Raw genomic sequence first — 105,000 nt, 5'->3', positions numbered from 1 at the left:
CTACCTCTCTCACTTTCTCTTTTCACCCCCTTTCTTTCACCCTTCTCTCATCTACCCTCTTGGTCTCTTTCTGTGTGAATCTCTCTCCCTCTCTCGCTGTCTCGCTCTCTCTCTGTCTGTGTCCTTGCATTGCAGGCTGCTCTCTCTCTTCAATATCAATAAAACATGATAATTAAGACTGTGTTTGTCTCCCCCCTCATCCCTTTCTCCCTCGACCTTCGCCTCCTTCGACCGCATAAAACAGTACATTTGAGAAGCACTCTCAGTCCCCCTACTGTATTAACTCACAGAGCATCTCCCCGTTTACTGAACCTTCTACACTCTCAGTCCCCCTACTGTATTACCTCACGCTGCACCTCCCCCTACTTTATTACCTCACACTGCACCTCCCCATTCACTGAACCTTCTTCACTCTCAGTCCCCCTACTGTATTACCTCACACTGCACCTCCCCCTACTGTATTACCTCACACTGCACCTCCCCCTACTGTATTACCTCACACTGCACCTCCCCGTTCACTGAACCCTCTTCACTCTCAGTCCCCCTACTGTATTACCTCACACTGCAACTCCCCCTACTGTATTACCTCACACTGTACCTACCTATTCCCTGAACCTTCTCCAAGCCAGGACAATGGCAACAATAAAGACCAAACAAGATATACACAAAGCAAACGTTTTAATTAATAATTCTCAGCTAGCTATATGTGAATCGTAATAATGTAGATAAGCAGATAGTTTAACAGGCAAAATGACCTAAAACGAATGTTATTTGATAAAGTACGACTAGAATTTATATATAAATGCCTTGATTACTTTAATTTTTGTGAATCTCTTACACAATGGTTTAAAGTTATGTACAGTAACCCCAGATGTAAAATAGTAAATAATGGTTACTTCTCAGAAAGTATTGAGCTTTTAAGAGGAGTAATACAAGTCTGTCCGTTGTCTCTGTACCTATTTATTACGGCCATTGATAATGCTAGTTATTAAAATTAGATCCAACAAGAGCATCAAGTGGTTAGAAACCTGGGGGATAAACACACAAGTGTCAATGTATGCCGATGACTCTAGTTTTTTCTTAAGTCCACAACCTGGATCCCTGCACAGTCTCGTTGAACATCTTGATCAATTTTCTAGCCTCTCTGGATTATGACAAGTGTACCATATTATTTTATTTATTTCACCTTTATTTAACCAGGTAGGCAAGTTGAGAACAAGTTCTCATTTACAATTGCGACCTGGCCAAGATAAAGCAAAGCAGTTCGACAACATACAAAAACACAGAGTTACACATGGAGGAAAACAACATACAATCAATGATACAGTAGAAAAAAATAAGACTATATACAATGTGAGCAAATGATGTGAGATAAGGGAGGTAAAGGCAAAAAAGGCCATGGTGGCAAAGTAAATAAAGTATAGCAAGTAAAACACTGGAATGGTAGATTTGTAATTTGAAGAAAGTTTAAAGTTAAAATATAAATAATATGGTGCAAAGGAGCAAAATAATAAATAAAAGAAATAAATACAGTAGGGGAAGAGGTAGTAGTTTGGGCTAAATTATAGATGGGCTATGTACAGGTGCAGTGATCTGAGAGCTGCTCTGATAGCTGGTGCTTAAAGCTAGTGAGGGAGATAAGTGTTTCCAGTTTCAAAGATTTTTGTAGTTCGTTCCAGTCATTGGCAGCAGAGAACTGGAAGGAGAGACAACCAAAGGAGGAGTTGGCTTTAGGGGTGACCAGAGAGATATACCTGCTGGAGCGCGTGCTACAGATGGGTGCTGCTATGGTGACCAGTGAGCGGAGATAAGGGGGGACTTTACCTAGCAGGGTCTTGTAGATGACCTGGAGCCAATGTGTTTGGCGACGATTATGAAGCGAAGGCCAGCCAACGAGAGCGTACAGGTCGCAGTGGTGGGTAGTATATGGGGCTTTGGTGACAAAACGGATGGCACTGTGATAGACTGCATCCAGCTTGTTGAGTAGGGTATTGGAAGCTATTTTGTAAATGACATCGCCGAAGTCGAGGATTGGTAGGATGGTCAGTTTTACGAGGTTAAGTTTGGCAGCATGAGTGAAGGATGCTTTCTTGCGAAATAGGAAGCCAATTCTAGATATAACTTTGGATTGGAGATGATTGATATGAGTCTGGAAGGAGAGTTTACAGTCTAACCAGACACCTAGGTATTTGTAGTTGTCCACAAATTCTAAGTCAGAACCGTCCAGAGAAGTGATGCTGGACAGGCAGGCAGGTGCAGGCAGCGATCGGTTGAAGAGCATGCATTTAGTTTTACTTGTATTTAGGAGCAGTTGGAGACCACGGAAGGAGAGTTGTATGGCATTGAAGCTCGTCTGGAGGGTTGTTAACACAGTGTCCAAAGAAGGGCCAGAAGTATACAGAATGGTCGTCTGCGTAGAGGTGGATCAGAGATTCACCAGCAGCAAGAGCGACATCATTGATGTATACAGAGAAAACAGCAGGCCCTCCGATTTGACACACTGAACTCTATCAGAGAAGTAGTTGGTGAACCAGGCGACGCAATCGTTTGAGAAACCAAGGCTACTGAGTCTGCCGATGAGGATGTGGTGATTAACAGAGTCAAAAGCTTTGGCCAGGTCAATGAATACGGCAGCACAGTATTGTTTCTTATCGATGGCGGTTACGATGTCGTTTAGGACCATGAGCGTGGCTGAGGTGCACCCATGACCAGTTCTGAAACCAGATTGCATAGCGGAGAGGGTGCGGTGGGATTACGTATTGGATCGTTAAAAAATACATTGTTTACACTACCTTGTAGTTTACTAATAAAACGGGCGGATGGTGAAGTAGACATACTTGGTATTCACATCTCAAAAAATATAAATTAACTTTCCACAATTAATTTCAATAGAAAGTTAGCAAAAATAAAACAGATTCTGCAAGCATGGAGAGGTAATTACTTGTCTATTTATGTAAAAATCCCATTGATTAACTCTTTGGTCCTATCACAGTTAACTTACTACATTTTACATTTTTACATTTTAGTCATTTAGCAGACGCTCTTATCCAGAGCGACTTACAAATTGGTGCATTCACCTATAATATCCAGTGGAACAACCACTTTACAATAGTGCATCTAAATCTTTTAAGGGGGGGTTAGAAGGATTACTTTATCCTATCCCAGGTATTCCTTGAAGAGGTGGGGTTTCAGGTGTCTCCGGAAGGTGGTGATTGACTCCGCTGTCCTGGCGTCGTGAGGGAGCTTGTTCCACCATTGGGGTGCCAGAGCAGCGAACAGTTTTGACTGGGCTGAGCGGGAACTGTGCTTCCTCAGAGGTAGGGAGGCGAGCAGGCCAGAGGTGGATGAACGGAGTGCCCTTGTTTGGGTGTAGGGCCTGATCAGAGCCTGAAGGTACGGAGGTGCCGTTCCCCTCACAGCTCCGTAGGCAAGCACCATGGTCTTGTAGCGGATGCGAGCTTCGACTGGAAGCCAGTGGAGAGAGCGGAGGAGCGGGGTGACGTGAGAGAACTTGGGAAGGTTGAACACCAGACGGGCTGCGGCGTTCTGGATGAGTTGTAGGGGTTTAATGGCACAGGCAGGGAGCCCAGCCAACAGCGAGTTGCAATAATCCAGACGGGAGATGACAAGTGCCTGGATTAGGACCTGCGCCGCTTCCTGTGTGAGGCAGGGTCGTACTCTGCGAATGTTGTAGAGCATGAACCTACAGGATCGGGTCACCGCCTTGATGTTGGTGGAGAACGACAGGGTGTTGTCCAGGGTCACGCCAAGGCTCTTAGCACTCTGGGAGGAGGACACAAGGGAGTTGTCAACCGTGATGGCGAGATCATGGAACGGGCAGTCCTTCCCCGGGAGGAAGAGCAGCTCCGTCTTGCCGAGGTTCAGCTTGAGGTGGTGATCCGTCATCCACACTGATATGTCTGCCAGACATGCAGAGATGCGATTCGCCACCTGGTTGTCAGAAGGGGGAAAGGAGAAGATTAATTGTGTGTCATCTGCATAGCAATGATATGAGAGACCATGTGAGGATATGACAGAGCCAAGTGACCTGGTGTATAGCGAGAATAGGAGTGGGCCAAGAACAGAGCCCTGGGGGACACCAGTGGTGAGAGCACGTGGTGCGGAGACAGATTCTCGCCACGCCACCTGGTAGGAGCGACCTGTCAGGTAGGACGCAATCCAAGCGTGCGCGGTGCCGGTGATGCCCAGCTCGGAGAGGGTGGAGAGGAGGATCTGATGGTTCACGGTATCAAAGGCAGCAGATAGGTCTAGAAGGATGAGAGCAGAGGAGAGAGAGTTAGCTTTAGCAGTGCGGAGAGCCTCCGTGACACAGAGAAGAGCAGTCTCAGTTGAATGCCCAGTCTTGAAACCTGACTGATTAGGATCAAGAAGGTCATTCTGAGAGAGATAGCAAGAGAGGCTGGCCAAGGACGGCGCGTTCAAGAGTTTTGGAGAGAAAGGAAAGAAGGGATACTGGTCTGTAGTTGTTGACATCGGAGGGATCGAGTGTAGGTTTTTTCAGAAGGGGTGCAACTCTCGCTCTCTTGAAGACGGAAGGGACGTAGCCAGCGGTCAAGGATGCATTGATGAGCGAGGTGAGGTAGGGGAGAAGGTCTCCGGAAATGGTCTGGAGAAGAGAGGAGGGGATAGGGTCAAGTGGGCAGGTTGTTGGGCGGCCGGCCGTCACAAGACGCGAGATTTCATCTGGAGAGAGAGGGGAGAAAGAGGTCAAAGCACAGGGTAGGGCAGTGTGAGCAGGACCAGCAGTGTCGTTTGACTTAGCAAACGAGGATCGGATGTCGTCAACCTTCTTTTCAAAATGGTTGACGAAGTCATCCGCAGAGAGGGAGGAGGGGGGGGGGGAGGGGGAGGAGGATTCAGGAGGGAGGAGAAGGTAGCAAAGAGCTTCCTAGGGTTAGAGGCAGATGCTTGGAGTTTAGAGTGGTAGAAAGTGGCTTTAGCAGCAGAGACAGAAGAGGAAAATGTAGAGAGGAGGGAGTGAAAGGATGCCAGGTCCGCAGGGAGGCGAGTTTTCCTCCATTTCCGCTCGGCTGCCCGGAGCCCTGTTCTGTGAGCTCGCAGTGAGTCGTCGAGCCACGGAGCAGGAGGGGAGGACCGAGCCGGCCTGGAGGATAGGGGACAGAGGAAATCAAAGGATGCAGAGAGGGAGGAGAGGAGGGTTTGTGTAGGCAGAATCAGGAGATAGGTTGGAGAAGGTTTGAGCAGAGGGAAGAGATGATAGGATGGAAGAGGAGAGAGTAGCGGGAGAGAGAGAGCGAAGGTTGGGACGGCGCAATACCATCCGTGTAGGGGGAGAGTGAGAAGTGTTGGATGAGAGCGAGAGGGAAAAGGATACAAGGTAGTGGTCGGAGACTTGGAGGGGAGTTGCAATGAGATTAGTGGAAGAACAGCATCTAGTAAAGATGAGGTCAAGCGTATTGCCTGCCTTGTGAGTAGGGGGGGGAAGGTGAGAGGGTGAGGTCGAAAGAGGAGAGGAGTGGAAAGAAGGAGGCAGAGAGGAATGAGTCGAAGGTAGATGTGGGGAGGTTAAAGTCACCCAGAACTGTGAGAGGTGAGCCATCCTCAGGAAAGGAACTTATCAAGGCGTCAAGCTCATTGATGAACTCTCCAAGGGAACCTGGAGGGCGATAAATGATAAGGATGTTAAGCTTGAAAGGGCTGGTAACTGTGACAGCATGGAATTCAAATGAGGAGATAGACAGATGGGTCAGGGGAGAAAGAGAGAATGTCCACTTGGGAGAGATGAGGATTCCAGTGCCACCACCCCGCTGGCTCGATGCTCTAGGGGTATGCGAGAACACGTAGTCAGACGAGGAGAGAGCAGTAGGAGTAGCAGTGTTATCTGTGGTGATCCATGTTTCCGTCAGCGCCAGGAAGTCTAGGGACTGGAGGGTAGCATAGGCTGAGATGGACTCAGCCTTGTTGGCCGCAGACCGGCAGTTCCAGAGGCTGCCGGAGACCTGGAACTCCATGTGGGTCGTGCGCGCTGGGACCACCAGGTTAGAGTGGCAGCGGCCACGCGGTGTGGAGCGTTTGTATGGCCTGTGCAGAGGAGAGAGAACAGGGATAGGCAGACACATAGTAGACAAGCTACAGAAGAGGCTACGCTAATGCAAATGAGATTGGAGTGACAAGTGGACTACACGTCTCGAATGTTCAGGAAGTTAAGCTTACGTTGCAAAAATGTTATTGACTAAAATGATACAGTACTGCTGGCTGGTGGAGTAGGCTAGCTAGCAGTGGCTGCGTTGTTGACTTTGAACGTGTAGCTGGCTAGGTAACCTCGGTAGTTTCAGTACTACACCTTGTCATGATACAAAGCAACTTTGTAGCTAGCTAGCTAACATAACACTAATCAAGACGTTCCTTGTAGTGTATATAGTTTCAACAATGCTGCTCGTCGGTAATAGTTGGCTAGGTTAGGAAAAATGGCGTCGCGGGGGACGGAAATAGCTGGCTAGCTAACCTCGATGGCTGGCTAGCTAACAATTATCAATTAACAATTATCAAGCTATGACAAAGACAACTAGGTAGCTAGCTAGGTAACACTGCACTAGTCAAATCGTTCCGTTGTAAAGTATTAGTAACTACAGCGCTGCTAGTCGGTAACGGTTGGCTAGCTGGCAGTGGGTTAATGATGACTAGGTGTGTTGAGTAAGTCTGGCGCCGCGTCGCGGCTGGCTAGCACACCTCGATAATACTCAAACTCAAACTACACAATTATCTTAGATACAGAGACAGCAAAGACAACTATGTAGCTGGCTAACTAACACTAACACCACACTAATCAAGTCGTTGCGTTGTAATGTAATAGTTTCTGCGGTGCTGCTAGTCGGTAGAAGTTGGCTAGCTAACAGTGATGACTAGCTAGCTAGCAGCTAGCAGTGTTGACTACGTTAGGAGGACGAAGATAGCTAGCCTCGATAATTACTCAGTTACTCTAAACTACACAATTATCTTTGATACAAAGACGGATATGTAGCTAGCTAAGAAGAATTGCTCAGATCAAACAAATCAAGCCGTTGTAATGTAGCGAAGTGTAATATTACCTGTGGAGCGAAGCGTGGTGCGACTGCACTAATGGCACTGCCTACTCCAGATGACTCGTTTTTTAAATCATATCAACTAAATATATTTCATTTTATTTGGAATGCTAAGCCAGACAAAATTAAACATACCTATTTATATAATGAATATGTTTGGGGGATAAAATGATTAACTATTAAAGCTAGAACCTCTCACTAAAAGCTTCACTCATGCAAAAGTTCTACTTAAACCCAAAAATGGTTCTCCATTAAATTATTAAGAAAGGCTCATCCTTCGTTCAAAAATTGCATTTTTGCCTTTATACAGATTACAACTTATCATTTCCGACTAATTGAAAAGGACATTTTGTTTAAAGTATCGCCCTTTCTTAAACAAGCCAAACAACGCTGGTTACAATTTCAGTTTTATTCCCCAGAAAAGATAGAACAAATATTACAACAAATGTGATGGTTAAACTCAATTATACTGATTAATTAATAAAAAACTATTCTTTATGGATTAAAAAAAATGTATTTTATTGATTAATGATATTATGAATAGAAACGGAGGAGTTATCTGACATATGCTGTTATCAAAAATATATGAGAATATCTGCTACATACAAATTTACAACCAACTGATTGCAGCACTACCACAAAAATGGATGAGGCAAGGGGAAAAGGGAGAAGCTATGTTATGCAAGGTAGATGTCAATTCTTCATGGGTAGCTAGGTAGCTAGCTAATAATTCTTCATGGGTAGCTAGCTAGCTAATAATTCTTCATGGTAGCTAGCTAGCTAATAATTCTTCATGGGTAGCTAGCTAGCTAATAATTCTTCATGGGTAGCTAGCTAGCTAATAATTCTTCATGGGTAGCTAGCTAGCTAACAATTCTTCATGGGTAACTAGCTAATAATTATTCGTGGCTATCTGGCTAGCAATTTACGCACACTACAGTGGTTACTGTAGGCCGGTAAACATTGTAGGCCGGTAAAAATACAAACATTACCACAGCATGTATTTGTTAATGTATCAGATAAAACATTGTAGTCAGGGAACATATGAGATGTGAATAGACAACATTTCATTGCAAAGTCGGAGTGTATTTTCTCTCGCTTCAGCTCAAATAATGGCCGCCATTGATTTAGAGAAATTTTGCGTAATTTTTTAAGTGGTTGCGTCATATTTCTGTGCATACCTTCCATTGAAGTTTGAATGGATGCTTCAAAATATATACAAACGGAGTGCTCGGAGCACAGTGTCTCTCCCCTCCTTCACCTTCTCTAACCTCTACCGCCAAATCTCCCAATCTCTCCTCTCCCTGTCACGTCCTGACCAGTATAAGGGCTAATTGTTATGGTAGTTTGGTCAGGACGTGGCAGAGGGTATTTGTTTTATGTGGTTCGGGGTGGTGTTTTTGTAGAAGGGCGTTTGATTTATTATTTCCGGGTTTTGGTTTATGTTCTAGGTTTATGTATTTCTATGTTTAGTCTAGTGAGTGTATTTCTATGTTAGATTAATGGGGGTTTGGGACTCTCAATTGGAGGCAGGTGCTTCCTCGTTGCCTCTGATTGAGAGTCCTATATATGGGTAATTGTTTGGTGTAGGTTTTGTGGGAGATTGTTTCTTGTCTAGCGTGTGTGAGCCTGAGAAGACTGTTCGTTGATCGTGAGTTCGTTTTGTTTTTTTGGTGTTCATTTTGAGTTTAATAAAAGTTCAAGATGAGCAACCACATACCTGCTGCATTTTGGTCCTCCTTTCCCATCGACAACCGTGACACTCCCCTACTCCACCCTCTCTAAACCTTACCTCCAAATCTCCCAATCTCTCCTCTCCCCTCCTCCACCCTCTCTAACCCCTACCTCCAAATCTCCCAAACTCTCCTCTTCTCCCCCTCTCTAACCCCTACCTTTTCTCAACCTCTCTGCTTCTATACCCCTACTGCCTTTTTCTCTCTACTCCTCTCTTCCTCTCTTTCTCTGTCTTTCTCTCCCCCATTCCCTCTCACTCCATTCTCCCTCTCACTCCATTCTCTCCTTCTCTTTCTCTGTCTTTCTCTCCCCATTCCCTCTCACTCCATTCTCCCTCTCACTCCATTCTCTCCCTCTTTCTCTCCCCCATTCCCTCTCACTCCATTCTCTCCCACTCTTTCTCTCCCCATTCCCTCTCACTCCATTCTCTCCCTCTCTTTCTCTCCCCCATTCCCTCTCTCTCTCTCTCTCTCTGTCTTTCTCTCCCCCATTGTCTGTCTGTCTGTCTGTCTGTCTGTCTGTCTGTCTGTCTGTCTGTCTGTCTGTCTGTCTTTCTCTCCCCCATTCCCTGTCTGTCTGTCTCTCTGTCTTTCTCTCCCCCATTGTCTGTCTGTCTGTCTGTCTGTCTGTCTGTCTGTCTGTCTGTCTGTCTGTCTGTCTGTCTGTCTGTCTTTCTCTCTCTCTCTCTCCCCGCCATTGTGTCTCTCTCTCTCTGTCTCTCTCTCTGTCTCTCTCTCTGTCTCTCTCTGTGTCTCTCTGTGTCTCTCTCTCTGTCTCTCTCTCTCTCTCTCTCTCTGTCTCTCTCTGTCTCTCTCTCTCTCTGTCTCTCTCTCTCTCTCTCTCTCTCTGTCTCTCTCTGTCTCTCTCTCTCTGTCTCTCTCTCTCTCTCTGTCTCTCTCTGTCTCTCTCTCTCTCTCTCTGTCTCTCTCTCTCTGTCTGTCTCTCTCTCTCTCTCTCTCTCTGTCTCTCTCTCTCTGTCTCTCTCTCTCTGTCTCTCTCTGTCTCTCTCTCTGTCTCTCTCTGTCTCTCACTCTCTCTGTCTCTCTCTCTCTCTCTCTCTCTCTCTCTCTCTCTGTCTCTCTCTCTGCAGTGAGTGTGTGTCCTGCCCGATGGGTCAGTTTGACCACTCTAAAATATTGATGAGTGATAACTACTCTGTCTCTCTCTCTTTCTCTCCACTCCCTCCCTCCCTTTCTCTCCTCCCTCTCTCTCCTTCTCTCCCTTCTCTCACCAGTCGGGTTGGTTTAACCTCACTAAACTGACTCCAAATGATGTTCTCTCTCACATCTCTGTCCAATCCCTCTCTCCCATCCCTCTTTCTCACAGCGGGTCTGATTTAACTGCTGTGAAATATTAATAAAATTGATATCTGATAGAGAGAGAAAGAGAGAGAGAAGTAGAGAGAGAGAATGAGAGCGAGCGAGAAAGAGGGATGGAGAGAAAGAGGGATAGATGATAGACAGATAGATTAATAAAAAATGAAGAACTAAAAATTATGCTTTCAGAATCTCCCAGTGCTGAGCTTCTCTTTCACTGGTGTGTGTGTGTGTGTGTGTGTGTGTGTGTGTGATTCCGGAGTGCCGTCTGGAAAAGCACAGCCTCTCTTCCGCTGCAGAGGGAACACCAAGCCAGGAGACTGGTTCTACGCCAGGAGAGAGAGAGAGAGTGAGAGAGAGAAGGGTGGGGGTTGCCTAGCACCAGGGGAAGGATGGAGAACCTGTGCCAAGAGAGAGAAGAGGATGGAGAAAAGAGGAGAAAGGAGGGGGGAACACGAGCACCAGGGAAGGATGGAGACTCTGTCAGACTGGGGCCATGCCAGGACATGATACACTGGAGAGGAAGAGAGGGGGTGGAGGAGAGGGTGGAGGAGGAGGAAGAGAGGGTGGAGGAGGAGAAGAGCGGGTGGAGGAGAGGAAGAGAGGGGTGAAGAGGAGGAGGAGGGGAAGCGGAGAAGGAGTGGACGGAGGGGTTGTAGGAAGAGGAAAATAGAGGTTAACAGGGGAACAGGAGAGGAGGAGAGAGGAGAGAGAGAAGTAGAAATGGAGGAAGACAGTGGAAGTAAAAGAGGAGAAAGAATGAGGAGAGGTTGTCACCAATGTCATAACATCAATATATATATAATCATACTCCAACATTACAACAACGTCAATATAATACAACCATATTCCAACATCACAACAACGTCAATATAATATAACCATATTCCAACGTCACAACAACGTCAATATAATATAACCATATTCCAACGTAACAACATCAAAATAATACAACCATATTCCAACGTCATAACAATGTCAATATAATATAACCATATTCCAACGTCGTAACAACATCAATATAATATAACCATATTCCAACGTCACAACAACGTCAATATAATATAACTATATTCTGTCATAACAATGTCAATATAATATAACCATATTCCAACGTCAATATAATATAACCATATTCCAACGTCACAAAATAGAGGACAGACACATGGCGGTGAGCCATCTCCCCCTTTATCTCCTCCTCTCTCCGTCCATCTCTCCTTTCATCGCCTCCTTCCTTCCATCTCCTCCCTCCCTCCCTCCATCTCCCCCTTTATCTCATCCTCCCTCCATCCATCTCACTCAATGCTAGTAGTCTGTTCATTATGTGTGTGTTTATCATGAATTCAGGACATTGGGGGTTGTGACTTGGAAATAATAAGACCCAATTATTGTGAGTCATAGTCTAATGCCACACACACACACACAAATACAGCACACACACACACACACACACACACACACACACACACACACACACACACACACACACACACACACACACACACACACACACACACACACACACACACACACACACACACACACACACACACACACACACACACACACACACACTTCCCATGCATTCCCCTTTTTAGACTCTTTCAGACTATTTTTTCACATCTTATTTTCTTTGTTTATTTGGTTATACATGTCCCTCCTCTCCTCCACTGCTTCTCCTTCATCTGCCTCCTCATCTCCTCCTCTCCTCCACTGCTTCTCCTTCATCTGCCTCCTCCCCTCATCTCCTCTCCTCCTCCCCTCCTCTACTTGTCCCTCCTCTCCTCCACTGCTTCTCCTTCATCTGCCTCCTCATCTCCTCCTCTCCTCCACTGCTTCTCCTTCATCTGCCTCCTCCCCTCATCTCCTCTCCTCCTCCCCTCCTCTACTTGTCCCTCCTCTCCTCCACTGCTTCTCCTTCATCTGCCTCCTCATCTCCTCCTCTCCTCCACTGCTTCTCCTTCATCTGCCTCCTCCCCTCATCTCCTCTCCTCCTCCCCTCCTCTACTGCTTCTCCTTCATCTCCCATTTCCTCCCTCTCTTCTTCTCCTCTAATCTGTTCCAGTGAGTACAGATGTAACAGAGGTTGAAAGGTCGCCAATGGTGTTCTATAGCTCAACTGGTTGGTACGTTGTCAAGGAGGGCGGTCAGGTGTGTTTGGGATCAGAGGACCACCGGCTGGAGCCCAGTAAGGGGACAGGGACAGTGGAGGAAGAGAAGCTGTTAGCAACACACTGATGTTGGTTTCACAACAACAGACAGTTAGATGGTAAACAGGTACATTTATCCCTCTCCTCTCCTCTCCTCTCCTCTCCTCTCCTCTCCTCTCCTCTCCTCTCCTCTCCTCTCCTCTCCTCTCCTCTCCTCTTTTCTCCTCTCCTCTCCTCTGTTTCTAGTAACAACAGCAGAGAGTTAGATGGTAATCAGGAACATTTATCCTCTCCTCTCCTCTCCTCTCCTCTCCTCTCCTCTCCTCTCCTCTCCTCTCCTCTCCTCTCCTCTCCTCTCCTCTCCTCTCCTCTCCTCTCCTCTCCTCTCCTCTCCTCTCCTCTCCTCTCCTCTCCTCTCCTCTCCTCTCCTCTCCTCTCCTCTCCTCTCCACTGTTCCAGAAACAACAGCAGACTGTTAGATGGTAAACAGGGACATTTATTTCAGTTTTAACATAAAGAACCATGCTATCTCTCTCAACACATCATCAATATTATATAGAGGCCCAAATGATACCCTATTCCCTATATAGTGCACTACTATAGACCAGAGCCCTAGTCCCTATATAGTGCACTACTTTAGACCAGAACCCTATTCCCTATGTAGTGCACTTCTATAGACCAGAGCCCTATTCCCTATATAGTGCACTACTTTAGACCAGAGCCCTATTCCCTATATAGTGCACTACTTTAGAACAGAACCCTATTCCCTATATAGTGCACTACTTTGGGCTCTGGTCATAAAGTAGTACACTGTATTCAACTTCTGTGTCTCTTTCTTTTCTCCACAACCCCAGACTGTTTCCAACTTCAGTCAGAATGTATTTTCCTCAAATATATTGACACACCAACTGTCCCAGATACAGGCTCTCTCTCTCTATAGATATAGTCCATCAGTCTTCCTTATCCTCCTCTCTCTCTATAGATATAGTCCATCAGTCTTCCTTCTCCTCCTCTCTCTCTATAGATATAGTCCATCAGTCTTCCTTATCCTCCTCTCTCTATAGATATAGTCCATCAGTCTTCCTTCTCCTCCTCTCTCTCTCCAGAGATATAGTCCATCAGTTCTCCTTCTCCTCCTCTCTCTCTCCAGAGATATAGTCCATCAGTCCTCCTTCTCCTCCTCTCTAGGGATATAGCCCATCAGTCCTCCTTCTCCTCCTCTCTCTCTAGGGATATAGTCCATCAGTCCTCCTTCTCCTCCTCTCTCTCTACAGAGATATAGTCCATCAGTTCTCCTTCTCCTCCTCTCTCTCTCCAGGGATATAGTCCATCAGTCCTCCTTCTCCTCCTCTCTCTCTATAGATATAGTCCATCAGTCCTCCTTCTTCTTCTCTTTCTCTATAGATATAGTCCATCAGTCCTCCTTCTCCTCCTCTCTCTCCAGAGATATATTCCATCAGTCCTCCTTCTCCTCCTCTCTCTCTCTATAGATATAGTCCATCAGTCCTCCTTCTCCTCCTCTCTCTCTCCAGAGATACAGTCCACCAGTCCTCCTTCTCCTCCTCTCTCTAGAGATATAGTACATCAGTCCTCCTTCTCTTCCTCTCTCTCTCTATAGATATAGTCCATCAGTCCTCCTTCTCCTCCTCTCTCTCTATAGATATAGTCCATCAGTCCTCCTTCTTCTTCTCTTTCTCTATAGATATAGTCCATCAGTCCTCCTTCTCCTCCTCTCTCTCTATAGATATAGTCCATCAGTCCTCCTTCTCCTCCTCTCTCTCTAGGAATATAGTCCATTAGTCCTCCTTCTCCTCCTCTCTCTCTATAGATATAGTCCATCAGTCCTCCTTCTCCTCCTCTCTCTCTAGGGATATAGTCCATCAGTCCTCCTTCTCCTCCTCTCTCTCTATAGATATAGTCCATCAGTCCTCCTTCTCCTCCTCTCTCTCAAGGAATATAGTCCATCAGTCCTCCTTCTTCTCCTCCTCTCTCTCTCTAGAGATATAGTCCATCAGTCCTCCTTCTCCTCCTCTCTCTGTATAGAGATATAGTCCATCAGTCCTCCTTCTCCTCCTCCTCTCCTCTTCTTCCACCTCTTCCTCTCAAGATATAGTCATCAGTCTCTCACCCACTCCTCTCCCACTCCACTTCATTTCCTTCTCTTCCTCCTCCTCCTCCTCCTCCTCCTCCTCCTCCTCCTTCTCCTCCTCTCTCTGTATAGAGATATAGTCTGTCAGTCTCTCTCCTCTCCTCTCTTCTTTCTCCTTCCCTCCTCTCCTCTCCTCCTCTATCCGTCGCTCTGTATAACATGAAACAGGGTCACGTTATAGATGACCTGATGTCCATTGTTCCATGTGTAGAGGGCCCTCTCTCTGGGGTTATAGTCCATCATGGAGATGTGGGAGTACTGGTTGTGGAAGGGGATGTCTGTGTACTCATAGCTGGAGGAATTGGTGTGGTAAGCAAAGTGGACCTTAGCTCCGGCCAGATGGGAGTTGGTGACGTACAGGGTACCACAGATCATGAAGGTCTCCCCTGCACTGCGTTTAGGAAACCCTGTGTCCCAACTCTGGAGAATGTCGAGAGAACGAGGGTCCAACCGACTGACCTGGAGAGAGGGGGGGAGGGAATGAGGGGTTGAAGGAGGGAGGGAACGAGGGGGTGAGGGAGGGAGGATGCGAGATAAAGGAGAGAGAGAGATGTGACCTGGGACACACTCAGATATACACACACACATCCTCCCTACCAGTGTGTTAGAGATGTAGACTACCTACCAGTATGTTAGAGATGTAGAATACCTGCCAGTATGTTAGAGATGTAGACTACCTGCCAGTGTGTTAGAGATGTAGACTACCTACCAGTATGTTAGAGATGTAGACTACCTACCAGTATGTTAGAGATGTAGACTACCTACCAGTACGTTAGAGATGTAGACTACCTACCAGTATGTTAGAGATGTAGACTACCTACCAGTACGTTAGAGATGTAGACTACCTACCAGTACGTTAGAGATGTAGACTACCTACCAGTACGTTAGAGATGTAGACTACCTACCAGTACGTTAGAGATGTAGACTACCTACCAGTATGTTAGAGATGTAGACTACCTGCCAGTATGTTAGAGATGTAGACCACCTACCAGTATGTTAGAGATGTAGACTACCTACCGGTATGTTAGAGATGTAGACTACCTACCAGTATGTTAGAGATGTAGACTACCTACCAGTATGTTAGAGATGTAGACTACCTGCCAGTATGTTAGAGATGTCACGTCCTGACCAGCAGGTGGAGTAGGTGTATAAGTTTTGGTCAGGGCGTGGCAGAAGGAGTTGTGTTTTGTATGTTCTGTCTAGGTTGGGTTGTTCTATGTATATTTAATTGGGGTGGACTTCCAATTGAAGGCAGGTGTGTGGTGTTGCCTTTGATTGGGAGTCCTATATTAGTTGAGTGTGTTTGTCTGTGTGTTTGTGGGGAATTGTTTGTGAGCACTGCGTTTATTGAGCCTGCAACACTGCCTGGTCGTGTTTATTGTTTTGTTTTTGTTCTGTGGATGCTTTACGTATTTTCATTAAAAGAATGAGTATCTACATTCCCGCTGCATGTTGGTCCTCCCTTCAACACCACGACGAAGTCCGTGACAGAATTCCCCACCAAACCAGGACCAAGCAGTGGAAGAATTCTGGCAAGGACTGGGGAAAACGACTGGTAAGGGAGCCCGAGAGGCACCCCCAAAAAATGTTTAGGGGGGGGCACAAGGGCTGTTTGACGGGGCAAGACTGGAGACCCAGGCCAGCGCCCCGTACCCTTTTTAGAGGTAAACAGACTGGACAGGTCCCGTGCTTTGGGGTAGGTGCTATGATAAGGCCTGGTATTTTCAGGCCAGTATGCTCAGTACCAGCACCCCGCATGTGCCAGGGGAAAGAGGGCATCGAGCCAGCAGGGGTGATGCCAACCCTGCGCTTTAGACTGCCAGTGCGCCTCTACGGTCCGGTGTTTCCCGTTACACACACTAGCCTTGAAGTGCGTGTATCCGGGCTGGCCCGTCCAGTACCAGCTCCACGCACAAGGCTTCTAGTGTGTCAGTCAAGCCCCGCCAGTCAAGAGTCGCCAGAGCTGTCCGTCAGTCAAGAGTCGCCAGAGCTGTCCATCAGTCAAGAGTCGCCAGAGCTGTCCGTCAGTCAAGAGTTGCCAGAGCTGCCCGTCAGTCAAGAGTCGCCAGAGCTGCCCGTCAGTCAAGAGTCGCCAGAGCTGCCCGTCAGTCAAGTCGCCAGAGCTGCCCGCCAGTCAAGAGTCGCCAGAGCTGCCTGCCAGTCAAGAGTCGCCAGAGCTGCCCGCCAGTCAGGAGTCGCCAGAGCCACCCACTAGTCAGGAGCCGCCAGAGTGGCCAGTCTGCCCGGAGATGCCAGAGTGGCCCGACTGCCCGGAGATGCCAGAGTGGCCCGACTGCCCAGAGCTGCCAGAGTGGCCAGTCTGCCTGGAGATGCCAGAGTGGCCCGACTGCCCGGAGATGCCAGAGTGGCCCGACTGCCCGGAGATGCCAGAGTGGCCCGACTGCCCGGAGATGCCAGAGTGGCCCGACTGCCCGGAGATGCCAGAGTGGCCCGACTGCCCGGCGCTGCCAGAGTGGCCCGACTGCCCGGAGCTGCCAGAGTGGCCCGCCGGCCAGGATCAGCCAGAGTGGCCCGCCGGCCAGGATCAGCCAGAGTGGCCCGTCGGCCAGGATCAGCCAGAGTGGCCCGTCGGCCAGGATCAGCCAGAGTGGCCCGCCGGCCAGGATCAGCCAGAGTGGCCCGTCAGCCAGGATCAGCCAGAGTGGCCCGCCAGCCGGCCACAGTCAGAGACACCCGCCAGCCGGTCACGGCAAGAGTCGCCCGCCAGTCGGGCGAAGTCAGGTGCGCCTACTAGTCTTCCGGAGCAGCCAGGGGCGCTACCGAAGTGGGCAACGACAAGGGTGGAGCGGGGTCCACGTCCCGCACCTGAGCTGCCTCCAACATAGGTGGGTTGGGGAGGGGGGGTGTAGCACAGTGCCGTCGTTGACGGCAGCCACCCTCCCTTCCCTCCCTGTAGTTAGGGGGATTTGTTCTGTTTGTTTTGGGTGTTCTGTGTTTTCTTTTGAAGGTGCATTCAGGGTCTGCACCTTTAGGGGGGGTAATGTCACGTCCTGACCAGCAGGTGGAGTAGGTGTATAAGTTTTGGTCAGGGCGTGGCAGAAGGAGTTGTGTTTTGTATGTTCTGTCTAGGTTGGGTTGTTCTATGTATAGTTAATTGGGGTGGACTTCCAATTGAAGGCAGGTGTGTGGTGTTGCCTTTGATTGGGAGTCCTATATTAGTTGGGTGTGTTTGTCTGTGTGTTTGTGGGGAATTGTTTGTGAGCACTGCGTTTATTGAGCCTGCTACACTGTATAGTCGTGAGTACTGTTTATTGTTTTGTTTTTGTTCTGTGGATGCTTTACGTATTTTCATTAAAAGAATGAGTATCTACATTCCCGCTGCATGTTGGTCCTCCCTTCAACACCACGACGAAGTCCGTGACAAGAGATATAGACTACCTACCAGTATGTTAGAGATGTAGACTACCTAGCAGTATGTTAGAGATGTAGACTACCTAACAGTATGTTAGAGATGTAGACTACCTACCAGTATGTTAGAGATGTAGACTACCTACCAGTATGTTAGAGATGGAGACTACCTACCAGTATGTTAGAGATGTAGACTACCTACCAGTATGTTAGAGATGTAGACTACCTACCAGTATGTTAGAGATGTAGACTACCTACCAGTATGTTAGAGATGTAGACTACCTACCAGTATGTTAGAGATGTAGACTACCTACCAGTATGTTAGAGATGTAGACTACCTACCAGTATGTTGGAGATGTAGACTACCTACCAGTATGTTGGAGATGTAGACTACCTACCAGTATGTTAGAGATGTAGACTACCTACCAGTATGTTCCCAGCGTTAGGTATGGAGGCGTAGACTGCCCAGAAGCCGGTCTCATCAGCCATCAGGTCTATATCAGAAGACCCCCCCCAGCTGTAGGGGAAGGTGTTGTTGTAACCCGCTCCACTCAGACTCCTCTGGAGCACCACGTTACGGGAACGGAAGTTGTACTGCACCTGCGGGACAGGACAGGGGGTCAGAGAGAGGACATGGGGACAGAGATCGGACAGGGAGACGGAGAGAGGACAGTGGGACAGAGAGAGGACATGGGGACAGAGATAGGACAGGGAGACAGAGAGAGGACAGGGGGACAGAGAGAGAAGACAGGGGGGCAGAGAGAGGACAGTGGGACAGAGTGAGAGGACAGGGAGACAGAGAAAGGACATGGGGACAGAGAGCGAGGACAGGGGGAGAGAGAGAGGACAGGGGGACAGAGAGAGAGGACAGGTGGACAGAGAGTGGACAGGGGGACAGAGAGAGGATGAGGACAGAGAGAGTGGGGGGTCAGGAGAGACATGTAGAGAGAGGGGAGACAGGAGAGACATGTAGAGAAAGGGGAGACAGGGGAGTCAGGTGGTCACAGAGCGAGGGGAGTCAGGGGAACACAGAGAGAGGATAGACAGGGGACACAGAGAGAGGGGAGACAGGGGGACACAGAGAGAGGGGAAACAGGGGAACACAGAGAGAGGGGAGACAGGGGACACAGAGAGAGGGGAGGCAGGGAGACACAGAGAGAGGGGAGACAGGGGACACAGAGAGAGGGGAGACAGGGAGACACAGAGAGAGGGGAGGCAGGGAGACACAGAGAGACGGGAGGCAGGGAGACACAGAGAGAGGGGAGGCAGGGAGACACAGAGAGAGGGGAGGCAGGGAGACACAGAGAGAGGGGAGACAGGGAGACACAGAGAGAGGGGAGGCAGGGAGACACAGAGAGAGGGGAGTCAGGGGAACACAGAGAGAGGATAGACAGGGGACACAGAAACAGGGGAGACAGGGGGACACAGAGAGAGGGGAAACAGGGGAACACAGAGAGAGGGGAGACAGGGGACACAGAGAGAGGGGAGGCAGGGAGACACAGAGAGAGGGGAAACAGGGAAACACAGAGAGAGGGGAGACAGGGGACACAGAGAGAGGGGAAACAGGGAGACACAGAGAGAGGGGAGGCAGGGAGACACAGAGAGAGGGGAGACAGGGAGACACAGAGAGAGGGGAGGCAGGGAGACACAGAGAGAGGGGAGGCAGGGAGACACAGAGAGAGGGGAGGCAGGGAGACACAGAGAGAGGGGAGACAGGGAGACACAGATAGAGGGGAGACAGGGGGACACAGAGAGAGGGGAGGCAGGGGGACACAGATAGAGGGGAAACAGGGAGGCACAGAGAGAATGGAAACCGTAGGACGCAGAGAGATTGGAAAGAGAGACCACAGAGACAGGGGAAACAGAGGGACATACACACTGACCCCTCTTCTGTTTCCCTGTCTCCCCTGTCTCCTCTCTCCTTGACTCCAGTCACCCCTCTCTCTGTGTTTCCCCTTTCTCCCCTCTCTCTCTGTCTCCCTGTCCTACACCTAACGGCGGTCTGCACGTGTGTGTGTGTGTGTGTGTGTGTGTGTGTGTGTGTGTGTGTGTGTGTGTGTGTGTGTGTGTGTGTGTGTGTGTGTGTGTGTGTGTGTGTGTGTGTGTGTGTGTGTGTGTGTGTGTGTGTGTGTGTATGTATGTATGTGTAGTGTAACATACCAGTATGTTGCTCTGGTGTTTGTTGTAGTACAGTGATCCGTTGTAGACCACATGACCTGTCCCGGCCCAGGGGTGAGGTAAGAGGTGCTGGACAAAATTCTGTCCTCTAGTGAAGTCTCCCATGGTCCTGTACTCTAATACACGCCTCCCCTTATAGTAACCATCCATAGACCACACCTAGAGAAAGAGAGGAGAGAGAGAGGAGAGGAGAGAGAGAGAGAGGAGAGAGGAGAGAGAGAAGATAGAGGAGAGAGTAGAGCGAGAGATAGAGAGAGAGAGAGAGAGAGAGAGAGAGGAGAGAGAGAGAGGAGGGAGGAGAGAGAGACAAAGAGAGAAGAGAGAGAGAATTAAGTTCTGTCTTCAAATTAAGTCCCCTATGGTTCAGTACTCTAACACACTTGTAGTACCCATCCATACAGAGAGAGAGAGGGGGGAGGGAGAGAGAAAGGGAGAGGGAGAGAGGAGAGGGAGAGACAGAGAGGGAAGGGGGAGAGAGAGAGCGAGAGAGAGGGTGAGAGCAAGAAAATGAAGGGGGAGAGAGAGAGAGAGAAAGAGGAAGAGAGCGAGATTGGTACACTTTACTGTAGGTGTCCTTATTCATGCATTCATAAAGTCTTTATAACAGCTGTATAACACATTTTAACATGCATCATAAGCTGTCATAATTGGTTTTAAATAGTTATGAGTAATGGCATAAGCTGTCATAAAACTAGTTATAACGGGTGTTAGATGACTGATCAGACTGTTATCATAGGCTCTTATGTCAACTGTTAATAACAACTGCTATTACACAGTCTGCATAACAACATATGTAATATGTTCTTACATGCTACCTAAGTGTCTACATACCAGATGTTATAAAAGGCCATTATATAATTTACCAAACTTGAATGGAACGATGGGCTTTATTCTACCGTATGTTGGAGGTGTAGACTACCTACCAGTACGTTAGAGATGTAGACTACCTACCAGTATGTTAGAGATGTAGACTACCTACCAGTACGTTAGAGATGTAGACTACCTACCAGTTTGTTAGAGATGTAGACTACCTACCAGTATGTTAGAGATGTAGACTACCTACCAGTATGTTGGAGGTGTAGACTACCTACCAGTACGTTAGAGGTGTGGACTACCTACCAGTACGTTAGAGATGTAGACTACCTACCAGTACGTTAGAGATGTAGACTACCTACCAGTATGTTAGAGATGTAGACTACCTACCAGTATGTTAGAGATGTAGACTACCTACCAGTATGTTAGAGGTGTAGACTACCTGCCAGTATGTTAGAGATGTAGACTACCTACCAGTATGTTAGAGATGTAGACTACCTACCAGTATGTTAGAGATGTAGACTACCTACCAGTATGTTAGAGGTTTAGACTACCTACCAGAATGTTAGAGGTTTGGTAAATGACAACAGGATGAACAGTCATCTGTAACACTCATTATAACTAGTTTCATAACATCTTATGCCATTACTTTTGAAGGTGTAGAACAAAAAATGTAATGTGTTACATATCTATCATAAAGGATTTATGAGTGCATGACTAAGGACACCTACAGTAAATTGTTACTGAGAGATTAATTAAGTTTGAGAGAAAGAAGAGGAGAGAGTGCAGTATGCAAGACAGGAAGGGTGAGAGGAGGACAGGGTTAGGGAGACAGGAGGTAAAAGACATAGGAGGGGATGGTAAGAGGGGAGGGGATGGTAAGAAGAGATGTGGAGGGTATATGGGGAGGGGGACGGTAAGAAGAGATCGTAAGAAGAGATGGTAAGAAGATAGGTTATATGAAGACAGATGTGGAGTGGTATATGGGGAGAGATGTGGAGGGTATATGGGGAAGGATGTGGAGGGTATATGGGGAGAGATGTGGAGGGTATATGGGGAGAGATGAGGAGGGTATATGGGGAGAGATGAGGAGGGTATATGGGGAGAGATGTGGAGGGTATATGGGGAGAGATGTGGAGGGTATATGGGGAGAGATGTGGAGGGTATATGGGGAGAGATGAGGAGGGTATATGGGGAGAGATGTGGAGGGTATGTGGGGAGAGATGTGGAGGGTATGTGCGGAGAGATGTGGAGGGTATATGGGGAGAGATGTGGAGGGTATGTGGGGAGAGATGTGGAGGGTATATGGGGAGGGGATGGTAAGAAGAGATGTGGAGGGTGTATGGGGAGGGGATGGTAACAAGAGATGTGGATGGTGTATGGGGAGGGGATGGTAACAAGAGATGTGGATGGTATATGTGGAGGGGATGGTAAGAAGAGATGTGGAGGGTGTATGGGGAGGGGATGGTAAGAAGAGATGTGGAGGGTGAATGGGGAGGGGATGGTAAGAAGAGATGTGGAGGGTATATGGGGAGGGGGGCGGTAAGAAGAGATGTGGAGGGTATATGGGGAGGGGATGGTGAGAAGAGATGTGGAGGGTATATGGGGAGGGGATGGTAAGAAGTGATGTGGAGGGTATATGGGGAGGGGATGGTGAGAAGAGATGTGGAGGGTATATGGGGAGGGGGATGGTAAGAAGAGATGTGGAGGGTATATGGGGAGGGGATGGTGAGAAGAGATGTGGAGGGTACATGGGGAGGGGGACGGTAAGAAGAGATGTGGAGGGTATATGGGGAGGGGATGGTGAGAAGAGATGTGGAGGGTATATGGGGAGGGGATGGTGAGAAGAGATGTGGAGGGTATATGGGGAGGGGATGGTAAGAAGAGATGTGGAGGGTATATGGGGAGGGGATGGTAAGAAGAGATGTGGAGGGTATATGGGGAGGGGATGGTAAGAAGAGATGTGGAGGGTATATGGGGAGGGGATGGTAAGAAGAGATGTGGAGAGTATATGGGGAGGGGATGGTAAGAAGAGATGTGGAGGGTATATGGGGAGGGGGACGGTAAGAAGAGATCGTAAGAAGAGATGGTAAGAAGATAGGTTATATGAAGACAGATGTGGAGTGGTATATGGGGAGAGATGTGGAGGGTATATGGGGAAGGATGTGGAGGGTATATGGGGAGAGATGTGGAGGGTATATGGGGAGAGATGAGGAGGGTATATGGGGAGAGATGAGGAGGGTATATGGGGAGAGATGTGGAGGGTATATGGGGAGAGATGTGGAGGGTATATGGGGAGAGATGTGGAGGGTATATGGGGAGAGATGTGGAGGGTATATGGGGAGAGATGAGGAGGGTATGTGGGGAGAGATGTGGAGGGTATGTGGGGAGAGATGTGGAGGGTATGTGGGGAGAGATGTGGAGGGTATATGGGGAGAGATGTGGAGGGTATATGGGGAGGGGATGGTAAGAAGAGATGTGGAGGGTGTATGGGGAGGGGATGGTAAGAAGAGATGTGGAGGGTATATGGGGAGGGGATGGTAAGAAGAGATGTGGAGGGTATATGGGGAGGGGGGCGGTAAGAAGAGATGTGGAGGGTATATGGGGAGGGGATGGTAAGAAGAGATGTGGAGGGTATATGGGGAGGGGATGGTAAGAAGAGATGTGGAGGGTATATGGGGAGGGGATGTTAAGAAGAGATGTTGAGGGTATATGGGGAGGGGATGGTAAGAAGAGATGTGGAGAGTATATGGGGAGGGGATGGTAAGAAGAGATGTGGAGGGTATATGGGGAGGGGGACGGTAAGAAGAGATGTGGAGGGTATGTGGGGAGGGGGGCGGTAAGAAGAGATGTGGAGGGTATGTGGGGGGACGGTGAGAAGAGATGTGAAGGGTATATGAGGAGGGGATGGTAAGAAGAGATGTGGAGGGTATATGGGGAGGGGATGGTGAGAAGAGATGTGGAGGGTATATGGGGAGGGGATGGTAAGAAGAGATGTGGAGGGTATATGGGGAGGATGGCGGTAAGAAGAGATGTGGAGGGTATATGGGGAGGGGATGGTAAGAAGAGATGTGGAGGGTATATGGGGAGGAGGGCGGTAAGAAGAGATGTGGAGGGTATATGGGGAGGGGGATGGTGAGAAGAGATGTGGAGGGTATATGGGGAGGGGGATGGTGAGAAGAGATGTGGAGGGTATATGGGGAGGGGATGGTGAGAAGAGATGTGGAGGGTATATGGGGAGGGGGATGGTAAGAAGAGATGTGGAGGGTATATGGGGAGGGGGGCGGTAAGAAGAGATGTGGAGGGTATGTGGGGGGACGGTGAGAAGAGATGTGGAGGGTATATGGGGGGACGGTGAGAAGAGATGTGGAGGGTATATGGGGAGGGGGATGGTGAGAAGACATGTGGAGGGTATATGGGGAGGGGGATGGTTGGAAAAAGGAGAAGAGAGGAAATGGAAGGAGAAACCAAGAGAGGAATACATAGACAGAAAGACAGAGAGAGAAGAGGACCCCAAGAAGAACAGTATGTAGGAGCAGAAGAGAAAGGAGAAGAGACAGGAATGAGGTTTAATTACCTAAAGTTGGAATAAGGAGACAAAGATGAAAGGAGTGTTAAAAGGGGAGGTAACGAGAGGAGGGAGGGAGAGAGAGAGAACATTCCTGGATTAAGAGAAGCTCATTATACACGTAAAGGGGAGAAAAGAGGTTGATGGTATTAGCACTGCAAAGAGAGAGAGGGAGATGAGAAGGGGGATGAGAAGAGAGAGGGATGAGAAGAGAGAGATGAGAAGAGAGAGAGAGATGAGAAGAGAGAGAGATGAGAAGAGAGAAGGATGAGAAGAGAGATGGATGAGAAGAGAGAGAGATGAGAAGATGAGTTTCATGGTGTGTTTGGAGAGGGATAGCTGAGTGTGAGCCCAGCAAACCGGGAACATTCCCAGAACGTTAGCTAAGATTCCCCATTAAGTTCTAGATAGGGTTTTATCTAAGGATTATAACATCACAAAAACATTCAAATAATGTTTTTGATATCAACATAAAAAAAAAAATGTTTTAAATGAAATCTTCTCCTGAAGATTCACTAAATGTTGTGCACAACATCTGTAACAACCACCACAGAACATTCCTCAAAACGTCTTATTAGGTTTCCTGGTAATGTAATAACACAGCTTACCAGTAATGTTTTCACTGAAAACCAAAATTGGTTCTGTGCAAGTTCCCGGAAAATTCGTTAGGTTGCGGCAAATGTTCTCATAACACAAAAACTCTTCCTACGACCTTCTCCTCCCTGTGGGCATTCTCTCCCTGTCCCTCTCCACCTCTTCTCTGTCTCTCTCTTTTATCTCCTCTCTCGCTCTCCTTTCCTCCGCATATCCCCTCTCCTCTCCTCCCCGGTTCTCTCCTCCCCTATTCTCTCCTCACCTATTCTCTTCTCCCCTATTCTCTCTTCCCTTATTCTCTCCTCCCCTATTCTCTCCTCCCCTATTCTCTCCCTGTAGATGTTTAATCATCTTCTCCTCCCCTGTTCTCTCCTCCCCTGTTCTCTCCTCCTCCCACTTTCCCTGTTCAGGTGTGTGTGTGTGTGTGTAATTGATATAACCTGATTGTGTTAGTGTGTAAGGACTATGTATTTCATAATGCATCAATAATCAATAGTAGGAATGCCTTACAGTCTCAATTACCTACTGAAACACACACACAGGCTGAAGACAAATTCATAAATGCCAAGCCGGGGTGCTGCAATGTGACTGTAGTCATGGAGACCGAGGGGAAATGACAGTGACATGGAGGTGTGTGGGTCTGTGTCTCTGTGTGTGTGTTATTTAGCCAGGGATTCATGCTGAGACCTCTTTCCCAAATGAGCCCTGCATTAACACATCACTAAACAACAGTTACACTATACATATCCATAAACACATCAATCACACTATACATATCCATAAACACATCAATCACACTATACTTATCTATAAACACATCATTACACAATACATATCCATAAACACATCAATTACACTATACATATCCATAAACACATCAATTACACTATACATATCCATAAACACATCAATTACACTATACATATCCATAAACACATCAATTACACTATACATATCCATAAACACATCAATTACACTATACATATCTATAAACACATCAATCACACTATACATATCCATAAACACATCAATCACACTATACATATCCATAAACACATCAATTACACTATACATATCCATAAACACATCAATCACACTATACATATCCATAAACACATCAATCACACTATACATATCTATAAACACATCAATTACACTATACATATCTATAAACACATCAATCACACTATACATATCTGTAAACACATCATTACACAATAATTATCTATAAACACATCAATTGCACTATACATATGTATAAACACATCAATTACACAATACATATCCATAAACACATCATTACACAATACATATCTATAAACACATCAATTACACTATACATATCTATAAACACATCATTACACAATACATATCTATAAACACATCATTACACAATACATATCTATAAACACATCAATTACACTATACATATCTATAAACACATCATTACACTATACATATATATAAACACATCATTACACAATACATATCTATAAACACATCATTACACAATACATATCCATAAACACATCAATTACAAAACACCAAAAGCAAAACCCAATCATATAAAACCCACATTGTTCAGTAAAAGTCCCTGTAACATCCAACTGATGCCCTGGAGCAGGTATTCCCAAACTGGGGTACGCGTACCCCCAGGGGTACGAGCAATGCCGTCGGGGGGAACGCCAAATATAACGAGAACTACATTGATTTGGGGTTCACTTATATTGGGAGTAGTGCCTTTCCTCTGCCACAGTGTGTTATATGTGCAAAATAACTATCTCACAACTCAATGAAACCTTCACTCTTGTGCAGACATTTAGATACAAAACATGCCAATTTGAAAAATAAGCCACGGGAGTTTTTTTGAGTGAGAATTAAGATGACTTTTGAGTAGTAAGACATGTATAAAAGCAACAGATAACATTAATAAGAAGGGTCTGGACGCATCTTATATGGTGAGCTACCAAGTGGCTAGAATTCTATGCGTTCTAGCTGGATGAGTCAACAGACGTGGCGGGCCTGGCACAGCTTCTGGTATATCTCTGGTACGTTCATCAGGGTCAATTAAGCAAGACATCCTCTTCAGCAAACCACTGGAAACTAGGACAACAGGAGAGGATATTTTTAAGTACTGGAGAGCTTTGTGACATCAAATGGGCTTACTTTGATGGTCAGGATGTGTTTGTATCTGTACTGATGGCGCAAAAGCCAAAACAGGGAGACATAGTGGAGTGGTAACGTGCGTGCAAGCAGTTGCTCCCGACACCACTTGGGTACACTGCAGCATCCACCGAGAGGCTCTTGCTGCCAAGGGAATGCCTGACCGCTTGAAAGACGTTTTGGACACTACAGTGAAAATGGTTAACTTTGGTAAAGCAAGGCCCCTGAACTCTTGTGTATTTTCTGCACTATGCAATGGTATGGGCAGCGACCATGTAACGCTTTTACAACATATGTGCTGGTTATCAAGGGGCAAAGTATTGACACGTTTTTTTGAATTGAGAGACGAGCTTAAAGTTTTATTTACTGACCATCATGTTCACTTGTCTGACTGCTTGCATGATGAGGAGTTTCTCACACAACTGGCCTATCTGGGTGATGTTTTTTTGCCTGAATGATCTGAATCTAGGATTACAGGGACTCTCCGCAACTACAGTTGAAGTCAGAAGTTTACATACTCTTAGGTTGGAGTTATTAAAACTCGTTTTTCAATCACTCCACACATTTCTTGTTAACAAACTATAGTTTTGGCAAGTCGGTTAGGACATCTACTTTGTGCATGACACAAGTAATTATTCCAACAATTGTTTGCAGATTATTTCACTTACAATTCACTGTATCTCAATTCCAGAGGGTCAGATGTTACATACACTAAGTTGACTGTGCCTTTAAACAGCTTGGAAAATTCAAAAAAATGATGTCATGGCTTTAGAAGCTTCTGATAGGCTAACTGACATCATTTGAGTCAATTGGTGGTGTACCTGTGGATGTATTTCAAGGCCTACCTTCAAACTCAGTGCCTCTTTGCTTGATATCATGGGAAAATCAGCCAAGACCTCAGAAAAAAACTGTAGACCTCCACAAGTCTGGTTCATCCTTGGGAGCAATTTCCAAATGCCTGAAGGTACCACGTTCATTTGTACAAACAATAGTACGCAAGTATAAACACCATGGGACCACGCAGCCATCATACCGCTCAGGAAAGAGACGCGTTCTGTCTCCTAGAGATGAACATACTTCGATGCGAAAAGTGCAAATCAATCCCAGAACAACAGCAAAGGACCTTGTGAAAATGCTAGAGGAAACAGGTACAAAAGTATCTATATCCACAGTAAAACAAGTCCTATATCGACATAACCTGAAAGGCCACTCGGCAAGGAAGAAGCCACTGCTCCAAAACCGCCATAAAAAAGCCAGACTACGGTTTGCAACTGCACATGGGGACAAAGATCGTGCTTTTTGGAGAAATGTCCTCTGGTCTGATGAAACAAAAATAGAACTGTTTGGCCATAATGACCATCATTATGTTTGGAGGAAAAAGGGGGAGGCTTGCAAGCCAAAGAACACCATCCCAACCGTGAAGCACGGGGGTGGAAACATCATGTTGTGGGGGTGCTTTGCTGAAGGAGGGACTGGTGTACTTCACAAAATAGATGGCATCATGAGGCAGGAAAATTATGTGGATATATTGAAGCAACATCTCAAGACATCAGTCAGGAAGTTAAAGCTTGGTCGCAAATGGGTCTTCCAAATGGACAATGACCCCAAGCATACTTCCAAAGTTGTGTCAAAATGGCTTAAGGACAACAAAGTCAAGGTATTGGAGTGGCCATCACAAAGCCCTGACCTCAATCCTATAGAAAATGTGTGGGCAGAACTGAAAAAGTGTGTGCGAGCAAGGAGGCAAACAAACATGACTCAGTTACATTCGCTCTGTCAGGAGGAATGGGCCAAAATTCACCCAACTTATTGTGGGAAGCTTGTGGAAGGTTACCCGAAACGTTTGACCCAAGTTAAACATTTTAAATAAAGTGTTTGGATTTAAATAGATTAGGGATTGTATACAGGTACTTTCCCAAAATGGATGACACAAACAACTGGATTCGTTATCCCATTCATGCCCTGCCTCCAGTCCACTTACCGATATCTGAACAAGAGAGCCTTATCGAAATTGCAACAAGCGATTCTGTGAAAATTGAATTTAATCAGAAGCCACAGACAGATTTCTGGATAGGGCTGCACTCAGAGTATCCTGCCTTGGCAAATCGCGCTGTTAACCTGTTTGGGATAGGGGGCAGTATTTTCATGGCCGGATAAAAAACGTACCCGATTTAATCTGGTTACTACTCCTGCCCAGTAACTAGAATATGCATATAATTAGTAGATTTGGATAGAAAACACTCTAAAGTTTCTAAAACTGTTTGAATGGTGTCTGTGAGTATAACAGAACTCATATGGCAGGCCAAAACCTGAGAAGATTCTATACGGGAAGTGCCCTGTCTGACCATTTCTTGTCCTTCTTTAGCCTCTCTGTCGAAAATACAGCCTCTGTGCTGTAACGTGACATTTTCTAAGGCTTTCATTGGCTCTAGGTAGGCGCCAGAATGTGGAATGATAGCTCTGCAGTCTCTGGGCGAAAAACAGCAGGGGTTTTGGAGAGTGGTCCTTCTGGGAACAATGACACTAGTGCGCGCGTGCATGTGACGACTCCATGTTTTTCTTTCTCTCTTTGAACGAATACGTCGTCGCCCGGTTGGAATATTATCACTATTTTACGAGAAAAATCGCATAAAAATTGATTTTAAACAGCGTTTGACATGCTTCGAAGTAAGGTAATGGAATATTTTGAAATTTTTTGTCACGAATCGCGCCGGCACATCACCCTTCGGATAGTGACTTGAACGCACGAACAAAACGGAGCTATTTGGATATAACTATGGATTATTTAGAACCAAAACAACATTTGTTGTTGAAGTAGAAGTCCTGGGAGTGCATTCTGACGAAGAACAGCAAAGGTAATCCAATTTTTCTTATAGTAAATCTGAGTTTGGTGAGTGCCAAACTTGGTGGGTGTCAAAATAGCTAGCCGTGATGGCCGGGCTATCTACTCAGAATATTGCAAAATGTGCTTTCACCGAAAAGCTATTTTAAAATCTGACACCGCGATTGCATAAAGGAGTTCTGTATCTATAATTCTTAAAATAATTGTTATGTTTTTTGTCAACGTTTATCGTGAGTAATCTAGTAAATTCACCGGAAGTTTTTGGTGGGTATGCTAGTTCTAAACAAAACATGCTAATGTAAAAAGCACGTTTTTGATATAAATATGAACTTGATTGAACAAAACATGCATGTATTGTATAACATAATGTCCTAGGAGTGTCATCTGATGAAGATCATCAAAGGTTAGTGCTGCATTTAGCTGTGGTTTTGGTTTTTGTGACATATATGCTAGCTTGAAAAATGGGTGTGTGATTATTTCTGGCTGGGTACTCTCCTGACATAATCTAATGTTTTGCTTTCGCTGTAAAGCCTTTTTGAAATCGGACAATGTGGTTAGATAAAGGAGAGTCTTATCTTTCAAATGGTGTAAAATAGTCATATGTTTGAGAAATTGAAATTATAGTATTTTTAAGGTTTTTCGTATTTCGTGCCAGGTGCTACCATTGGATATTGGAGAGAGGTTTTAAGACACTGATGCCCTTTGTAACCATGTATTTATGTGAGAGTGGATTCTCGGCCCTCACTAGCATGAAAACTAAATACAGGCACAGACTGTGTGTGGAAAATGATTTACGACTGAGACTCTCTCCAATACAACTCAACATTGCAGTTATGTGCATCCTTTCAAGCACACCCTTCTCATTAACCTGTGGTGAGTTATTAACAATTTTTGATCAACAAACAAGTTTTTATATGTAAGATGGCTAAATAAAGAGCAAAATTATTATATGTATATTATTATTTGTGCCCTGGTCCTATAAAAGCTCTCTGTCACTTCCCACGAGCTGGGTTGTGACACAAACTGTCACTCATTCTGTTGCATCCTAAAATGCTGGGTTCTTTTACTGAAGACTCCGAAGCGAATTAATAATACACAGAACAGATTTATTTAATGTTCTCCTTAACACATTACAGTCAACTACTCTATACAGTGTCTTCAGCCCAACTCTCCAATACATCATTGAACTTTACCCGCCCTTGCATCTCCTAATCCAATCACTTCAATGCAAGAACGGAAACCCCATTATCATTTGTTCATTCAAATAACTCAACCCCTGCATACAAATCACATTGGCTAATAGCAACCACTTTACATCTAAACTCATTAACACATAATACATTTCTCAATACATCACACTCCTCCCTGGAAATTCTCACTTCCTCTGAAAACATACTTGATGAACATCATGGGTTTTCCAAAACAGTTTTTCACTCATCTCATATACAACCTGTTTACAGATCCAATCGGTCCTGAGGCCTTCTGACCCTTTTTGGCCTCTCATGACGCTCTGGGCCCTCAGGCTCACGGCCTGGCATAATCTGTGTCTCTGTATGAGTGCCTGTCACAGTCTTAGTTCCCAAGTCCCAATCAGAAATGTTCCACTTTGACACATTCAGGTCTTCTCTTTCATTGTGTTACATCATCATTTGATCCATATGCTTCCTACACAAGTAGGTTACAGGACCATGTACCCTTTTCACAACCCCGGGTACCCATTTCTCTCTCTCCTCTCCGGTAAACTCAGACAAGCACTGTTTGTTCCGATTGAAAAAAAACGAAGACGCTTGCCCATCCCCTTGTCCTGTATCTTAGACTGCATGTCAGCTGAAAAACTGGGTTTCACCAGTGATAACCTTGTTCTAACCTGTCGTTTAACGAACAACTCTGCTGGACTTTTTCCAGTTGTGTCATGTGGCGTATTCCTGTAGGCAAACAGAAAGTTGTCCACACTATGCTGTACAGACCGTCCTGATGACTTGTCCTTCTCTTGAGCCTGTTTTAGATCCTGTACAAGTCGCTCTGCTGCACCATTTCAAGCATTCAACTGGAACAATGTCTCCATCTCTTTTGACACCAGCTGTGGGCCATTGTCTGAAACACACTCCTCAACTAACCCATAGGCTGAGAACATTCCCCGGAGTGTCTCTACCGTGGCTGTAGCTGAAGTATTACTCATACACTTTACTTCTGGCCAGTATGAGTATGCATCTGTAACTACTAAGAACTGGTGCTTTCCCTTTTGAGCAAAATCTATATGGATGCGCTGCCAGGGCCTCTCAGGCCATTTCCAAGGATGCACTGGTGCAAGGTTCGGCATATGTCTATTAGACTGACACACCTGGCATCTCCTTACCATGTCTTCTATGTCTGAGTCTAACCTGGACCACCAAAAGTGGCTCCTTGCAAGAGTTTTCATTTTGACCATATAGCCCAGTGGTTTTCCTGTAGCTCCTTCAGTAGGTCCCTCTGTAGAGTTGACCGGCACCACCGCTCTCATACCCAATAACACACAATCACTTTCTATAGGGAGCTCATCCCTTCTCACCCAATAAGGCTTTAGTTCAGGATCAGTAACATTGGTTGGGCCACCCTGTAAGTGTGAAGCGCTTCAACTTTGCCAAACCCTTGTCCTTGGTAGTTTCCCTGGCTATGTCCTTAGCTAAAATGGGAAGTACATCTAAAAATGACACTCGATAGTTTGGATTGCTCTCTGGAGCCTTTGCTATGGCTTCAGTCTTGTCCTGCACTGGATGTAGCCCCTGTTCGTCTATCCTGTGACCTAAGTAAGTGACACTAGACTGAAATAATGCACACTTGTCCCTGTTTACTCTTAACCCATGCTCTTGCAGCTTCTACGTTCTGTAAGGGGTCCTCTGCCAATTGCCCTGTGATAAGAATGTCATCTAGAAAGCACACAACCCCAGGTAAACCCTGTGAGACCTGGTCCATAATACGCTGGAATATAGCCGGAGCGCTGGATACTCCATAAGGCAGTCTATTCATCTGGTATAAACCTTTCAACGTGTTTAGAGTCAGGAAATGCTTTGACTCTTGATCTACCTCCACTCGCTGGTAGGCCTGTGTAAGGTCTACCACTTTGTGAACTGTTTACCCCTGTCATAGGCGTCGTAAGGATTGGACCAAGGCGCAGCGGGTAAAGTGCTCATACTTAATTTATTCGATGAAACCACTTAACAAAATGAACAAAAGACGAAAAACAGTTCCATAAGGCACACAGGCTACACAGAAAATAACCACCCACAAAACACAAGTGAAACAAACCTCAACTAAATATGGCCTCCAATTAGAGGCAACGACAACCTCTAATTGGAGATCCTACCAAAAACCCAACATAGAAATAGAAAACTAGATTTAAACATAGAAATAGAAAACATAGAACCTAAACCAAAAACACCGAAACACACAAAACAAACACCCCCTGCCACGCCCTGACCAAACTACAATGACAAGTAACCCCTTTTACTGGTCAGGACGTGACAACCCCCGGCTGAAGTAGCAAACAAGTCCTGTGTCTTTGGTAAAGGGGTACTGGTCCACATCCACCCATGCATTTGCAGTCACCTTGTAATCATGACATATTCTGACACCCCCCCCCCCCGTTTGTCTTTGGAATGCAAACTATAGGTGCTGCCCATTCGCTGTATTCAATGGGTGTGATCACTCGTTGTTTTTCTAGCTCTGTAAGCTGTTTGTCTACTGCCTCTCAGAGTGCAGAAGGCACAGGTCTAGCCTTACAAAACTTTGGAATATCTTACTCTGACACTTGCATTTTGGTTTTAACTCCATTTACCACACTGAGTTCACCACTAAACACCTCAGCATATTTATCACACAGCCGCGCAACTGGGTCTGACACATGGTTCACATTGACCAATCTAATTTGAGGTGCTGAATCCAGTTCCTCCCCATTAGCGTAAGACCCTTCCCTTTTGACACTAATAGAGGTAGTGGTATCACCTGAGCACCACATTTCACTTTAACCTCCAGCTGTCTTAATTACTGAATCGGCTGAGCTGAGTAAGTTCTCAAAACAACATCACATGATTATAGTTTATGCTTCTTAAATCTGCTGTTGTACAGCTTCTCTGAGATAATAGACATGGCGGCCCGAGTATCTACCTCCATCTTTATCTTTTCCCCCGTTACATCTCACCATGACCATGTAAGGTTTCACGTACTAACAATCACTACACACAGTAAAAAGTCCCAAGCTCTTTTCTGACTGGTGATTTCCGACTGTGCTGGAGCCTGCAGGCAATAGCAGTTCGGCCTCCTCAACTTGATCTGTTGTCCAGTAGCGTGTCCCCTTCACTGGATTAGAGTGCCCTGTTTGAGAGCGTTACTTAGACACCGAGCTGTTCCCCGCAGATACTCTCCCCCTGCAAGCCCTTTCAAGATGGCCGGTCTTCTGGCACGCTCTGCATTAGAACTCCTTGTAACGGCAGGTCTGCTATGAATTTCTTGTCTCCAAACAGCAAAAACGGGGCTTTGAGGTCTCCCCCCTCTGGTCTGACATCCACTGTTTCTCCCTGTCAGATCGATGCCCCTCCCGTTTTGTGGTCCACTGATCGGTTCTCAACTGAGTCGGTGTCTGCTGGAATTTCTGCATCCTCTGGGCTGTGTACTCCAAGTTGTTGACAATGTCCAATACTTTTACCCAGGTTAAATTCTCCCTGTATGGAGTGCTTAACATCTTGCCACGCAGCTCCTTACTGGCAACTCCATAAACTAGCTGGTCCCTCAGCAGCTCCTTACTGGCAACTCCATAAACTAGCTGGTCCCTCAGCAGCTCCTTACTGGCAACTCCATAAACTAGCTGGTCCCTCAGCAGCTCCTTACTGGCAACTCCATAAACTAGCTGGTCCCTCAGCAGCTCCTTACTGGCAACTCCATAAACTAGCTGGTCCCTCAGCAGCTCCTTACTGGCAAATCCATAAACTAGCTGGTCCCTCAGCAGCTCCTTACTGGCAACTCCATAAACTAGCTGGTCCCTCAGCAGCTCCTTACTGGCAACTCCATAAACTAGCTGGTCCCTCAGCAGTTCCTTACTGGCAACTCCATAAACTAGCTGGTCCCTCAGCAGCTCCTTACTGGCAACTCCATAAACTAGCTGGTCCCTCAGCTGCTCCTCTAGTGCAGCCCCAAACTCACATGTAGCCACAAGTCCCTTTAGCGATGCTATATACTCAGCTAAAGTCTCTCCCGCCAACTGTTTCCTATTCCGAAAAACATACCTCTCGCTCAACGCGTTCCGTTTTGGCACATAAAAGTCTCTCAGAGCTGAAATGAGCTCCTGGAAACTAGCCTCTCCCGGCTTCTTCGGCGCTACCAAATCTTTCAGCAAACGTAAACGTCTTTGAACCCAAGACTGATCGAAACACCGCTCTTCTGCGGTCGTCAGCTATCTCGTTGGCCTCCATAAACTGCAAAAAAATCGCACCTCATATGTGCTGAAGCTCTCGTTAGTCTCCTGGAAACACAAACTGGTTAAACTACTGAAAAGTGCCAAAGCTCTCATTAGCCCACGCAGCCATTTCTTCCCAGCTGACCAGTTAATTTACCAGCTAACTTTCTAGCTGGTTCACTCAGTTGGTCATCAGTAGTCTGAGGATTTTGCCTCAGAATTCCATTATCCTCGTAACCAGTTGTTGCATCCTAAGATGCTGGGTTATTTTACTGAAGACTCCAAGAGAATTAATAATAAACGGAACATATTTATTTAATGTTCTCCTTAACACATTACAGTCAACTACTCTATACAGTGACTTCAGCCCAACTCTCCAATATGTCATTGAACTTTTACCGACCTTGCATCTCCTAATCCAACCACTTCAATGCAAGAACAGAAACCCCATTATCATTTGTTCATTCAAATAACTCAACCCCTGCATACAAATCCCATTGGCTATTTGCAACCACTTTACATCTAAACTCATTAACACATAATACATTTCTCAATACACCACACATTCTTATGTTTAATAAATGTATCATATAGTGTGTGTGTGGCAGGCTTACAATGATGCTAAAAAACTACATTTGAGAGTGCACTGACCCTGGTGCTAGAGGGGGTACAGCTGGAGGTTGAGTGTTTGAAGGGGTGCGGGACTATATAAAGTTTTGGGAACCACTGCCCTAGAGGCACCAACTCCACCAACTTTTGGAGATCATTCCACATGGTGCAAAATAACTAAAACCAGATATCCCTAACTGGGTGAAGATGGAAAGGATCCCCAGGGTTAGCCATCCCTGAGTCTGGGTCTGGTAACTCATACTTCCGAAGGATAACTATGAGGTAAGGTATGGCGGAAGTTTATGCAAGTGGGCTTTATAGACCAAAAGATAGCAATCCGTCAATCTACATGACTTCAAAGAGGGCCAGCCTACTTTCAGATACAAAATGCTATGACGTGTCCTGAACCTATCGCCCATAATATAGCGGAATGTTCGATGATAAACTGCATCCAATGGCTTCAATACAGTGGCAGCTGCATTCATATAGACCAGTGGTCACCGGGCTGATATAGACCAGTGGTCACAGGGCTGATATAGACCAGTGGTCACAGGGCTGATATAGACCAGTGGTCACCAGGCTGGTATAGATCAGTGGTCACCGGGCTGATATAGACCAATGGTCACCGGGCTGATATAGACCAGTGGTCACCAGGCTGATATAGACCAATGGTCACCGGGCTGATATAGACCAGTGGTCACCAGGCTGATATAGACTAGTGGTCACCAGGCTGATATAGACCAGTGGCCACCGGGCTGATATAGACCAGTGGTCACAGGGCTGATATAGACCAGTGGTCACAGGGCTGATATAGACCAGTGGTCACAGGGCTGATATAGACCAGTGGTTACCAGGCTGATATAGACCAGTGGTCACAGGGCTGATATAGACCAGTGGTCACCGGGCTGATATAGATCAGTGGTCACCGGGCTGATATAGACCAATGGTCACTGGGCTGATATAGACCAGTGGTCACCAGGCTGATATAGACCAGTGGTCACAGGGCTGATATAGACCAGTGGTCACAGGGCTGATATAGACCAGTGGTCACAGGGCTGATATAGACCAATGGTCACCGGGCTGGTATAGATCAGTGGTCACCGGGCTGATATAGACCAATGGTCACCGGGCTGATATAGACTAGTGGTCACCAGGCTGATATAGACCAGTGGTCACAGGGCTGATATAGACCAGTGGTCACCGGGCTGATATAGACCAGTGGTCACCGGGCTGATATAGACCAGTGGTCACCGGGCTGATATAGACCAGTGGTCACAGGGCTGATATAGACCAGTGGTCACCAGGCTGATATAGACCAGTGGTCACCAGGCTGATATAGATCAGTGGTCACCAGGCTGGTATAGACCAGTGGTCACCAGGCTGATATAGACCAGTGGTCACCGGGCTGATATAGACCAGTGGTCACCAGGCTGATATAGACCAGTGGTCACCAGGCTGATATAGATCAGTGGTCACCAGGCTGATATAGACCAGTGGTCACCAGGCTGATATAGATCAGTGGTCACCAGGCTGATATAGATCAGTGGTCACCAGGCTGATGGTGCCTACATCTAGAAATGCCTTGGAGATCAACCAGTCGATCGCGATCAACCGGTTGATCTCCAAGGCATTTCTAGTCGATCGGCAAACATTTCAGTAAAAAAAGCAATGATAAAGCCTTGGGTTCGTATTTTATTTTACTCGTCTGGCGCTGTTGACGGTAGGTGCACCTGATTCAGCTGCCCTGCTCGCCGGGTAGGCCAAGTGTTCCCATTTTGAACCATTTCATGTGTCTGAAGGTACAAACGCTGTGTTCCCAGGTGGGCCCAGAGAGCAAATCAAGTGCACCATAGGCCTACCGCTGGCCAATCGGATGGCTCAGATTACCGTGTCTGTAGTAATTTAGCATAAAAGAAAGCTACAGCAAAGTGGTGAGATTTCTAAACGTTTTAAACCAATGAATACAGCAAAGTGGTGAGATTTCAAAACGTTTTAAACCAATGAATACAGCCAAGAGCTGCTGTTTTTATGAGAGAGTTCATGTTTAAGTTCTTACTCAGCACTGTCAACACTTTGTATTCATCACTTTTATAAGCCATAAAATGCGCCTTTTTCCTATTTCCACTCAGCGCTACAACAAGCAGTGCAGCAGTAATGAATGAGTAGGAAGGTGTATCTATAGACTTGTGTTGTTGTTATTATTAGCTGCTTGGGTCTTTTTTAATATCAAGGAATATTTCAATTTCTCTGTTCATAGGAGTAACAACATCAATTTGTACATGAGGCAGAAGTAATGCGGTGTGACTCCAGTTTCGCCATCAGCTGGAAGACGGTGTCCCTTTTTGGTCAGTGTCAGTGGAGCAAAGGGAGAGCGGAGGGATGTTGAGAGACGGACCCTCAGTCTGCTGCTCTCTCCCTCCGCGGAGACTGACCATCAGATGCAGGCATCATCAGCACAGTAAAATAAATAAAAATAAAAAGCAAATTATTTAAATGTATGCTCACTCAGCTGTGCCTCACAACTAATAAAACAACAACTGACCCAGTACCGGTAAACCAACAACTGACCTAGTACCGGTAAAACAACAACTGACCTAGTACCGGTAAACCAACAACTGACCTAGTACCGGTAAAACAACAACTGACCTAGTACCGGTAAAACAACAACTGACCTAGTACCGGTGTGATTAAATGTTTCTTGAAAAATGGTCTAAACAACAATGTATTAGCAGGGCAATTCAAGCAAAGCCAATATGCAGCGATAATGTATTGGACCTATAGCCTACTGCACAACCTAATTACTGCAGTAGTGTTTTGAATAGGTTAATGTTGCATAGGATGATTACGTTTTAAGTCATGTTAAAAAAAAATCTTGGATTTTGCCTCAAAGTGATCTTGACTCAGAAAAGGTTGGTGACCACTGATATAGACGATATTGTCATAGTCAATTACCAGAATGAATGTTGACTCTTGAGAGTGTGTGTGTGTGTGTGTGTGTGTGTGTGTGTGTGTGTGTGTGTGTGTGTGTGTGTGTGTGTGTGTGTGTGTGTGTGTGTGTGTGTGTGTGTGTGTGTGTGTGTGTGTGTGTGTGTGTGTTTTCTATAAGGGCTTTGGGAGATAGGACGCCGTCCAACAGAATGCCTGACTAACTGGCCTAAGGTGTAATATTTACTGTTCACTTTTTATTGTTATTTCACTTTTGTTTATCCATTTCACTTGCTTTGGCAATGTAAACATATGTTTCCCATGCCAATAAAGCCCCTTGAATTTAATTTAATTGAGAGTGAGTGTCACAGGTGTCGTAGGGTGTAGACCAAAACGCAGCGGGAAAATGTATACTCATCTTCTTTTTATTTGTGAAGAAGGAAAACACAAACAACGTATACAAAAACAAACGAACTGGACAGTCTCGTCAGGCACACAGCTAAACAAGAAACAATCTCCCACAAAATCCCATGACAAACACATTCCTATTTATAGGAGAGCGAGGCAACAATAGACAGCTGCCTCCAACTGAAGGCCCCAACACCAATTACCTAAACATAGAAATACAAACGACCAGACTGAACATAGAAATAAACTAACATAGAACAATAACCAAAACCCTGGACTAATAAATCAAATACCCCCTCTACATGAACACATACACAAACACACCCTGAACCACATAAAACAAATACCCCCTGCCACGTCCTGACCAAACTATAAGAACAAATAACCCCTTTACTGGTCAGGACGTGACAGTGAGAAAGAGTGCAAGAGAGAGAGGGGAGAGAGAGAGAGACTTCTCTATCAAATCTAAACATTTCAAACAGAAAACTGAAGAAAATGAACAATGGCAAATGGTTTGATGAAGAATGCAAAAACCTAAGAAAGAAATTGAGAAACCTGTCCAACCAAAAACATAGAGACCCAGAAAACCTGAGTCTACGCCTTCACTATGGTGAATCACTAAAACAATACAGAAATACACTACGGAAAAGGAAGGAACAGCACGTCAGAAATCAGCTCAAAGTAATTGAAGAATCCATAGACTCTAACCACTTCTGGGAAAATTGGAAAATACTAAACAAACAACATAAAGAGTTATCTATCCAAAATGGAGATGTATGGGTAAACCACTTCTCTAACCTTTTTGGCTCTATAACAAAGAACAAACAGCAAAAACATATACATGATCAAATACAAATCTTAGTATCAACTATTAAAGTCTACCAGAACCCACTGGATTCTCCAGTTACCTTGAATGAACTACAGGACAAAATAAAACCGTCCAACCCAAAAAGGCCTGCGGTGTTAATGGTATCCTCAATGAAATGATAAAATATACAGACCACACATTTTATTGGCTATACTTAAACTTTTTAACATCGTCCTTGGCTCTGGCATCTTCCCCAATATTTGGAACCAATCCACAAAGTGGAGACAAATTTGACCCCAATAACTACCGGGGGATACGACAGCAACCTTGGGAAAATCCTCTGTATCATTAAGAGCAGACTAGTTCATTTCCTCAGTGAAAACAATGTACTGAGCAAATGTCAAATTGGCTTTTTACCTAATTACCGTACGACAGACCATTAGAAATACAACCCATATATATGTTTAATTATTTTCCCTTTTGTACTTCAACTATTTGCATATAATATGACATTTGTAATGTTTTCATTCTTTTGGAACTTTTGTGAGTGTACTGTTTCCTGTACATTTTTATTGTTTATTTAACTTTTGTTTATTATCTAGTTCACTTGCTTTGGCAATGTTAACATATGTTTCCCATGCCAATAAATCCTTTAAATTGTCTCTCTCTCTGTCTTTCTCTCTGTCTCTCTCCCTTAGTCTCTCTCTCTCCATCCCTAATCTCTCTCTCCAAATACTCAATGCACTCTCTCTCTCTTTTCTCCCTCTGTCTCTGATTCAGAGGGGTTGGGTTTAAAAGCGGAAGACACATTTCAGTTGAATGTATTCAGTTGTACAACGGACTAGGTATCCGTTGGTCCTTTCTCTTTTCCGCTCTCTCTGGTCAGCTACAATGACGCCAGACAGAGAGGGGAAATGTACCATGTAAAACTTGCTTACTGTCGCTGCATGGAGAGAGAGAGAACACAGAGAGAGGAAAGGAAGGAGAGCAATCTAAGAACCAAACATCCATTCCTTGTGGTCTGAAACTGGAGCATGAATATGTGGGGCTGGTGAACGGCCTGGGGGATTTTCCGGCGGTGTGGGACGCCATGGGGGTGCGAGGACGAGGAGGGGGGCTTGGTTCTATCTTTCTTGTCTGTTTATATGAAATAAAGTTGTGTGTTAATAATGAGGTAACTATTTGGGCCAATTAAAGTCTTTTTTAAATCTTTCTCTCCCTCGCTCTCTCTAATGGATGTGTTGCTATATATAACTGTTACACAACGTGTACCTGTAACCAGGATAAGGTAACAATGGCAACAGTTGTAACTGGGTTACAGGGCCTGCTGTCACGGGTTACGGTAACTGGGATACCGTTGCCGTATATAGAACCCTCCCGTCTCCAAGGAGAGGGTCTAATGGTGAACAGACGCGGGTTACCATGCCAATTTAATCACACCTGGCAACCGGGAGACAGTCGCCCTGACAACCAGCTTCATATACATTCCCCTGAGACAGAGACAGAGACAGAGAGGGAGGGAGAGAGAGAGAGAGAGAGAGAGTGAGTGAGTGAGTGAGTGAGTGAGTGAGTGAGTGAGTGAGTGAGTGAGTGAGTGAGTGAGTGAGTGAGTGAGTGAGTGAGTGAGGAGGACCAGAGGGACAGAGAGAGAGAGAGAGAGAAAGAGAGAGAGAGCAAGAGCGAGAGAGGGAGAGAGGGAGAGAGCGAGAGAGGGAGAGAGCGAGTGAGTGAGTGAGTGAGTGAGTGAGTGAGGAGGACCAGAGCGAGAGAGCGAGAGAGCGAGAGAGAGAGAGAGCCAAGGAGTGCCTAAAGCAGCACCTAGATATTCTGCACAGATTCTGGCAGGCCTGGGCCCTGACAATAAATCTCAGTAAGACAAAAATAATGGTGTTATAAAAAAATACACATTTCATCTAGACACCGTTGCACATCAGCGCCACAGGTAACTTCAACAAAGCTGTGAACGATCTGAGAGACAAGGCAAGAAGGGCCTTCTATGCCATCAAAAGGAACATAAAATTCAACATACCAATTAGGATCTGGCAAAAAATACTTTAATCAGTTATAGAACACATTGCTCTTTATGGTTGCGAGGTCTGGGGTCCGCTCACCAGCCAAGAATTCACAAAATGGGACAAACACCAAATTCAGACTCTGCATGCAGAATTCTGCAAAACTATCCTCTGCGTACAACGTAAAACATCGAATAATGTACGCAGAGCAGAATTAGGCCGATACCTGCTAATTATCAAAATCCAGAAAAGAGACGTTAAATTCTACAACCACATAAAAGGAAGCAATTCCCAAACCTTCCATAACAAAGCCATCACCTACAGAGAGATGAACCTGGAGAAGAGTCCCCTAAGCAAGCTGGTCCTGGGGCTCTGTTCACAAACACAAACACACCCCACAGAGCCCCAGGACAGCAACACAATTAGACGCAACCAAATCATGAGAAAACAAAAAGAGAATTACTTGACACATTGGAAAGAATTTACAAAAAAACAGAGTAAACTGGAATGGTATTTGACCCTAAACGGAGAGTACACAGTGGCAGAATACCTGACCACTGTGACTGACCCAAGCTTAAGGAAAGCTTTGACTATGTACAGACTCAGTGAGCATAGCCTTGCTATTGAGAAAGACCGTCGTAGGCAGACCTGGCTCTCAAAAGAAAACAGGCTATGCAGGTAGCCTAGTGGTTAGAGCATTGGGCCAGTAACTGAAAGGTTGCTGGATTGAATCCCCGAGCTGACAAGGTAAAAATCTGTCGTTCTGTCCCTGAACAAGGCAGTTAACCAACTGTTCCCCGGTAGGATGTCATTGTAAATAAGAATTTGTTCTTAATTTAACTGACTTGCCTAGTTACATTTATTTTTTATTTTTATTTATTTAACTAGGCAAGCCAGTTAAGAACAAATTCTTATTTTCAATGACAGCCTAGGAACAGTGGGTTAACTGCCTTGTTCAGAGGCAGAACAACAGATTTTTACCTTGTTTGCTCGGGGATTCGAACTTGCAACCTTTCGGTTAAAGATTAAATAAAGGTTACGTACACTGTCCACAAAATGAGGTGGAAAGTGAGCGGTGTATGACCATGTTAGAGACACATATTTCCCTCAGATTACACAGACCCACAAAGAAGTTGAAAACAAATCAAATTTTGATAAACTCCCATATCTACTGGGTGAAATACCACAGTGTGCCATCACAGCAGCAATATTTGTGACCTGTTGCCACAAGAAAAGGGCAACCAGTGAAGAACAAACACCATTGTAAATACAACCCATATTTATGTTTATTTATTTTCCCTTTTGTACTTTAACTATTTACACATCATTACAACACTCTATATAGACATAATATGACATTTGTAATGTCTTTATTCTTTTGGAACTTTTGTGAGAGTAATTTTTACTGTTCCTTTTTTATTGTTTATTTCACTTTTGTTTATTATATATTTCACTTTTCTTTGGCAATGTAATCATATGTTTCCCATGCTAATAAAGCCCCTTAAATTGAACTGAATTGAAATTGAAATCGAATTGAGAGAGGGAGAGCAAGGAGGAGAGAGAGGGTGATATGAGATGGAGAGAGAGGAGAAGAAGAGAGGGAGAAAATGATATTGAGAAGGTCCAACAGAGAGGGTGGTTCAAGTGAACGTCTCAGCTGATACTAAGGCTTTCTGACATCACCTGTCACCTGGACCCCCCCAACCTGACAAACACACTCACCCTGCTGTCGGAGCTGGGTATCATGGCGTCGGTCATCCAGGATCCGAAGCGGGAGCCCGACGCTCTAACAGTGATAGGGTTGCTCACCCCTGTTAATCGCCCACAGCCTGGGAGACACACACACACACACACACACACACACACACACACACACACACACACACACACACACACACACACACACACACACACACACAGGTCACTATATATACACACAGCCTGGGACACACACACACACAGGTCACTATATATACACACAGCCTGGGACACACACACACACAGGTCACTATATCCTGTTTGGGATTGGGGGCAGTATTTTCACGGCCGGATAAAAAACGTACCCGATTTAATCTGGTTACTACTCCTGCCCAGAAACTAGAATATGCATATAATTAGTAGATTTGGATAGAAAACACTGTAACGTTTCTAAAACTGTTTGAATGGTGTCTGTGAGTATAACAGAACTCATATGGCAGGCCAAAACCTGAGAAGATTCCACACAGGAAGTGCCTTGTCTGACAATTTGTTCTCCTTTTAGGGCATCTCTATAAAAAATACAGCATCTCTGCTGTAACGTGACATTTTCTAAGGCTTCCATTGGCTCTCAGAAGGCGCCAGAAAGTGGAATGACGTCTCTGTAGTCTCTGGGCAAAAAAAAGCAGGAGTTTTTGTGAGTGGTCAGGCAGGGAACAATGACACTGGAGTGCGCGTGCACAAGACGACTCCATGTTTTTCTTTCAGTCTATGAATGAATATAACGTCGCCCGGTTGGAATATTATCGCTATTTTACGAGAAAACCTACCCCGTAGTGCCGGAAGACGTGGGTGAATAAGGCTTCCGCGGTCTGCAGGGCCGTAGGAAGACCGGGTAAAGGAAGCAGATGGCAGGACTTAGAGAACCGGTCCACAACGACCAGGATCGTGGTGTTGCCCTGAGACGGCGGGAGATCGGTCAGGAAATCCACCGCCAGGTGGGACCATGGTCGCTGTGGAACCGGGAGGGGCTGTAATTTCCCTCTAGGCAGGTGCCTGGGAGCCTTACTCTGAGTGCACACCGAACAGGATGAGACATAGTGCCTCATGTCCCTCACCAAGGTGGGCCACCAGTATCTACCACTAAGACCACACACTGTCCGCTCAACCCCTGGGTGACCCGAGGAGGGAAGCGTGTGCGCCCACCGAATCAGACGATCGCCAAAACCGAGTGGAACATACTTACGACCCACTAGACACTGCGGAGGAGTAGGCTCCGTCCGTAACGCCCGCTCGATGTCCGCGTCCACCTCCCAGACCACCGGTGCCACCAGGCAGGAGGCTGGAAGTATGGGCGTGGGATCGGTGGACCGTTCCTCGGCGTCATGGAGACGAGACAGTGCGTCGGCCTTAGTGTTCCGGGAACCTGGGATATACGAGATGTTAAACTGAAATCGAGTAAAGAACATCGCCCACCTGGCTTGACGCGGGTTCAGTCTCCTCGCCGCCCGGATGTACTCCAAATTGCGGTGGTCAGTCCAGATGAGAAAAGGGTGACGCGCCCCCTCAAGCCAATGTCTCCACACCTTCAGGGCTCTGACCACAGCCAACAACTCCCTGTACCCCACATCATAGTTACGCTCCGCCGGACTCAACTTCCTAGAGAAGAAGGCACAGAGGCGGAGCTTGGGGGGGTGGCCGAGCGCTGGGATAGCACGGCTCCTACTCCAGCCTCGGACGCGTCCACCTCCACTATTAAGGGAAAAGAGGGATCCTGATGCGCCAGCACTGGAGCGTCGGTGAACAAAACCTTCAGATGACTAAAGGCCCTGTCCGCCTCCGCTGACCACCGCAACCGCACCGGGCCCCCCTTCATCAGTGAGGTAATGGGAGCCGCCACCTGCCCAAAGCCCCGGATAAACCTCCGGTAGTAATTGGCAAATCCCAAAAACCGCTGCACCTCCTTCACCGTGGTGGGAGTTGGCCAATTACGCACGGCTGATATGCGGTCACATTCCATCACTACCCCTGATGTGGAAATGCGATACCCCAAGAAAGAGACGGCTGGTTTGGAAAACTCACATTTCTCAGCCTTGACGTATAGGTCATGCTCCACCAGTCGCCCAAGCACTTTACGCACCAGAGACACATGCTCGGCGCATGTAGCGGAGTAGACCAGAATGTCATCGATGTACACCACTACACCCTGACCGAGCAGGTCCCGGAGAATCTCGTCCACAAAGGATTGGAAGACTGCGGGAGCATTCTTTAACCCATACGGCATGACGAGGTACTCATAATGGCCAGATGTGGTACTAAATGCAGTTTTCCACTCGTCCCCTCCTCGGATACGCACCAAATTATATGGACTCCTGAGATCCAATTTCGTGAAGAAGCGCGCCCCGTGAAATGACAATATCGCCGATGCGATGAGAGGTAGTGGGTAACTGAAACCCACTGTGATGGCATTTAGACCTCTATAGTCAATGCACGTGCGCAGACCTCCCTCCTTCTTCTTCACAAAAAAGAAGCTCGAGGAGACGGGTGAGTTAGATGGCCGAATGTATCCCTGCCTCAAAGACTCAGTGACGTATGTTTCCATAGCCGCTGTTTCTTCCTGAGACAGAGGATAAACGTGACTACGAGGAAGTGCAGCACCCACCTGGAGGTTTATGGCACAGTCTCCTCGTCGATGAGGTGGTAATTGGGTCGCCTTCGTTTTACTGAAGGCGATATCCAAATCGGCATACTCTGAGGGAATGTGCACGGTGGAGACTTGGTCTGGACTCTCCACCGTAGTCGCATCGATGGAAACTCCTATGCACCTGCCCGAGCACTCATTTGACCACCCCTTAAGAGCCCTCTGTCCCCACGAAATCTTAGGGTTGTGAGTGGCTAGCCAGGGAATCCCTAGAACCACTGGAAACGCTGGGGAATCAATGAGGAAAAGACTAATCCGCTCCTCATGACCCCCCCGCATTACCATGACCAGTGGCACAGTGACCTCCCTGACCAGCCCTGACCCTAGTGGTCGACTGTCTAGGGCATGCACGGGGGAGGGTTGGTCCAACTGAACCAGGGGAATCCCTAACTTAGCCACGACCCCACGGTCCATAAAACTCCCCGCCGCGCCTGAATCGACTAGCGCCTTAAGCCGGGAGTGAGGGGAGAAACAAGGAAAAGACACTGACACATACATGTGACGGACAGGGGGCTCTGGGTGAGGCTGGTGCTGACTCACCTGAGGTGTCAAAGGAGCGCTCTGCCTGCCTTCTGGACTCCCGGGTGAGTCTCTCCAGCACCGGTCCACAGTGTGCCCTCTGCGACCACATGAGGTGCAGGAGCGAACTCCCCCTCCAGTCTTCCTGGCTGCTGCCACCCCTATCTCCATAGGCGTGGGAGCAGGTGTTCTGGAGGGTGGAATGAGCAGGGCCCGGGTCGGACGTCCGCGGGCGGCCAGCAGATTGTCCAGTCGGATGGACAGGTCAACCAGTTGGTCCAGGGTGATGGTCGTGTCCCGACAGGCTAATTCCCGGCGGACATCCTCCCTCAAACTACATCGGTAGTGATCTATAAGGGCCCTCTCAATCCACCCTGCTCCCGCGGCCAGGGTCCGGAACTCGAGAGCAAAGTCCTGTGCGCTCCTCGTCTCCTGTCTCAGGTGAAATAGCCGCTCACCCGCCGCTCTCCCCTCCGGGGATGATCGAACACCGGGTGAACTCTGGGTAGTTGTCCCTGGCTGAGTCCGGACTGTCCCACACGGCGTTTGCCCATTCCAGGGCCCTACCCGTGAGACAGGAGACGAGGACGCTGACGCTCTCCTCCCCTGAGGGAGAGGGACGAACGGTCGCCAGGTATAACTCCAACTGGAGTAAGAAGCCCTTACACCCAGCGGCCGTCCCATCGTACTCCCTGGGGGGAGCGAGTTTCACCCCACTGGTACTGGGTGCTGTGGGTGCTGGTTGGGGCGCAGGCTGTTGACCTGCCGCGTTCGTGGGGCCGAGAGCGCTTCGGTCCCAGCTATCCATGCGCGCCAACACCTGATCCATGGCGGTACCCTTTCGGTGGAGCAGGGTGGAGTGTTGGGCAACTCTTTCCTCCATGGACAGGGTTGGCGCTGAAGCTCCTGCTGACTCCATCAATTGTGGTGCGTGATTCTGTCAGGGCTGGCTCAAGGAAGCAGGAGAGGTAGAGTCAAGCGCAGGAGACAGTCAATTCTTGAACACACTTTTAATCCGTATGCACAAAAAATAAAGAAAGTCCAAACACGGCAGGGCAGGGCGCCAAACAGATACCACGCTCCAAAACCCTTATTAGACGTCCAAAATAGGGACGCAGCCCATAAATACCTCTGCGATGATAAAACACGAAACAACTGCAGGCAAAGGGAAAAAAACACACGTTCCTCAAGATTCCACAAACCTGACAAGGAACATAATCACGCACAAACACAGACATACCTTGCTAAACTAAATAACCCCCCCTACTAATAACTAAACCAAAACAGGTGTGTGCCTACCTAGACCTAACCAACAGAAAGTGAAACAAAAAGGATCGATGGTAGCTAGTAGGCCGGCGACGACAACCGCCGAGCGCCGCCCGGTCGAGGAGGGGCGCCACCATCCGTCGGTGTCGTGACATTGATTGAACAAAACATGCATGTATTGTATAACATAATGTCCTAGGAGTGTCATCTGATGAAGATCATCAAAGGTTAGTGCTGCATTTAGCTGTGGTTTTGGTTTTTGTGACATATATGCTTGCTTTGAAAATGGCTGTGTGATTTATTTTTGGCAGGGTACTTTCCCGACATAATCTAATGTTTTGCTTTCGCTGTAAAGCCTTTTTGAAATCGGACAATGTGGTTAGATTAACGAGAGTCTTGTCTTTAAAATGGTGTAAAATAGTCATATTGTCACAACGTCCACAGAAGGTGGCGCCTCTCCTCGGTCGGGCGGTGCTCGGCGTTCGTCGTCGCCGGCCTACTAGCTGCCACCGATCTGTGTTTCAGTGTCTGTTAGTTATGTCTGTTTTTTGATTGCACCTGTTTCGTGTTTGTCATTAGTTAGGATTCGTGCGTGATTGTTCTTTGTTACGTGTGGTGTTATATTGTTTGGGTTACGACTTATTGTATAGGCAGTAGCGTTGCCGGGCTGCGCCCCGTCTGCCCTTTTTGAGCGGAGCTTCTTTTAGTCTTTTTGACTGTTGTGCTCCCAGCCGTATATGGATTTTGCCTTTGGATTTATTAAATCAAGTTTGTTCCAACGGACCTCAGTCTCCTGCGCTTGACTCACCCTAAACAGTTCTATCCGCTCGTGACAGAATCCCGCACCACGTTATGGAGTCAGCAGGGACAGAAACACCGTCAATGGAGGAACAAGTCTCCCAACATGCCAGCCTCCTCCACCGACTGGGCACAGCCATGGACCAGGTGCTGGCCCGTTTTGAGAGCTGGGAGCGAGTCGCTCCTTCACCCCCACCAGGACCAAGTCATCACCCGGCGCCCCTACCGACACCCACCGGACCCAGTACAGGCGGGATCCGGATCATGGCTCCCAGGGAGTTCGATGGGACGGCCGCTGGGTGCAAGGGGTTTTTGCTCCAGTTGGACCTATACCTGGCGACCGTCCAGCCCTCTCCCTCCGATGAAGAGAGGGTGAGCGTCCTTGTCTCGTGCCTCACGGGTAGAGCTCTGGAATGGGCCAACGCCGTCTGGGAGGGCCCAGACTCAGCTAAGGACAACTACCCAGACTTTGCTCGCCGCTTCCGGGCGGTATTCGATCATCCCCCGGAGGGCAAGGCGGCGGGCGAGCGATTTTTCCATCTGAGGCAGGAGACGAGGAGCGCTCAGGACTTTGCCCTGGAGTTCCGGACTCTAGCCGCCGGATCGGGGTGGAATGAGCGGGTAGTTGTCCTTAGCTGATTGACCACTACAGGTGTAGTTTACGTGAGGACGTCCGCCAGGAGCTGGCTTGCCGGGACCATACCACCACCCTGGACCAGTTGATTGATTTGTCCATCAAGCTGGACAACCTGCTGGCTGCCCGGGGACGTTCCGATCGGGGCCTATTCATTGCACCTCCCATCCCTCCTGCTCCAACGCCCATGGAGTTAGGAGGGACTGCTGCTAGGAGGACCGGAGGGGGGGGCCTCTCCTGCACCCACTGTCGCCATAGAGGACACACTGCGGACCGGTGCTGGAGAGGTTCTCCCGGGAATTCAGATGGCAGGCAGAGCACCACTTCGACCCCCCAGGTGAGTCAGCACCAGACACACCCAGAGCCCCCTGTCGACCACATGTACGTCTCTGTTTTTTTTCCTGAGTTTTCCCCTCACTCCCAGTATAAGTCACTAGTCGATTCAGGCGCAGCTGGGAGTTTTATGGACCGTGGGGTTGCTGATAAGTTAGGGATTCCCCTGGTTAAACTGGACCAACCCTTCTCCATGCACGCTTTAGATAGTCGACCACTAGGGTCTGGCCAAGTGAGGGAGGTAACAGTGCCACTGGTCATGGTGACGCAGGGGGGTCATGAGGAACGTATCAGCCTGTTCCTTATTGATTCCCCGGCATTTCCGGTGGTGCTGGGACTTCCCTGGCTAGTCTCTCACAATCCTCAGATTTCATGGGGGCAGAGGGCTCTTAAGGGGTGGTCGAGGGAGTGCTCAGGTAGGTATATAGGAGTTTCCATCGATGCAACCACGGTGGAGAGTCCAGACCAAGTCTCTACTGTACACATTCCCTCTGAATATGCCGATTTGGCTATCGCCTTCAGTAAAATGAAGGCGACTCAATTACCACCCCATCGACAGGGGGATTGTGTGATAAACCTCCAGGCTGGCGCGGCCCTTCCTAAAAGTCACGTGTATCCTCTGTCGCAGGAGGAGACAATGGCTATGGAGACATATGTCACTGAGTCCTTGAGACAGGGATACATTCGGCCATCTAAATCACCCATCTCCTCGAGTTTCTTTTTTGTGAAGAAGAAGGGAGGAGGCCTGCGCCCGTGCATTGACTATAGAGGTCTAAATTCTATCACAGTGGGGTTCGGTTACCCACTACCTCTCATTGCTACGGCCGTGGAGTCATTTCACGGGGCGCGCTTCTTCACCAAACTAGATCTCAGGAGTGCATATAACCTGGTGCGTATCCGAGATGGAGACGAGTGGAAAACCGCATTTAGTACCACATCTGGCCATTATGAGTACCTCGTCATGCCGTATGGGTTAAAAAATGCTCCCGCCGTCTTCCAATCCTTTGTGGACGAGGTTCTCAGAGACATGCTCGGACAGGGTGTGGTGGTGTACATCGATGACATCTTGATCTACTCCGCCACACGCGCCACGCATGTAGCTCTGGTGCGTAAAGTGCTTGGGCTGCTGCTGGAGCATAACCTATACGTCAAGGCTGAGAAATGTGAGTTCTCCAAACAAGCCATCTCTTTTCTGGGATATCGCATTTCCACCACAGGGGTGGTGATGGAAGATGACCGCGTTACGGCTGTGCGTAATTGGCCGACCCCTACCACGGTGAAGGAGATGCAGCGGTTCTTGGGGTTCGCCAATTATTACCGGAGGTTTATCCGGGGTTTTGGTCAGGTGGCAGCTCCCATTACCTCACTGATGAAGGGGGGTCCGGTGCGATTGCGGTGGTCGGCAGAGGCGGACAGAGCCTTCCGTCGTCTGAAGGTTCTGTTTACCGACGCTCCGGTGCTGGCGCATCCGGATCCCTCTTTGCCATTCATAGTGGAGGTGGACGCGTCCGAGGCTGGGGTTGGAGCTGTTCTTTCGCAGCGTTCGGGGGTTCCTCCGAAGCTCCGCCCCTGCGCATTCTTTTCTAAGAAGCTGAGCCCGGCGGAGCGCAACTATGATGTGGGGGACAGGGAGTTGTTAGCCTTGGTCAAGGCTTTGACAGTGTGGAGACATTGGCTTGAGGGGGCACGTCACCCTTTTCTCATCTGGACCGACCACCGTAACCTGGAGTACATCCGGGCAGCAAGGAGACTTAATCCTCGTCAAGCCAGGTGGGCCATGTTCTTTATGAGGTTTCAGTTTACCCTTTCGTACATTCCGGGTTCTCGGAACTGGAAGGCCGACGCACTGTCGCGTCTCTACGACACAGAGGAGCGGACCATCGATCCCACTCCCATACTCCCTGCTTCCTGTCTGGTGGCACCTGTTGTATGGGAGGTGGATGCGGACATCGAGCGGGCGAGTCGGTCAGAACCCACTCCACCTCAATGTCCCGCGGGTCTGAAGTTCGTTCCGCTGGGTGTTCGCAATCGCTTTATCCGATGGGCCCACACTCTACAGTGCGAGGCCTGAAGGGGAAGTACTGGTGGCCCACCTTGGTTGAGGATGTAAGACACTATGTCTCTTCCTGTTCGGTGTGCGCCCAGTGCAAGGCTCCTAGGCACCTGCCTCGAGGGAAATTACAGCCCCTCCCCGTTCCACAGCGGCCTTGGTCTCACCTCTCGGTGGATTTCCTAACGGATCTCCCGCCATCTCAGGGGAACACGACGATCCTGGTTGTTGTGGATTGGTTCTCAAAGTCCTGCCGTCTGCTTCCGTTGCCCGGTCTTCCTACGGCCCTACAGACCGCGGAGGCCCTATTCACCCACGTCTTCCGGCACTACGGGGTGCCAGAGGACATCGTATCTGATCGGGGTCCCCAGTTTACGTCCAGGGTATGGAGGTCGTTTATGGAGAGGCTGGGGGTCTCGGTCAGCCTGACCTCGGGTTTCCACCCCGAGAGTAATGGGCAGGTAGAGCCCAGAACTCTCAGCGCCACTCCTCTACTAACCTGTCACCCTTCCAGGTCGTGTTGGGTTATCAGCCGGTCCTGGTGCCATGGCAACAGAGCCAGACAGAGGCTGGAATGCTGTCCAGGAGTGTATAAAGAGGGCTGGAGAACGACACAAGGAGAGCGCTGACCGCCACCGCAGTGAGGCCCCTGTGTTTAACCCAGGGGATAGAGTCTGGCTCTCGACCCGGAACCTGCCCCTCCGCCTGCCCTGCCGGAAGCTGGGTCCGCGATTTGTGGGGCCATTCAAAGTCCTGATGAGAATAAACGAGGTGTGTTATAGGTTACAACTTCCTACATATTACCGTATTAACCCCTCGTTTCATGTGTCTCTCCTCAGGCCGGTGGTAGCTGGTCCGCTGCAGGATGCTGAGGTGCGGGAGGCCCCCCCGCCCCCCCTGGACATCGGAGGGGCCCCGGCGTATACAGTCCGAATCCATCTTGGACTCCCGACGTCGGGTGGGGGGCCTGCAGTACCTCGTGGACTGGGAGGGGTACGGTCCGGAGGAGAGGTGCTGGGTCCCGGCGAGGGACATTCTGGATCCAGCCATGTTGCGGAATTTCCACAGCCTCCGCCCGGATCGCCCGGCGCCTCGCCCTCCGGGTCGTCCCCGAGGCCGGAGTCGGCGCGCTGCGGGACCCGCGCGTCAGGGGAGGGGTACTGTCACAATGTCCACAGAAGGTGGCGCCTCTCCTCAGTCGGGCGGTGCTCGGCGTTCGTCGTCGCCGGCCTACTAGCTGCCACCGATCTGTGTTTCAGTGTTTGTCATTAGTGGGGGGGTATTTAGTCTGTCTGTGTTTAGTTAGGATTCGTGCGGGATTGTTCTTTGTTACGTGTGGTGTTATATTGTTTGGGTTACGACTTATTGTATAGGCAGTAGGGTTGCCGGGCTGCGCCCCGTCTGCCCTTTTTTAGCGGAGCTTCTTTTATTATTTTTGACTGTTGTGCTCCCAGCCGTATATGGATTTTGCCTTTGGATTTATTAAATCAAGTTTGTTCCGACGGACCTCAGTCTCCTGCGCTTGACTCACCCTAAACAGTTCTATCCGCTCGTGACACATATGTTTGAGAAATTGAAGTTATAGCATTTTTAAGGTATTTGTATTTTGCGCCACGCTCTACCATTGGATATTGGTGAGGTCCCTAACAGGATATATACACACAGCCTGGGACACACACACACACACACACACACACAGGTCACTATATATACACACAGCCTGGGAGACACACAGACACACACACACACACACACACACACACACACACACACACACACACACACACACACACACACACACACACACACACACACACACAGGTCAATACACACACACATAATGCACCTTAACACACACACACAGGTCAATACACACACACACACACACACACACACACACACACACACACACACACACACACACACACACACACACACACACACACATACTGCACCTTAACACACACATTCCCCTCCTCCCCTCCTACCCAGTTTGTTCATACAGGTGTGTACATTCCCCTCCTCACCTCCTACCCTGTTTGTTCATACAGGCGTGTACATTCCCCTCCTCTCCTCCTACCCAGTTTGTTCATACAGGCGTGTACATTCCCCTCCTCTCCTCCTACCCAGTTTGTTCATACAGGCGTGTACATTCCCCTCCTCTCCTCCTACCCAGTTTGTTCATACAGGCGTGTACATTCCCCTCCTCTCCTCCTACCCAGTTTGTTCATACAGGCGTGTACATTCCCCTCCTCTCCTCCTACCCAGTTTGTTCATACAGGCGTGTACATTCCCCTCCTCTCCTCCTACCCAGTTTGTTCATACAGGCGTGCAGCCTAGTCTCCAGCAGTAGCACTCTCTGTTGTAGTTCTTCATAGTCGTAGGCCCCCACCTCCTCCTGAATGGCTGTCAGGATGATTGACAGGTTAAGGACCTCCCCTCGGAGCACGGCCAGGGTCTGGAGGTCAAACCTGTACTGGTCAATCACCGACAATAGGGGGCGCAGCTGAGACATCTGACCCTTCAACTCCTAAAGGAGGGAGGAGAGGAGAGGAGGATGAGAAGGAGAGGAGAGGAGGATATGAGAAGGAGAGAGGAGAGGAGAGGGAGGAGGAGAGGAGAGGGAGAGGAGAGGAGAGGAGAGGAGAGAGGAGAGGAGAGGAGAGGAGAGGAGAGAGGAGAGGAGAGGAGAGGCAGATGAGAAAGAGAGATAGAGGAGAGGAGAGGGAGATGAGAAGGAGAGAAAGAGGAGACCATCATACCCATGCTAGATTACGGAGACACATAGACAGTCCCGCTCAAAATGCCTTAGATAGCTCTTTAGTCCCACCCCACACACATGAGGAGACCTCACCGGGCTTAACTTGTCCCTCCTGAGACGAAACCTCCCTCATTATTACTCAATGCCTAGGTTTACCTCCACTCTACTCACATCCTACCATATCCTTGTCTGTACATTATGCCTTGAATCTATTCTACCACGTCCAGAAATCTGCTCCTTTTATTCTCTGTCCCCAACACACTAGACAACCAGTTCTTATAGCCTTTAGCCATACCCTTATCTACTCCTCCTCTGATCCTCTGGTGATGTAGAGGTTAACCCAGGCCCTGCAGCCCCCAGCACCACTCCCATTCCCCAGGCGCTATCATTTGTTGACTTCTGTAACCGTTAAAGCCTTGGTTTCATGCATGTTAACATTAGAAGCATCCTCCCTAAGTTTGTTTTATTCACTGCTTTAACACACTCCGCCAACCCTGATGTCCTAACCGTGTCTGAATCCTGGCTTAGGAAGGCCACTAAAAATTCAGAAATGACCATCCCCAACTACAACATTTCCCGCCAAGATAAAACTGCCAAAGGGGGTGGAGTTGCAATCTACTGCAGAGATGGCCTGCAGAGTTCTGTCATGCTATCCAAGTCTGTGCCCAAACAGTTCGAACTCTTTTTAAAAATCCACCATTTCCAAAAATAAGTCTCTCACTGTTCTAGCAAGTTATTGACCCCACTCAGCCCCCCCTCACTGTTGTAGCTTGTTGTTGACCCCCCTCAGCCCCCAGCTGTGCCCTAGGCACCATTCATGAACTGATTGCCCCCGATCTATCTTCAGAGCTCATGCTGCTAGGTGACCTAAACTGGGATATGCTTAACACCCCAGCCGTCCTACAATCTAAGCTAGATGCCCTCAATCTCACACAAATTATCATGGAACCTACCCGATACAACCCCAAATCCGTAAACACGGGCACCCTCATAGATATCATCCTGATCAACCTTCCCTCTAAATACACCTCCGCTGTCTTCAACCAGGATCTCAGCGATCACTGCCTCATTGCATGTGTCCGTAATGGGTCCTCGGTCGAACTACCACCCCTCATCACTGTCAAACGTTCCCTAAAACACTTCAGCGAGCAGGCCTTTCTAATCGACCTGGCCCGGGTATCCTGGAAAGATATTGACCTCATTTCGCCAGTAGAGGATGCATGGTTATTCTTTGAAAGTGCTTTCCTCACCATCTTAAATAAGCATGCCCCATTCCCCAAAAAATAGAACCAGGAACAGATATAGTCCTTGGTTCACTCCAGACCTGACTGCCCTTGACCAGCACAAAAAACATCCTGTGGTGTACAGCATTAGCATCGAGTAGCCCCTTTATGCAACTTTTCAGGGAAGTTAGGAACCAATATACACAGGCAGTTAGGAAAGCAAAGGCTAGCTTTTTGAAGCAGAAATTTGCATCCTGTAGCACAAACTCCAAAAGGTTCTGTGACACTGTTAAAGTCCATGGAGAATAAGAGCAACTGCTCCAAGCTCCCCCATTTCTCCTGTGACCACCGATAAATCTACGATAATCGAGAATTTCAATAAGCATTTTTCTACGGCTGGCCATGCTTTCCACCTGGCTACTGTGGTTGCTAATTTCTGTATTACCAAATGAGGAGAGACAAACTTCACACACACCAGTCAGAGTTTATACTTAAACTACAATTTTAATTATAAGAGCTTTGCATTAGCAGTTGACTTTCAACGATTCACCATTTCTAATGACCCGTTGAGAGTGTTGAACACAATGACTACTGAGATCTTTATCTTAAGATCCACCCCCTTTTTGACATGACAAACCACAGATAGTTAGGAACAGTTCACAAAGAAAGACTGTTTACTTTAGAGAGGCGTATCCACAGCTAGATAACATTCGCTATAAATAATCGTTCCGTTTGATCCCTAATGACGAGGTTCTAATCCCGTTCCTGGTACTTCATAGAACAAAAACACAATTTCATCCAATGGCATATATCAATTGTCAACTCTAGATACTCCCATCTCAAGCAAACCCCCTCTTGACCCTACTTCTGGACAGGCTCACTGGGGTGAGTGAGCCTCTAGGCCATATACTACCACAGGATAAGTGTGAGATCTAAGAGACCATGGTCCCAGACACTGCCATAAACCTCCCCACAATAAAGAAAATGAGGGAGTGACTTGCTCACAGACATTGTGGAGACAAGTCATTGGTTCCCCATTAATCACGCCATCCCTTCACATGGTTTAAGAATAGGTAAAGAGACATTCACATACGAAGACAATATTTCATTCTGTCCTCCTCTCTTGCTGATATTCTGCATAGCAAAAGAGACAAGTAAAAGACAAGTCTGAACTCTCCCCTCTCTAGGCCCCAAGTGTCTGAGCCCCAGCTAAGGGAAACGTGTAACTGAAACATACCAGAGTCCAAAGGACACTTTCTAATGACAAGTATCTCACATAAGCATATTATACTAATATAACATCTTAATTATCTATGTTACTTAACTAATTCTGATTCATCCCCCACACTACCCCTACCCCGGTCAGCTCTACACCCACCACAGCAACTTGCCCAAGCCTCCCCCATTTCTCCTTCACCCAAATCCAGATAGCTGATGTTCTGAAAGAGCTGCAAAATCTGGGCCTCTACAAATCAGCTGGGCTAGACAATCTGGACCCTCTCTTTCTAAAATTATCCGCCGCAATTTTTGCAACCTCGCTTTCGTATCTTCTGAGATCCCTAAAGATTGGAAAGCTGCCATGGTCATCCCCCTCTTCAAAGAGGGTGACACTATAGACCCAAGTTGTTACAGACCTATATCTATCCTACCCTGCCTTTCTAAAGTCTTCGAAAGCCAAGTTAACAAACAGATCACCGACCATTTCGAATCTCACCGTGCCTTCTCCGCTATGCAATCTGGTTTCCGAGTTGGTCATGGGTGCACCTCAGCCACGCTCAAGGTTCGAAATGATATCATAACCGCCATCAATAAAAGACAGTACTGTGCAGCTGTATTCATCGACCTGGCCAAGGCTTTCGACTCTGTCAATCACCACATTCTTATCGGCAGCCTCAACAGCCTCGCCTGGCTCACCAGCTACTTCTCAGATAGAGTTCAGTGTGTCAAATCGGAGGGCTTGTTGTCCGGACCTCCGGCAGTCTCTGTGGGGGTGCCACAGGGTTCAATTCTCGGGCTGACTCTTTTCTCTGTATACATCAATGATGTCGCTCTTGCTGCTGGTGATTCTCTGATCCACCTCTACGCAGACGACACCATTCTGTATTACTTCTGGCCCTTCTTTGAACACTGTGTTAGCAAACCTCCAGACGAGCTTCAATGCCCTATAACACTCCTTCCGTGGCCTCCAACTGCTCTTAAATGCAAGTAAAACTAAATGCATCCTCCCGCCTGTCCAGCATCACTACTCTGGACGGTTCTGACTTAGAGTATGTGGACAACTACAAATACCTTGGTGCCTAGTTAGACTGTAAACTCTCCTTCCAGATTCACATTAAGCATCTCCAATCCAAATTAAATCTAGAATCGGCTTCCTGTATCGCAGCAAAGCATCCTTCACTCATGCTGCCAAACATACCCTCGTAAAACTAACTATCCTACCGATCCTTGACTTCGGCGATGTCATTTACAAAATAGCCTCCAACACTCTACTCAGCAAATTGGATGTAGTCTATCACAGTGCCATTCGTTTTGTCACCAAAGCCCCATATACTACCCACCACTGCGACCTGTATGCTCTCATTGGCTGGCCCTAGCTTCATATTCTTCGCCAAACCCACTGGCTCCAGGTCATCTGTAAGTATTTGCTAGGTAAAGCCCCGCCTTATCTCAGCTCACTGGTCACCATAGCAACACTCACCCATAGCACATGCTCCAGCAGGTATATTTCACTGGTCACCCCCAAAGCCAACTCCTCCTTTGGCCGCCTTTCCTTCCAGTTCTCTGCTGCCAATGACTGGAACGAATTGCAAAAATCACTAAAGCTTATATCTCCCTCACTAACTTTAAGCATTAGCTGTCAGTGCAGCTTACCGATCATTGCACCTGTACATAGCCCATCTGTAAATAGCCCACCCAACTACCTCATCCCCATATTGTTATTTATTTTTTTGCTCCTTTGCACCCCAGTATCTCTACTTGCACATTCATCTTCTGCACATCTATCTCCCCAGTGTTTAATTGCTAAATTGTAATTATTTTGCCACTATGGCCTATTTATTGCCTTACCTCCCCAATCTTACTACATTTGCAAACACTGTATATAGACTTTTTTATTGTGTTATTGACTGTACGTTTGTTTACCCCATGTGTAACTCTGTGTTGTTTGTGTTGCACTGCTTTGCTCTATCTTGGCCAGGTTGCAGTGGTAAATGAGAACTTGTTCTCAACTGGCCTACCTGGTTAAATAATGGTGAAAGAAATAAATAAATAAAGAATAATAATTCATAGATCGGCAGGTAAGGGTGCTCTCGAGTGGCTAGATGTTCTTTACCATTCGGCCATCAGATTTGCAACCAATGCTCCTTATAGGACACATCACTGCACTCTATACTCCTCTGTAAACTGGTCATCTCTGTATACCCGTCGCAAGACCCACTGGTTGATGCTTATTTATAAAACCCTCTTTGGCCTCACTCCCCCCTATCTGAGATATCTACTGCAGCCCTCATCCTCCACATACAACACCATTCTGCCAGTAACATTCTGTTAAAGGTCCCCAGAGCACACACATCCCTGGGTTGCTCTTCTTTTCAGTTCGCTGCAGCTAGCGACTGGAACGAGCTGCAACAAACACTCAAACTGGACAGTTTTATCTCAATCTCTTCATTCAAAGACTCAATCATGAACACTCTTACTGACAGTTGTGGCTGCTTTGCTTGATGTATTGTTGTCTCTACCTTCTTGCCCTTTGTGCTGTTGTCATGCCCAATAATGTTTGTACCATGTTTTGTGCTGCTACCATGTTGCGTTGCTACCATGTTGTTGTCATGTGTTGCTGCCTTGCTATGTTGTTGTCTTAGGTCTCTCTTTATGTAGTGTTGTGTTGTCTCTCTTGTCATGATGTGTGTTTTGTCCTATATTTATATTTTATTTTTAATACCATCCCTCGTCCCTGCAGGAGGCCTTTTGCCTTTTGGTAGGCCGTCATTGTAAATAAGAATTTGTTCTTAACTGACTTGCCCAGTTAAATAAAGATTAAATAAAAAATAAATAAATACAAACAACAAGTTGAGTCCAAAAATGATGTAATATGAGAGGGAAATACAGTGAGGGAAAAAAGTATTTGATCCCCTGCTGATTTTGTACGTTTGCCCACTGACAAAGAAATGATCAGTCTATAATTTTAATGGTAGGTTTATTTGAACAGTGAGAGACAGAATAACAACAAAAAAATCCAGAAAAACGCATGTCAAAAATGTTATAAATTGATTTTGCATTTTAATGAGGCAAATAAGTATTTGACCCCTTCTCAATCAGAAAGATTTCTGGCTCCCAGCCTGTTTTAGAGAAATGTAATCATTGAATATTGTAACAGCTTTCACTGTCTGCTTATATGCCCCCTTAATTTATACTACGGTTCTAACTTGGTGTACAGGGAGAAGAGCACTGTTAGAACGGCCAATGTTCTGAATTCTGTCGCTGTACATTTCAAAAGAGCTGAACAAATAGTTATATTGACTACGTCCATCCTAGCACGCTCATTAATGTTTTAATTTAAACTGCGGATTGCCTCTTATCCGCTTGTCGACACCCTTATGCCATAGTTTGTACATCTCAATTGTCAGTAGAAACCACATTTGTTTAAGCAAGTCAGCCATATCAGCTATGTTGTTTTTTTAAAAGTCAGTAAATGATGCTGAAGGAACTGTTTCGCTGCTAGACAAGGTTCCGCTAATATTGTTTATTTATTTATTTATTTTATTTAACCTTTATTTAACTAGGCAGGTGTAGCAGTGGTAAAGCTTCACTACATGGTGCTGAAAACAAAGCTCTCCTGTAGGCCCTAACAGTTTATGGGCACAGTTTGTCACCGTTATAGTGCAATTCATGTATTGTTTAGTGTTGTGTTGTGTTGTGGCTTTGCTGGCATGCATCTAACATTATTATTTTTTTGCCCCACCAAGATATACATGCTTAAATCGCCACTGAAATGGAGAGAGAGAAAGAGGGATAGAGAGAGAAAGAGGGATAGAGAGAGAGAAAGAGGGTTGCAGAGAGAGAAAGAGGGATGAGAGAGAGAAAGAGGCATGGAGAGAGAGAAAGAGGCATGGAGAGGGAGAAACAGGGATGAGAGAGAGAAACAGGGATGAGAGAGAGAAGCAGGCATGGAGAGAGAGAAAGAGGGATGGAGAGAGAGAAAGAGGGATGAGAGAGAAAGAGGGATGAGAGAGAGAAAAGGGGATGAGAGAGAGAAAGAGGGATGGAAATAGAGAAAGAGGGATGAGAGAGAGAAAGAGGGATGGAGAGAGAGAAAGAGGGATGAGAGAGAGAGGGATGAGAGAGATAATTATTTAGGTATAATATTAGATGAAGATATCATCACCCCAGGAGAACAGTAAATCATTCACACCCACCCACCCACCCACCCAAACACACACCCACCCACACACACACACACACACACACACACACACACACACACACACACACACACACCACACACACACACACACACACACACACACACACACACACACACACGCACACACACACACACTTAAAGGCTAAACCCTGCTGTCAGTTAAACAGCGTTTGGTGGATAATCCCTCTCCTGCTATCTTCTCTCCTTCAACTATCTCTCCAACCCTCTCTTCTCTCCTCCTCGCACTAATCTCTCACCCTCTTTATCACTCTAATGCTCCATCTCCTAAATCCATCCATCTCTCTCTCTCTCTCTCTCTCTCTCTCTCTCTCTCTCTCTCTCTCTCTATTTCTCTCTCTGTCTGCCCTTCAGTTCTCCTCAGCAAAAACATTGAAAAGCATTAGATCTCTCTTTCTCTCGGACTTTCTCTCACTCCAGCCCTCTCAATCTCCCGTCTCTTCTCCCTCTTCTTCCTTCCCCACTTTCTCTCTCCCCAACCTGGTCTCAGAGCATTTAGTATTATTCTGTACGTAAATCTGAATCACTCCATTTAGTATGATATGTTACGTTTCGTACGGTATGTATTCGTTTGGGGATGTTACGAAGTAGAATTCGTATTATATGTTATGAATTTGTTAAACATACAATATGTTAGGGTTAGGGGAAGGGTTAGCTAACAGGGTTAGGGTTAGGGTTAGGGGAAGATTAGCTGTAGGGTTAGGGTTAGGGTTAGGGGAAGGGTTAGCTAACAGGGTTAGGGTTAGGGGAAGGGTTAGCTAACAGGGTTAGGGTTAGGGGAAGATTAGCTAAAGGGTTAAGGTTAGGGGAAGGGTTAGCTTACAGGGTTAGGGTTAGGGGAAGGGTTAGCTTACAGGGTTAGGGTTAGGGGAAGATTAGCTAAAGGGTTAAGGTTAGGGTTAGGGGAAGGGTTAGCTAACAGGGTTAGGGTTAGGGGAAGGGTTAGCTAACAGGGTTAGGGTTAGGGTTAGGGGAATATTAGCTAAAGGGTTAAGGTTAGGGGAAGGGTTAGCTTACAGGATTAGGGTTAGGGTTAGGGGAAGATTAGCTAAAGGGTTAAGGTTAGGGTTAGGGGAAGGGTTAGCTAACAGGGTTAAGGTTAGGGTTAGGGGAAGGGTTAGCTAACAGGGTTAGGGTTAGGGGAAGATTAGCTGAAGGGTTAAGGTTAGGGGAAGGGTTAGCTTACAGGGTTAGGGTTAGGGTTAGGGGAAGATTAGCTAAAGGGTTAATGTTAGGGTTAGGGGAAGGGTTAGCTAACAGGGTTAGGGTTAGGGTTAGGGGAAGATTAGGCTAAAGGGTTAATGTTAGGGTTAGGGGAAGGGTTAGCTAACAGGGTTAGGGTTAGGGTTAGGGGAAGATTAGCTAAAGGGTTAAAGTTAGGGTTAGGGGAAGGGTTAGCAAACAGGGTTCACTGTTTGTGAGTGGTCAGGCAAGGGACAGTGACACTGGAGATGCGCGTTCATGAGAATTCTAAATTTTTTTCTTTCAGCCTTTGAATGAATACAACGTCGCCCGGTTGGAATACTATTGCTATTTTATGAGAAAAATAGCATAAAAATTGATTTTAAACAGCATTTGACATGCTTCGAAGTACGGTAATGGAATATTTAGATTTTTTTTGTCACGAAATGCGCTCGCGCGTCACCCTTCGGATACTGACCTGAACGCACGAACAAAACGGAGCTATTTGAATATAACTATGGATTATTTGGAACCAAAACAAAATTTGTTGTTGAAGTAAAAGTCCTGGGAGTGCATTCTGACGAAGAACAGCAAAGGTAATCCAATTTTTCTTATAGTAAATCTGAGTTTGGTGAGGGCCAAACTTGGTGGGTGTCAAATTAGCTAGCCATGATGGCTGGGCTATGTACTCAGAATATTGCAAAATGTGCTTTCGCCGAAAAGCTATTTTAACCTGTTAGGGCTAGGGGGCAGTATTGACACGGCTGGATAAAAAACGTACCCGATTTAATCTGGTTACTACTCCTGCCCAGTAACTAGAATATGCATATAATTATTGGCTTTGGATAGAAAATACCCTAAAGTTTCTAAAACTGTTTGAATGGTGTCTGTGAGTATAACAGAACTCATATGGCAGGCCAAAACCTGAGAAGATTCCATGCAGGAAGTGGCCTGTCTGACAAGTTGTGTTTCATCTGGGCTCTTTTTAATGAAGACTTAGGATTTTTGCAATAACGTGACACTTCCTACGGTTCCCATAGGCTCTCAGAGCCCGGGAAAAAGCTGAAGGATATCGTGGCAGGCTCTGGCTGAAACACATTATCGCGTTTGGCAAGTGGCCGCTCAGAGTACTGTGGGCATAGGCGCATGCCCGAGTCGACCGAATACTTTATTTTCTTTCCTCTGTTTACCTAAATGCAGATTCCCGGTCGGAATATTATCGCTTTTTTACGAGAAAAATGGCATAAAAATGGATTTTAAACAGCGGTTGACATGCTTCGAAGTACGGTAATGGAATATTTAGAATTTTTTTGTCACGAATTGCGCCATGGTCGTCACCCTTATTTACCCTTTCGGATAGTGTCTTTAACGCACGAACAAAACGCCGCTGTTTGGATATAACTATGGATTATTTTGAACCAAACCAACATTTGTTATTGAAGTAGAAGTCCTGAGAGTGCATTCTGACGAAGACAGCAAAGGTAATAACATTTTTCTTATAGTAAATGTGACTTTTCTGAGTGCTAAACTTGCTGGGTGTCTAAATAGCTAGCCCTGTGATGCCGGGCTATCTACTGAGAATATTGCAAAATGTGCTTTCACCGAAAAGCTATTTTAAAATCGGACATATCGAGTGCATAGAGGAGTTCTGTATCTATAATTCTTAAAATAATTGTTATGCTTTTTGTGAACGTTTATCATGAGTAATTTAGTAAATTCACCGGCAGTGTTCGGTGGGAATGCTAGTCACATGCTAGTCACATGCTAATGTAAAAAGCTGGTTTTTGATATAAATATGAACTTGATTGAACAAAACATGCATGTATTGTATAACATAATGTCCTAGGGTTGTCATCTGATGAAGATCATCAAAGGTTAGTGCTGCATGTAGCTGTGGTTTGGGTTTATGTGACATTATATGCTAGCTTGAAAAATGGGTGTCTGATTATTTCTGGCTAGGTACTCTGCTGACATAATCTAATGTTTTGCTTTCGTTGTAAAGCCTTTTTGAAATCGGACAGTGTGGTTAGATTAACGAGAGTCTTGTCTTTAAAATGGTGTAAAATAGTCGTATGTTTGAAAAATTTAAGTTTTTGCATTTCCAAGGTTTTTGAATAACGCGCCACGGGATTACACTGGCTGTTACGTAGGTGGGACGATTTGGTGCCACCTATCCTAGAGAGGTTCAAATCTGACACCGCGATTGCATAAAGGAGTTCTGTATCTATAATTCTTAAAATAATTGTTATGTATTTTGTGAACGTTATTCATGAGTAATTTAGTAAATTCACCGGAAGTTTGCCGTGGGTATGCTAGTTCTGAAAATCACATGCTAATGTAAAAAGCTGGTTTTTGATATAAATATGAACTTGATTGAACAAAACATGCATGTATTGTATAACATAATGTTCTAGGAGTGTCATCTGATGAAGATCATCAAAGGTTAGTGCTGCATTTAGCTGTGGTTTTGGTTTTTGTGACATATATGCTTGCTTTGAAAATGGCTGTGTGATTATTTTTGGCAGGGTACTCTCCTGACATAATCTAATGTTTTGCTTTCGCTGTAAAGCCTTTTTGAAATCGGACAATGTGGTTAGATTAACGAGAGTCTTGTCTTTAAAATGGTGTAAAATAGTCATATTTTGAGAAATTGAAGTTATAGCATTTTTGAGGTATTTGTATTTCGCGCCACGCGATTCCACTGGCTGTTGACTAGGGTGGGACGCAAACGTCCCACCTTGCCAAGGTAGGTTAAGTCAAACGACACCGCTGGTCCTGCTCACATTGCCCTACCCTATAATTTAACCTCTTTCTCCCCTCTCTCTCCAGATGAAATCTTGTGACTTGTGATGGCCGGCCACCCAACAACCTGCCCGCTTGACCCTATCCCCTCCTCTCTTCTCCAGACCATTTCCGGAGACCTTCTCCCTTACCTCACCTCGCTCATCAACTCATCCTTGACCGCTGGCTACATCCCTTCCGTCTTCAAGAGAGCGAGAGTTGCACCCCTTCTCAAAAAACCTACACTCGATCCCTCCGATGTTAACAACTACAGACCAGTATCCCTTCTTACTTTTCTCTCCAAAACTCTTGAGCGTGCCGTCCTTGGCCAGCTCTCTTGTTATCTCTCTCAGAATGACCTTCTTGATCCAAATCAGTCTGGTTTCAAGACTGGTCATTCAACTGAGACTGCTCTTCTCTGTGTCACGGAGGCTCTCCGCACTGCTAAAGCTAACTCTCTCTCCTCTGCTCTCATCCTTCTAGACCTATCTGCTGCCTTTGATATTGTGAACCATCACATCCTCCTCTCCACCCTCTCCGAGTTGGGCATCTCCGGCGCGGCTCACTTTTGGATTGCGTCCTACCTGACAGGTCGCTCCTACGAGGTGGCGTGGCGAGAATCTGTCTCCGCACCACGTGCTCTCACCACTGGAGTCCCCCAGGGCTCAGTTCTAGGCCCTCTCCTATTCTCGCTATACACCAAGTCACTTGGCTCTGTCATATCCTCACATGGTCTCTCCTATCATTCCTACGCAGACGACACACAATGAATCTTCTCCTTTCCCCCTTCTGATAACCAGGTGGCGAATCGCATCTCTGCATGTCTGGCAGACATATCAGTGTGGATGACGGATCACCACCTCAAGCTGAACCTCGGCAAGATGGAGCTGCTCTTCCTCCCGGGGAAGGACTGCCCGTTCCATGATCTCGCCATCACGGTTGACAACTCCATTGTGTCCTCCTCCCAGAGTGCTAAGAGCCTTGGCGTGACCCTGGACAACACCCTGTCGTTCTCCGCTAACATCAAGGCGGTGACCCGATCCTGTAGGTTCATGCTCTACAACATTCGCAGAGTATGACCCTGCCTCACACAGGAATTGGCGCAGGTCCTAATCCAGGCACTTGTCATCTCCCGTCTGGATTACTGCAACTCGCTGTTGGCGGGGCTTCCTGCCTGTGCCATTAAACCCATACAACTCATCCAGAACGCCGCAGCCCGTCTGGTGTTCAACCTTCCCAAGTTCTCTCACGTCACCCCGCTCCTCCGCACACTCCACTGGCTTCCAGTTGAAGCTCGCATCTGCTACAAGACCATGGTACTTGCCTACGGAGCTGTGAGGGGAACGGCACCTCCGTACCTTCAGGCTCTGATCAGTCCCTACACCCAAAGAAGGGCACTGCGTTCATCCACCTCTGGCCTGCTCGCCTCCTTACCTCTGCGGAAGCACAGTTCCCGCTCAGCCCAGTCAAAACTGTTCGCTGCTCTGGCACCCCAATGGTGGAACAAGCTCCCTCACGACGCCAGGACAGCGGAGTCAATCACCACCTTCCGGAGACACCTGAAACCCCACCTCTTTAAGGAATACCTGGGATAGGATTAAGTAATCCTTCTAACCCTCCCCCCTACCCTCCCCCCCAAAAAAGATATAGATGTACTATTGTAAAGTGGTTGTTCCACTGGATATCATAAGGTGAATGCACCAATTTGTAAGTCACTTGGATAAGAGCGTCTGCTAAATGACGTAAATGTAATTGTAAATGTAAAGGTAAGTAAATATTTCTAATGCTATTTAATATTTTAGATGACTCCAAAATGGCGGGTATCTGTATTGCCTAGTGTATTTTTCTGAGCGCAGTACTCAGATTATTGCAAAGTGTGCTTTCCCAGTAAAGTTATTTTGAAATCTTTCACAGCGTTAGCATAAAGGAGATGTTCATCTATAATTCTTTGAATGACAGTTTAATATTTTATCAACGTTTATGACGAGTATTTTTGTAAATTGTAGTGCTGATTCACTGGCAGTATTGGAGGCAAAATATTTTCTGAACGTCACGCGCCAATGTAAAAGGCTGTTTTTAGACATAAATATGAACTTGATAGAACAAAAAATGCATGTATTGTGTAACATGATGTCATAGGAGTGTCATCTGATGAAGATCATCAAAGGTTAGTGCTTCATTTAGCTGTGTTTTGGGTATTTGTGATGCATGCTAGTTACTTGGAAATGGCTGTGTGGTTATTTGTGTCTATGTACTCTCCTAACATAATCTAATGTTTTTCTTTCGCTGTAAAGCCTTTTTGAAATCGGACAACGTGATTCGATTCAGGAGAAGTGTATCTATAAAATGCTGTAAAATAGTCCTATGTTTGAGAACTTTGAATTATGACATTTTGTGGTTTTAAATTTGGCGCTCAGATTTTTCACTGGCTGTTGAATAGTGTTGGACGATTGCGTCCCACCTACCCTAGAGAGGTTAACGTTAGTGAACTGGACCTCCACCTGAGATGACAATCAAACTGCATCCGGTTTCCATGGGGATTCCCCCAAGGGAAAGTGGCTACGCGTGAGGGCTGAGGTGGAAAAATAAAAACGTGTTTGGACTGCAGCCTAGGTTTCACAACATCTGTAACAACCACCAAGTTCTCATTGTGTTTCCAGGTAGTGTAATAACACAATGTACCAGTAATGTTTTCCAGCAAACCAACATTTGGTTCTGTGAATGTTCTCATAACACAAATATTGTCCATTCGTGGAGATGATTGTAGAATGTTTGTATAAAACGTGTATAGATCATTTTCCTGATGTTACAAGAACATTCCTATAAGACATTTCATCTGTTCTTTAAAGGTTCCCAGAATGTTTCATTAGGTTGTGGGAACAGTCTGGTCAGAACATTGTGGGGACATCACAAAACATATGTTCCCAAAACACAAAAACTTTCCTGTTGTGCGGATGATTTTACAATGTTTCTTTTAGGGTGCAAAAAAACATTCACCATATGTTTACAATAATGTTCCCAGAACACATTTCATCTGTTCTTTAATGGTTACCAGAATGGTTCAGTACGTTGTAGGAACAGTCTGATGGGAACATTGTGGGGACATCACAAAATATGTTTCCAAAACACAAAAACTGTCCAGCTGTGCGGATAATTCTGCAAGTGTGTTTTGGGAACATACTGTATCTTTTGTGATGTCCCCGCACACACACACACACACACACACACACACACACACACACACACCTAATGAAACATTCTGGGAACCTTTAAAGAGCAGAATAAATGTGTTCTATGAACGTTCTTGCAACGTCAGGTGAAGGTTTTATACAAACATTCTATAATCATCACCACGACTAGACAGTTTTTGTGTTATGAGAACCTTTGCTGCAACCTAACAAATGTTCTGGGAACTTTCACAGAACCAATTCTGGTTTGCTGGGCTCTCTCTGTCTCGCTCTCTTTCTCTCTCTCTCTCTCTCTCTCTCTCATTCCCTCAGGTTAGTCTTTGCATATTGATAAGCTTTATTCCATGTTATAAATATTCAGTTCAGCTAGTGTCTGTGGGCAGTGGGGTAACTTTAGGACTGTCAGACCACCAAAGGGGTCGATGAGACACACAAACACTTAAATGCACACAAACACACACACGCAGAGCGCACACACGCACACACACACACCCCATGAGGGTAAGATGGGAGAGAGGGATGGGACAGAGCTTGAAGAGGGATGGGCGAGAGGGAGGGTAGAGAGGGAGGGGAGAGGGATGGGAGAGGGAGATGGGAAAGAGGGAGGGGAGAGAGGGAGGGGAGAGAGGGATGGGAGAGGAGAGAGGGATGGGAAAGTGAGATGGGAGAGAGGGATGGGAGAGAGATGAAAGAGGGAGAAGATTATGTGAAAGCAGTGTTTTTGTCGCTGAGGAGAACAGGGGTGGTGTGTGTTAGTGTGTGTGTGTGTATGTGTGTGTGTGTGTGTGTGTGTGTGTGTGTGTGTGTGTGTGTGTGTGTGTGTGTGTGTGTGTGTGTGTGTGTGTGTGTGTGTGTGTGCGTGTGTGTGTGTGTGTGTTAGTGTGTGTGTGTGTGTGTGTGCAGCCAGGTCGCTCAAGATCCACTTGGAAGTTCGACGTACGTCCATGTACCCAGGACGTGGGAGATGTTGGGAGATGCCTCAGCTGGCGCTTGCTTCACCAGGGTTGTGGGTTCGATTCCCACGTGGGGACCAGTACGAAAATGTATCCACTCACTATTATAAGTCGCTCTGGATAAGAGCGTCGGCTAAATGACAAATGTAAAACAAACAGCCAGTAGGGGCAACGGTGAGCGTTATTACCATCAAGTAGGCCTGGGTTTTGCTAGAGCGTTGTGGGTGGTAGATAGATGTGAGCTGTATTACATCTAGTAGACCTGGGTTTTGCTGGGGCGTTGTGGACGGGGATGGTGGATAGATGTGAGCTGTATTACATCTAGTAGACCTGGGTTTTGCTGGGGCGTTGGGGATGGTGGATAGATGTGAGCTGTATTACATCTAGTAGACCTGGGTTTTGCTGGGGCGTTGTGGACGGGGATGGTGGATAGATGTGAGCTGTATTACATCTAGTAGACCTGGGTTTTGCTGGGGCGTTGTGGACGGGGATGGTGGATAGGCGTGAGCTGTATTACATCTAGTAGACCTGGGTTTTGCTGGGGCGTTGTGGACGGGGATGGTGGATAGGCGTGAGCTGTATTACATCTAGTAGACCTTGGTTTTGCTAGAGCGTTGTGGACGGGGATGGTGGATAGATGTGAGCTGTATTACATCTAGTAGACCTGGGTTTTGCTGGGGCGTTGTGGACGGGGATGGTGGATAGGCGTGAGCTGTATTACATCTAGTAGACCTGGGTTTTGCTGGGGCGTTGTGGACGGGGATGGTGGATAGGCGTGAGCTGTATTACATCTAGTAGACCTTGGTTTTGCTAGAGCGTTGTGGACGGGGATGGTGGATAGATGTGAGCTGTATTACATCTAGTAGACCTGGGTTTTGCTGGGGCGTTGTGGACGGGGATGGTGGATAGACGTGAGCTGTATTACATCTAGTAGACCTGGGTTTTGCTGGGGCGTTGGGGATGGTGGATAGATGTGAGCTGTATTACATCTAGTAGACCTGGGTTTTGCTGGGGCGTTGGGGATGGTGGATAGATGTGAGCTGTATTACATCTAGTAGACCTGGGTTTTGCTGGGGCGTTGTGGACGGGGATGGTGGATAGACGTGAGCTGTATTACATCTAGTAGGCCTGGGTTTTGCTGGAGCGTTGTGGACGGGGATGGTGGATAGGCGTGAGCTCCGATGGTCGTGTGTTCCAGTGGTAGACACTCATTAGGATTCTTTTTTAACCCCAAACATGAACCATTCAGAATGCAGAGAGAGACGCAGAAAGGAGGAGCGGCAACCGCAGCAGCAACCCAGGGGTGTTGATGTCACGGATCCCTGCGCTACTGCTGCTCATTCCGTGCACCAGTTACGGAGGTCTACGTCACCGGCCTCTAGTCACTGAACTGTTTCATCACCCACACCTGGTTCCCATTTCCCCTGATTGTATTTGTATAAATGTGCCCTTTGGTTCACCATTGTCCGGTCGATTATTGTTCCAATGTGCGTTGGTCGTGTGAGTACCTGTGTTGTTTTGGCTTTTGTGCCACGTGTATTGTGCAGATGATTACGGGTCTAGTCCCGTGTGGTATCATTGTGCGCTGGTGTTATTTATTCAAGGTTCTCCTCGCTCTTTTGTTTGGGTTTCAACCCTGTGTTTTGTTAGGTGTTTGTTTGGTCTTTGTCCCCGTGCCTTTACACGGCACGCCGTAATTTGGATGAAATAAAAAAAAAAATATTACGCATTCCTGCACCTGTCTCCCGACCCTTTATACCAACGTGACAGTCGACAACAACTTTTGAAATTTGATGTTTTGGAGAAACGTGGATGAACTTCAGAATCTGAAGTCAAACTGGTCAAATGGAGAGATATTGTTGTAGAGCCAATAGCAGTCATCCCTTAGATGGGAAGCTCTCGGGGTTGGTGGTGTGTGTGTGTGTGTGTGTGTGTGTGTGTGTGTGTGTGTGTGTGTGTGTGTGTGTGTGTGTGTGTGTGTGTGTGTGTGTGGGGGGGGACCTGCAGGCCCTTCTTAGTGAGTCTGCGTGGGTTGGTGGTGTAGGTGTTTATGTGTCCGTCTACTCCTCTCAGTAGTGGTTCAGTATCTCTGACGTACTGCAGGTCTCTAGACGTCCTCAGATCCATCACCTCCATAGACTGACTCACGTTCTGCACCTAAACACACACACACACAGTCAGGGTTACACACACAAACACTTAAAGCAAATTAGATCAATACAAACACAACACACAGATGATAAGGAAGTAACCACAAAAAAACTCTCTTTCTGACACACACACACATACACACACGCACACGCACGCACACAACACTGTCTCTCTCCCTCTCTCTCTCACACACACGAACATGACTAGACAAACACGCCGTCAACGGTTTGTTGTCATTGTTCTTCACCGTTCTTCACTGATCAACACCAACAGCAGACCTTTTGTGTCTTGTTCTTCCTCTCTCTATTTTCTCACCCATTCCATCCTTATCTCTCTCTCTTTGTCTTTCTGTCTATCTCCAGTATCTCTGTCTTTGTCTTTCTGTCTATCTCCAGTATCTCTGTCTTTGTCTCTCTGTCTATCTCCAGTGTCTCTGTCTTTGTCTTTCTGTCTATCTCCAGTATCTCTCTCTCTCTTTCCCAAACTATGTCTGACTTTCTATCTCTCTCTAATTCTATCATGATGCTGTCGATTGTAGGACGCAGGGGCCTGTAAGTGTGTTCATGTCAACGGCACTCAGACCCGTGAATATCTTATTCCAGTCCACTGCCCTTTCCTCTCTGCATTGTGATTCTGGACACGAGCTTCCATCCCGAACACACACACACACACACACACACACACACACACACACACACACACCACACACACACACACACACACACACACACACACACACACACACACACACACACACACCCCCCCCCCCCCCCCTGTTCTGTGAGTAGGCGTAGCTGGCGGCTGTGGGGGTCTCGTTTGCAGAGGTTCTGAGCGGGAGCAACCACTGTACACACACACTTCCCATCAGGGTCTGACGCCGAGCTGTACACCTGCCAACCTTCATCTGGACCCGGATACAACGCCTGGGGGGAGGGAGGGAGGGAGTTAGAGCTATAAACTTGCAGACAGAGAGAGAGATAATTGAGGCGATAACCTTGCCTGAAAACTGCGGTCCTAATACCTAAGGCTAGGCTAATACCTAAGGCTAGGCTAGGCTAATACCTAAGGCTAGGCTAATACCTAAGGCTAGGCTAGGCTAATACCTCGACTCACACAAATTGTGGGGACATCACAACATATATGTTCCCAAAACAAACAAAAAACTGTCCAGTTGTGCGGATGATTCTACAATTGTGTTTTGGGATCATACCGTATCTTTTGTGATGTCCCCGCACACACACACACACACACACACACACACACACACACACACACACACACACACACACACACACACACACACACACACACACACACACACACACACACACACACACACACACACACACACACCTGAAGGTCACTGTGTGTGTCATGATGTCCTCTGATTCCTGATAATCACACTGATGATGGAAGACAACTGGACATACAGATGTAGGATCTTAATTTGATCACCCTGTTTCAGGACAACAGGACATTTAAAACTTGTAGTGTAGTTGAGGTTAAAAAAACTACTTCTGAAGTTAGTAATTTACATTTTAAATTTCAGACATGATTTTCCCTTAATTGATCAACCACTCCAAAAATGTCCATTAATTATGATCCACATAATAATCCTCCTTGCTGCAGGATTATTTTCTTGCTGTTGCAAACTGGCTCAAATTAAGATCCTTCATCTGTAGCTTTTAGCTCAGCGGATTCAAACCCAGAAAGGAAGGACTCGACCCTTAAAATCAAACCTATTCAATGACAATATCCAAGGGTTGTATTGAAACATCTCTCTCATCATTTCAGGTGTAAAGGTCAAACTAGAATAGAAAGCAGACGGTGTTGTTGTGCTCTCTCTCTATTTCTCTCCTCGCTGTCTTTAATTAATAAAACAGCACCTTTCACACCTTCTCCATCTGCTCCTCATCAATTACTGTGTGTGTGTGTGTGTGTGTGTGTGTGTGTGTGTGTGTGTGTGTGTGTGTGTGTGTGTGTGTGTGTGTGTGGTGTGTGTGTGTGTGTGTGTGTGTGTGTGTGTGTGTGTGTGAACTTGATGAACTTGCAAAGAGTTGCTATGGCAGCACACACACACCTAATTTTGTCAGCAGGCATTGGTACCATATTGAGAGGGTCTTTGCTATCTCTGGCAAACAATAGGGAGGTTCACTAGTTCTCAATACACACAGTTTACAATACCGGACAAGAACCTGACACACTCAGCACACACCCTCCCCCATATGCCCCCCTAGGCACAACTATGACAACATTACCAACAAAAACGGGTCACAGTACTGTAGACTACTTTATCACTAACCTCAAAACAGAGTCTCTCAGAGCGTTCACAGTCAGCCCACTGACACCCCTATCAGACCACAGCAAATTCACAGTCTACTTGAACAGATCAATACTCAATCATGAGGCATCAAAGCAAAAGGAACTGAATAATGTTAAGAAATGCTATAGATGGAAGTAATGTAGTTTGGAAACCTACCAAAAAACAATTAGGCAACAACAAATTCAATCCCTTTTAGACAACTTCCTGGACAAAACGTTCCACTGTAATAGTGAAGGTATAAACTTGGCAGTTGAAAATCTTAACAGTATATTTGACCTCTCAGCTTCCCTATCAGATCTAAAAATCTGAAATAGAAAACCGAAGAAAATGAACAACAAGGACAAATGGTTTTATGCAGAATGCAAAAATCTAAGAAGGAAATTGAGAAACCTATCGAACCAAAAACATAGAGACCCGGAAAACCAGAGTCTACGCCTTCACTATGGTGAATCACTAAACAATACAGACATGCACTACAGAAAAGGAAGGAACAGCATGTCAGAAATCAGCTCAATGTAATTGAAGAATCCATAGACTCTAACCACTTCTGGGAAAATTGGAAAACACTAAACAAACAACAACACAAAGAATTATCTATCCAAAATGGAGATGTATAGGTAAACCACTTATCCAATCTTTTTGGCTCTATAACAAAGAACAAACAGCAAAAACATATACGTGATCAGATACAAATATTAGAATCAACTATTAAAGACTACCAGAACTCACTGGATTCTCCAATTACATTGAATGAACTACAGGACAAAATACAACCCTCCAACCCAAAAAGGCCTGTGGTGTTGATGGTATCTTCAATGAAATGATCAAATATACAGACCACAAATTCCAATTGGCTATACTAAAACTCTTTAAAACCTGTTGGGGATAGGGGGCAGTATTTGCACGGCCGGATAAAAAACGTACCCGATTTAATCTGGTTACTACTCCTGCCCAGTAACTAGAATATGCATATAATTTGATTTGGATAGAAAACACCCTAAAGTTTCTAAAACTGTTTGAATGGTGTCTGTGAGTATAACAGAACTCATTTGGCAGGCCAAAACCTGAGAAGATTCCAAACAGGAAGCGCTCTCTCTGACTATTTCTTGGCCTTCTTGATCATCACTATCCAAAACAGGGGATCTCTGGCATAACGTGACATTTCTAACGCTCCCATAGGCTCTCAGAAGGCGCCAGAACGTTGAATGATGACTTTGCAGGCCATGGCTGAAAAACAGTAGCGCATTTGGATAGTGGTCGATCAGAGAACAATGAGACTGGGGCGCTCGTGCACGAGACTCCACCATGTTTACATTTTCAGTCTTTGAACGAAAACAGGGTTTCCCGGTCGGAATATTATCGCTTTTTTACGAGAAAAATCGCATAAAAATTGATTTTAAACAGCGTTTGACATGCTTCGAAGTACGGTAATGGAATATTTTGAATTTTTTTGAACGCACGAACAAAACGCCGCTATTTGGATATAACTATGGATTATTTAGAACCAAACCAACATTTGTTATTGAAGTAGAAGTCCTGGGAGTGCATTCTGATGAAGAACAGCAAAGGTAATCCAATTTTTCTTATAGTAAATCTGAGTTTGGTGAGAACCACACTTGGTGGGTGTCAAAATAGCTAGCCTGTGATGGCCGGGCTATCTACTCAGAATATTGCAAAATGTGCTTTCACCGAAAAGCTATTTTAAAATCGGACATAGCAATTGCTTAATAAAGGAGTTCTGTATCTATAATTCTTAAAATAATTGTTATGTTTTTTGTGAACGTTTATCGTGAGTAATTTAGTAAATTCACCGGAAGTGTTCGGTGGGAATGCTAGTCACATGCTAGTCACATGCTAATGTAAAAAGCTGGTTTTTGATATAAATATGAACTTGATTGAACAAAACATGCATGTATTGTATAACATAATGTCCTAGGAGTGTCATCTGATGAAGATCATCAAAGGTTAGTGCTGCATTTAGCTGTGGTTTTGGTTTTTGTGACATTATATGCTAGCTTGAAAAATGGGTGTCTGATTATTTCTGACTGGGTACTCTGCTGACATAATCTAATGTTTTGCTTTCGTTGTAAAGCCTTTTTGAAATCGGACAGTGTGGTTAGATTAACGAGAGTCTTGTCTTTAAAATGGTGTAAAATAGTCATATGTTTGAGGAATTGAAGTAATAGCATTTCTAAGGTATTTGAATATTGCGCAACGGGATTCCACTGGCTGTTGAGTAGGTGGGACGCAAGCGTCCCACCTAGCCCATCGAGGTTAACATCATCCTTAGCTCTGGCATCTTCCCCAATATTTGGAACCAAGGACTGATCACCCCAATCCACAAAAGTGGAGACAAATTTGACCCCAATAACTACCGTGGGATATGCATCAACAGCAACCTTGGGAAAATCCTCTGCATTATCATTAACAGTAGACTCGTACATTTCCTCAGTGAAAACAATGTACTGAGCAAATGTCAAATTGGCTTTTTACCAAATTACTGTACAACAGACCACATATTCACCCCGCACACCCTAATTGACAAAACAAACAAATCAAAATAAAGGCAAAGTCTTCTCATGCTTTGTTGATTTCAAAAAAGCCTTTGACTCAATTTGGCATGAGAGTCTGCTATACATGAGGGTCTACTATACATGAGAGTCTGCTATACATGAGGGTCTGCTATACATGAGGGTCTGCTATACATGAGAGTCTGCTATACAAGAGTCTGCTATACATGAGGGTCTGCTATACATGAGGGTCTACTATACATGAGTGTCTGCTATACACGAGAGTCTGCTATACATGAGGGTCTGCTATATATGAGGGTCTGCTATACATGAGGGTCTGCTATACACGAGAGTCTGCTATACATCAAATCAAATCAAATCAGATTTATTTTTATATAGCCCTTCGTACATCAGCTGATATCTCAAAGTGCTGTACAGAAACCCAGCCTAAAACCCCAAACAGCAAGCAAAGCATGTGAAAGAAGCACGGTGGCTAGGAAAAACTCCCTAGGAAAAACTCCCTAGAAAAGGCCAAAAACCTAGGAAGAAACCTAGAGAGGAACCAGGCTATGAGGGGTGGCCAGTCCTCTTCTGGCTGTGCAGGGTGGATATTATAACAGAACATGGTCAAGATGTTAAAATGTTAAAATGTTCATAAATGACCAGCATGGTCAAATAATAATAATCATAGTAGTTGTCGAGGGTGCAACAAGCACGTCCGGTGAACAGGTCAGGGTTCCATAGCCGCAGGCAGAACAGTTGAAACTGGAGCAGCAGCACGGCCAGGTGGACTGGGGACAGCAAGGAGTCATCATACCAGGTAGTCCTGAGGCATGGTCCTAGGGCTCAGGTCCTCCGAGAGAAAGACAGAAAGAGAGAAAGAGAGAATTAGAGAGAGCATATTTAAATTCACACAGGACACCGGATAAGACAAGAGAAATACTCCAGATGTAACAGACTGACCCTAGCCCCCCGACACATAAACTACTGCAGCATAGATACTGGAGGCTGAGACAGGAGGGATCAGAAGACACTGTGGCCCCATCCGATGATACCCCCGGACAGGGCCAAACAGGCAGGATATAACCCCACCCACTTTGCCAAAGCACAGCCCCCACACCACTAGAGGGATGTCTCCAACCACCAACTTACCGTCCTAAGACAAGGCCGAGTATAGCCCACAACGATCTCCGCCATGGCACAACCCAAGGGGGGGGCGCCAACCCAGACAGGAAGACCACGTCAGTGACTCAACCCACTCAAGTGACGCACCCCTCCCATGGACGGCATGGAAGAACACCAGTAAGCCAGTGACTCAGCCCCTGTAAAAGGGTTAGAGGCAGAGAATCCCAGTGGAAAGAGGGGAACCGGCAAGGCAGAGACAGCAAGGGCGGTTCGTTGCTCCAGCCTTTCCGTTCACCTTCACACTCCTGGGCCAGACTATACTTAATCATAGGACCTACTGAAGAGATAAGTCTTCAGTAAAGACTTAAAGGTTGAGACTGAGTCTGCGTCTCTCACATTGGTAGGCAGACCATTCCATAAAAATTGAGCTCTATAGGAGAAAGCCCTACCTCCAGCCGTTTGCTTAGAAATTCTAGGGACAATTAGGAGGCCTGCGTCTTGTGACCGTAGCGTACGTGTAGGTATGTACGGCAGGACCAAATCGGAAAGATAGGTAGGAGCAAGCCCATGTAATGCTTTGTAGGTTAGCAGTAAAACCTTGAAATCAGCCCTTGCCTTAACAGGAAGCCAGTGTAGGGAGGCTAGCACTGGAGTAATATGATCAAATTTTTTGGTTCTAGTCAGGATTCTAGCAGCCGTATTTAGCACTAACTGAACTTTATTTAGTGCTTTATCCGGGTAGCCGGAAAGTAGAGCATTGCAGTAGTCCAGCCTAGAAGTAACAAAAGCATGGATTAATTTTTCTGCGTCATTTTTGGACAGAAAATTTCTGATTTTTGCAATGTTACGTAGATGGAAAAAAGCTGTCCTTGAAACAGTCTTGATATGTTCTTCAAAAGAGAGATCAGGGTCCAGAGTAACGCCGAGGTCCTTCACAGTTTTATTTGAGACGACTGTACAACCATCCAGATTAATTGTCAGATTCAACAGAAGATCTCTTTGTTTCTTGGGACCTAGAACAAGCATCTCTGTTTTGTCCGAGTTTAAAAGTAGAAAGTTTGCAGCCATCCACTTCTTTATGTCTGAAACACAGGCTTCTAGCGAGGGCAATTTTGGGGCTTCACCATGTTTCATTGAAATGTACAGCTGTGTGTCATCCGCATAGCAGTGAAATTTAACATTATGTTTTCGAATGACATCCCCAAGAGGTAAAATATATAGTGAAAACAATAGTGGTCCTAAAACGGAACCTTGAGGAACACCGAAATTTACAATTGATTTGTCAGAGGACAAACCATTCACAGAGACAAACTGATATCTTTCCGACAGATAAGATCTAAACCAGGCCAGAACTTGTCCATGTAGACCAATTTGGGTTTCCAATCTCTCCAAAAGAATGTGGTGATCAATGGTATCAAAAGCGGCACTAAGATCTAGGAGCACGAGGACAGATGCAGAGCCTCGGTCTGACGTCATTAAAAGGTCATTTACCACCTTCACAAGTGCAGTCTCAGTGCTATGATGGGGTCTAAAACCAGACTGAAGCGTTTCGTATACATTGTTTGTCTTCAGGAAGGCAGTGAGTTGCTGTGCAACAGCTTTTTCTACAATTTTTGAGAGGAATGGAAGATTCGATATAGGCCGAAAGTTTTTTATAATTTCTGGATCAAGATTCGGCTTTTTCAAGAGAGGCTTTATTACTGCCACTTTTAGTGAGCTTGGTACACATCCGGTGGATAGAGAGCCGTTTATTATGTTCAACATAGGAGGGCCAAGCACAGGAAGCAGCTCTTTCAGTAGTTTAGTTGGAATAGGGTCCAGTATGCAGCTTGAGGGTTTGGAGGCCATGATTATTTTCATCATTGTGTCAAGAGATATAGTACTAAAACACTTTAGTATCTCCCTTGATCCTAGGTCCTGGCAGAGTTGTGTAGACTCAGGACAATGGAGCTTTGGAGGAATACCCAGATTTAAAGAGGAGTCTGTAATTTGCTTTCTAATGATCATGATCTTTTCCTCAAAGAAGTTCATAAATTTATTACTGCTGAAGTGAAAGCCATCCTCCATTTGCGAAGGCTGCTTTTTAGTTAGCTTTGCGACAGTATCAAAAAGAAATTTCGGATTGTTCTTATTTTCCTCAATTAAGTTGGAAAAATAGGATGATCGAGCAGCAGTGAGGGCTCTTCGATACTGCACGGTACTGTCTTTCCAAGCTAGTCGGAAGACTTCCAGTTTGGTGTGGCGCCATTTCCGTTCCAATTTTCTGGAAGCTTGCTTCAGAGCTCGTGTATTTTCTGTATACCAGGGAGCTAGTTTCTTATGACAGATGTTTTTAATTTTTAGGGGTGCAACTGCATCTAGGGTATTGCGCAAGGTTAAATTGAGTTCCTCGGTTAGGTGGTTAACTGATTTTTGTCCTCTGACGTCCTTGGGTAGGCAGAGGCAGTCTGGAAGGGCATCAAGGAATCTTTGGGTTGTCTGAGAATTTATAGCACAACTTTTAATGCTCCTTGGTTGGGGTCTGAGCAGATTATTTGTTGCAATTGCAAACGTAATAAAATGGTGGTCCGATAGTCCAGGATTATGAGGAAAAACATTAAGATCCACAACATTTATTCCATGGGACAAAACTAGGTCCAGAGTATGACTGTGGCAGTGAGTAGGTCCAGAGACATGTTGGACAAAACCCACTGAGTCAATGATGGCTCCGAAAGCCTTTTGGAGTGGGTCTGTGGACTTTTCCATGTGAATGTTAAAGTCACCAAAAATTAGAATATTATCTTCTATGACTACAAGATCCGATAGGAATTCAGGGAACTCAGTGAGGAACACTGCATATGGCCAAGGAGGCCTGTAAACAGTAGCTATAAAAAGTGAGTGAGTAGGCTGCATAGATTTCATGACTAGAAGCTCAAAAGACGAAAACGTCATTGTTTTTTTTGTAAATTGAAATTTGCTATCGTAAATGTTAGCAACACCTCCGCCTTTGCCGGATGCACGGGGGCTATGGTCACTAGTGTAACCAGGGGGTGAGGCCTCATTTAACACAGTAAATTCATCAGGCTAAGCCATGTTTCAGTCAGGCCAATCACATCAAGATTATTATCAGTGATTAGTTCATTGACTATAACTGCCTTGGAAGTGAGGGATCTAACATTAAGTAACCCAATTTTGAGATGTGAGGTATCACAATCTCTTTCAATAATGGCAGGAATGGAGGAGGTCTTTATACTAGTGAGATTGCTAAAGCGAACACCGCCATTTTTAATTTTGCCCAACCTAGATCGAGGCACAGACACGGTCTCAATGGGGAAAGCTGAGCTGACTACGCTGACTGTGCTAGTGGCAGACTCCACTAAGCTGGCAGGCTGGCTAACAGCCTGCTGCCTGGCCTGCACCCTATTTCATTGTGGAGCTAGAGGAGTTAGAGCCCTGTCTATATTCGTAGATAAGATGAGAGCACCCCTCCAGCTAGGATGGAGTCCATCACTCCTCAACAGGCCAGGCTTGGTCCTGTTTGTGGGTGAGTCCCAGAAAGAGGGCCAATTATCTACAAATTCTATCTTTTGGGAGGGGCAGAAAACAGTTTTCAACCAGCGATTGAGTTGTGAGACTGTGCTGTAGAGCTCATCACTCCCCCTAACTGGGAGGGGGCCAGAGACAATTAATCGATGCCGACACATCTTTCTAGCTGATTTACACGCTGAAGCTATGTTGCGCTTGGTGACCTCTGACTGTTTCATCCTAACATCGTTGGTGCCGACGTGGATAACAATATCTCTATACTCGCCAGTTTTAGCTTTAGCCAGCACCGTCTTTAGATTAGCCTTAACGTCGGTAGCCCTGCCCCCTGGTAAACAGTGTATGATCGCTGGATGATTAGTTTTAAGTCTAATACTGCGGGTAATGGAGTCGCCAATGACTAGGGTTTTCAATTTGTCAGAGCTAATGGTGGGAGCCGTCGGCGTCTCAGACCCCACAACGGGAGGAGTAGAGACCAGAGAAGTCTCGGCCTCCGACTCCGACTCGCTTAATGGGGAGAACCGGTTGAAAGTTTCTGTCGGCTGAATAAGCGACACCGGTTGAGCATTCCTACAGCGTTTCCCTCCAGAAGCCATGAGAAAGATGTCCGGCTGCGGGGACCGTGCGAGGGGGTTTATACTAACGTTACTATCTGTACTTACTGGTGGCACAGACGCTGTTTCATCCTTTCCTACACTGAAATTACCCTTGCCTAACGATCGCGTCTGAAGCTGGGCTTGCAGCACAGCTATCCTTGCCATAAGGCGATCGTTCTCCTGTATATTATAAGTACAACGACTGCAATTAGAAGGCATCATGTTAATGTTACTTAGCTTCGGCTGTTTGAAGTCCTGACGAACCATGTCCAGATAAAACCTCCGGGGTGAAAAAGTTGAATGAAAAAAGTTGAGTGAGGGAAAAAGTCAAAATATACGGTAATGAAAAAGTAAAAAACCGTCAGGTAGCAAAGTAAGATCGGCAACAAAACGCACAGCAGCGTAAACAAGTCTGCAAGTTGTGACCGGAAACAGGAAACAGGTGTTCAGTCACGTCACATGAGGGTCTGCTATACATGAGGGTCTGCTATACATGAGTCTGCTATACATGAGTCTGCTATACATGAGTCTGCTATACATGAGGGTCTACTATACATGAGAGTCTGCTATACACGATAGTCTGCTATACATGAGGGTCTGCTATATATGAGGGTCTGCTTTACATGAGGGTCTGCTATACATGAGAGTCTGCTATACACGAGAGTCTGCTATACACGAGGGTCTGCTATATATGAGGGTCTGCTTTACATGAGGGTCTGCTATACATAAGGGCCTGCTATATATGAGGGTCTGCTATACATGAGAGTCTGCTATATATGAGGGTCTGCTATACATGAGGGTCTGCTATACATGAGGGTCTGCTATATATGAGAGTCTGCTATACATGAGGGTCTGCTATATATGAGGGTCTGCTATACATGAGGGTCTGCTATACATGAGGGTCTGCTATATATGAGAGTCTGCTATACATGAGGGTCTGCTATACACGAGAGTCTGCTATACATGAGGGTCTGCTATATATGAGGGTCTGCTATACATGAGGGTCTGCTATATATGAGGGTCTGCTTTACATGAGGGTCTGCTATACATGAGAGTCTGCTATATATGAGAGTCTGCTATACATGAGAGTCTGCTATACATGAGGGTCTGCTATACATGAGGGTCTGCTATACATGAGAGTCTGCTATACATGAGAGTCTACTATATATGAGGGTCTGCTATACATGAGAGTCTGCTATACATGAGAGTCTGCTATATATGAGAGTCTGCTATACATGAGAGTCTGCTATATATGAGGGTCTGCTATACATGAGGGTCTGCTATATATGAGGGTCTGCTATACATGAGGGTCTGCTATATAAATTGATGGAAAGTGGTGTTGGGGGAAAAACATACGACATTATAAACTCTAGAACAGCCTGCAGCGCCCGGCCTCACCCTACTAGAATCTGAAGTCAAATGTCTACCGATGATCTGGTTCTTCTGTCCCCAACCAAAGAGGGCCTACAGCAGCACCTAGATCTTCTGCTCAGGTTCTGCCTGACCTGGGCCTGACAGTAAATCTCAGTAAGAAAAAAATAATTGTGTTCCAAAAAAGGTTCCATATCTACTGGGTGAAATACCAGTGTGCCATCACAGCAGCAAGATGTGTGACCTGTTGCCACAAGAGAAGGTCAATCAGTGAAGATCAAACACCATTGTAAACACAACCCATATTATGCTTATTTATTTTACCTTTTGTACTTTAACCATTTGCACATCGTTACAACACTGTATATATACATAATATGACATTTGTAATTGTCACACTCTGACCGTAGAGAGCCTTGTTATTTCTCTATTTGGTTAGGTCAGGGTGTGATTTGGGTGGGCATTCTAGATTATGTATATCTATGTTTGGATTTCTATGTTGGCCTGATATGGTTCCCAATCAGATGCAGCTGTCTTTCATGGTCTCTGATTGGGGATCATATTTAGGCAGGCTTTTCCCACTGGGTTTTTTGTGGGATCTTGTTTTTGTATTGTTGCCTTGTGCACTGCATTACTGCACGTTTGTTATTTCTTTGTTGTTTTGGTTGTAAGTTTCACTATTAAAGAGAATGTGGAACTCTACGCACGCTGCGCCTTGGTCTCCTTCATACGACGAACGTGACAGTAATGTCTTTATTCTTTTGGAACTTCTGTGAATTTAATGTTTTTACTGTTAATTTTTATTGTTTATTTCACTTTTGTATATTAATTAACTACTTCACTTGCTTTTGTCACGTCCTGACCAGTATAAGGGGTTATTGGTTATTGTAGTTTGGTCAGGACGTGGCAGGGGGTATTTGTTTTATGTGGTTCGGGGTTTAATGGGATATGTATTTATGTAAGAGGGGTGTTTGATTTATGTGTTCCGGGGTTTTTGGGTAATGTTTTGTATTTCTATGGTTTTCTATGTTGTGTATTTCTTTGTGTTGGCCTGGTATGGCTCTCAATCGGGAACAGCTGTACATCGTTGTTGCTGATTCAGAGTCATACTTAGGTAGCCCTGTTTCGCCTGTCCCTTTGTGGGAAGTTGTTTGTGCATTGCTGTGCATTGCTCTCCTTTAACTCTCCATTACCCCTCCTTTTTCTCTCCTTTACCTCTCCTTTAACTCTCCATTACCTCTCCCCTCCTTTACCTATACTTTACCTCTCCCCTCCTTTACCTATACTTTACCTATAACATCACTACAACACCACTATAACATCACTATAACATCACTATAACACCACTATAACATAACTATAACATCACAATAACACCACTATAACACCACTATAACATCACTATAACACCACTATAACACCATTATAACATCACTATAACACCACTATAACATCACTATAACACCACCATAACATGACGATAACACCACTATAACACCACTATAACATCAATATAACACCACTATAACATAATACCACTATAACACCACAATAACATAACATCACTATAACACCACTATAACACCACTATAACATCACTATAACATAACACCACTATAACACCACTATAACATCCCTATAACATACTTATAACATAAAATCACTATAACACCACTATAACACCATTATAACACTAATATAATATAACATCACTATAACACCACTATAACTCCACTATAACATAACATCACTATAACACCACTATAACACCACTATAACATAACATTACTATAACACCACTCTAACATCACTATAACACCACTATAACACCCCTATAACATAACATCACTATAACACCACTATAACACCACTATAACATAAAATTTCTATAACAAAACTATAACATCACTCTAACACCACCATAACTTAACATCACTATAACATAACACCACTATAACACCACTATAACATCCCTATAACATACTTATAACATAAAATCACTATAACACCACTATAACACCATTATAACACTAATATAATATAACATCACTATAACACCACTATAACTCCACTATAACATAACATCACTATAACACCACTATAACACCACTATAACATAACATTACTATAACACCACTCTAACATCACTATAACACCACTATAACACCCCTATAACATAACATCACTATAACACCACTATAACACCACTATAACATAACATTACTATAACACCACTATAACATCACTCTAACACCACCATAACTTAACATCACTATAACATAACTATAACATCACCATAACATCACTATAACATCACTATAGCGCCACCATAACATAACTTCACTATAACATAACTATAACATCACCATAACATCACTATAACACCACTATAACATAACATCACTATAACACCAATATAACATCACTATAACACCACCATAACATCACTATAACACCACTATAACATAACATCACTATAACACCACTATAACATCACTATAACACCACTATAACACCACTATAACACCACAATAACATCACTATAACATCACTATAACACCACAATAACATAACTATAACACCACTATAACAAAACATCACTATAACACCACTCTAACACCACCATGACATAACATCACTATAACACCACTCTAACATCACTATAACACCCCTGTAACACCACTATAACACCACTATAGCACCACCATAACATAACATCACTATAACATAACTATAACATCACCATAACATCACTATAACAACACTATAACATAACATCACTATAACACCACTATAACATCACTATAACACCACCATAACATCACTATAACACCACTATAACACCACTATAACATCACTATAACAAAACTATAACACCACTATAACACCACTATAACACCACAATAACATCCCTATAACATCACTATAACACCACAATAACATAACTATAACACCACTATAACATCACTATAACATAACTATAACACCACTATAACATAACATCACTATAACACCACTATAACACCACCATAACATACCATCACTATAACACCACTCTAATATCAATATAACACCACTATAATACCACTATAACATAACAATACTATAACATCACTCTAACACCACCATAACTTAACATCACTATAACATAACTATAGGGTCACCATAGCATCACTATAACACCACTATAACATATCATCACTATAACATCACTATAACATCACTATAACACCACCATAACATCACTGTAACACCACTATAACATAACATCACTATAACACCACTATAACACCACTATTACATCACTATAACACCACTATAACACCACTATAACACCACTATAACATCCCTATAACATCACTATACCATAACATCACTATAACACCACTATAACATCACTATTACACCACTATAACATCACTGTAACACCACTATAACACCACTATAACACCACTATAACATCCCTATAACATCACTATACCATAACATCACTATAACACCACTATAACATCACTATTACACCACTATAACACCACTATAACACCACTATAACATAACATCACTATAATGCCACTATAACATCACTGTAACACCACTATAACATCAATTGGGTTCGATTCCCACGGGGGACCAGTACGGAAGAAAAAAATGTATGAAATGTATGCATTCACTACTGTAAGTCGCTCTGGATAAGAGCGTCTGCTAAATGACTAAAATGTAAAAATGTAAAAAACTATTACACCACTATAACATCACTGTAACACCACTATAACACCACTATAACATAACATCACTATAACGCCACTATAACATCACTATAACACCACTATAACACCACTATAACATAACATCACTATAACATCACTATAACACCACCATAACATCACTGTAACACCACTATAACATAACACCACTATAACACCACTATAACATCACTATAACACCACTATAACAACACTATAACACCACTATAACATCCCTATAACATCACTATACCATAAAATCACTATAACACCACTATAACATCACTATTACACCACTATAACATCACTGTAACACCACTATAACACCACTATAACACCACTATAACACCACTATAACATAACATCACTATAATGCCACTATAACATCACTGTAACACCACTATAACATCACTATAACATCACTATAACACCACTATAACACCACTATAACATCACTATAACCCCACTATAACATCAATATAACACCACTATAACGCCACTATAGCATCACTATGAATTCACTGTGTGTGTGTGTGTGTGTGTGTGTGTGTGTGTGTGTGTGTGTGTGTGTGTGTGTGTGTGTGTGTGTGTGTGTGTGTGTGTGTGTGTGTGTCTTACAGCCAGTGACCAGAAACATAATAATAGATACCATTTAGCAGACACTTTAATCCAAAGAGACATAGAGTCATGTGTGCATGTTATTTCTGGGTTGTAATAGGACTCAGATCCACTGCCCTGGCATTGCAAGTGCCCTGCTCTCCCAACTGAGTTCCACAGGACCATCGGCCAGGTCTGGGGTTGCCAGGACGACCCAGTCCATGTAGGTTAGTCACCATCCCTCAGGGGGACAGAAACCTTGTTTCGTTGGCTGTGTGTGTGTGTGTGTGTGTGTGTGTGTGTGTGTGTGTGTGTGTGTGTGTGTGTGTGTGTGTGTGTGTGTGTGTGTGTGTGTGTGTGTGTGTGTGTGTGTGTGTGTGTGTGTGTGTGTGTGTGACTCATAACTGTAATAGTATCTCTCACAGATGGATGGATGTGTTTCCTGAGATATTTAGATGCATGATCTCTCCTTCCCCCTCTTTCTGTCACTCTTTCATTCTCGCTTTCTGACTCCCTCCCTCTCTTCCTTCTATCCTGTCTGTCTACCCCACCCAAGAACACAGCAGGAGAGATGTCTGGTTCAGGTCTGTGTTTGTTCCACCCAGTCACACAGCAGGAGAGATGTCTGGTTCAGGTCTGTGTCTTTATGTATGTCTCTGTCTGCGTCACTGTGTGTCCATCGCTGTGTGCGTATGTATGTGTGTGTGTGTCTGTGTGTGCGCGTGCGTGTGTACGTCTGAGTGTGCGCGTGTGTGTGTGTGTGCGTGTATGTATGTGTGTTTATGTGTACGTGTGTGTGCACGTGTGTGTGTGTGCGTGTGTACGTGTGTGTGTGTGTGTGTATGTGTGTGTGTGTGTGTGTGTTTGTGTGGTTGTAGGCGTGCGTGCGTAAGTGTGTGTGTGTGCGTGCGTGCGTGCGTATGTGTGTGTGTGTGTGTGTGTGTGTGTGTGTGTGTGTGTGTGTGTGTGTGTGTGTGTGTGTGTGTGTGTGTGTGTGTGTGTGTGTGTGTGTGTGTGTGTGTGTGTGTGTGTGTGTGTGTACGTACGCTGATGATCCTCTGGTGGTTTCCGTCAGGGCTGGTGGCGTTGAGCCCCACTAGAGAGGGTAGTGTCTGGGACATCCAGTTAGTCACCATGGCCATGGTGCTCAGCACCGCTCCAATCTTTAACATGGGAACACTCATCCTGGCTGAGCTAGCACACACAGTCACACTCACACACTCACACACACACACACATACAGGAACGCTCACACACACTAAGTCACACACTCACTCACACACACTAAATCACACACTCACACACACACACACATACAGGAACGCTCACACACACCAAGTCACACACTCACTCACACACACTAAATCACACACACACACACACACACACACACACACACACACACACACACACACACACACACACACACACACACACACACACACACACACACACACACACACACACAGGAACGCTCACACACACCAAATCACACACACGCTCACACACCGAATCACATACACAGTCACACACACACCAAGTCACACACTCACTCACACACACCAAGTCACACACTCACACACACACAGGAACGTTCACACACACACACCAAGTCACACACTCACACACACACAGGAACGTTCACACACACACCAAGTCACACACACCAAATCACACAGGAACTCACACACACCAAGTCACACACACCAAGTCACCCTCACCAAGTCACACACACCAAGTCACACACTCACTCACACACACCAAGTCACACAGGAACTCACACACACCAAGTCACACACACCAAGTCACCCTCACCAAGTCACACACACCAAGTCACACACTCACTCACACACACCAAGTCACACAGGAACTCACACACACCAAATCACACAGACCTGCTATCCACTCATGGACCCACAGAGAGATGCTCACACGTTGAGGACAGGACCGGATCCTTAACACTCTGCTCCAAAAGAGTCTACAAATCTGCCTGGAAGACTTGCTAAAGTCCCCAACAGTCCCTCAACCACGTTCCAACAGTCCCTCAACCACGTCCCAACAGTCCCTCAACCAAGTCCCAATGGTTCCTCAACCACGTCCCAACGGTTCCTCAGCCACGTTCCAACAGTCCCTCAACCACGACCCAACAGTCCCTCAACCAAGTCCCAATGGTTCCTCAGCCACGTTCCAACAGTCCCTCAACCACGACCCAACAGTCCCTCAACCAAGTCCCAATGGTTCCTCAACCACGTCCCAACGGTTCCTCAGCCACGTTCCAACAGTCCCTCAACCACGACCCAACAGTCCCTCAACCAAGTCCCAATGGTTCCTCAACCAAGTCCCAACGGTTCCTCAACCACGTCCCAACGGTTCCTCAACCACGTCCCAAGTGTTCCTCAACCACGTCCCAGAGCTTAGTCCAGTCCAGGTAGCGATCCACTAGACAACGATAGAGCTCCAGTCCTTATGAAGGCATCGATGCCAAAGTCCCAGCTACTCCCCCTACCGCTTCCACAGTGTCTTCTAACAGTAGCAACCTATAGATCCCAGTACTGAGAGAGTCACATACGGAGAGAGAGGAGAGAGAGAGGAGAGAGAGAGAGAGAGAGGAGAGAGAGAGGAGAGAGAGAGAGAGAGAGAGAGAGAGAGAGAGAGGGGGGGGGAGAGAGAGAGGGAGAGGAGAGAGAGGGAGAGGAGAGAGAGGGAGAGAGAGAGGAGAGAGAGAGAGGAGAGAGAGAGGAGAGAGAGAGAGAGAGGAGAGAGAGAATGAGGTAGAGGAGCGAGAGAGGAGAGAGAGATTGAAAAAAATAGGAGTGTGGCGTGTAATCCTAAAGTCTGTACTCTGTAGCTTGCCAGAGAAAGACTGAGACAGAGCCAGCTATGCTCTGGGTTTTATCCTCCCTCCCTCCTGCTGGTATACACTCCCACACACTGACTGAGCACAGAGACTGACTAAAGACACACACCACCTTCTCAATTTGCTTAATTGGAATGGCCAACAGGCTGACGTTCTGCCAAGTGAAATTACTTCATGATATTGAACAAAACGAGTGACAAAATGTACCTATTTCTCTCTCTCGCTCCCTCTCCTCTCTCTCTCATTCTCTCTCTCATCTCGCTCTCCTCTTTCCTTTCTCTCTCCTCTCTCCTTTCTCTCTCCCCTCTCTCTCTCGCTCATCTCGCTCTCCTCTCTCCTTTCTCTCTCCTCTCTCCTTTCTCTCTCCCCTCTCTCTCTCTCTTCTCTCTCTCTCTCTCGCTCTCCTCTCTCCTTTCTCTCTCCTTTCTCTCTCTCCTCTCTCACTCTCTCTCTCCCTCTCCTCTCTCTCATCTCGCTCTCTCCTTTCTCTCTCCTCTCTCTCTCTCCCTCTTCTCTCTCATTCTCTCTATCATTCTCTCTCTCTCTCTCTCTCATCTCCCTCTCCTCTCTCTCTCTCTCTCTCTCTCTCTCTCTCATTCTCTCTCATTTTCTCTCTCTCTCGCTCATCTCGCTCTCCTCTCTCCTTTCTCTCTCCTTTCTCTCTCTCCTCTCTCACTCTCTCTCTCCCTCTCCTCTCTCATCTCGCTCTCTCCTTTCTCTCTCCACTCTCTTTCTCTCCCTCTCCTCTCTCTCTCATTCTCTCTCTCATTCATCTCTCTCTCCTCTCTCTCTCTCTCTCTCTCTCTCTCTCTCTCTCTCTCCTCTCTCCTCTCTCTCTCCTCTCTCTCTCCTCTCTCTCTCCCCTCTCTCTCTCTCTCCTCTCTCTTTCTCTCTCTCTCTCTCTTCTCTCCTCTCTCTCTCTCTCTCTCCTCTCTCTCCTCTCTCTCTCTCCTCTCTCTCTCTCTCTCCTCTCTCTCAATTCAATTCAATTCAATTCAATTCAATTCAATTCGCTTTATTGGCATGATGTAACAATGTACATATTGCCAAAGCTTATTTAGGATATTTACAATATAAAAATAAATAAAAATGAGAATCAAAATTGTCAACAGTAACAACAATAACCAAGGGTCAAAATAACCATACATTCAACAATAACAATAGCCATACAGTAGAGTACATGTGCAGGTTTATTGGTCTGTCAGACACTGTCCCTCAACTTATGGCAGGCAGCAATGTAGTGCGCTGCCAACACACAGCTCTCTGCGTCCTCCCCCAACAGGACGGGTAGCCTATCCTCATCAGAGAGGTCTTTGAAACCTTGAATAAGGGTTTCAAATTTGGGGAAATTACACTCTCTAATTGTTTTATATTTTTGACATTTTGTCAGGAAATGCAGCTCCGTCTCAGGTTCTGCTGTTGTGCAGTGGTTGTGCAGTGGTTCTCTCTCTCTCTCTCTCTCTCTCTCTCTCTCTCTCCTCTCTCCTCTCCCTCTCTCCTCTCTCTCTCTGCCTCTCTCTTCTTCATTATCTGCTCTCCTTCTTACAAAATGTTCCATTTAATGGTATTTTCCCAGCTTCTAAAGCTAGTGAGGGAGATATGAGTCTCCAGTGTGTGTGTGTGTGTGTGTGTGTGTGTGTGTGTGTGTGTGTGTGTGTGTGTGTGTGTGTGTGTGTGTGTGTGTGTGTGTGTGTGTGTGTGTGTGCATGTGTGTGTGTGTGTGTGCTTGTGTAAGTGTAAGTGTCCCTGTGTGAACACGTAAAATCAGAATATATTATAACTCAGTACCGCCCCCTTGAGTATCCACACAGTACTACATGATATGAGACTACCCAGAGCCTACTTACACCATGTCTGAGACCACACTGCCCCCTTGTGGCTAGGAGTGACTACTACAGTCTGTTTACCTGACTGTCTGCTATTGTCACCTGGTAGTACTACAGACTGGTTACCTGACTGCCTGCTATTGGCACCTGGTAGTACCACAGGCTGGTTACCTGACTCCCTGCTATTGGCACCTGGTAGTACTACAGACTGGTTACCTGACTGCCTGCTATTGTCACCTGGTAGTACCACAGGCTGGTTACCTGACTCCCTGCTATTGGCACCTGGTAGTACTACAGACTCCCTGCTATTGGCACCTGGTAGTACTACAGACTGGTTACCTGACTGCCTGCTATTGTCACCTGGTAGTACCACAGACTGGTTACCTGACTGCCTGCTATTGGCATCTGGTAGTACTACAGACTCCCTGCTATTGTCACCTGGTAGTACTACAGACTCCCTGCTACTGTCACCTGGTAGTACAACAGAGTCCCTGCTATTGTCTCCTGGTAGTACTACAGACTCCCTGCTATTGTCACCTGGTAGTACTACAGACTCCCTGCTATTGTCACCTGGTAGCATACAGACTGGTTACCTGACTGCCTGTTACTGTCACCTGGTAGTACTACAGACTCCCTGCGATTGTCACCTGGTAGTACTACAGACTGCTTACCTGACTGCCTGCTATTGTCACCTGGTAGTACTACAGACTCCCTGCTATTGTCATCTAGTAGTACAACAGGCTGGTTACCTGACTGCCTGCTATTGTCACCTGTAAGTACTACAGACTCCCTGCTACTGTCACCTGGTAGTACTACAGACTGGTTATCTGACTCCCTGCTATTGTCACCTGGTAGTACTACAGACTCCGTGCTACTGTCACCTGGTAGTACTACAGACTCCCTGCTATTGTCACCTGGTAGAATTACAGACTCCCTACTAATGTCACCTGGTACTATTACAGACTGGTTACCTGTCTCCCTGCTATTGTCACCTGGTAGTACTACAGACTCCCTGATACTGTCACCTGGAAGTACTACAGACTCCCTGCTATTGTCACCTGGTAGTACTACAGACTCCCTGCTATTGTCACCTGGTAGAATTACAGACTCCCTACTAATGTCACCTGGTACTATTACAGACTGGTTACCTGTCTCCCTGCTATTGTCACCTGGTAGTACTACAGACTCCCTGATACTGTCACCTGGAAGTACTACAGACTCCCTGCTATTGTCACCTGGTAGTACTACAGACTCCCTGCTACTGTCACCTGGTAGTACTACAGACTGATTACCTGACTGTCTGCTATTGTCACCTGGTAGCACTACAGACTCCCTGCTACTGTCACCTGGTAGCACTGCAGACTGCCTGCTACTGTCACCTGGTAGTACTACGGACTCCCTGCTACTGTCACCTGGTAGTACTACAGACTGGTAACCTGACTCCCTGCTATCGTCACCTGGTAGTACTACAGACTCCCTGCTACTGTCACCTGGTAGTACTACAGAGTCCCTGCTACTGTCACTTGGTAGCACTACAGACTTCCTGCTACTGTCACCTGGTAGAACTACAGACTCCCTGCTATTGTCACCTGGTAGTACTACAGACTCCCTGCTACTGTCACCTGGTAGTACTACAGACTGGTTACATGACTCCCTGCTACTGTCACCTGGTAGTACTACAGACTCCCTGCTTTTGTCACCTGGTAGAATTACAGACTCCCTGCTACTGTCACCTGATAGTACTACAGACTGGTTACCTGACTCCCTGCTATTGTCACCTGGTAGTACTACAGACTCCCTGGTACTGTCACCTGGATGTACTACAGACTCCCTGCTACTGTCACCTGGTAGTACTACAGACTGGTTACCTGACTCCCTGCAATTGTCACCTGGTAGTACTACAGATTCCAGGCTACTGTCACCTGGTAGTACTACAGACTCCCTGCTACTGTCACCTGGTAGCACTACAGACTCCCTGCTACTGTCACCTGGTAGTATTACAGACTCCCTGCTACTGTCAACTGGTAGTACTACAGACTGATTACCTGACTCCCTGCTATTGTCACCTGGTAGTACTATAGACTCCCTGCTACTGTCACCTGGTAGTACTATAGACTGGTTACCTGACTCCCTGATATTGTCACCTGGTAGTACTACAGACTCCCTGTTACTGTCACCTGGTAGTACTACAGACTCCCTGCTACTGTCACCTGGTAGTACTACAGACTGGCTACCTGACTCCCTGCTACTGTCACCTGGTAGTACTACAGACTCCCTGCTACTGTCACCTGGTAGTACTACAGACTCCCTGCTACTGTCACCTGGTAGTACTACAGACTCCCTGCTATTGTCACCTGGTAGTACTACAGACTCCCTGCTACTGTTACCTGGTAGTACTACAGACTGATTACCTGACTCCCTGCTATTGTCACCTGGTAGTACTACAGACTCCCTGCTACTGTCAGCTGGTAGTACTACAGACTGGCTACCTGACTCCCTGCTATTGTCACCTGGTAGTACTACAGACTCCCTGCTACTGTCACCTGGTAGTACTATAGACTCCCTGCTACTGTCACCTGGTAGTACTACAGACTCCCTGCTACTGTCACCTGGTAGTACTACAGACTCCCTGCTACTGTCAGCTGGTAGTACTACAGACTGGCTACCTGACTCCCTGCTATTGTCACCTGGTAGTACTACAGACTCCCTGCTACTGTCACCTGGTAGTACTATAGACTCCCTGCTACTGTCACCTGGTAGTACTACAGACTCCCTGCTACTGTCACCTGGTAGTACTACTTACTGGTTACCTGACATCTAGTATCTCTACTAGTGACTGTAGAATCCACCCCTAGACCAGCATCACGTTTAGGTTTTTGTCCGAGCACTACACAGCTTTTTCATTCCATTTCTGATGATTTGAATCAGCTAGGGCAGAACCCAGAATGTGCACCCAAGGGGGGCCCAGGACAGAGTTTGGGCAGCGCTGCCTTAGACATTATGTCCTATGCAGCTGTGAGCATTCATTTGTACATTTTTGATTGTTGGGTTTTGTTATCTGTTTTGGGGATCCATATTGGCATTAGGACAATCTCTGTCCATTTCTGAGATCCTGAATGTGTAGCAGTAACAGCCAGCGCCCAGCAGAGGGAAGCAGATACACAGAGAGCGAGAGAAGGGGAGAGAGTTTAATATCTATTTCACTTGCTTTGGCAATTTAAAAACATGTTTCCCATGCCAATAAAGCCCTTTAAATAGAAATGTAATTGAAATTGGACTGAGAGAGAGAGGGAGACAGAGAGAGAGCAAATCCTCTTGCTTCACCTTGTCCTCAAAACCATTACTTCCATATTGATGGGGTGATACGGTCATTACTAATCTGATCCTAGAGCTGTAGTTAAATTAACGAATACCTGTTAACTGAGTTTGTAGACCTGATCTTAGAGCTGTCGTGAAATTAATGAATAACAGTTAACTGTGTTTGTAGACCTGATCCTAGAGCTGGTTTGCTGGCAGCTTGAGGAGCAGTAAGTGAATGCATGTTTTCTCTGGGGCCGCCCACATCATTACTACTACTATTACTACTACATTAGGATAGATGGGATACTCCAGGAGTTCAGAGACAGCAGTACAGCAAAGCGTAACGTCAGCAGTGTGTGTGTGTGTGTGTGTGTGTGTGTGTGTGTGTGTGTGTGTGTGTGTGTGTGTGTGTGTGTGTGTGTGTGTGTGTGTGTGTGTGTGTGTGTGTGTGTGTGTGTGTGTGTGTGCGTGTGTATGTGTCTGTGCGTGCGTGCGTTTGTGAGTGTGTGTCTGTGTGTGTGTGTCTGTGTGTGTGTGTAACACAGCACAATGCAACACATTATCATCAGTGGTGTGTGTATGTGTGTGAGTGTGTGTGTGTGCGCATGTGTCTGCGTCCGTGTGTGTGACAGACATGCACACAAACACACATACACTTGCACACACAGACACACACACACAGACACAAATACACACAGACACACACACACATAGACACACACACACACACACACACACACACACACACACACACACACACACACACACACACTGTGACACATGCAGCAGCTCTACCAACTCCGTTTACCCTTTATAAGAGGAGAACCACGAGAAGTTGATCAAATCACTCATGAACGGCACTTGGGAATTCTACTCGCGTGCGCCCTGTTCACACACATACAGTCTCGCTGGCTCGCTCTCTCTCTTTCCATCACCATGCGACCACAACAAACCGTCCAGAGGAAAAGGGGAAAATGAATAATGGATAAATAGATGCATAGTTGATTTCCCTACCTCGCACGGCACGAGGGTTAGTAGCGACATCAGCAGCTGCACGCGGGAGGCACGTAATAGGACCATCCTGATTTCCCGGAGCCTGGCTGCGCGTGCGTTGGATCCCTTCTTCTCCCCTTTGATAGTGATACCCCGCGGATACGAGAGCGAGAGTCTGTCTTTCCGTGGATAACCGTCTCCTAGCCTAGACCCGAACCGAATCACCGGCCACTCCGTTGTTAAAGGTAATTGTCAATTATTTTTTCCCGACATCTGAACTGTACTAAATATATACTGTATATATTATACTATATAACATTATTTGTTCTTATTCCATTTTTTTCTGACTCTATTCTGCTGAGATCCATGACCAATAGCGGACTGCTGTTGGCTGTCTGCCCAGCCTGAGTGTGTCTTCTCCCGCAGGGCTCTGGTGCCTGTCCCTGCTCTAACAGCAGAGCCTGGAGGTGTAATACACGACCTGCCTGTCCGGTAAACGAAGGGGAGTTACTACAGAGGAGGAGGGAGGGAGGGTCTATACTCTGGGTCTTTAATGTAGAGCTACTTGAATGTCCTGTTTGAGCTCCTCATTTTCTCTCTCTCATTTTCTCTCTCTCTCTCTCTCTCTCTCTCTTTCTCTCTCTCGCTCTCTCTCTCTCTCTCTCTCTCTCTCTTTCTCTCTTTCTCGCTTCAATCCAAAGGGCTTTATTGGCATGGGAAATAGATAATAAAGAAAAGTGAAACAAACAATAAAAAATGAACAGAGTCCCCAAGACTACTTTGAAGAATCTAAAATCAAAAATCTATTTTTATTTGTTTAACACTTTTTTGGTTACTATATGATATGTGTTATAGTTTTGATGTCTTCACTATTATTCTACAATGTAGAAAATAGTAAAATAAAGAAAAACCCTTGAATGAGTAGGTGTGTCCAAACTTTTGACTGGTACTGTATATCTAACTCTCTGTCTCTCTTTGTCTGTCCTTCCCTCTCTCTGCCTTTCAGACTTATCACACTGTCAGTCAGATCTCTCTCCCTCTTCTAGCAAATTGTTCTTCTCCTCTCTTCTTTCTCTGCGGTGAGTGTAGTTGAAAGAAGAATGAGTGAAGTGATTGGCACTAGAGAGAGAGGGAGGGAGGAAGGTCGAGAAGGATGGAGAGAAGGAGGGACAGGAAGTATAGTGGCAGGAATCAGAGGTAAAGACCAGAAGAGAACAATGGATCAAATCAGGGAGAGAAAGAGAGAAAGAGGAAGGAAGAGGGAGGAGGAGGGTGGTAGAATATATCTAACTAGGTCATAAATAGAAAAGGAAAGAGGCAGAGGAAGAGGGATGCATGACTTTTCATTTCTCTCTTTTTACTGTTCTCTTTGATGTAGAAGGCGATAAAAGGTCCCCACCTCTCCCGGCTCACTTTCACAGACATGTTGATGGTCAGTAAAACGTTTGAACCTCTCCCGGCTCACTTTCACAGACATGTTGATGGTCAGTAAAACGTTTGAACCTCTCCCGGCTCACTTTCACAGACATGTTGATGGTCAGTAAAACGTTTGAACCTCTCCCGGCTCACTTTCACAGACATGTTGATGGTCGGTAAAACGTTTGGACCTCTCCCGGCTCACTTTCACAGACATGTTGATGGTCAGTAAAACGTTTTCAGAGAGAGAGAGAGAGAGAGAGAGAGACAGAAACTTAGGCACAGAGGAAGAGAGAGAGAGTGAGGAAGAGAGAGAGAAACTGAAGCAGAGAGAAAGAGAGAAAGAGAGAGAGAAACTTAGGCACAGAGGAAGAGAGAGAGAGAGAGAGACAGACAGACAGACAGACAGACAGACAGACAGACAGACAGACAGACAGACAGACAGACAGACAGACAGACAGACAGACAGACAGACAGACAGACAGACAGACAGACAGACAGACAGACAGACAGACAGACAGACAGACAGACAGACAGACAGAGATGTGGTGATGTGATGTGGTGAACAGTGGTGATGCGTCACGTGGGGCAGATGGGGCTATCCAGGAGATGTGCATGCAAATTATGTTATTTCATGTCACAACAATATATCATATCAGTTAGCAAACAATGTCATTTTTTTGATGTTGTTGATCTAATAAAGCATACGTGGTTGTTTTGCCGTTGTATTGTTGTTCTGGTCAGTTATCATTGAGTAAAGCAGATCCATGATGCAGCTGTTTGTTTCTCTTTCTGAGCAGGAGGGGCAGACAGAGACATTACAGAGAGTACTTGATTGGCTCAGGGTGCTGCCTGTCACTCATGGGGACACCACGTCACCGCAGCACCTGCTCGTCAGCAAAAGCCCCGTTCTTCAGCGCTCCATTGATTTACAATAGTAGTGCCCGCCCAAGAAGGCTCATTGTCATTGGCCACAGATAAATCAACGTCTCATGCCCGGTAACTTTGATTGGACTGACGTGCCAAGTTAATAGATAGCTAGTGGTTTACCACGCACTGTCGCCACATCTTCAAACTAGAACGCTTAGCTACCTCCTAGCAAATCATTTTCAAATGTAGCGTTATGAAGGAAATGTAGAGATAAAACGTCTCGGGGCTCATTAGCCACCTAAACTTGAACATTTGGCCATCCATTAAAATGAAGCAAGCTGGAAATGAAAGATTCAAGTGGAGTGGTTGGTGGTGGATCGTGGAGCAGTGGCTACCAGCTGTTTGGAGGCTAGATGTTTTATTGTTGATGTTTGACGGCACACTGTAATAACCATGGAACCACACGTAGCAGGAAGGGTAGTTACACGTCTCTTTGATGGAAACGTAACTGTGCAATAGATGAAGCTAGGGAATAATGTTATAAATGTTGCATATTGGTAACCGGGCCCTTTGCAACAGGCAGGCAGACGCATTCAGTGTCAAAACATTTCAGACAAATTACTAGCTAGTTTACTATATTACTATCCAGTTTTATCTATTACTAGCTAGTTTACTATATTACTAGCTAGTTTACTCTATTACTATCTAGTTTACTATATCACTATCTACTTTACTAAAGTACTAGCTAGTTTACTATATTACTATCTAGTTTACTATATCACTATCTAGTTTACTAAATTACTAGCTAGTTTACTCTATTACTATCTAGTTTACTAAATTACTAGATAGTTTACTCTATTACTATCTAGTTTACTATATCACTATCGAGTTTACTAAATTACTAGATAGTTTACTCTATTACTATCTAGTTTACTATATCACTATCTAGTTTACTATATTACTATCTAGTTTACTAAATTACTAGCTAGTTTACTCAAATACTAGATAGATTACTATATCACCATCTAGTTTACTATATTACTATCTAGTTTACTAAATTACTAACTAGTTTACTCAAATACTAGATAGATTAGTATATTACTAGCTATTTTACTCTATTACTATCTAGTTTACTATATCACTATCTAGTTTACTAAATTACTAGCTAGTTTACTCAAAAACTAGATAGATTACTATATTACTAGCTATTTTATTCCATTACTATCTAATTTACTATATCACTATCTAGTTTACTAAATTACTTTCTAGTTCACTTTATTACTAGATAGTTTGCACTATTACTTGCTAGTTTACTCAATTACCAGCTAGTTTACTATATTACTATATAGTTCACTACATTAATATCTATTTTACTCAATTACTAACTAGTTTACTCAAATACTAGATAGATTAGTATATTACTAGCTATTTTACTCTATTACTATCTAGTTTACTATATCACTATCTAGTTTACTAAATTACTAGCTAGTTTACTCAAAAACTAGATAGATTACTATATTACTAGCTATTTTATTCCATTACTATCTAATTTACTATATCACTATCTAGTTTACTAAATTACTTTCTAGTTCACTTTATTACTAGATAGTTTGCACTATTACTTGCTAGTTTACTCAATTACCAGCTAGTTTACTATATTACTATATAGTTCACTACCTTAATATCTATTTTACTCAATTACCATCTAGTTTACTATATTACTAGCTAGTTTACTCAATTTCTATATTTTTATTATATGACTATCTAGTTTACTCAACTACTATCTAGTTTACTATATTACGATCTAGTTTACTCAACTACTATCTAGTTTATTATATGACTATCTAGTTTACTATATTACTATCTAGTTTATTATATGACTATCTAGTTTACTCAACTACTATCTAGTTTATTATATGACTATCTAGTTTACTATATCACTATCTAGTTTATTATATGACTATCTAGTTTACTCAACTACTATCTAGTTTACTATATTACTATCTAGTTTACTCAACTACTATCTAGTTTACTATATTACTATCTAGTTTACTCAACTACTATCTAGTTTATTATATTACTATCTAGTTTAGTCAATTACTAGCTAGTTCACTTAATTACTATCTAGTTTGCTATATTACTATCTAGTTTATTATATGACTATCTAGTTTACTCAACTACTATATAGTGTATTATATTACTATCTAGTTTACTCTATTGCTAGCTAGTTTACTAAATTAGTATCTAGTTTAGTCAATTACTTGCTAGTTTACTCAATTACTATCTAGTTTACTATATTACTATCTAGTTTACTCAATTACTATCTAGTTTACTTTATTACTAGATAGTTTGCACTATTTCTTGCTAGTTTACTCAATTACTATCTAGTTAAATGTATTACTATCTAGTTTCCTCTATTCCTAGCTAGTTTACTATATTACTAGCTAGTTTACCAAATTACTAGCTAGTTTACTATATTACTATCTAGTTTACTCAATTACTAGCTAGTTTACCAAATTACTATCTAGTTTACTATATTACTATCTAATTGACTCAATTGCTATCTAGTTCACTATATTACTATCTAGTTCACTCAATTACTATCTATTTTACCAAATTACTATCTAGTTTACTATATTACTATCTAGTTTAATCAATTGCTATCTAGTTTACTATTTTACTATCTAGTTCACTATATTACTATCTAGTTCACTCAATTACTATCTATTTGACCAAATTACTATCTAGTTTACTGTATTACTATCTATTTTACCAAATTACTATCTAGTGTGCTATATTACTATCTAGTTTACTCAATTCCTATCTCGTTTATTATTTTCCTAGCTAGTTTACTTTATTATTAGCTAGTTTATTTTATTACTATATAGTTTACTTTATTACTAGCTAGTTTACACTATAAAAGTATGCTCCACTACCATGGTCTTCTGAGCAGTAAGAGTTAAAGATATGGGAAGCAACCAAAAAAAACTGATCATAACCCAAATGCACGAATACTTATGTGTGTGGCTCAAAACAAATTTCTGGGATTGGTTATTAGTACATTCAATGTGTAGCCATTGTAATGACTACCGTGTGCTGGTGTCACATGAGCTTGACCCACCAATGTGCTCAGGTCAAAATCTCCGCTGAGAGTGAGCGAGTATCTAGAGGGAGAGAAAGGGAAGATAAGGGGACATTGTGAGGGATAGAAGCAGACGGAAGAAAGGAAGTGACAGAGAAGGGAGAAATGAGTGAAGAGAGGAAGAGTGGAGCAGGAGCAGGAGGAGAGAAAGCATAAAGGGCAGAAGGAGAGGTCTTGTCATTGTATGAATGATTTATGATTTGACTCTACTGAGCTCAATGAATACGGAGTGCCTTACACACACACACACACACACACAATTTACTGCACGCAATGATTCTGCAGACACAATACAACATGCAAGCCAACAAACAAACATACACACACATCAGAAAACAGACACACCGTGTTTAATGATGTGTGTGTGATGTTTGTCCATTCTCCATCTGCAGTGTAAATTGTTTTGAGGGATTCACAAACCACTATCCTCTCTTCCTCTCTTTTTCTCCTCCTCCTCTCCTTGCCTCCTCCCCTCCTCTCCTCTCCTCCCCTGTCCTCTCATCTCTTTTTCTCCTCCTCTTCTCCTCTTTTTCTCCTCCTCCTCCTCCTTCTCTTCCTCCTCTCCTCCTCCTCCTCTCCTCTCCTCCTCCCCTCCTCTCCTCCCCTGTCCTCATCTCTTTTTGTCCTCCTCCTCTCCTCCTCCTCCTCTCCTCTTTTTCTCCTCCTCTCCTCTCCTTTCCTCTCCTCTCTTCTATTCTCTCCTCTCCTCTTCTCCTCCTCTCTCCTCTTCTCTCCTCCTCCTCCTCCTATCCTCTCATCAGAGACTAGGAGGTTAAATGATCAACAAATGACTAAATATGATGAGAGAGGGAGGAATGAGAGTGGTGAGGGAGGGAGGGAGGGAGGGAGGGAGGGAGGGAGGGAGGGAGGGAGGGAGGGAGGGAGGGAGGGAGGGAGGGAGGGAGGGAGGGAGGGAGGGAGGGAGGGAGGGAAGTAGTGAGAGACGGAGGGTGGGGAGTGGTTAGAGAGAGGGAGGGAGATAACTATAGAGGAGAAAAGATAACAGAATGAGGGGGGCAGGGAGAAGTCAAGGACAAAACTGACTTAATATCACAGAGCACAGACTCATGGGAAATGAGGTCCACTCATTTTTGTAGGAGGGGCGTGAGGTGTTTGTGTGTGTGCCATGTGAGTGTATGAGAGAGAGACAGAGAGAGACAGACAGAAAGAGAGAGAGAGAGAGGGAGACAGAGAGCATGAGACAGATAGGGGACGAGAGAGAGAGAAACAGATAGGGGACGAGAGAGAGAGAAACAGATAGGGGAAGAGCGAGAGGAGAGAGAGAGAGAGAGAGAGAGAGAGAGAGAGAGAGAGAGAGAGAAACAGATAGGGGACGAGAGAGAGATAGAGAGAGAGAAACCGATAGGGGAAGAGAGAGAGAGAGAGAAACAGATAGGGGAAGAGAGAGCGAAAGAAACAGATAGGGGAAGAGAGAGAGAGAGAAACAGATAGGGGAAGAGAGAGAGAGAGAAACAGATAGGGGAAGAGAGAGAGATAGAGGGATAGAAACAGGTAGGGGAAGAGAGAGAGACATAGATAAACAGATAGGGAAAGAGAGAGAGAGAGAGAGACAGATAGAGAGAGACAGACAGATACAGAGAGTGAGACAGAGATAAACAGATAAGGGAAGAGAGAGAGATAGGCAGAGAGAGACAAAGGGAGAGAGAATGCATTATGCAGTAAGCAGACAGTGTAATCACCATTGTGTCTGCTTGATTGATATTCATATCAAAATTATTAATCACAGTTATAATGTTATATGTGCGTCTGAGTTCGTGTGTGTGTAATCTTCTCTGTGTGTGTGTGTGTGTGTGTGTGTGTGTGTGTGTGTGTGTGTGTGTGTGTGTGTGTGTGTGTGTGTGTGTGTGTGTATGTGTGTGTGATCTTCTGTGTGTGTGTGTTTGTTTGTGTTTTTGTGATCATCTGTGTGTGTGTGTGTGTGTGTGTGTGTGTGTGTGTGTGTATGTGTGTGTGATCTTCTGTGTGTGTGTGTTTGTTTGTGTTTTTGTGATCATCTGTGTGTGTGTGTGTGTGTGTGTGTGTGTGTGTGTGTGTGTGTGTGTGTGTGTGTGTGTGTGTGTGTGTGTGTGTGTGTGTGTGTGTGTGTGTGTGTGTGTGTGTGTGTGTGTGTTTCGGATGTGTGTGGTCCTGCTCTACAATATTAATGTCAACACATTTAGACTTCTGCTTCATTAAGTTGGGTGAACAGTTCTGTACTTTTATTAAAACAGGTTATTCATTATTTCATTTTCCCACAAGTGTGAATAAAATGGCATTGTGAAATCATAATCCTCTAATGTCCTGACAAGAATTTTGTTCATCATCATCATTATGTTACAAATACAAAAACAAAATGGCTGCCTTCCCTTTCCCTATGACAAGGAAGACATAAAAGAAATTAAACATACTCAAGTAAAAGACTGTAGCACCATAGTTGAGTATCACACAAATATACATTAGAACACAACAGAAAACTGTTCATATAAAAACACACACATCAACAACACAGAATTGGGACAACATGAGGTTTGAATACAGCATCTAATTAACGTTAGTTACACGTTGTGGAAATGTTTCCCAGATATAGAGGTGCTTCTTTGGCTTCAGGATGAATGAGTGAATATAGGAAGGAGTGAGTGTAGGAATGATGGATGAATAAATGAGTGAGCAACTGAGTGAATGGACAATGTACTGTGTGGATGAATTCATGAATGTAGGTATGAATGAATGGATGAATGTATGGATGAATGAATGTAGGTATGGATGAATGGATGTAGGTATGGATGAATGGATGAATGAATGTAGGTATGGATGAAGGATTGTAGGTATGGATGAATAGATGAATGGATGAATGAATGTACGGATAATTGAATGTAGGTATGGATGAATGGATGCATGAGTGTTTGTAAGTATGAATGGATGAATGCCTATAAGTATGAATGGGTGAGTGGCTAAGTATGAATGGATTAATTAATGAATGCGTGTCTGTAAGAATGAATGAATG

At 45.5% G+C, this 105,000-nt stretch overlaps 2 protein-coding genes across 2 annotated transcripts in view; both read right to left on the bottom strand.

Moving 5' to 3' along the window:
* Positions 1-12,739: 12,739 nt before the first annotated feature.
* On the bottom strand, positions 12,740-90,193 carry LOC106593847 (noelin-2). The gene is made up of 8 exons (XM_082967398.1): positions 88,639-90,193; positions 72,561-72,728; positions 71,656-71,811; positions 54,437-54,656; positions 43,853-43,959; positions 19,943-20,119; positions 18,209-18,382; positions 12,740-14,872 (listed from the first exon to the last, which is right to left on the bottom strand). The coding sequence occupies exons 1-8, from the start codon at positions 88,774-88,776 to the stop codon at positions 14,552-14,554; spliced, it is 1,461 nt and encodes a 486-aa protein (XP_082823524.1). The 5' UTR covers positions 88,777-90,193; the 3' UTR covers positions 12,740-14,551.
* Positions 90,194-104,193: 14,000 nt separating this feature from the next.
* LOC106593482 (uncharacterized) overlaps positions 104,194-105,000 on the bottom strand; it is an 86,297-nt gene continuing 85,490 nt past the window's right edge. Inside the window, exon 63 of the mRNA XM_082967396.1 lies at positions 104,194-105,000. This exon is cut by the window's right edge and continues 1,105 nt beyond it. The gene's annotated coding sequence lies outside the window, so the exon portion shown is untranslated.

The sequence above is a fragment of the Salmo salar genome, chromosome 02 (genome assembly GCF_965601325.2).
Source record: "Salmo salar chromosome 02, fSalSal1, whole genome shotgun sequence".
Taxonomy (NCBI): domain Eukaryota; kingdom Metazoa; phylum Chordata; class Actinopteri; order Salmoniformes; family Salmonidae; genus Salmo; species Salmo salar.
This window is presented reverse-complemented; position numbering and strand designations above follow the sequence as displayed.

Excerpts from the sequence above, each read along its gene's own strand:
- LOC106593847 (XM_082967398.1), bottom strand. The coding sequence starts at position 88,776 with ATGAGTGTTCCCATGTTAAAGATTGGAGCGGTGCTGAGCACCATGGCC. Across the intron at positions 71,812-72,560 it reads AGGGGGGGGGGGGGGGGTGT|GTGCAGAACGTGAGTCAGTC; the intron begins GTGTGTGTGTGT and ends GTGTGTGTTTAG. Across the intron at positions 14,873-18,208 it reads CTAACGCTGGGAACATACTG|GTCAGTCGGTTGGACCCTCG; the intron begins GTAGGTAGTCTA and ends CCCTCTCTCCAG.